Source organism: Pelophylax lessonae, assembly GCF_965119305.1.
Source record: "Pelophylax lessonae genome assembly, chromosome: 4".
NCBI classification, from domain to species: domain Eukaryota; kingdom Metazoa; phylum Chordata; class Amphibia; order Anura; family Ranidae; genus Pelophylax; species Pelophylax lessonae.
This window is the reverse complement of record NC_138771.1, coordinates 624638959-624770861: the sequence shown is the minus strand read 5'-3', so window position 1 is coordinate 624770861 and position 131903 is coordinate 624638959. Positions and strand designations below refer to the sequence as shown.

Sequence of the window (131903 nt, the reverse complement as noted above, 5' to 3'; positions counted from 1 at the left end):
TCTCTTTAATGTACATAACTTAGTTCACTTCCCACCCCGCGTGTATGACCAGATAGAAACTGTAGTTGCACTGAACGGCAGAAGAAAGTATTCATAGCTTTTTTTACGACTCTATCCTTTAAAAAACTTTTTTAGTGCCAATGTTACATTCCATTTTGTAAAAATAATTTTTTGAAGGCAAATTATTTGAAAAAGGACTCTGGGGTTTCCTGTTCATTTTGTAGTTCCTACCATCAGATGCTTCTATCCTCTCTAGGACAGCATACGCCTATTGATGGAAACCAGCTGCAGGTACTAGGAAGGGAGGAAAGATGATGTAGACTGCCACATTGCTGACCAACTTTTGAAAATGCTAGTTACCTGGCTGTTGCAGAACAAGGGCACACAATAGGAAGGGCTTGTGTACTCTAGTAATGTTTATCTTCCTCTGACATGGGTTCCGCAGATTCCTGTTTAAGGAAGGCCTCATGCACAAAGGGTGTTTTTCCTGACGCTTTAAGGCCTCATACACACTGGACGTTATCAAAACCCGTGAAAAGAGTACTGAGGCAGGGCGCTGGGGTGTTTTCAGGAGGCAATGTACAGCAACCCTGCTGGTCCCCCCAGCCATTCATGATTTACCTTCTTTGCACAGAGAGCACAGAGACCCACTGATGACATCACTGGGTTTAAAATAAAGTATGTATTGGGAATGTGGGACAGAAAAGGCAAAATATAGGCAGATTAAACTTTAGCTTTAAAGTACAACTGAAGGCAAACTTTTTTTTAGTCTTGGATAGAGAGGAATGAAAATGAAAAAAAAAAAAAAAAAAAAGTTTTGCCTATAGTTCTACTTTAATATCACCCTATAGGTGACAGTCTTAAAGTGATTGTAAAGTCTTGTTTTTTTCTTTTAAAAATAACAAGCATGTTATACTCTGTTGCAGTGGTTTTGCACAGAGTGGCCTGGATCCTCCTCGGGTCCCTCTTCTGTGTCCTCCTGGTCCCTCCCTCCTATTGAGTGCCCCCACAGCAAGAAGCTTGTTATGGGGGCACCTGAGCTGAGTCATATTTCCCTGTGTCAATTCAGACAAGGAGCCCTAACCCGGCCTGACCCCTCCCCCTTTTCCCTTGATTGGCTAGCTGACTTTGACTGACAGCAGCAGGTGCCTATTGGCACCGCTGCTGTCTCTTAGCCACTCAAGAAGGAGAATCTCAGTCTGCTGAGACACTCGTGGACATTGCTGGTCAGAGAGGGACCTCAGGTAAGTGTTAGTGGGGTCGAGGGGGGCTGCTGCACACAGAAGGCTTTTTATTTTAATGCAAAGATTGCATTAAGATAAAAAACCTTCTGACTTTACATCTCCTGTAAGACTTCATTTGACTAGCTTTTCTCTGGACTCAGCATTTCCTATTTGAGGTGCATGTGCATTGCTGACAAAGCAGGCTAAACACATCTTTTTTCACTTGCATGCATGTGTTTGAGCAGTGCTGAATGAAGGTAAAGGTCCGCATGTGATTACGAAGCCAGTGTACACAAGCCTGAATTCTCATTTCACTTTCTGCACAGTTATTTTGAGGTCAATGGCTCAGAATACAGTAAAGCTAAAGGATCATCTTGACAGCCATTCAGCTAGCATTTCCAGCAGGAGGTCAGCAATAGCAGCCTATCTATTCCTCTAATGGCAGGTTCACTATAGACATGTATAACTTCATGTGGTGGAAGAGGCTGCAGTGAATACAGTACCATATGGGGTGGCCAACTGTCCAATCTGCTTGTGCGTTCACCACTAACATTAGTCTACAGCTCGAGTCTTCCAGCTTGGGGTAGTAATTTCATTTTCAGTGTGTGCTGGTGATTGAAATTAGTTTGTCAATGGCAAATTAGGTCAGTCCAACGATTCATGAGATTGTATGGACTGCACTGTTTTTCATTGGACAGTTCTGCATGCATGTTTTCAGGCAGATCATCAATTTGTGCCATTTATCTGATTTGCAAATCAATTTGCTTGTCTGCAGCTGGCGGGTTGAAACATTCACATATATTTAATATTTCTTGGGGTCGTCAGTTGAAAGATCTCCTTACCGGAATGCCTTACTTGGCATTGTCCATTGGTTAAAGGAAACCTTTCCTGAAAACAGCCAAAGCTGACGTCTCATCCTCGAAATTGGATTGTCTGGCTGACCTGGTGACCATAATATTTATATACTTTGAGTCACCGACCCAGAGCTTACAGACCATGAATTTTCTCTGACTATTTGATCTGCATTTTTTCCCAGGTTAAGGCCCGTACACACGATACGAAAATCGGAAGGGAAATTTCGTCCGACGAACGATCTGTCGATTTTCGGATTGTTAGTATAGTGTTTTCGACAGCCGATTACGGATTTTCGGACGACAAAAACTGGATGTGCAGGCTATAAAATTTTTATCGCACGTCAACACAACGTCCGATTTTCGTTTAATCAGTACGGTTTTTCGTCTGAAAAAGATCGTATGAGCAATACTAGGCATGCTCAGAAACGAAAGAACACATACAAAACAATTCAACACATGACATCACTTCTGAATTAGAATTCTGTCGTATGGGAATTTTCGTATGAAAGAAACCTCTTCACTTTCCACATCAGACTAGCATGCAACAAAAAACGGACGACAGATCGTTCGATAATCTGATCGTGTGTACGGGCTTAAGAGACTCCAAAATCAATGAAGCCAGCAGGGCCAGAATAACATGACTGAGGTTGGGCCGAGAAGGAATGGAATTAACTAATCCACGGGTATAAACCCAAAATGACATTTAGTTCTTCTGAATATAGTGTAATATAATGGTGGATAAGGCAGGAGGAGTCCAAAATGAGCCTATATTTAATACGGCAAAAAGCAATGGGTAAAGTGCTGTAACAACTAATCTGGGCTCAACGTTTACTACACCAAAATGCTGAGATCTGACTTCTGATCAGAAACAACGTGATTCCTCTGATCTGATTATGAATACAGCATTATGACCCTCTTTGCGAAATAAATAAAGGCTTCCAGTTTTATGTATGCGGTTAGTTGCCTGTTTATTTATTTAATGAGTTTTCATGTAAATAGCGTGGTCTTGTTTTAAAATTGTTTGTATGGTTTTTAAGAATTGAGTTCAAATTTATATATTTTTTCAAATACTTGTATGTTACAGAATTTTGTTTGATACCTTGACATTTTTTTAAAATAAAGATTTCATTTAGACATGGGTCTCCGTTTTTTTTGTTTTTCTTTTTTTTGGTTGTGAAGATTCCTCTACTATACTGTAACACATATATATAAAAAGAATAGCTATCCACCTAGTGAAGGTGCATGTTCAATCATTATGTGTGAATGGGGCAAAAAAAGTGAATATAAATAGACTCTACCCTGTGCTGTTCGAATCATCATTTATTTTAAACAGAAAATACCACTTTTGGCCAGTAGATGAGGAGGTAATTTGTTGTAAGAAATTCCTTTGATACTTGCCTCCATCTAAAGGCCAAATGCAATATTTTCCTTTTAAATCAATGATTTACATTCAAAGAGCACAGGATATACTCTATATATTAGTAAAATACAAAGTACAGTATATAGGTTGTGATGGTTAGGAGTATGTAATGTACAGTGTACATTACATACTCCTGACTGTAATACTCTGTACATAGTGCTGTACGGCACATACACTATATTGTCAACAGTATTATGATGCCTGCCTTTACACGCACATGAACTTTAATGGCATCCCAGTCATAGTTCATAGGGTTCAATATTGAGTTGGCCCACCCTTTGCAGCTATAATAGCTTCAGCTCTTCTGGGAAGGCTGCCCACAAGGTTTAGGAGTGTGTCTATGGGAATGTTTGACAATTCTTCCAGAAGCGCATTTGTGAGGTCAGGCACTGATGTTGGACGAGAGGGCCAATGCTCTAATTCATTCCAAATGTGTTCTATCAGGTTCAGGTCAGGACTCTGTGCAGGCCAGTCAAGTTCCTCCACCCCAAACTCACTCATCCGTGTCTTTATGGACCTTGCTTTGTGCACTGGTCAAAATCATTTGGTGGAGGGGGGATTATGGTGTGGGGTTGTTTTTCAGGGGTTGGGCTTGGCCCCTTAGTTCCAGTGAAGAGAACTCTTAAGGCTTCAGCATACCAAGACATTTTTGACAATTTCATGCTCCTAACTTTGTGGGAACAGTTTGGGGATGGCCCCTTCCTGTTCCAACATGACTGCCCACCAGTGCACAAAGCAAGGTCCATAAAGACATTGATGAGCAAGTTTGGGGTGGAGGAACTTGACTGGCCTGCAAAGAGTCCTGACCTCAACACAATAGTCCATTAGATTGTAAGCTCTTCTGAGCAGGGCCCTAAATCCTCTTGTATTTTATTGTATTGTATATGTACGGTCTCCCTGTAATATTGTAAAGCGCTGCATAAATTGCTGGTGCTATAGAAATCCTTATTAATAATAATAATTGAACACCATTGGGAGGAATTAGGGCTCTTTCACACAGTCCGCCTCCGTAGGCGAATCCGTGCTGCTCAGCGGGGATCGATCCACGATCCCGGCTGAGCTGGCGGATGACAGCTCCGTCTCCGCTTGCAGTGCGGAGAGGGAGGTGTCACAGCCCCCGCTGCTCTCTATGGGGAATTGGATGAGAGCAGACCGCCTGTCCACTCTCATCCGATCCCATCTGATCCGATCCCCAGGACGGATGGAAAACAGGGTTTCCATCCGTCTGGATTTCACAGACAGGATTGGATGCGGATGGCAGCGGGTGTCAGCGGACATGTTACCGCTGACATCCGCTGCCCCATAGAGCTGCATGGAGGATCCGATCAGATCCGCCTAAAAAACTGACAGGCTGATCTGATCGGACCGCCAGTGTGAAAGAGCCCTTAGAGTGCAGGCTGTGAGCCAGGCCTTCTGATCCAACATCAGTGGCTGACCTCACAAATGAGCTTCTGGAAGAATGGTCAAACATTCCCATAGAGACATTCCTAAACCTTGTGGACAGTCTTCCCAGAAGAGCTGAAGCTGTTATAGCTGTAAAGGGTGGGCAACTCAATATTGAACCCTATGGACTAAGACTGGGAAGCCATTAAAGTTCATGTGCGTTTAAAGGCAGGCGTCCCAATACTTTTGACAATATAGTGTACTTCTGACAGAGCTGTATGTTACAAACTTATGGACGCTGCACTCTGTAGACTGTGCACTACATTACATAGTCTTTGCTAATGCACTCTGTACTGTGAAGTGTAGTTTACTTTAATTCATAATAGTGTATCCCCCCTTACATCTGAGTCCTCCCTTACATCAGAATCCCCCATTACATCGGAGTTCCCACTTTAATCAGTGTCCCTTCTTACATTAGTCCCTTCATACATCCTCTTAGATCAGTCTCCTCTTACATCAGAATCCCCCATTACACCAGAGTCCTACATAGGAGTCCCAGCTTAGATCAGAGCCCCTTTTTATATTGGAGTCCCCCTTAGATAATTTGGTTGGTGGTTGGAAGGAGTTGCGAGAGAGCAGGCAGCTGACATGAATCCTCAGTAAGTGCAGAGTGTGAGTGCACAGTGGGCCCCATCCCCCTTGGGGCCCATGTGTGCTGCATTGCACCCATTGAGGATACACCACTCATTCTGACAAGTTTTGAGCTGAACACAGTGCTTTCTCAAAGAAGTAGTGCTAAGCCTAGTGCAAAACATGTCAGGATAGAAGTTGCTCCTGCAGACTGTTTAACCACTTTACCACCGGAGGATTTTGCTGTCTTCCGTCCAGGCCACTTTTTGCGATTCGGCGATGTGCGACTTCAACTGACAATTGCGCGGTCGTGCGATGCCGTACCCAAACGAAATTTACGTCCTTTTTTTCCCACAAACAGAGCTTTCTTTTGGTGGTATTTGATCACCTGTGCGATTTTTACTTTTTGCGCTATAAACAAAAAAAGAGCGTTTATTTTGAAAGAATAACAATATTTTTAACATTTTTTTTATATGAAATTCCCCCCAAAAAAGATGTAAAAAACAATTTTTTTTTAAATTTTTGGCCAATTTGTTTTCTGCTACCTCTGTTTGGTAAAAAAAATCGCAATAAGCGTATTTTGATTGGTTTGCGCAAAAGTTATTGCGTTTACTAACTAAGGGAAAGATTTCTGTCATTTTTGGTGTTTTTTTTTTTAACGCGTAATGGCGGCGATCTGCGATTTTTTTTGCGGGACTTCGACATTGCGGCGGACAGATCGGACCCTTGACTGACATTTTTGACACTTTTGGGGGTACCAGTGACATTACTGCAGTAATCAGTGCTATATATATGCACTGTTACTGTAAAAATGACACTGGCAGGGAAGGGGTTAATTTTATTGGAGAGGGAGGGGTTAATGTATGCCTGGTGCTTACTGACGTGTAGCGGGGGAGGTGACTGTGTGAGTCATGGACAGATCGGATGTCCAGCTATGCTGAACAGTCCGATCTGTCACTCCCTGTCACTATGGAGATCTGCCCGCTTGTGTTTACACAGGCGGGCGGATCTCCACACTAGATCCCCGGCGATCGGGGCAGAGCAGCGGCGATCGCCGCTGCTCCTCCCCTGGCCCGACTCCCGCTGTGAATGAAAACAGCGGGAGCGAGCCTCCGGCGGCGCCCAAGCGCCGCCCAGAAGGGGGAGTGTCTGACGACGTAGTACTACGTCGTCAGACGATAACGAGCCACTCTGCCGCAGTAATATTACTGTGGGCGGTGGTAAAGCGGTTAAATAAAGGAAGAATATTATTTTGCATCTCTGTGAGGTATTTTTGTTGCTGGTACAATTTAAGAAAATCTCACATGTTTGAAGTACCTGTTTAGCTTTACACAATTCACCCAACACCCCTCACTAGCCCTCCACCCCCATACACACAGCTGTGTCTTTGACCCAACCCCCCCACATGTCTGTACTTACCTCTTCTGATGCCTTTGGCCTCCCCACTGTCCGTGGCCTGCCATGTAAAGATCTAGTGTGGGGTTGCCTGCGTTAGTACATTAATGTCCCAGGATCCCAAATAGGATATACTCATAAAACATGAGCAACGTCCCATTCAAGTCTCTGAGACATCAGTGTGCAGGTGTGCAAAGCCAGCGCTAGATTTTTACTGGGCTAAAGACAGTGCAGAAGGCCACATCTGGCAGGTAAGTGAAGGCCTGTGCGTGGGGTGATACAACTGAGCAATAAGGATGCAACGGGATTGTGCTTCATAAATAATACATATAGGGTGAAGGTTGGCAGAATGTATATAAAATATGCCCCTGATGACATCTGGTATGACGAAACGCCTCGGGTGGAGCTTGGATACGTGACGCCGCGGCCATCTTGTTGGTTGGAAACCACCAGAGATTTTACATGACATGCTTGTATATTACTGCTATTGTGTGAGTATAATTGATGCAGTTTTTAATAAATATTCAAGTGCTAAGTTTGATATATTACACTATGAAGCAGTTTCTGTTCTTAATCTGGCACTTCTAACCTGTGAAGAAACACTCGCAGAGGGGACAACAAGATTTGAATTGGGTTTGTGCAGTCTGTAGTGAATAGGAATAATGCTGATGAGTTTTTGAGCGCTATAGACCACCAATAATTTAGTGGCCCACCCCCAATGGTAAAAGACCTGATTTTATGTGGTGTTGGTGGAGGACTATTATTTCACCTGCAAGTAATCTCTGTTGTACACCTTGGTGCCCCCTTGGAATTGTGGACTTTACGCGTTAATAGACTTTTATAAGCTTTGCATTTCCTTTTGAAAATTTGTGATTGTTACCCACAATATATGCTAGCAGCTGTCCTTTGTAACTAAAACCAGTGCAGTGAAGTTTTATTTATGCATAAAATATGCTTTCTAAATGGCATATTTTATATATAAAGTAAAGGGAATATGCTTTCTAAAGACTGTAAGGGGAAAATGCTTTCTAAAGGGAATATGGGGTAAATGTTTGGAGATAAAAATGTCATCAATTAGTGTCCTAACTTAATTTACACACACATATATATATATATATAATATATATATATATATTATAGTATTTCCCAAAAGTGAGTACACCCCTCTCACATTTTTGTAAATATTTTATTCATGTGACAACACTGAAGAAATGACACTTTGCACCAATGTAAAGTAGTGAGTGTACAGCTTGTATAACAGTGTAAATTTGCTGTCCCCTCAAAATAACTCAACACACAGCCATTAACCACTTGCCGACCGCCGCACGACTATCTACATCGGCGGTCAGCCCCTCACAGGCAAACTAACGTAGGGCTACGTTGCTTGCTTGTGAGGGTCTAGGGAGCGAGCGCGCGCCCCCGGAGGCGCGCTCCCGCTCCCGCGTGGTCACGGACCCCCCCCGCGCGTATGACCAGCGGACCCGATGTCCGCCGGCCACTCGGCGATCGGCGGGGGAGAGGGAGAATGTCAGGCAGCTTGTGTAAACAAACTGCCTGTCATTCTCCTCGCTGCAAAGACACTGATCACTCGGATCTAGTATGTAGATCCGTTGATCAGTGTCCTTACAGCTAGAGCCACAGCCAATCACAGTAGAAACCACGCCCCTAGGGACACACACAGCCCCTCCCTCCCAAATAAAGTTAACCCCTTCATTACCAGTGTATTTTTACAGTAACAGTGCATATGTATAGCACTGATTACTGTAGAAATGTCACTGGTAACCCCAAAAGTGTCAAAAATGTCAGTCAAGGGTCCGATCTGTCCGCCGCAATGTCGCAGTACCGCAAAAAAAATCGCAGATCGCCGCCATAACACGTTAAAAAAAAAAACAACAAAAATGACAAAAATCTTTCCCTTTGTTAGTAAACGCGATAACTTTTGCGCAAACCAATCAAAATACGCTTTTTGCGATTTTTTTTTTACCAAACATATGTAGCATAAAACAAATTGGCCGAAAATTTTTAAAAATCTTGATTTTTACATTTTTTTTGGGGGGAATTTCATATAAAAAAATGTGAAAAATATTGTTATTTTTGCAAAATTGACGCTCTTTTTTTGTTTATAGCGCGTGATCAAAAAATCGCACAGGTGATCAAATACCACCAAAAGAAAGCTCTGTTTGTGGGAAAAAAAGGACGTCAAATTTGTTTAGGTACAGCGTCGCACGACCGCGCAATTGTCCGTTAAAATCACGCAGTGCCGAATCGCAAAATACCCCCTGGTCGGAATGGGGGTAAAATCTTCCGGGGCTTAAGTGGTTAATGTCTAAACCGCTGGCAACAAAAGTGAGTACACCTAGAAGTGAAAATGTCCAAATTTGGCCCAATTAGCTATTTTCCCTCCCCAGTGTCATGTGACTTGTTAGTGTTACAAGGTCTCAGGTGTGAATGGGTAGCAGGTGTGTTAAATTTGGTGTTATCGCTCTCACTCTCTCATACTGGTTACTGGAAGTTGAACATGGCACCTCATGGCAAAGAACTCTCTGAGGATCTAAAAAAGAATTGTTGCTCTACATAAAGATGGCCTAGGCTATAAGAAGATTGCCAAGACCTAGAAACTCAGCTGCAGCACGGGGGCCAAGACCATACAGCAGTTTACCAGGACAAGTTACACTCAGAACAGGCCTTGCCATGGTCGACCAAAGAAGTTGAGTGCACATGCTCAGCATCATATCCAGAGGTTGTCTTTGGGAAATAGATGTATGAGTGCTGCCAGCATTGCTGCAGAAGTTGAAGGGGTGGGTGGTCAGCCTGTCAGTGCTCAGACCATACGCCGCACACTGCATCAAATTGGCCTGCATGGCTGTCGTCCCAGAAGGAAGCCTCTTCTAAAGATGATGCACAAAAAAGCCTGAAAACTGTTTGCTGAAGACAAACAGACTAAGAACATGGATTACTGGAACCATATCCTGTAGTCTGATGAGACCAAGAAAAACGTATTTGGTTCAGATGGTGTCAAGCGTGTGTGGCGGCAACCAGGTGAGGAATACAAAGACAAGTGTGTGTTGCCTACAGTCAAGCATGGTGGTGGAAGTGTCATGGTCTGGGGCTGCATGAGTGCTGTCAGCACTGGAGAGCTACAGTTCATTGAGGGAACCAAGAATGCCAACATGTACTGTGACATACTGAAGCAAAGCATGATCCCCGCCATTCTGAGACTGGGCCGCAGGGCATTATTCCAACATGATATTGATCCCAAACACACCTCCAAGATGACCACTGCCTTGCTAAAGAAGCTGAGGGTAAAGGTGATGGACTGGCCAAGCATTTCTCCAGACCTAAACCCTATTGAGCATCTGTGGGGCATCCTCAAACGGAAGGTGGAGGAGCGCAAGGACTCTAACATCCACCAGCTCCGTGATGTCATCATGGAGGAGTGGAAGAGGTCTCCAGTGGCAACCTGTGAAGCTCTGGTGAACTCCATGCCCAAGAGGGTTAAGGAAGTGCTGGAAAATAATCGTGACCACACAAAATATTGACACTTTAGGCCCAATTTGGACTTTTTGACTTAGGGGTGTATTCAATTTTGTTGCCAGACATTAATGGCTGTGTGTTGAGTTTTTTGGAGGGGACACCAAATTTACACTGTTATACAAGCTGTACACTCACTACTTTACATTGTAGCAAAGTGTCATTTCTTCAGTGTTGTCACATGAAAAGGTATAATAAAATATTTACAAAAATGTGAGAGGTGTACTCACTTTTGTGAGATACTGTAATATATATATATATATATATATATATATATATATATATATATATATATATATATATACACTGCATATGTGTGTATATGTACAGTCCTGTGTGTCCTGTGCAGAAAGACTGTGCGGCAAGTCCAACAACCAAAATCCTCCAATAAAGTGCAATGGTTCTCCCCAGGAATGCTGTCTCTAAAATTCCATTTTGCCCCAAGTGTCCTCCACTGTCCATAGTAACTACTCACCAAGCAAAAATAATTATCAGACTTTATTTAAATCCCAGACTAGATTTTTTTCATTGCTGGCCATTAACAGATTAGACTTGATCAATCTTCTCTTTTAAATCTTCATCCTTCTCACTTGATACCATTAATAAGAAACAGAGATGCTCTACATCGTGTAAAACCTCAGGCTGTAAGTGGACAAGCTCCGTGCGGGATGACGTCATTCCAAACAAGCCCCACCCTATGTGCTTCAACATACTGTCTTCATCAAGGATAGATGGGACACTATTTTTGTGACTGCACTGTACATAATTGTACAGTATATTAGTTTTTTGATGAGTATTTATGATTTTATTGATATGTAGGTTTTATGTAGAATATAGCGAGGTCACAAAATTTGAAGTTTACATATATTTAAGCACTTAATGCTTTTCGGGTGCTATTAGATAAAGATGAAAGTTCTTACTTTTTTTAAATGTTTATTTCATTTCTTATTCTCATTTGTTTTTCACATGCGTCAGACTTTGTTCTAAATTCAAATGTTTAGAGAATGGTATGAGCACTTTTTGGCTTCCTCTGCACAAGGCTAAATGTGAATTATGATTTTTAACTGAGACTGTTGTAAACAAATAAGGCAGATTAGATGGAATGCATTACCTAGCACACTATGTAATTTCATAAATTGGATTGAAGTAATGAATGATTCACTTAAATCTTGCCCTGCTTAGACATATTGTAAATGAATTAAGATCTTGGCTGATTAAAATTGATGGCAAGGATGGGAAATCATTACATTTACTGTATATTTGCAGTTTAAAGCGGTTGTATCCTCAGCGAAAAAGAAAAAACAAAAACCCTGCAGGACAAAGGCATAATGAGCTAGTATGCATTGCATACTAGCTCATTATGAAATACTTACCTTAGAACGAAGCCCCCACACGGTCACCTGGACACCGCTGAGGGAGTTGTCATGTTCCCTCGGCGTCTCCTCTGGGTTCGGTGGCTCCAGCGCAAAAACAATGATATATATTCTCAGTGCCACAAAATTAATCCACATAACACAAAGCAAAAGGAAGCCAGGATGAATTCATGAAAACACCTACTGGAGCCTGGTATGGATGGATAGGTACCAAGGAAACACAGCACAAAGGATCTCACTTGTATACAGTATGTAATCAATAAACCATATACATTTGAAACCTCCCGTACCGGGAAAAGAACACTGCTATCTGAGACTCCAAACTATTAATGCACTCTCCAACCACCATCTGGGCACACCTCCCCAGGGATTGGCTGAAGCTGTATACATTTTCAGGCTGCTCATTTAACACTCCCACCCAATACGTTCAGGAAATATCCAGAAGACAGGGGGAAGCAATCAAAATTGCAGCCTGAAAAGCCCAGAACAGCAATCACATGTTGCTCTGCTGATTACAGGAGAGCCACAAAACTAAATTTGCCTAACCAAACCTAGCAGCCTATCTGCAAGGGTGCTACATATAGAAATAAATAAATGGTCCACATCAAATTTCCAGAGGGCTGTGAATGCATAATTTACACATGTACACATGCCCCTTCCCCGGAATTCTCTGTCAAGATCAATGGAATAACTATCAGTCCTTCCACACATGCCAGGGTGCTAGGGGTAACCCTGGACTCTGCACTGTCCTTTCAGGCTCACATCCAATCCCTGTCCAAATCATGCCGCCTTAACCTCCGCAACATCGCTAGAATACAGCCCTTTTTAACCAATGACACCACCAAGCTTTTAATTCACGCCCTGGTTATCTCTCGCCTCGACTATTGCAACTCCCTCCTCATTGGATTACCCTTACATAGATTATCCCCCCTTCAATCCATAATGAATGCTGCTGCAAGACTTATCCACCTTACCAACCGTTCAGTGTCCTCCACCCCCCTCTGCCAATCCCTTCATTGGCTTCCACTCACCCAACGAATAAAATTCAAAGTGCTAACAATAGTTTACAAAGCCATCCACAACTCTGCCCCCAGCTACATCACTAACCTGATCTCAAAATATCAACCTAGCCGCTCTCTTCGGTCCTCCAAAGACCTCTTGCTCTCTAGCTCCCTTGTCACCTCTTCCCATGCTCGCCTCCAGGATTTCTCCAGAGCTTCGCCCATTCTTTGGAACTCTCTACCCCAATCTGTCCGACTGTCCCCTAATCTATCCATCTTTAGACGATCCCTGAAAACCCTTCTCTTTAAAGAAGCCTACCCGGCTACTAACTAATAACGCTGTTTCACTTGCTCCATCAGCTCATCCCCCACAGCTATTGCCTTTTGTATCAATTGACCCTCCCTTTTAGATTGTAAGCTCTAACGAGCAGGGCCCTCTGATTCCTTTTGTTCCAAATTGTAGTGTAACTGTAATGTCTGCCCTCATTTTGTTAAGCGCTGCGCAAACTGTTGGCGCTATATAAATCCTGTATAATAATAATAATACACATCCCATGTGACAGTAATAGGCAGTGACAGGTACTCTTTATGGAGGGATCTGGGGTCTAAAAGACCCCAAACCCCTCCTCTGCACTTGAAAGTATTCAAAATGCCCAAATCAGCGCTTTTTAATACTTTGGACTTTTTAAAACTGGCGCCATTTGCTGCCGAGTAAACCAGAAGTGACGTTATGATGTTGCTTCCGTGTTACTACATCAGAGACCCAAACAAAGCTGATTCCGGCTTTGTTCAGGTCTCTGGCCAGCAGGTGGACGTGGCTTGGGTCTCGATGGGATCTCGATCTCGGGGTAATGCCTGCAGCTGCATATCATCCCGCTACGACCATTTGAAGCAGAATGACAGGTTTGTGACTACGTGGTTAAAATATCTCATTAACTTTAAGGCCTGGTTCACACCTATGCAGGTTGCAGTTACTGCATATTCCAGGTGCATTTTGCGTTTTTCAATACACCTTTTTGATCCATTGAAGCCTATGGAACCAAAAACACAACCTGCTCGTCCCTGGCCCTTTCCACAGATGTGAACGCGACCCATAGGAAACCATACTAAATGGACTGTAGTGTGTTTCTGCAGAATTAAAAAAGCAGTAAAACATGCATAGGTGGGAACCAGGCCTGAGCATTTATCATCAAGTAAGGATTTGTAGATAGCACACGGCCCAGCAATGATTTTATCTACATGAATACACCATTCACAATACAGTTCATTGCCTTCTTGTCTTCATTCCTGTAGTTCGTTCATCCAGGTACGTTTTTACTCATATCCCATACCGTTGTTTTCCATCGTCTATTGTGGCGGAGCCTTCTGACATTTTTCTTCATTAGCTCCACGTAGATATTAGTGATCGACTGGTTTTTCGTTGCGTATACCGATATTTTGGCCAATGCGTATCGGTATCGGCCAGTATGGGCCGATATTTTTTACATTTAAAAACATTTTTTTTATTTATTTATTTATTTATTTTTGACAGGTACCTTTGTAGAGGCATCTGGGGGTATAAAAGACCTCAAACCCCTCCTCTGCACTTAAAAGCATTCAAAACGCCAAGTTTGGCTGTTTTGAATGCTGTCATTTTTTTAAATCTGGTGCCGAGTACCCGGAAGTGATGTCACTCATGACATCACTTCCGGGTTTTTACGTGGAGACCCAATCAGAGCTGAATCTGGCTTTGATCGGGTCTTCAGCGGCCGTGCAGGTTGGTTGCCCGGGTCTCCCGGTGGGACGGGAGACCCAGGCGAGCCACAGAAGGCGGCGGGAGGGGGGGGGACGCCACAGAAGGCGGCGGGAGGGGGGGACGCCCCCTCTCGCTCCTTGTAATGACAGCCAAGCTGCTTCTCAGCCCCATTGGTTGTCATTACATGACAGCCGACAATCGGCTATGGACGCCGGTACCGGGGTGATGCCTCTAGCTGCAGGCATCACTCCGGTACAAGCACCCCTAGATCACCATGGAAACTGCTGAATCCCATGGCCAACATACCAACAGAGAGGATCACAAGGATGACGTAGCAATCCTCGGTCAACATAGCAAAGGGGTGTAGCTCAACCAGTAGATCATCAGAGATGGATACCTTGGTCACCATACCAGTACTCAACATGGCGACAGGGTGTATCTTAACTCCTAGATTGCCATAGCAACAGGGATGCATCCCCCAGGTCACCACAGGAATAGTAGTGGATACCTCTGTCATGGCAAACAGCAAAGCAGGGTGTATCCTAACCCCTAGATCACCATGGAAATTGCAGAATCCCATGGCCAACACACCAATAGAGAGGATCAAAAGGATGACGTAGCAATCCTCGGTCAACATGGCAAAGGGGTGTAGCTCAACCAGTAGATCATCAAGGATACCTTGGTCACCATAGAAATAATAGCAAACACATCTGTCATTGCACACGGCATCATTTTTGAGAATGGAACGTACATTTGTAAAATGGTGCCCAACGTACAGGAGATGAGCTCAATGCACAAGAGAGAGCAACTTTCTACCTTATATTACCACAAGCAGCAGATTGATATTGCATTTTAGGATTACAAGGTCTTTGACGTACCAGGACATACAAAACATTTATTTTATTTTGTTCGGATAGAGTGTGGAAGGGTTAGGCCTCCTTCACACAGTGTGTACAATACCATACACCTATGCAGGTTTGTGTTTACCTGCACAGGTGGTTCCACTGCACCCAAACTAATAGTAGCTGTGTCCATGCAGCCGCAGTGTCCCAACAATCGTCAGTGGGCTGCCTGCACGGGGATGCATGAAACACCTCTGCATCCCTGTGCGGATAAACATGGCCCTGCATGGCTGCCCCTCTTTGAGTATGTTGCTCTGGAGTCTATATTTTCGACCATACAGGTATCTGTAATGGCACGGTATCCACAAACATTTATAGTGCATCAGCAAAATGTTATGATGGATGTTTAAAAAAAAAGAGATATTGACTATGGTCCCACTCATACATTTTCTAGTTAATAGATTTTTAATGGCACATGATTGCAACTGCAGATCAAAGCAAAATCAAGCATTTAAATAAAATTTTGAAGTCCACATATCAAAATTTAACACTTCCCAACTTTCAGATACAGTGCTCCCTTTGAATGCATCTTCGTATAGATGGCGAACTCATCGGGCATGGAGTGGAAGCCAGGTTTGGGGTGCATGTTATCATAATAGTGGTGTGTGATAAAATTCCCTTCTGGGTCCTTAGGAAAGGGCCAAAACCCATAGAGGGTCACTTTGTTGCACAGTTCACTAGCAGCACTTACTAACATAAATCCTGAAGATAGACGCCTGGCCTTAACGCCCATCTTTTTCCAGTGGCTGGAAAGGTTTTTGAGATAGTCAGGATGAAAGAACACAACTTTGTTTTCCAAATTGAAGTCTTCTACAGAGTACAAAACTCGGAAAGAAACATCTGTGTTGTGGACATAGGAGAAAGCTGGCAATATGATCATTGCAGAACCATAACCTTTGACAAGGTCGATGAAAGGCTTCCGTCTTCCATGGAGTTTTCCAAACCTTTAACAATGAAGAAGCAAGTCAATAAGAGAACAGAAGTTTTTTTTTTTTTTTTACAAATGAAAAAGAAATGGAAATCCTGCACCCCATCCACCACAATGCCCAAAAAATGGACTGGCTTGATTGCTTAGTCAACAAGAGCTTTAGTACTAGTCCCTCCATTGCCATGAAAAGTAAGTCTTCTTAAATGTGTCATGGCAATGGGCCAAACAGTTTGTCACCATGGTAATAAGGCCAATCCTCTACCGCCTAAACTAATAAAGTCGAGCCCTACATTGTCATAAAAATAAGGCCCTATCCTTCAGTCAACATGGCAATGTGCCTGATTGCTTAGTTATCTTGGCAACAGACCTGATTGCTCAGCTAATAAGGCACTTGGATTGCACCAATTGGTCCAGTACAGTTGGTGCTATGGCAAGAGACTAAATGTTACTTTAACTATTACATTGAGGCAGATCCTTTGGTCATCCTGGAAATGGGGCCAAACTCTCTGTGAGTATGGCAATAAGTGGATTCATCCATTATTATGGCAGTTCGGTGGATCCTGTACTTGTCATGTGTTCCTCAATTGCCCTTGATCATCATAGGAACATACATGAAGTCTTCTGTTTTAATGGTGGAACTCTTGATCTCTAATGCAAGCAGAGCCAAACCATCTCTTGCCATAGCTATGCGATTAAACCCTCCAACATACTTACCATGCTCACATACTAATAATGATTAACCATGTCTAGTGAACAATGTCAACTTTAGACAAACCTTTCCTACTTTTTGCTGTGACAAACACTGTGTGCCCCCATCATTAATGTCAATGGCAGAATGGCCCACTATCGTTGATAACAATGAAGGAGAACAAGGAAGAGCCACTTATCATTGGGGTCAGTGACAAAAGGGCCCCTTATAATTGGTCTCTTTGCCAGTGGAAGAAGGGTCCTATATTTAATGCCAGTGGGAGAAGGGCCCCATACAATCTACGGTATGTCAATGGGAGAAGGGACCCCTATCATTGGTATCAGTAAGAGAAAGGCCCCTATTAATACAGTTTGTGGGAGAAAGGCCCCTGTTATTGGTGTCAGTGGGAAAAGGCCCCCTATAATTAGTGTCAGCGGGGGAAGCGTCATCTATTACTGATGTCAGAGGTAAAAGGAAGTCCTATGATTGGTGTCAGTGGGAAAAGGGTCCCTTCAAATGATGCAAGTGGGAGATGTTTCCCCCATAATTGGTGTCAGTGGGGTAAGGGTCCCCTATGATTTGTGACAGTGGAAAAAAGCCTCTACTGATATTGGGGGCCCAGTTATTAATACCAGTGGGAGAAGGGTCCCCTGTTATTAGTACAAGTGGGAGAAGGGTCCCTATCCGCTAGTGCTCAGTGGTTACTGACCAAAAACACACACTGCAGAGCAAAATGCTGGTGCTGGTATTGACTTTTGTTAGTGCCAGATCTATGCGGACACCCTTGGGGCTTAGATGCCAGAACTGAATGGAAGTGCTCCAGCTTGTTTCTGGCCACTGAGGTCCTGGAACCAATAACTGGCATGGGCAACTTCAACCTTTAATTAGCCCCAGTACTTTAAAAGCCTCAGTGCACATGAATAGGTGATAATTCCACCTGTGCTTCTCTCCCAGTGATCCATAATCAGCTCCCGCCCTACCTCCCCTTCAGTGGCAGCCCGTCCATTAGGGGCACAGGGGCGCCGCCCCCGTAATCTACATGCAGGGTGCTGGATGCATGGATTTCAATGGGGGATTTTATTTTTTATTTTTTTTGAAGCACATGATTAGTGCCAGAGGCTCCAATTAGCTTCAAAAAAGGATGGGCTCGGGGCGCAGAGCACTGCACCCTGAGCCCACCCAGTTGTGTGACAATAGCGAATGAATTTTCGCTATTGTCACATGGATTCTCCTCCTGGCCAATCAGGAAGCGGGTCCTGAGACCCGTTTCCTGATTGGCCAAAAGGGGAAGCCATCCTATTGGGGAAGGAGGAGGAGGGAGAAGACACAGGGGAAGCCCGACCAATAAGGAGGAAGGCTTATTGGGAAGCTTTCGCCGCCTCCACATGTCAGTCCAGGGGCAGCACATATGGTGTGCTGTGTGGTGCGGGCTGGAGCTGGTGTGGTCCGTGGTCAGGTCCGTCTGCCGCCCCCCCGACCCATGGAGCACCAGCCGCCACTGCTCCCTTTACCCTTTTAGCCCCCCCCCTTCCTAGCAGTATTACATAAAACTAAATTATGAAGCACTCCAAAGACCAAACATTTTTGAATGCACAAATTTACATATACATAGGAGAAAATATATTTTTACTTTAATTGTTTCTGGACCGCCCTGTGTATATTTGCTGCAGCGGGGCGGCCTCTCTGCGTGAAATTATGTGCCTGTACGTGATTTCTCTCTTCCTGGTCTGGGGTGCGCACGCTGATTGGATACAGAGGGAGCCAATCAGTGGGTATGGTGGACCCAATGTCCACCGGGACCCACCGATCATTCCCGAGGCAGAAAGAATGGCGGTCTGCCTATATAAACAAGGCAGATCGCCATTCTGTGACAGAAGACAGAGATCTTGTGTTTATGATAATCAGGAACATGGATCTCCGCCTTCTTATAGTACAAGCACCCCCCCCCCCCCCAGTTAGAAACCACTCCCTAGGGACACATTTAACCACTTTTGGACCGGAAGATTTTCCCCCTTAATGACCAGGCCATATTTTGCAGACAATTGCTCGGTCGTGCGACGCTGTACCTGAATAAATGTCCTTTTTTTTCTCCACAAATAAAGCTTTCTTTTGGTTGTATTTGATCACCTGTGCGATTTTTATTTTTTGTGCTATAAACAAAAAAAGAGCGACAATTCTGAAAAAAATACAATATTTTTCACATTCTGCTATATAACATTCCCCCCCCAAAAAATATAAAAATCTAAATTTTTTAACATTTTAGGCTAATTTGTTTTCTGCTACATATTTTTGGTAAAAAAAAAAATCGCAATAAGCGTATTTTGATTGGTTTGCGCAAAAGTTATTGCGTCTACTAACTACGGGAAAGATGTGTCATTTTTATTGTTTTTTTTTTTTTTTTTTTTTACTAGTAATGACGGCGATCTGTGCTTTTTTGCAGGACTGCGACATTGCAGCGGACAAATCGGACCCCTGACTAACATTTTTGACACTTTTGGGGGGACCAGTGGCACCGGCTTCCCCACTGACTAACGGGGGTGGGAGTGCGCCTCTGCCGACGTGCGCTCACTCCCTAGCTGCAGGCGCGCAACCGACGTAGCCCTAGATCAGTTTGCCTGGGAGAGCCACACTGCGGCAACCGGTTAAACCTTTGATTGCCCCTGATGTTAACCTCTTCCCTACCAGCGTCATTAGAACAGTTACAATGCATCCTTTTTCAGCACTAATCACTGTATTGGTGTCTCTGGTCCCCAAAAAAGTGTCACTTAGTGTCCGACTTCACCACAATGTCACAGCCCGCTATAATCCGCTGATCGCCACTATTACTAGTAAAAAAATGTAAAAAATAACAATTCCTTTAAAAAATCCCATAGCTTGTAGGCACTGTAACTTTTGGGCAAACCAATCAATATATGCTTATTGTGATTTTTTGTACCAAAAATATGTGGCAGAATACATACTGGCATAAATTAAAGAAGAAATTAGATTTTTTTTTTTAATTTTTATTGGATATATTTTTTGCAGAAAGTAAAAAAATAGAATTTTTGAAAGAACTTACCATAAAATTATTTTCTCTGAGTCCTCTGACAGTCGCCGCCCATCCATATTAGCCTACACTAGTGGGTAATGGCGCCCTCTTCAGGAGCAAGCTAGGCAGATTAACAGGTTAATAAAAAACTTTTATACCTAGGCACACCTCTAGGGGGCCATCCCTCAGCCATTATCCTGAACCAGATCTCACTGTTCCTCAGTTTGTAGCAAGCAGTACTGGAAGGCAAGAATCCCCAGATACAAATGATGCAGAGGGGCGGGGGCGGCGACTGTCAGAGGACTCAGAGAAAATAATTTTATGGTAAGTTCTTACAAAAATTCTATTTTCTCTTACGTCCTCTGACAGTCGCCGCCCATCCATATTAGCCTTCACTAGTGGGATGTCCCAAAGCAGTGCAGGTGTGAGGGGTGGGAAGACGCAACCAAAAACAGAAGGTAGTGCAAACAACCGGGCTAGAAACAATCTGAGCCCACAGGACAACAAGCCCAAAGTGGGAACAAACCCAGAACAACAAAAAACACCCCAATGAAGAGACAGAAAAAAACCTGTCTCCTCAAACAACTGCAGCACTCAAAACTTTGCAGCCAAAGGAAGCATCTGAGGATGCCAAGACATCAATTCTGTAGAACTTTGTGAAAGTGTGCACAGATGACCAGGTCGCTGCCTTGCCCTGATGGCGAAAAGCCCAAGAGGCGCTGATAGCTCTAGTAGAATGGGCCTTTAGAGGGAAAGGAGGAACCTGACCCTTGATGGAATAGGCCTGAACAATTGTCTGTCCCATCCTTTTAGAAATAGTTGCCGCGGACTCAGCCGAGCCCTTCCGAGGTCCCTCAGGAAGAAAAAACAGGGAATCAGACTTCCGAACAGATTCCGTGGCAGACAGGTAAACCTTGACCGCCCGGACCACATCTAAGGAATGCAAAGCCACCTCCTTAGGATGCTTGGGCTTCGCACAAAGCGAAGGCAACACGATATCCTCGTTGAGTTGGAATGAAGAGACCACCTTGGAAATAAAAGACTGATTGGGTCGCAGAACGTGGCCAGTCCGGAGCCACCAGAATGACAGGTATCCATTCCGACGCTAACCTGCGGTGGAACCTGGAGAACAGTTGAAGCAGAGGGAAGGCATACATCAGCCGATACCGATGCCAAGGCACCACTAACATATCCGTGGCGTCTGCCAGGGGATCACTAGTTCTGGCCACGAACCTTCCCACCTTTTTGTTGAGACGGGACGCGAACAGATCCATGTCCGGAGTCCCCCACCAGGCACACAGGAGGCGAAACACCTCCGAATGCAGGGACCATTCCCCCTGGTCCAAGGTCTGGTGACTCAGATAGTCCGCCTGCCAGTTTCCCACACCCGGAATGTGAACAGCCGAAATCGCCGGAACGTGCAATTCAGCTCAAGACAGGATCTCAGCCACTTCCTTGGCCGCCCGGGCACTCGTAGTGCCCCCTTGATGATTGATATAAGCCACCGCCGTGGCGTTGTCCGTCTGTACTCGGACCGAACACCCCTGAAGTTGAGATGACCAAATGAACAGAACGCTCGGAGCTCCAAGACGTTTATCGCAAGGAGGCCTCCACTGCCGACCACGTCCCCTGGGCACAAAGAGTGCCCAGAACTCCTCCCCAGCCCGACAGGCTGGTATCTGTGGTGAGCACCGTCCACAGTAGAGGCCGGAAGGACTGGCCCTGAGTCAGGGCCGGCGACCGGAGCCACCACAAAAGATCCGACTGCACTTGGTGGCTCAGGAGAAATCCTCCTGTCCAAAGACTGAGGCGTTCTGTCCCATCTGGTCAGAATCTCCGCTTGCAGAGTCCTTGTGTGAAATTGAGCAAACGGGACGGCTTTGAAAGCTGAAACCATCAGATCCAGAGACCACATACAGGTCCGCAAGGAGGAGAGATCGTTATCCCAGAGGGATCTGATCTTGTCCCGTAGAGTCCGGAGTTTGTCCTCCGGAAGGAAAACTCATGCCTGAGCAGAGTCAGGACCATCCCCAGGTACTGAAGACGAACTGGAGGAGTCAGTGCCGACTTCTGAAAATTGATGGTCCGCCTGAACTCCTGGAGTGTCTGAACCGTCACGGCCAGATCGCTTGTCAAAGTTGCACACAAGCTTGACCTTAACAGGAGGTCGTCCAGATAACCGAGGACCGCGAAGCAGAGATATCTCTGATGACCCTTGTAGATAGGGATGAACAGATACGTATCCTTCAAGTCGATGGAGGCCAGGAAGTTCCCTGGACTCAATGACGCCACTACCGACCTGATAGATTCCATCTGGAACTTTTGCACCCGCACAAAGCGGTTCAGAGACTTCAAGTCCAGAATCGGGCGAACCTTGCCCTCCTTTCTGGGCACCGTGAACAGGTTGGAGGAAAAACTGCAAAACCTATCGCGAGAAGGCACTGGCACAATGACTCCTTGGGCGAGTAGATCTTGCAATGCCCCCATAAGATCTCTGAGACGATCGGGAGTCAACTGGAGATTTGGCGGGAAGAACCTGTCTGCGGGGCGAGATCGAAACTCGATCTTGTACCCTGAACGAATCAGTTTGTGAACCCATCAGTCCCGAATGCCAGACAACCAGGGTTCCCGAAAGCAACGCAGGTGTCCCCCCACCCCTAAGATGGGTGAGGGCGTGCCTTCTGGAAGAGGTCGACTGGGCCGCCGAACCGGACTGACCGGACCACAGCTTCTTGCCCTCGGAGGGCTTAAAAGATTTGTCCTTGTCCTGCGCCCCGAAAGGACCCAGGTTGAGCTTTGAAGGAAGACCCCCGCCTAGCGTGGGGGGCTTACCCTTAGTGACCTGGGGCAACAGAGTACTCTCATCCCCCGTAATCCCTTTAATCAACTCATCCAGAGTGTCCCCAAAAAGACGACTCCCCACATAAGGAACATCAGACACCGTCTTTTTGGAAGCGTGGTCAGCCAGCCAGCTTTTCAGCCAAATAATGTGGCGGATCGCGACCCGACCACAGACAACCAAGCGACTAACGGAGCCTCGTCCAAGGCCGCATCACACAGGTACATCCCAGTCTGGTAATCTGATCCACCATGTCAAGGGCAGTCGGAGAGGCCGACTCCGCCACAGGGGTGCTTCGAAGCACTTTGGACCACGCAGTGAGAGCCCGAGAGGCTATCACCGAGGCAAACACAGGTTTTAGCAGGGAGCCCGCCACCAAGTAAATGTGGCGGGAAAGCGTTTCCACGTGCCTATCAGCCGGATCCTTGAACACCGGAGAGTCCTCCACCGGCATCAAGGTGGATTTATTCAGCCTAGAAACAGTGAACGTTTGTCCACTGCCTCCAAAAAGGGATAGCGGTGGGAAAAAAACTTAGGCACCACCAGCATATGTTTAATGCAACGCCACTGGTCATTCACAATTTCGTGAAACTCCTCAGGGCAGGGAAAAACCTGACCTGACTTCTGGGCCCTGTGGAACCTTAAGGCAGCCCGCTTACTTGACTGAGATGGCTCATTGTCAAGATTGAGAGTTTCCTTAATGGTGCTAATGAGGGCATCCATCGCAGCGCATTACCGCGCCACCGAGGAGGAAGATTCCTCCATCTCCCCCTCAGAAGTGGAGGACTGGGACCCCTCAGGAAGGGCATCGTCAGTGGCAACCAATTCAGGCTCAGAGTCAGAGGACTGGGAGGGCATAGGCCATTTTTTAGAAGAGCATTCCGACATCAGCAGATCCACTTTGGATGCCAAAGTCATAAGAGCAGCAGATAATGAGGCCATGGAAGAGGATTCAGGGGTACCCGAAGCCCCCACCAGGTCTGCAGGGAATTTGTTATCCTGGGAGTCCATATTTCCATATAAATTAAAAGGGAAGCTGGTCCTTTAAATCGGCGGTTCCCGCGGACCCCCCCCCCCCCCCGCAGCCTGCACCAATTGAAAGAGCCCCTTCAGACAATACAATAGCCCCAAGAAAAAAACATTTTTTTCAGGAAAATGGCCTAGGCAAAGGAAAAAATCCCCCAGAGTGTCAGGTACTTGCTACTGCTCTGTGAAAAAATGGAAGGGAGGGATGATGTGACTTCACGCCCCTAGAGGCCTAGCCCCTGAGCCACAATAAAATGGTGCCTAATGAAACTCAATGCAAAAAGTCACCGGCAAGATGGCCGCTTGCCCTTAATAGGCATGTGCCCTTAGCCAAGATGGCGCCCGATCGGCGCCAGGACAGGTGTAAAATGACTGCTGCCCACACACAGAGCACAGCCACCTGCCCTCACCCAAAATGGCGGCCGCGCTAAACAGTGCCAATTCAAGCATTTACATGCAGTCTGAACACCACAGGGGACCCGAGGGAGACCCCCTCACAGCTATGGAGCCCCCCACACCCCCCATACCCCCCAGGTACCACAAGTACCCTGCACAGCGCCCTCAGCAGGGCCAGGGAGGAAGGGAAAATACACCAAGCCAGCCAGAAGGGGGATCCCACAGAGACCACCAGCCCTGCCATCCCCTAAGAGTGGGCCCACAAACCCCCCTAAAATTCCCCAGGGACAAGGGGGTATCAGTACTCACCAGTTCAGGAAAGCGGGCACCGCTCTGATACGGAAGACCTCCCACCCTAAGTGGGGGTTCCGTCAGCCAAGGAGGGATGCTAGCAACACGTGGGCGAAGATACAGCCTCGGCGAAGACGCAGCTCCACAGGCTCGTCCCCATTCCAAAGGGCACTGTCGTTGCGAGGCCTGGGCATACCAGTAACCTGCGACGGTCGTTGGCAGGCTGCGATTCCATAAGGATCTATATTACCCAGTGCGAGGCCCAGCTCTGCAGTCACTTGTAGTCCTCAAGGGAAAAGGTCCCTAACTAACTAGTGATAGTGAGAGAAATAAAAACCTATTTTCAGAAGAAAAATACATAATTTGAGAAAAAAACATAAAGAAAACCAAGATGCTAGGTTCCAACCAGGAAGAGCTAGCCTACTCGTGACGCTAGGCAGCATAAAACTGAGGAACAGTGAGATCTGGTTCAGGATAATTGCCCCCTAGAGGTGTGCCTAGGTATAAAAGTTTCTTATTAACCTGTTAATCTGCCTAGCTTTCTCCTGAAGAGGGCGCCATTTCCTACTAGTGAAGGCTAATAAGGATGGAGGGGACTGTCAGAGGACGTAAGAGAAATATTGTTTTTTTTTCATAATTGTCAGGGATTTTAGTATATAGTGTAAAAAAATAAAAAAACGCAGAGCTGATCAAATACTACCAAAAGAAAGCTCTATTTGTGGGAATAAAAAGGACATCAATTTTATTTGGGTACAGCATCACACGACTGCGCAATTGTCAGTTAAAGTAATGCAGTGCTGTATCACAAAACACAAAAAATTACCTGGTCATGAGGGGGGGGGGGGGGGGGACAAACCTTCCAAAGCCGAAGTGGTTAAAGAGACACTCAGGTCTAGCAGTCAATCACTAGACATTGGTGGTGGGAGAACAATGATACAGAATATCTTAAAAAGAGACATTTTTTTTTCAAAATCCCTATGTTAAAGAAAAATAAGTATCTCACTTTTCTACCAGAATGCTTGGGTTGGCACTGATGAGATGGGACTTTGTGCCAATGTCTTTAGCCAGTTTGAGCGGCGGCAGATTAAGCCTGTAACAGATTTGAGAGAAAAAGTAAAAATTATGTAAATGACTAAATAGCATTTTACTGTCTTCTCCAGCAATATTTATTTTGTCTGGAACTGATAGCAAATGGTCAGACAATGAGAAAAGTGCAACAATGTATAGAAAACACTAACTTTAATAATAAATAAGCAGTAGTATAGATAATGTGACAAGTTGGGGAATTTGTAGCTCATTAGTAGCAGTTAGTTTACTCCGCGACAGAAGTATGTTTCAGGGCTGCTTCTGCCCAATTTTATTTAACCACTTTACCACTAGAGCATTTTGCTGTCTTACGTCTGGGCCACTTTTCTGCGATTCGGCGCTGTGCGACTTTAACTGACAATTGCGCGGTCATACGATGCCGTACCCAAACTAAATTTACCTCCTTTTTTTCCCACAAACAGAGCTTTCTTTTTGTGGTGTTTGATCACCTGTGCGATTTTTACTTTTTGCGCTATAAAAAAAGAGCGTTTATTTTGAAAAAATAACAATATTTTTAATATTTTTTTATATGAAATTCCCCCCAAAAAAGATGTAAAAACCAATTTTTTAAAAAATTTTTGGCCAATTTGTTTTCTGCTACCCATGTTTGGTAAAAAAAAAAATCGCAATAAGCATATTTTGATTGGTTTGCGCAAAAGTTATTGCGTTTACTAACTAAGGGAAAGATTTCTGTCATTTTTGGTGTTTTTTTTTTTTAACGAGTAATGGCGGCGATCTGCGATTTTTTTTGCGGGGCTGCGACATTGCGGCGGACAGATCGGACCCTTGACTGACATTTTTTACACTTTTGGGGGTACCAGCGACATTACTGCAGTAATCAGTGCTATAAATATGCACTGTTACTGTAAAAATGACACTGGCAGGGAAGGGGTTAATTTTATTGGAGAGGGAGGGGTTAATGTATGCCTGGTGCTTACTGACGTGTGGGGGGGAGGTGACTGAGTGAGCCAGGGACAGATCGCATGTTTAGCTATGCTGAACACTCCGATCTGTCACTCCCTGTCACTTAGGAGATCCGCCCGCTCTGTTTTTTTTTTTTTTTCAAGAAAATAAACTTTTATTGAGCACATAAATGATCCAAGGTGCAAACAGTAACAGAAGAAGGTACAAAACGCAAGTGGCATACAGAATATACAGAAGGGTTCAGAACTTCGATCAACGCATAAAAGCTCAGGTACCAAAAAATGCAAAAATAGTAGAGTGAGCACATTGCAAACATCTTAGCTCAATCACATCATAACTGTTGAGACAACTTTGACACATACAGAAAAGTAAGCACAATGTGTAGGGTCAGGAGTAGTAAACTAACAAACCAAGGAACTAATGGTGGGAAAGGGAAAGGGGAAAGAGCACCACTGAAGAGCAACATAGATCAGAACATAGCACCAGCATTAGAAATACCCTGCTTATCCCATCAAGAGTCTGTCCATCACCAGCTGGGGCGGGGCCCGGGTCGGATCATCCAACCATGGTTGCCACAAGGCGGAAAACTTCTTATGCGCCCTACGATGTAGGTAGGTAACTTTTTCTCTAATCAACAGTTTGTTAACCTGGTCAATCCACTGCGCCGTCGTTGGGACCCTGGAGGAAATCCAATATCTCGCAATTAGCTTGCGCGCCACATAGAGCAGTCTAAGTACCGCCGTATGGGCATGCGGGGTTAATGTTTCATCCTCCAGTGCCCCAAGTAGACACACAATCGGATCTCTAGGCAATGTAAAACGATAGACTCCGGATATGGAGTCAATGACCTCGCCCCAATATCTAAACAGTTTGGGACACCTCCAAAGCATATGGATCAGCGTTCCCTGGTCCCTGTTACATTTGGGACAGGTGTCACTGTCCCTACGCCCCCATCTGAACAACTGGACCGGAGTGCGATATGCCCTGTGAAACAAAAATAAGTGAGACACCTTCTGCGACGCTGACACCGAGACCAGTGGGATCGAGGAGAGACACAGCTCCCATGTCTCACCATCAATAGGTCCCAGGTCCCTCTCCCACCCAGCTCGGGCCGGAAGAGAGGCCGGGTTCTGCATGGCAGCCAGCAAAGTGACGTAGACCCGAGAGATCATACCTCGTTTGTCAATAGACCTAAAAACATCTATCGTCAGTGAATGTTCCACCAATCGAAGGGGGACCGTCCGTGACTGGACATCTAAAGCATGCCGCAGCTGAAGGTATCTAAAGAACAACTGCCTAGGGACCTGAAACTCACTCTGGAGTTCCCGAAAAGACCTCAAAACCCCATCTCCGCGGTAAATCTGTGCAAAGAAAGCCAGTCCCCGGGACTCCCAGCACCCCACTCCCTCCAACCCAGACAACTCCCGATAATTGGAGTTCCTCCACAGTAAGGTACCATGAAAGAACCCCTGTATTCGCAGCATTTTCCGCACAGAGTGCCATAAAGTAAGGAGAAGCCTGACAGTCGGGAGCGAGACCTGCAAATGCGTGAAACCAGCGTCCAAATGCGCAAATGCAGTGTACGGGGAGCCAGGGGGAACCAGGAGAGCCCGGATGGGATCCGCAGGATCAGGCAAATCCCAACCTCCCAGATGCTGAACCTGAGAGGCAAGGAAGTACACCCTAGGATTAGGGACTGCCAGACCCCCACTGTCCTTACTCATCTGAAGTGTAGTCAGTCTAATACGGGCCACCCGTTTCCTCCAGATTAGATCGCGAAACAAGGATTCCACACGCAGGAACCAGCGTCTCGGGATCCAGAGAGGGGCGTTGTGGAGTACATAGAGGAGCTGAGGGGCCCAAATCATCTTTACCAGATTGACCCGTCCCGCCACCGACAGAGGGAGTTTACACCAAGCGGTACATTTAAGTCTAAATTTATGAAGCAGGGGCACTAGGTTAAGTTCCAAATAACGGCCGACATCCGGGGTCACCTGAACACCCAGGTAGCGGAACTGGTCAACCACTCGGACATCCCTAGCCCTTTCCGGCAGGGGGGCCAAGATGGGGTCCAAAGGCATAAGGACCGACTTATCCCAGTTTATTGAGAACCCGGAAAAGGAGCCGAAAAAGTCAATCAAATCCATGACCTCGCTCAGCGACCTCCCCGTGTCCCCCAGATAAAGGAGGGTATCGTCGGCATATAGGGAAACCACGTCCTCATGAGGGCCCCGTCGGAAGCCAACAATCTCCGGATGAGTCCGGAGACGAGCCGCGAGCGGCTCTAAGGCCATGGCAAACAACAAAGGCGAAAGTGGGCACCCCTGCCGAGTGCCCCGGAACAAACAGAAGGGTTCCGACAGGTCCCCGTTGACCCTAAGTCTGGCTCTAGGATTGGCATACAACAATTTAACCCAACTAATAAAGGTGTCCCCCACTCCAAAACGCCTCAGCACCGCCCACAGGTAAGGCCACTCGACGCTGTCGAAGGCCTTAGCTGCGTCTAACGAAAAGATTGCTCTATTACCAGGATTATCCACAGGGAGCTGAAGGTTAAGAAACAGGCGTCGCAGGTTCAGAGCCGTAGCTCTCGTGGGGATAAAGCCCGATTGGTCCCTGCGGATAATGCTCTGCACTACTGCGGACAGTCTAGTGGCCAGTATTTTAGCTAATAGTTTAACGTCCGAGGTCAACAAGGAGATAGGTCTATAAGAGTCGGCTAGCATAGGGTCCTTTCCAGGCTTGGGGATCAGTACCACAATGGCTTCGCACATAGAGTCAGGCAGGGTCCCTCTCCGGAAAGCGTCATTGAACACCCTCAAGAGCACCGGGACCAGCTGCTCAGAGTATCGGCCATACACCTCAGATGGCAGGCCGTCCGCACCCGGGGACTTGCCCCGTGGGGCGGCCTTTAGTGCCATTAGAATCTCGTCCGCAGTTAAAGGAGCATCCAGGCCCTCCGCCTCCCGGGCAGAGAGCGCCGGCAGGTCGCAGGTGTCCAGAAAATCCTCCACCACCCGCTGCGGGGCCGACACCTTAGAGGAGTAGAGATCCGAGTAGAACTCACGTAGGACCCTAGATATCTCAGGAGTGGAGCTCAGCAGGGCCCCCGAAGGGTCCCGCAGAGCGGTAATAAATGCCGCTGGCTGTTGGGAGCGAACCAGCATAGCCAACACATGACCAGTACTCTCCCCCTCCTCAAAATGCTTCTGCTGTAGGAAAAAACGCTTATTTTCAGCCCTTTGCAAAACCACCGTCTTGGAGAGGGACTGGGCTGCCAACCAGGAGCGTTGAGACTCCTCCGAAGGGTCATTAACATAAGCCGCCTCCGCCCTGGTCACCTCTTCCAGTACGGTGTTCTCCCATTCCTTAGTAGAAGATTTAATGTTATTTATCAGATAACTAAACTGCCCCCTCAGGAAGGCCTTAGCAGAGTCCCACACCACCCCCAATGCAGCCGTATCCAAATTAATCGTCAGAAAGGAAGTTAGTAACTGGGGTATGGGGTCAGGACTAGGAAATAGCGTGAGCCAGAAAGGGTTCAGTTTCCAAAGGGGTCTCCCCGACCTAGACGGCAGAGACAGGCTGATCCGGAGCGGAGCATGATCCGAAACCAATCTCGGGCCATACTCAGCCCCAACCACCAGCGGCAAGAGGGCCGGATTGCCGAACCCCATATCAATGCGGGAGAGGCCAGACCGTGCAGCCGAGTAGCAAGAGTACACCCGGTCACCCGGATGCCCCATCCGCCAAACATCCGTCAGTCCCAACTCCCCCATCAACCGAGCAAAGGGAGACCCATTGCCGATCGACTGAGGGGGCCCGGAGCGAGGGGTAAATCTGTCCCAATAGGGGTCCAGGGTGGCATTAAAGTCACCAACAACCAGCAGAGGGACCGCAGGAAGGCCAGCAATCCTCTCCGCCAGCAGACCAATGATCCCAGCCGAAAACGGCGGAGGCACATACACAGCAATTATTGCGCAGGACAGACCCCCAACAGTACACACTAGCATAACAAATCTACCCTCGGGGTCAGCATAGGATGATGAGCAGGCAAAATTAACCCCCCGCCTTATCAGCAGACTCACACCCCTGGAATATGTAGAGTAACTAGAATGGTATTGATGTGGGTACAAGCCAGGGGCCAAACTGGGAGGGGGGTCAGCAGCTAAGTGGGTCTCCTGCAAGCAAACAACGTCCGCTTTTAGTCTTTTCAGATTGCGGAGGACAGCAGTTCTCTTCAGCGGATTGTTCAGGCCACGCACATTCCAGGAAACGCAGCATAAAGTATCAGCCATGGTCATTCAAGAGGTATGATGGACACGAAAGGATGTTGAAGCAGCGGAAGTCACTACATCTCAGGACAACAAAAAGGGGCAAGGAGGGACGTGGAACAGAGGGGGGCATCAGCCAGGCACTGCGAACAGCAAGGGGTAGACCAAGTCTCCAGCAGGCACAGAGAAGGCTCCAGGCATCCGGGCAGGAGGCCCAAACAGGGGCAGCAGGGTTGCAATAGTCATCTCCAGTGGTGAGGAAGAGGGTGCAAAACAGGACAAACAGGTGCGGGGAGGGGTAACAGTCAACAGAAGGTTCGGGATCCTTAGAGCGCCCACCGCCAACATGGTTCAGTGAGCGTCGGTCATCGGCAAAGTCCGTCCAACCAGGACCCATAGGGGGGAAAATGGTGGGAGACGCAGCTGGCATAGCAGTCTCCACTAGAACAGCGTTCAAGACCACCAAAGGTGGTAACTGTAGTCCGGGTAGATAGGGCAGCCTCCGCCCATATAGGGGTATCACGGGGACCACCCGATCAGCAACAGTAGATGCAGGTCACAGCTAGGCCACAGGTTAGGCCTCAAGGATCCCCTGGCCGTGGAGACCGGTCGGGGCGCTGCGCCCGCCCCTCCACCTCCACCCACTGTGCCGCAGCCGACGGGCTTTCAAAGAATTTCACGCCATCCCGCGCCACCACTCGCAGCTTAGCAGGATAAAGCATAGCGTATTGCAAATTCATCTCTCTCAACCTCCTCTTCACCTCTCCAAACCTCGCTCTCTGCCTCTGCACCTCTGCGGAGTAGTCCGGGAAAAGAGAGATCTTGGAGTTGTCCATCGCCAACTTGTCCTGTAGGCTCCGGGCCTTGGTTAGGATAACATCTCTGTCCTTAAAATTAAGCAATTTAAAAATGAAAGTGCGGGGAGGCGCTCCAGGAGGGAGGGGGCGCATGGGGACTCGGTGCGCTCTTTCCACGGAGAACATGGGAGTGAAAGAATCCCGGCCAAAAGTTTCCAGCAGCCAATTCTCAATAAATGCAACAGGGTTCTTCCCCTCAGCCCTCTCTGGGATGCCAATAGCTCGCACATTATTGCGTCTCATCCGATTCTCAAGGTCCTCCAGCCTGGCCGCCTGTTGGGCAGCCAGAAGTGCAGTATTTTTAACCTCCCTCTGAAGGGGGGGTAAATCATCCTCGATGGAGCTGACCCTGCCCTCCACAGCCGCAGTGCGTTCCCTGAGCTTCTGCATATCATGCCTTATGAAAGTGATTTCAGCCTTAACACCCCTCAGCTCTACAGTAAGAGCAGCAAGGGAGGTGTTACTGGTGGTGACTGCGGCCATTATGTCCCTCAGGGTGGGCTCAGCATCAGGCACAGGGGAGGAGGACTGGAAGTTACCTGCAGTGTCCCAGGCAGAAAGGTGCGCAGAGATGTCACCCAGCGGGGCTGTGTCGTCGGCATCTGACTGCGGAGGAGGAGAGATAGCAGGAGCGGTCGTCACACTAGGGGCCGATTTTGTGGCAGGCTTCGAGAAGAGCTTCTGGGCAGCCTCCTTATGTGAAGGCTTCTGTGTGCCTCGCTGCAGCTGGGCGCCATCTTGGGCTTGGCGGTCAGGAGCATGGCGGCCGGTCGTCTGCCGAGATGACATGTTGCAGCGGCTCGAGGGACCCACCTGACAGACCAGGAGCTCCGGGGATCACAGAGGGACGAGTCCCGCGAAAAAGATCGGATCGATCGGGTGTCCAAAAGGATGATAGCACAGGATGTTCGGCGGAGCGAGAGCTTCACACGTCCGGCTACATCCGCTGCTCGGCCACGCCCCGCCCGCTCTGTTTACACAGGCGGGCGGATCTCCAAACTGGGTTACCCACGACGATCGGGGCACGACGATCGGGGCAGAGCAGCGGCGATCGCCGCCGCTCCTCCCCTGAATGAAAACAGCGGGAGCGCGCCTCCGGTGGTGTGCGAGCGCCGCCTACAGGGGGAGGAGTCTAGCGACGTAGGTCTACGTCGCTAGACGATAACGAGCCACTGTGCCGCAGTAGCAGCACAGTGGCTAATGTTAAAGTGGTTAAAGCGGAGTTCCGGCCACAAATTTTTTTTTCAATAAAAATACCCCCGGGACAGTCAGGGCTAGTACATTCCACAACGGATAGCCTGTGAACTATCCTGGGTCGCACTTACCTTTTACAAGAAATACTTACCTTTAAAATTTCTTCTCCAGCGTTGCCATCTCGGATGTGGGCAGCTGAAGCCAGCGCGATCCTCTTCTGCGTCCTCTTCTCCCAGAATGCACCTGCACCGGCCCCGCTCGTCGCTTCCGGTGCGGCGCCGCATTCCTCCACAGCTTCTGGGCATGCCCAGAAGCTGTTTAGCAGGGAATGCGGCGCCGCACCGGACGTGATGAGCGGGGCCGGTGCAGGTGCATTCTGGGAGAAAAGGACGCAGAAGAGGATCGCACTGGCTTCAGCTGCCCACATCCGAGATCGCTCCCCGCTGAGAGAGGATGGTCTCCCTTCTATATAGGATCACAGGTCTCTGTGATCATTTCACAAGCCCATCCCCCATACCGTTAGTAAAAACTCCCCTAGGCTCACACTTAACCCTTTGATCACCCCTAGGTTAACCCCTTCCCTGCCAATGTCATTATTATAGTAACAGTGCATATTTTTAAAGAGGGGGGGGGAGGGGGGAGTACTACGCTTCAGGGAGCTAATTAAAATAGATTCAAGTCAGATATCACACTTCATCACATTTGTTATACCATCATATAATTACATAAATTTGTGAGTATATAAATAGTGCTCCAGTGAATACCTTTATATAAAAGTGCTTGTGTGCATATAAATTATTTCATACTCATCATAATGATTAATAAATAAAGTGCTTATAAGTGTAACCTAACCAGTGATATATAATTTTTGAAAATTTCATATAAAACACTGAAACTTACTATAATAAAGTGTTGCGTGTGAAGAAAAATGTGCAAATAACCAATTGCTTTTAAAAGGTGTAAACGAATTATGTGCAATGAATCAACTTCATATATTTTCAGTGCACGTTTTAAAAGTGTATAGTGTTTATAAAGGATAAATTCATAAATAAATAAAGATGGGGCTTAACCACTGCGGCAAAGTGGCTCGTTATCGTCCAGTGACGTAGACCTACGTCGCTGGATCCCGCCCCTCTTGGGGGCGTGCGCGTGTGGCCGGAGGCTCGCTCCCGTTGTATTCAGACACAGCGGGAGTTGGTCCAGGGGAGGAGAGGCGGTGATCACCGCCGCTCTTCCCCGATCGTCGGGGATGGAGTGAGGAAATCCGCCCGCTTGTGTAAGCAAAGGGGGCGGATCTCCTATGTGACAGTCACAGATTACAGGATTCAGCATAGCTGAACCTGCGATCTGTGTCTGTGTCACACAATCCCCTCCCCCCACACACGTCAGTAAGCATGAGGCATACATTTAACCCCTTGATCACCAATAAAGTTAACACCTTCCCTGCCAGTGTCATTATTACAGTAACAGTGCATATTTATAGCACTGATTACTGTAGTAATGTCACTGGTACCCCCATAAGTGTAAAAAATGTCAGTCAAGGGTCCGATCTGTCTGCCGCAATGTTGCAGTTCCGCAAAAAAAAAAAATCGCAGATCGCCGTCATTACTAGTAAAAAAAAGTAAATGCAATAACTTTTGCGCAAACCAATCAAAATACGCTTATTGTGATTTTTTTTACCAAAAATATGTAGTAGAAAACAAATTGGCCTAAAATGTTAAAATATTTAGATTTTTAAATTCTTTTTTTGGGAATGTTATACTGTATATCAGAATGTAAAAAATATAGTTTTTTTTTTCAAAATTGTCGCTCTTTTTTTTCAAAAATTAAAAATTGCACAGGTGATCAAATACCACCAAAAGAAAGCTCTATCTGTTGGGAAAAAAAGGACATAAATTTAATTTGGGTACAGCGTTGCACGACTGCGCAATAGTCCGATAAAGTAACGCAGTGCCGAATCGCAAAATATAGCCTGGTCAGGAATGGGGTAAAATCTTCCGGTCTTAAAGCGGTTAAAAATACGCTCATTGAGAATTTTTTTTGTCAAAGACATGTAGCTAAATACATTTTGGCCTAAATATATGACAAAAATTGAATATATTGGATATTTTTTAACTGTCAAAGTAGAAAATGTAAATTTTTTCGCAAAATCTTCACTCTTTTTTTATTAATATCGCAAAAAATGAAAAGTGCAGAGGTGATAAAATACCACCAAAAGGAAGCTCTGTTTGTGGGAAAAAAAGGATGTAAATTTCGTTTGGGTACGGCGTTGCATGACCGCGCAATTGTCAGTTAAAGTCGCACAGTGCCAAGTTGCAAAAAGTGGCCTGGACGTAAAGCAGGAAAATCCTCCAGTGGTTAAGTGCTATAGTGTCCAATATCGTGATGACTCCCAGTTTTTCTCGTATAATTCTTAGGGTCCTTATTCAGTCCAATAACTTCCTCCACCTTTAGGGTAGTGAATAATAGTGCTCTTCGGTGATAGCACTTATAGGTGTGCTATCTGCTCACCTCAATAACGCTTTAATTACACCTGTGGTAAATGAGCCTGGGTTGTTGCCTTTTCCTCCACTCCTGTTATAGCCTCTAGCTCTCAGGGGGTTATGGCTCCTTTATATGTATGTTCCGCTCAGTGGGGTTACTCCTTCCTCTCCGGGATGATTGGTCTTTGCAACTCAGTAAAGAAGGGGGGGCCATCATGGTGCAGTATTTATAAGCATTTTATTTTAAATACGGTAAATAGTATCACTTACTTTTAATACTTTACAATCCCCTGAAGAAGTCACGTGACTCCGTGACGTAATGCGTTTGTGGACTGTTGTCTGAACGCCCTAAAATTGGGTTCAAGAGCAGTTCTTCTGACCACAAAAAACACTGAACTCTCTCAAAATCGAATCACGTTTAGCACTTCAGTGTTTATTTATGTCAATGGGCAGAATAAATTAAAATTCTGGCCAATGAAATAAACTTCAAACTCTGTTAACCACTTACCTACTGGGCACTTAAACCCCCTTCCTACCCAGGCCAATTTTAGCGTTGTTGCACTTTGAATAACAATTGTGTGGTCATGCAACACTGTATCCAACGTTAATGTTATCATTTTTTTCACACAAATAGAGTTTTCTTTTGGTGGTATTTAATCACTACTGGGGTTTAGATTTTTTGCTAAATAAACAAAAAAAGACCGAAAATTTAGAAAAAAAAAAAAAAGGTTTTCATAGTTTTTTGTAATTTTTCTCCTTTATTGAGGTGCGCTGATGAAGCTGCACTGATGGGCACTGATAGGCTGCACTGATGGGCTCTGATAGGCGAAACTATAAGGCAGCACTTGTGGGCACTAATAAGGCGGCATTGATAGGTGGCACTAATGTGTGGCACCGATGGGCACTGATGGGAAGCACTGAAGGGCACTAATAGGTGGCACTGATGGGCACTGATAGGCTGCACTGATGGGCTCTGTTGGCTGCACTGATAGGCACTGATAAGGCGATACTGATGGGCACTAATAAGGCAGCACTGGTAGGCACTAATAAGGCGGCATTGATAGGTGGCACTAATGTGTGGCACCGATGGGCACTGATGGGAGGCACTGAAGGGCACTAATAGGTTGCACTGATAGGTGCCACTGATGGGCACTGATAGGTGGCACTGATAGGCACTGGTAGGTGACAGTGATAGGCACCACTGATAATGAGGCACTGATTGGCAGCACTGATCCGCACTAATAGGCACTAATAGGTGGTACTAGTGGGCATTGATAGGTAGCACTGGTGGACACTGGTAGGTGGCACTAGTGGGCACTGATAGGCGGCACAGATTTTCACTGGTAGGTGGCACTGGTGGACACAGATGAGGCGGCAGTGGCTCTCTCTGTGTTTGGGGCCGATGTCCCTCTGACAGAATCCGGTGATCGGCTTTTTATTTCTCCACACTAAAAAAAAATGTCAATTACTGGCTCTGTTTACATCACATGATCAGCTGTCAACCAATGACGGGATCTTGCCCCTTACTCTGATCTATGATCAGTTAAGTCTCGTGGACTCGCTAAACACAGAGCGAGCCGCAGGCGCCTTGCAGGGGGCGCCAGGCAACTCATGCACGGGAGGACGTACATGGATGCCCTCCCAGCAATTTAGGCCAACGCTGTAGCCATCTTTCGGCTTTAGCACAGGCAGGAAGAGGTTAAACTCTGATAAACTCGCCTAAACTGTTTTGAAAAAATGCAGCTTAAGTGAGTTTATATGATTTTCTCCTGTTAGGATAAACAGCGTTTACAAGAAACCAGTGTGCATTAAGCCTTATTTTGAGTGCTAATGCAGGTGCTGGCGAGAAACTCTTCTAATCCAGTAATCAGCTTCCCTGAACAGATTCATACAGGAATACTTTACTTTGAGTCCATTCAGGGTTCTCATTTTTTTTTATTGAAAATACTTTTTATTAGATTTTTCACATACAAAACAAGTACAACAAAAACAACACTGTAGACACCACACTAAATATGCTTGTGTTGCCCATGCAGAGGTGAAATTTTTAAACAAATTACAAATACGAGAAGCGAAAGCAACACCGAGTTGACAATGGTGTGACTGTGAAATCTGCACCGTCAGGTGCCAATAACTGACATAAAAAAACCCAAAACAGGGACCCAGTTTCCTGTACCTAGTACAACACAAAAATAAGTCTATCTAGGCATCTCCAGACCCTACGTTATCTAGAAGCTATAAAGCAGTGGCGGTGTCTGACAACAATTTGGCCCAAACGTTATCATATTTGACAGGAAATCTACTTTTTGCGTAGGTATCTTTATACAATGGGAGATTGTTGGTGATTAGCTGTTTCCAGAAGGAATTTAAAGGGGGAGCCTGCTTCTTCCAATACAAAGTGATGGCTTTTCTTGCATAGAAAAGAAGAATACTGACAAGGGTTTTTTCCCTCTCTGGTATGAAGAAGATTGTCAACAAGGCCTAATAAACAAATTTCTTTGGCTTGGGGGACAGACGTTGATGTAAAATTATTGACAGAGGTTAACATTTCCGACCAAAATCTTGTTATATCAGGGCATGACCAAAAAAATGTGGGAATAATGTCCTTTGGATTACCCACACTTCCAAAACTCAGAAGAATGGGATGAATTCATTATGTGAAGCCTAGAGACTGAGGGTAAAATAGGCTCTATGTATTATTTTAAATTGAATTAATCTATCACGTAGAGAAACTAGTGTTTTAAACGGAAGATCCCACATGTCATCCCAGTCTTTACTGTCTAAATGCGGTGCATTCCTCAGCCACCTATTTTTTAGTGGTTCTAATGGAGGTAGGCAACTGTTACCAGATGGGCATAAATGTGAGATGTGGGTTTGTCGGAGAAATCATTTCTAAGCACCTGTTCAAGCTCTGACTCCACTAACCTAAGAGAGGCCTGTGGGAATTGACTATTGAAGGCGTGGCCTATAGCTAAAATTGTGTTTAAAGGGTACATTAAAGTCTTTAAGGAGCGCTGATCCACTATCTGAGAGATGCATTTGATTTTGTATTTCGTCCACACAACCAGATCTGGTAGCATAAAGAATTAAGGTAGTGAGGGGTTCCTCCAAAGGGGTGCATTATTTGACACTGGGTAGTTTCTCTAGCCAATCCGGCCCTCCAGGCTCTGATAGTTGTAGACATAGATGGAGTTAAAGGATACAGGGCCTTTGGGCAGGAAATATAAGAGCTTGCAGAGCCGCTAGGGATCCAACAATAGCCGCCTCTAACATAGTAGATGAGTTAGTAGTATCTGGGGAGAGCTACCAGGCAGCAGTAACTAATTGGGTGGCCATGTCATATTTCTAGGAGTCTGGGAAAGCCAATACCCCCTGTGAGGAGGGTCTCATAAGAGTGGACAATTTTTATCTTGGAGGGCAAGGGCCCCATAAAAAGATAGAGAAAATTTGATTCAGATGGGTAAAAAAAAGATTTGGGGATCCAATGAGGAGAATGGCAGAAGACGTAAGTAAACTTAGGTAGTACTTTGATTTTAAGCAGATTACCCCCCCCCCCCCACAGTAGAATGAGTGACAGTGATTCCCACGCCTTCAACTGACTTCTAGTGTCATATATAACCAGGTCCAGGTTTAGGGAAATATTCTCAGATGACTGTCGAGGAACTCATACCCCTAAGTATTTAAAATGGTCTACCCACTGGAGTGGGACATCTGGAGAGGGCGGAAGCCTGGGCCTCAAGACCAATGGAGAAAAGTAAGGACTTGGTCTAGTCAACTTTAAGCCCTGTGAAGGTAGAGTAGGTTTTAGTTCAATACTTGTAATGCTCCTTGTAAGGAGGGTCCTGCATCATTCAACAAAAAGAAAAGGTTGTTAGCATACAGGGCTACCCTCTCCTCCAACCAGCCGACCCGAATGCCTTTAATATGTGGAGAAGTGAGAAACAGCTCAGCCACTGGTTCGATTGCAATGGCAAACAGGGCTGGAGAGAGGGGGCAACCCTGACCAGTACTTCTATGCAAGAAAAAGGAAAATAAGATTCCACCACCCAACCTACCGGAGGCAGTTGGATTCTTGAATAATATCTTAAGCCATTCAATGAAACGTAAGGGGAAAGCCATCCTCCGGAGAACCTCCCACAGAAAAAGCCACTCGAGCATGTCAAAGGCCTTCTCTATGTCCAGAGAGGCTACTACCCTGGAACCTTGATTAGAATGTGCTGCAGGGATGTTTGTAAACAGTCTATGGAGATATATACTGTATCTGTAGATTTGTTCATCATAAAACCAGTTTGGTCTGGATCAAATACTGTAGGGAGTAGTCTCTGCAACCATAAAGTAAGGAGTTTAGTTAAAATTTAACATCATTATTTAGCAGGGCAATGGGTCTATGCGAGACACATAAACTTGGATCCTTAGGGGGCTTATAAATCAAAACAATGTGGGTAGGCCTCATAGAGGCAGGTAGCGTACCCTCGGAAACACATTGGGAGTATAAGGAAGCCAATATAGGGGCTAGTATCGTGATATGCTCTTTATAGAGATCAATGGGGAGACCATCTGGGCCTGGTGCCCTACCCGATGGAAATGAGCATATGGCTTTTGCTACTTCCCCCGCAGTAAAGAGGAGTACTAAGCCTGAGCGCTATACATCCGAGAGCCATCCCAAAGCCACCTTGTCTAGTGTGGAGGCCAGGGAATGAGGAAAAAAATTGGTGGATAGTGTAGAAGTATAAAGGGTATTGTAATAACTACAAAACGCCTATAGGATGTCTTCTCGGGCAGAGACAGTGCCCCCAGTAGGGACTCGTATTTCAAAGATAGTGGTGGTTGGATGGTCATTCTGTGCTAATAGAGCCATTTTTGGAGTGGTATTGAGGGAGGTGAGTGAGTTCAGGCAAGTGCAAATTGAGCTCCCACTGGGGGACGTGTAAATGAATAATATAGTGTCACTGGTGTCAGAATTATATGCCTCTGTACGGGCTGTCAAGACTCCTGAAAAGAACAGGTGGCAGAATTTAAGTCTGGTTTGAGAGCAGCTATGCAGGAAGTGCATTGACCTCTGGTGCAGGTCCTAAAGGCATCCCAGGTGACAGGTTGAGAGGACAACCTCCATTAGTGTCCCAGGGTTCTCATTTTTAACTTAAGCCCTGATGAACTGTTCGTCTTTGACCCCTGAAACGTGTTGGCTGTCTTTTAGCATAATACCAGTAAAATAAATTGGACTTTTTTTTTGGTCTTTCCATGTATGCACATTTTTTTCCTAAAACTTGTGTCAGTATATTTTTTGCTCTCTGTATTCTGTTGGGGAAGTTTCACTTCATATTCCAAAAACACAAAAGGAAATAAGAGGTAAACTCTACAAAGTGAGGGGAATTCACCTCTTCTCCCAAGTTCTTTTTTCCCATCTGTGCCCTATTGGGGAGATTTTCTTTCACTTTCTGCCTCAAGACAAAACAGAAAGTAATAAAGATCTTTCCAAAGTAAGACAAATCCTCTTGAAGACAGTTGCTACCAGAACAAATGCCCCCTTGGAACGTTCCTACTCCTGTTGTGATGACAATTGTAGATGTAGCACCCTCCTAGTTAGGTGCTAGGTAAAAGCATTTGGTTGCTCTTCTGCTTATCAGGGAGCAGTGTTTCTAGTTTTGCCTGTTACATGTGTCCATGTGTGATTCACTTGATCTAAGGGAGTGTCCCCACTGTATCCAATAGGGGAGCCTGTTGGATAGTGGAGGAAACCCAGCCAGTGACACACAGACTTTTGTGACAGTCCCAGTGGGAGGGCACAACCGCAGTGCATCCTGGGATTGATCATAAAAGCCAAGGGCACATGCGACAGGGCATCTTTGGCGGGAAGCAGAGTCCCAAGAGGAGGGTATCCTATCAGAGAGGGAGTGGTTACAGGCAGTCGGCCTAGTGGACCAGACGTGTGGGGCTGAGCTGTAAGGTCCTGTGGAAATTGACCGTGGAGCAGTGGCAGAGATTCCTGCGAAAAACAGTGTCCGTGAGTACCAGGGAGCTTGCCAGGGGTCTGCCCAGGAAGGGGACCACTCCAGGCAGAGTCAGTGGACAAAGGCCAGCACACACAGTGGGTCAGAAAGGGGGTGCCAAGATAGACCCTGAAGAGAAACTTAAAGTACTGTTCATCATTTAAAACCTTCACCTCAGTGAAGCAACGGCCATGGCCTTGCTGTACACACCACAGATAGTTGTCCTCAAGTTGTGCATAGTTGTTAGTTGGAGTATCCCACTCATCCCTTCTCCCATCCCAGTTCCAAAATAAAATACAAAAAACCAAATCCCCTGGACTGTTCATTGACTGAGCCGAGGACTTAAAGCTATAAGTTCCATTGTCTGTTGTTATGGGTAACCCAGGGGAATCCAATCCAGTGGCGGCCTGTGCATAGGGGGCGCCAGGGCACCGCCCCCCCTAAAAAAAAGGAAAAAAAAAATTACAAAAAGAACAATAAAGTTAAAAAAAAAAAAACGCGTTCGCCGGCCTGTGGTGGCTATGAAGGGGGAGAGGTTTACGACCCAGAAGAGGTGCCGATTGGCTGTCTTCTGGGGGCGTAACCTGGGCGCAGGTCATTGCGCTAGGACACCCCCACTTTCGTGATATCCTGGCTGTGATTGGTCCAGTCTCCAGCCTGGACCAATCATCATCCAGGACATCCGATTGTGACCCCGCTGACGTCGCAATGAGGGCGGTGCCGGTGCGTGCATCAGTCACTCACCGTCACCGCCCAGTCAGCTTCCCGCCGCCGAAGAGGAGTCCAGTCCGGAGAAGAAGCCGGCGCCGGTCACCTTCCCGCCGAATGAAGAAGAGGAGAGGGAGAGGACGCCGTGACTCACAGGTAAGTGCACTGCTCTCAGTCGGGCACGCACGCATAGCTCTGCATTGGGGACATGTATACTGGTGGTCACTGGCTGCACTGGAGGCATGCACGCATAGCTCTGCATTGGGGACATGTATACTGGTGGTCACTGCACTGGAAGCATGCACGCATAGCTCTGCATTGGGGACATGTATACTGGTGGTCACTGGAGGCATGCACGCATAGCTCTGCATTGGGGACATGTATACTGGTGGTCACTGCACTGGAAGCACGCATGCATAGCTCTGCATTGGGGACATGTATACTGGTGGTCACTGGAGGCACGCACGCATAGCTCTGCATTGGGGACATGTATACAGGTGGTCACTGGAGGCACGCATAGCTCTGCATTGGGGACATGTATACTGGTGGTCACTGGCTGCACTGGAGGCACGCACGCATATCTCTGCATTGGGGACATGTATACTGGTGGTCACTGCACTGGAAGCATGCACGCATAGCTCTGCATTGGGGACATGTATACTGGTGGTCACTGGAGGCACGCACGCATAGCTCTGCATTGGGGACATGTATACTGGTGGTCACTGCACTGGAGGCACGCACGCATAGCTCTGCATTGGGGACATGTACACTGGTGGTCACTGCACTGGAGGCACGCACGCATAGCTCTGCATTGGGGACATGTATACTGGTGGTCACTGCACTGGAGGCACGCACGTATAGCTCTGCATTGGGGACATGTACACTGGTGGTCACTGCATTGGAGGCACGCATGCACGCATAGCTCTGCATTGGGGACATATACGCTGGTGGTCACTGCATTGGAGGCACGCACGCATATCTCTGCATTGGGGACATGTACACTGGTGGTTACTGCATTGGAGGCATGCACGCATAGCTCTGCATTGGGGACATGTATACTGGTCACTGCATTGGGGACATGTATGCTGGTCACTACATTGAAAGGGGGCATTTATACTGGTCACTATATTGAAGGGGGCATGTACTGTGGGGTTTATGCTAGAGGGCCTGTACTGTGGGGTTTGTGCTTGAGTTGTTTGTGCGGGGTTTGTGCTTGAGGGGTTTGTGCTGGGGGGGTTTGTGCCACTTTCAGTCCATGTATCCCATAATAGTCTGTCTCTCACAGTATATCCCATAATAGGGCCCCTGTTCACTATTATGGGATATACTAGTACTGATGGACCCCTTAATATGTGATATATTGGGAGAATTGGTTTACGCAAGCAAAATACAGGGGCCAAAATGGGTGGAGTCTATACGGGGTGGGGCTTCTGAGAAATGGGAGGGGTCAAAATGGAAGGGCGGGGTCTTGCGCCCCCCCATCTTAAAACTTCACCAGCCGCCACTGATCTAATCTAAGCAGCTCCCATGGGGGCAGTGCTACATAAATTTTAGGATTTCCCATCCATTTTGGTCCAAGCGATAATGGTCAACTAGACAAATGGAAGTTGGTGGATCATCAATAAAAACCTGACGATTTCTCACCATTCCACACTTCACTCAAAACCTAGAAAAAAAATGCTATGATTAGCACAGCTGAACTATAACATTCTTGCCTAAAAAAAATTAAGAATAGAGAAGGACTGGGCACTCCAAATGATGCTTATCTCTGGGGGGTTGTGGTAGAGAGAGTAAGTTAATTAGTTTGAATTTATGAGATAGCACTAGACATTCTAGAGAGGGATCGTTTGTGGTTGCTGAACCTAGAAGGGTTTCCGAGTCTGTTGATGCCAGGTCAATGTATCCTCCTAGGAATCCACCACAGACAAACCCATCTTTCCAAGCCATGGCCCTAAAAGAAGGCATTTGCGTTGGAGATTTTATGTATATTATATATGGTTACCAAAAAAGGAGACTTTTTAATGATAAGAAGCACTCTAAGACTTTTCTTTAATGGCCTTTCTTATTCACCAAAAAGAAGTATGGCAGTTTTCATCACTGATTAGTGAATAAAAAGACACACATTGACCTAAGTCAGTGAATCAGCGCTCACTGGACCACTCTGGAGGGGACCACATGACCAGTGGTGCCACAGATGAAATCACAAATTAAATAAATAAAAAATAAAAAAAATGAATTGAGTGACAATGGAAATATTACAGGGCAAACAAGATACAAGAACCTCAAATGTATAGAAGTCCTATTCAATCATGCGATGATCCCGAGTGGATGGATCCTTGCTGATGAAAGAGTACAAAAAGTCCAAATCAGAGTACTGGGGTGAAGATTAGACAGGCACCTCCTCAAGAGGTAGGGATACTCTCCAAACATGTAACAAAGAAAAAGAACAAGGGCGCCAGTTCTTTTTCTTAGTTTTCATCACTGAGTTGGCTTTAGAAGGTCAGATTCACCATGTTCCAGTGATCATGGCTCGGCCATAATGGGGTAAATCCCTAAGGTACTTCTTGGCTGGAGGTAGATCACGTAGCCCAGGCTGAGAATTTGCTTTGGTACACTGTACATTCTAATGCTGTATATTGCACAATATACCTACATAGCACTGTCCATTCCTCACCTGAACACAAAATCCATTCTGTCAATTTCTTCGCCACAGAGACTGTTCTGTAAAATGCCACCATTGCCAACCACAGCACAGGTCTTGAAGGGCTTCCTGAGGAATGGAGAAATCTAAAAACAAATATATAGAATTAACTAATGGGGATTTGTGATTGGTTTCCCATTAATTGGAGTGTGTGTATATATATGTGTATATATATATACACATGGTATCTCACAAAAGTGGGTTCCATCTCACATTTTTGTAAATATTTTATTATATCTTTTCATGTGACAACACTGAAGAAATGACACTTTACTCCAATGTAGTGTCCAGCTTGTATAACAGTGTAAATTTGCTGCCCCCTCAAAATAACTCAACACACAGCCATTAACAGTATGGTTATGAGTAAGCGACTGGGAATGTCGCGAAACGCGTCAACCTACACATCTGCTTGTACACTGTCTGCCTTTATTTGATCTTACTTGAAGAATAAAGGAAACACTTTTCTGATTTGAAAAAAACTACCAACCAGAGTGCGGTCATACTTCCTCTCACTTTGCATGCTTTTGGATTACGGATCCGACCTGCACCAGGTTCCCGAACACACACCTGAGCGGGTACACCCTTCTGTTTTCACACAGCCATTAATGTCTAAACCGCTGGCAACAAAAGTGAGTACACCCCTAAGTAATATGTCCAAATTGGGCCCAAAGTGTCAATGTTTTGTGTAGCCACCATGATTTTCCAGCACTACCTTAACCCTCTTGGGCATGGAGTTCACCAGAGCTTCACAGGTTGCCACTGGAATCCTCTTTCACTCCTGCATGACGATATCACAAAGCTGTTGGATGCTAGAAACCTTGCGCTCCTCCACCTTCCATTTGAGGATGTCCCACAGATGCTCAATAGGGTTTAGGTCTGGAGACATGCTTGGCCAGTCCATCACCTTTACCCTCAGCTTCTTTAACAAGGCAGTGGTTGTTTTGGAGGTGTGTTTGGGGTCGCTATCATGTTGGAATACTGCCCTGTGGCCCGGTCTCCAAAGGGAGGAGATCATGCTCTGCTTCAGTATGTCACAGTACAGTTGTCATTCATGGTTCCCTCAATGAACTGTAGCTCCCCAGTGCCGGCAGCACTCATGCAGCCCCAAACCCTGACACTCCCACCTCCATGCTTGACTGTAGGCAAGACATAATTGTCTTTGTACTCCTCACCTGGTTGCCGCCACGCACGCTTGGCACCATCTGAGCCAAATAAGTTTATCTTGGTCTCATCAGACCACAGGACATGGTTCCAGTAATCAGTGGCGTAGCGTGGGTTGTCAGCGCCCGGGGCAAGGTAAGTAATTTTCGCCCCCTACACAAATCTACTAGACCACTACACTGACCACTACAGAGACCTACCTTTTACCCAGGGGCGTAACTACAGGGGATGCAGGGGTTGCAATCGCTACCGGGCCCCATGCTCCAGGGGGCCCGGTAGCAAACCAGTGGGTGAACTTCCAGGATCGCAAAGGTCACACTTGCGACCGGACCCTGGCATTGCACCACTGTGGGGAGGCCCCAAGATTGCAGGAAGGGAGCCCACAAGATTGCAAAAAGGGGGCCCACTGCAGAACCTGTGAAAGAATCCTGCTGCGGGACCGTAATAAAAGGCCATGCAACGAGTGTAAAGAGCCCCAGGATTAGTGGGAAGAGCCCTGGGCTTGAAGGTAAGGGCCCCGGCCAGGGGTCTGGGGGGCCCTTCATGGTTTCTTGCATCAGGGCCCTGAAGGTTCTAGTTACGCCTCTGCTTTTACCTACACTGACACCTTCACTGACACTTACAATGACCCCCCCCCCACAGTGACACCTTCACTGACAACTACACTGACCCCCACCCCCCATACACTGACACCTACACTGACCCATCTACACTGACAACTTCACTGGCCCCCCTTACACTGACAACTACACTGACCACCCCTACATTCCCACATACATTGAGACCTACACTGACAACTACACTGACACCTACACTGACCCCCCCCCAACACTGGCACCACACACTGACTCCCCTACACTGACCCCCCTACACCAAGACCTACACTGACCCCCATACACTGACACCCCCTACACTGACCCACACACTGAACCCCCCCATACACTGACACCTACACTGACCCCCCCCACTCACTGACACCTACACTGACACCCCCCATACACTGACACCCACACACTGAACCCCCCATACCCCGGCCCCCCCCATACTGACCCCTCATACACTGACACCCCCACTGACCCCACACACTGACACCCCTACACTGACCCCCCTACACCAAGACCTACACTGACCCCCATACACTGACACCCCCTACACTGACCCCCGCATACACCGACACCCCCATACACTGACCCCTACATACACTGACCCCTACATACACTGACCACCCCCTAAACTGCCCCCCCTACACTGACACCCCCATACACTGACACATACACTGACACCACCTACACTGATCCCCCCCCATACACTGACACCTACACTGACCCCCCTTACACTGACAACTTCACTGACCCCCCTTACACTGACAACTTCACTGACCCCCCTTACACTGACAACTTCACTGACCCCCTTACACTGACAACTACACTAACCCCCCTTCACTGACCACCCCTACATTCCCACATACACTGAGACCTACACTGACCCCCCCCTACACTGACACCACACACCGACTCCCCTACACTGACCCCCCTACACTAAGACCTACACTGACCCCCCTTAAACTGACAACTACACTGACCCCCCCTACACTGACACCACACACCGACTCCCCTACACTGACCCCCCTACACTAAGACCTACACTGACCCCCCTTGAACTGACAACTACACTGACCCCCACCCATACACTGACACCTACACTGACCCCCCCATACACTGATACCTACACTGACACCCCCATACACTGACCCCTGCACTAACCCCCCATACACTGACACCTCATACACTGACCCCCCCATACACTGACACCTACACGGACCCCTACACTGACCCCCCCTATACACTGACACCTACAATTACCCCCCCATACACTGACACCTACACTGACACCCCCTACACACTGACACCCCCATACACTGACACCCCCCTACACTGACCTATCTCCCCCCTCCCATGTCCACTTCAATTGGGATCCTGGAGCAGCACATCATCACTGATCACTCACCTCTTTCAGAGTCCAGACACTGGGGACTTGAGGAGGCGATCTGGAGCAGAGGAGAGACACAGCGTGTCAGCAGCAGCAGCCAGCGTGGAGGCAGCTGGTAAAGACAGCAGGGAGAGACTCCAACAGCGGCGCTGCACATGCACCGAGCCACCGGTGTTGGCTGCCATCTTCACCCACGACCAGCCCCGCCCCCTGGCCGCACATGACACCTTCAGCGTCCGCCGCTCATCCTGCACAAACAGGCAGTAAAGGAGCCAAGTGCAGGAAAGAGCGGGCGGGCCGCCGGACGAGCACTCTCACAATAAAGGGATGGGGACACTATTATCTTGCGGAAGACGGGCGTGGAATGCGCCCCCTAAATGTTGCGCCCGGTGCCAGTGGCCCCCTCTGCACCCCCCACGCTACGCCACTGCCAGTAATCTGTATCCTTAGTTTGCTTGTCTTCAGCAAACTGTTTTCGGGCTTTCTTGTGCATCATCTTTAAAAGAGCTTCCTTCTGGGATGACAGCCATGCAGATAAATGTGATGCAGTGTGCGGCGTATGGTCTGAGCACTGACAGGCTGACCCCCCACCCCTTCAACCTCTACAGCAATGCTGGCAGCACTCCTATGTCTATTTCCCGAAGACAACCTCTGGATATGACTCTGAGCACGTGCACTCAACTTCTTTGGTCGACCATGGCGAGGCCTGTTCTGAGTGGAACCTGTCCTGTTAAATCACTGTATGGTCATGGCCACCGTGCTGCAGCTCAGTTTCAGGGTCTTGGCAATCTTCTTGTAGCCTAGGCTATCTTTATGTAGAGCAACAATTATTTTCATTAAGTTCTTTGCCATGAGGTGCCATGTTGAACTTCAAGTGATCAGTATGAGAGAGTGAGAGCAATAACACCAAATTTAACACACCTGCTCCCCGTTCACACCTGAGACCTCGTAACACTCATGAGTCACATGACATCGGGGAGGGAAAATGGCTAATTGGGCCTAACGTGGACATTTTCACATAGGGGTGTACTCACTTTTGTTTCCAGCGGTTTAGGCATTAATAGCTGTGTGTTGAGTTATTTTGAGGGGACAGCAAATTTACACTTTTATACAAGCCGTACACTCACTGCTTCACATTGTAGCAAAGTGTAATTTCTTCAGTGTTGTCACATGAAAAGATATAATAAAATATTTGCAAAAATGTGAGGGGTGTACTCACTTTTGTGAGATACTGTATATATTTACACATACTGTATATATTTATTTTATTATAGTAGATACCTAGCACAGCCCCCTCCCTCCCTGTATATCCTCCTGGGGTATCTAAAGTACTTTCTTTGCAGGCTAAACTCCTCTCTCTCCCACCTCCCTACATAACCTTTTATGTAGCAGCCAGGGAAGGAGCAAACGGGAATACTCTGGGGAGTAAGTGGGGGCTGCTGACCTCACATTCAAAATGATGGTACCCTGCAGGAGTCAAAGGGTGTTTGGATGTCTACACAAGAAAACGTTTTTTACAGGTAAACAACGTGCATAAAATCCAAAAATGCACATCTTATTAGAAGCCTGTTGTTGAAATTAGTGGTCTGGCGACAAGGTCTCTTTAGGTTTAGTTTCTGTGGTACACTATAAGCTGGCCATACACTATTATATTTTCGACCAAACGCTCATAAAGACATTTGTATGAAAACTCTCAAGTACGCTCGATGACCTAAAAAATTTTGTTCAAAAGTACTTCAAGATTCCATTTGCTTTTAACATTTCTCAAACAAAACCACATACAATGTCAGAAATTTGTTCGTTTGAGAAAAATTTTCCATCCTACTCGAAATTTCTTGTCACTGAGGTTGAAAACAAATGTCAATTTGACCCTACTAATGATTAGAAAATCAAACAAATGTTTCAAAAACAAAATATTTTGACAAAAATTCTATTAGTTGTATGACCAGCATGTATTAAGGTATTTTGGATATCAAAGCTGGGTAAATCTTCAAGAGGTGTTCTTTGAGATACAAGCTTGCAGGGCTCCTAGAAAAGGTTTGAAACTTCTTAGACTCCATCCTCCAGCATAAGCCCGCAGCTACAACTGGTCATATGGACCTTATTTAGTATATTCTATTGTGTATACAACTTTAACAAATATTAATGAATTTGTTAAAACAAATATAATTCTGCATTTAACAAATTACTAAAAAATTTAACAAATAAGTGATAACTGATGAATGACTTACCTTTGGCAGCATTCGAAAGATTTCCTTTGTTACTGCAATTTTTTTGCCATGGTTTGTCTCATATTTCAGTTTATGTCCAAGAGGAGCATTGTCCTGGGTGACCACTAACATGTTTCGTGCATTGCAGCAATTTCCTAATGCCAATCTGTCAAAGAGTCACAGTTTATAACAGCCGAGGTAACTGTGTAATCCACAGTTTATTATCCATTTCATAATCATATACATAAACATATAAATATATACACATATGTGACGGGAATCACTTTGGGCGCGGGGTGACCAGGAAACTGGGGGGCACTGGGGATATGGTTTGGATGGCTCCAAATGGGACAGTGATATTCAGGAATGATGTCTCTCTTGAAATATGAAGATTTTATTCCCTGCACATTGTGAGGTCCATGACCAGGAAGTACAACTCCTAATATGGGCATTCCAGGAAGTTTAATCTGGAGACCGATTGCCTAACGATGTTGCTTTTGTCTGAAAAAATAAATTGTCATATTCTTGTCTGAGGTGGCTTTCCATTCACCTATTGTTAAGTGTACTAATGAACTCACCTGTTGTCTGCTAAGGGATGTATTGACACTCAGAGTAATGTGTATTGGGGGCTCGTTATGTAACCATTGTGTGATGTTGGGGGCTGTATTTGGGTCATTGTTCATGTAGTGACTGCATTACTTCTGACGTGTATATAAAGTGTGTATTCCTTTTCAATAAACAGTCTGATTCCTGCTTGCCCCTCAATACAGAGCCTCGTCTTGTACTTGGGGGGGGCGATTATTCGTATGGGTTTCTTGTTCGACTGAGTGGAGTGTCCAGTAGCTGCCTTTGTGTTCGGTAATGAAATGTCCTAAATGACTGTAACCCCTTTCATACCCGGGTTGTCGTTACAACATATATATCATATCAATCTCCCCCATATAATGTTCTTAAGAAAAAGGAGATTTCTGGAGGAACATCCTAAAAATGTGCCACCCCTCTGAAATATGAGTGCCTAAATGTATTCTTTTAGATGTTTATAGAGTGGAGAATAAAGATGAGTGAAGTTGTGAGTTTGTCATTTTGGCCAAATGCACTAAAGCCAATTGAGAAGGCAAAATTAGGATTTTTTGCTTATTTTTAAAGAATTTAGCTGGCAAAAAATAATGTTACAAAATTACAATTAAACTATCCTGGACATTTTATTGTGCCAAAAATTACCCATTACTACCATTCCATGTTGGTTAGCGTGGCTTACTGGGGCTCCTCCTGGCTCTCGAGCCAGCCATCTCTCTGCTCAGAAGCCGAAACAGACAACAGCGGTCCTGCAGGAGCATCCACAGACTCTGATACCAGATGAGCATGTTTATATTTCACCTCTTGTGAGGGTTTTAATCCTTTGTTATTAAAACCTTTTAAGTGGGAGACTACACTTAGTTGGCGCTTCCTTCCCTTCCTGCTTCTTTCCTTCTCATAACAGATATTAGCATTCATCAGTAATTAGCATTCCTCAGCCATTCAGTTCCCAGAAATAATGTAGAGGACTGAATGGTCTATAAAACAAATGTTGGGAAAACATTTGAAGGTGAAATCATAGCAGTAGTAGAGTATTGTAACCTGTTAGTCATTGCATAATGAAGAACATTTGGAGTTTATACCCTTTATTGAGTGACGCTCTTGATTGACAAGCCTAATTTATTAAAACTGCAAGTTTTGGAGATACCTTGGAATCCTTTTATCAGGCTGTATAAAGCCTAAGGAAGGGATCTAAGTTGACCCAAAAGTTTGCCTTATTAATAACTTAAGTTAGCCAATAAAGTATACTGCTTAAACCACAAACTTTCTCATGAAGACTAAATTTAGCTGCAAAGTTTTTTTGGTGAAATCACTCATTTGCAGGGTAGCCATCAGAAATTTGGGGTCCCTAACACAGCTTTAGGTCTGCCCCCCCCCCCATGGCTGATAACCAACATTCTCCATGGCCCACCCACTGGCTGTCCCTCAGAATCTGACAGCCCCATATATTCAGCAAAGGGACAACCCAATCCAGCAAAGAGATGGGAGCAGAGAAGCAAGGTCCATAAAGACATGGATGTGCGAGTTTGTGGTGGAGAACCTTGACAGGCCTGCACCTGAGTCCTGACCTCAACCCGATAGAACACCTTTGGAATGAATAGGAGTGAAGACTGTGAACCAGGCCTTGTCCAAAATCAGGGCCTGACCTCACAAATGCGCTTTTGGAAGAATGGTCAAATACTCCCATAGACACACTCCTAAACTCTGTGGACAGCCTACCCAGAAGAGTTGAAGCTGTTATAGCTGCAAAAAGGTGGGGCAATTCGATATTGAATCACTCCCATAGACACACTCCTAAACTTTTGGACAGCCTTCCCAGAAGAGTTGAAGCTGTTATAGCTGCAAAGGGTGGGCCAACTCAATATTGAACCCTACGGACTAAGACTGAGATGCAATTTAAGTTCATGTGCGTGTAAAGGCAGGCGTCCCAATACTTTTGACAATATAGATATACGGTATATGTATATATATATATATATATATATATATATATATATATATATATATACACACACACACAGTATATGTATACCTTGGCAGTTTCTTGGTGGGATGGGGGGAGGGGGACAAGCAAGTTTTTTAAGAGGCAATCAACTAACTCAAGCTACTTTTTGATTCATATACAGTTGCTATAATTTTCTATTTGTCTGAATTTTGATTGTGAAACACCTAAAGCTCTTTGTATGGTGTTGCATTTATCAGCAGTAAAACTTTAACAAAGGTCCTAACTCTTTTCCACTCTATCCAGAGCAAAATTAAAAGGTTTTGATTGGAGTTGGGTTTAAATAAATCACCAAACCTTTAAAGCCCAACTCAAGGCTTAGACCTCTCTATCTGCCATCGTCCAACCTTCCCTTTGAGGACCCCACATGTATGTTTTGCTCTTTTTTGTATTAATAATCTTTTTTGACAAGTCAGCATGCCAGTCATGTGATGTGGTGGGTATTCTTCTTTGCCTTTTATCTGGCCCGTGGAAGTCCTCTACTGATGCAGAGAGTGGTGCTGGCATGATGGCATCAGCACTGCTCTCTGCATTAATACACTATGAATGAAGGGCAAAGTGGTAATGCCCCTTTAGGTGGCGGGGCCATGAACCCCATTTAGTGTTCATAGTATGTTCTTAGCCTTCTGGAAAGAAGTTTTAAAAGGAAAACATTACATGGAATACTCACTTAACTTTATTATGTTCAGACTCGTTGTATTGCCATGGACAATGCCTCAGTTCATTAACAAACGTCTTTAAGCCATTGGCTTTAACTCTATGTGGAAAGAAGAAAATAAAAAGGAACCTGTTATCCACTTGTAGTGTTTATAGGAATTCAAGAAAAGATAAAAAATATTTAAAACATTTATTTTTATATCAGGCATACTTTTCCAATTTTGGGAGCAGTGCCGGGACAGGATCCTGTGCCACCCAAGGCAAGGATTCCCCACAAGCATTTAACCGGTTCCGGGCCGCCCACCGCATATATACTGCGGCAGGCTGGCCCTCCTGCGCGAAGTGACGTAGGGCTACGGCAGTTAGGGGGCGAGCGCGCTCCCACCCCCACTCGACAGCGGGGACTCCGATGCATGGGTCAGTCGGCTCCAATTTCCGCCTGACAACCGCGATCGCTCCCTGCTGAGAGAGAAGGACAGACAGCTGTTGTAAACACAGCCGACCGTTCTTCTCTCTGGAATGATCACAGCGCTCCTGTGATCCTTTTATATAGGATCACAGGTCTCTATGGTCATTCCATAAGCCATGCCCCCATACAGTTAGAATCACTCCCCTAGGCTCACATTTAACTCATTGATCACCCACAGTGTTAACCCCTTCCCTGCCAGTGTCATTATTACAGTAGCAGTGCATATTTTTAGCACTGATCACTGTAGTAATATCACTGGTACCCCCAAAAGTGTCAAAAATGTCAGTTAGGGGTCCAATCTGTCTCATTTGCATTCAATGTTGCAGTCCCGCAAAAAAAAAAAACGCAGATTGCCGCCATTACTAATTAAAAAAAAACAATAAAAATGACAAATCTTTCCCGTAGTTAGTAGACGCGATAACTTTTGCGCATACCAATCAAAATACGCTTATTACGATTTTTATTTACCAAAAATATGTAGCAGAAAACAAATTGGCCTAAAATGTTAAAAAAATTAGATTTTTCCTTTTTTTTTTTTTTTTGGGAATGTTATATAGCAGAATGTGAAAAATATTGTTTATCAGCATTGTTGCTCTTTTTTTGTTTATAGAGCAAAAAATAAAAATCGCACAGGTGATCAAATACCACCAAAAGAAAGCTCTGTTTGTGGGAAAAAACAACGTCAATTTTATTTGAGTACAGCTATGCACGACCGCGCAATTGTCCGTTAAAGCAACGCAGTGCCGAATCGCAAAATATGGCCTGGTCATTAAGGGGGGAAATCTTCCGGTCCAGAAGTGGTTAATAAATTGCTACAAAAAAAATGCCAATAAAAATAGTAAGAATTCATTAAAAATTTAATTTGATTTTTTAGGGTTAAAAAAATATTTATATTAAATCCCAAAACAAAAGAAATGACCTTATTGCTGCTTGTCAATTCATAGATGCGGTGATTGCATTTGTTTTCTTTTTTAAGGCTTTTTTCTCTTTATTTTAACTTGTTTCTCCTGCCAGTAAATTTGCGGTTTTTCAATTTCCTTTAAGCTGTCCAGGAAAAGTGGCAGTTAGAGGGTTGAGGCAAACCCTTCACCTTTGGCAGAGGTGCTTACAATGGTCAGCTTTTATTTATTTATGTAAAACCTTTATCCCAAAAGGATAAAAAAAAAAATAAAGGTTGCTGTAACTGTTGAAAATCGTTGGCTGGAGTTCAGCATTAAAGTATATGTGAATCCTCACCTTGTAAAACAACCCATTCAGTTTAAAATATAAATGAAGGACAAAACATGTAAAAACAAAACAAAACATTATAAATACTCCCCCTGCATACCCTCGGTTCCCAGCTGCAGCAGAAGCTGGGGGGAGAAACAGCAGTGCAATGATCTTTCCAGTGAATGGCTGTGCAGGGTGAGGAGCTGTGAGCGCAAATCTGATCATTGGATTAGCTTCCAGCACAGCTAGAGAACTGACCACGCTGTACTCTCATGCCTAGTTCGGTCAGTTAAAAAAAATAGGAAAGCAGAGGGACTGGCAGAACACCAGGAAGCAATACAAAGATAACAGGAGACTTTTTCACACAAACACATGGTACAGCAGGCACATATCAGGAATATGAAATGTTGGGTTTACATATTCTTTAATTTGTTAGTCAAGTCCATGTAAATTTTCTAACACGCCCCTCCCACCAGACTGACAATACTGTCCAAAGGTGTCTTCATTGCTCCCTAAGACAGGAAATGTGTTACTGGCCAGATCTCCAGGTGAAAATAAAGAATAAAAGCCTAAAAATGAAAACAAAGGCAGCCATCACATTTAAAAAATTGGTAAGCTAAACAATATTATATTTTTGGTTTTGGTTTTAATACCGCTTTAACTATAAATTTTATCCTGCCATATGTCCCTTTTATAAGGCCCCATTCACACCTGGGTGTTTTTCAGCTCATAAAATGCTCATCTCTGAAGTCTCAAAATGCCCAACAAGCAAAATCCCATTCATTTCAATGGCTCCTGTTCACATCTGAGCATTTTGTCGCCTGAAGTAAAATGCCCGAAGCTCAAAAAAATACATGAGCTTCTTTTCTGGCAGATTACAGGCGTTTTTGTTAGATGTCAATGCCTGCCTCCAAACACCTGCAAGAAACACCTGAAAAAAAGCCTGCAAAAACACCTAAAAAAGGCCTGAAAAAAAGCCTGAAAAAACAACTGAAAAAAAAGCCTGCAAAAAAGCCGGAAAAAACACCCGAAAAAAGCCTGAAAAAAGCCGGAAAAAAGCCTGAAAAAAACACCTGAAAAAAACCTGAAAACATCCGGAAAAAAAGCATGAAAAAAACACCAGAAAAAAGCCTGAAAAAAACACCAGAAAAAAGCCGGGAAAAAAGCCGGAAAAAAGCCTGAAAAAAGCCTGAAATAACACCTGAAAAAAGCCTGAAAAAAAGCTGAAAAAAAACACCTGAAAAAAGCCTGAAAAAAACACCTGAAAAAAGCCTGAAAAAAAGCTGGAAAAAAGCCTGAAAAAACACTTAAAAAAAGCCTGAAAACATCCGGAAAAAAGCCTGAAAAAAACACCTGAAAAAAGCCGGAAAAAAGCCTGAAAAAAAAGCCGGAAAAAAGCCTGAAAACATCCGGAAAAAAGCCTGAAAAAACACCAGTAAAAAGCCTGAAAAAATGCTGGAAAAAAGCCTGAAAAAACACCTAAAAAAAGCCTGAAAAAAAGCTGTAAAAAAAGCCTGAAAAAACACCTGAAAAAAGCCTGAAAAAACGCCTGAAAAAAGCCGTAACAAAGCCGGAAAAAAGCCTGAAAAAACACCTGAAAGAAGCCTGAAAAAACGCCTGAAAAAAGCCTGAAAAAACGCCTGAAAAAAACCTGATAATACACCTGAAAAGAGCCTGAAAAAAACACCTGAAAAAAGCCTGAAAAAATGCCTGAACAAACACCGGAAAAAAATCTGAAAAAACGCCGGAAAAAAAGCCTGAAAAAACACCGGAAAAAAGCCTGAAAAAAACGCCTGAACAAACACCGGAAAAAAACCTGAAAAAACACCTGAAAAAAGCCTGAAAACACACCTGAAAAATGCCTGAAAAATGCGCAGGTGTGAATGGAGCCCTAAAGGCATTCGAATGATGTTTCTAGCACAAAGTTTTTTTTATTTTAATTAAGCGCTACAAATACAAACAAACTCAATGTTTACATAAAGATAATAAAAAAAAAGAAAATGACTGTTAAGGGGAAGGAAGAGAATGAGTTAACAATGATGTATAACTGCTTGCCGCCTTCCCTATAGCAGATTTACTGCTTCAGAAAAATGTAGCATAAAAATGTATATAATGTATTATAATAAAATATAGAAATTGTAAAAATAGAAGGTATAAAAAATTGGTATAATTACAAACCCAATTCCAAAAAAGTTGTACAAATTGTGAATAAAAACAGAATGCAATGATGTGGAAGATTCAAATTTCAATATTTTATTCAGAATACAACATAGATGACATATCAAATGTTTAAACTGAGAAAATGTATCATTGTAAGGGAAAAATAAATTGATTTTAAATTTCATGGCATCAACACATCTCAGAAAAGTTGGGCCAAGGCCATGTTTACCACTGCGTGGCCTCCCCTCTTCTTTTTATAACAGTCTGCAGACGTCTGGGGACTGAGGAGACAAGTTGCTGAAGTTTAGGATTAGGAATGTTGTGCCATTCATGTCTAATACAGGCTTCTAGTTGCTCAACTGTCTTAGGTCTTCTTTGTCGCATCTTCCTCTTTATGATGCGCCAAATGTTTTCTATGGGTGAAAGATCTGGACTGCAGGCTGGCCATTTCACTACCCGGATCCTTCTTCTACGCAGTCATGATGTTGTAATTGATGCAGTATGTGGTCTGGCATTGTCATGTTGGAAAATGCAAGGTCTTCCCTGAAAGAGATGATGTCTGGATGGGAGCATATGTTGTTCTAGAACTTGGATATACCTTTCAGCATTGATGGTGCCTTTCCAGATGTGTAAGCTGCCCATGCCACACGCACTCATGCCACCCCATACCATCAGAGATGCAGGCTTCTGAACTGAGCGCTGATAACAACTTGGGTTGTCCTTGTCCTCTTTAGTCCGGATGACATGGAGTCCCAGTTTTCCAAAAAGAACTGCAAATTTTGATTCGTCTGACCACAGAACAGTTTTCCACTTTGCCACAGACCATTTTAAATGAGCCTTGGCCCAGAGAAAATGCCTGCCCTTCTGGATCATGTTTAGATATGGCTTCTTTTTTGGCCTATAGAGTTTTAGACGGCAGCGGCGAATGGCACGGTGGATTGTGTTCACCGACAATGTTTTCTGGAAGTATTCCTGAGCCCATGTTGTGATTTCCATTACAGTAGTATTCCTGTATGTGATGCAGTGCCGTCTAAGGGCCCGAAGATCACGGGCATCCAATATGGTTTTCCTGCCTTGACCCTTACACACAGAGATTGTTCCGGATTCTCTGAATCTTTGGATGATATTATGCACTGTAGATGATGATAACTTCAAACTCTTTGCAATTTTTCTCTGAGAAACTCCTTTCTGATATTGCTCCACTATTTTTCGCTGCAGCATTGGTGGGAATTGGTGATCCTCTGCCCATCTTGACTTCTGAGAGGCACTGCCACTCTGAGAGGCTCTTTTTATACCCAATCATGTTGCCAATTGACCTAATAAGTTGCAAATTGGTCCTCCAGCTGTTCCTTATATGTACATTTAACTTTTCCGGCCTCCTATTGCTACCTGTCCCAACTTTTTTGGAATGTGTAGCTTTCATGAAATCCACAGTGAGCCAATATTTGGCATGGCATTTCAAAATGTCTCACTTTCAACATTTGATATGTTATCTATATTATATTGTGAATAAAATATAGGTTTATGAGATTTGTAAATTAGTCCATTCCTTTTTTACTCACAATTTGAATAGTGTCCCAACTTTTTTTGGAATTGGGTTTGTATAATAAATACATATATATAATAAATTGTAGAAAAAATGAATAAACTAAACGTTAATAGCTTAAAAAAAAATAATAAACCATAATATATCAAAGCAGATTCTAAAATGGAATAGGACCAGTAAACTTAAAACTAAATGTTATCTATAGCTGGACTACAAGGGTTGTTTTGGCTCATATAATAGTATACAATATAATAAAATAGAAATAAATTTAATAAAAAAAAATGGACTTTACAAATACAAACAAAAATTGCACTCACAGAAGCAAAGAGCTGATATAGTCATTTGAGAAGTGACTTCATTACTTACAATTTCAATGGCATTTTTGAAATGTTGTTTCTCACATTCTCACAGTTGGAAATTGGGGAGTTTGTAAAAGACATTCTCCTCCTAAAATGGAGAAAAAAGGAGAAACTGCAAGTTGTGTTAAAATGCATTTTCAGGCCAAACTTTTTTTTCTTGGATTTGGATAGAGAAGAGATATGGTTAAATTGCTGTCAGGCTACTTGACGGCTACAGCACGGCCGGCTAGTTCTGGGAGGCCATCATATGATGGCCTCCCGTGATTGCAGCTGCTGAGCGCCTGCTGGGGGGTGCGGGCTGCACGCTCTGTGATCGCAGTGTCCTCAAGATACTGCTAATCACAGATTGAGGTAAAGAGCCAATCAGCCGCTCTTTACCAAGCTATCAGCTGTGTCCAATCACAGCTGATCACAGAAGCCGGTTATTGGCTCTCTTCTCCTTTCCTCGCGCTGTCAGCGTGATGAAAGGAGTGCCGATAAACGGCTTCTGTAAAAGGGACATGTACCCTGATTATTAGTTTAGTCCCTCTAGTGCACACCATTGATGCCAATCAGTGTCCCCCAGTGCTGCCAATCAGTTCCCATCAGTGCCCCCTCATCAGTGTTATCTATCAGTGCCATCTACCAGAGCCCATCAGTGCCACCTAGCAGTGCCACCTATCAGTACCACCTTTCAATGCCACCCATCAGTGCCCATCAGTGCCCCCTGTCAGTACTGGCTATCAGTGTCACCTATCAGTGCCCATCAGTTCCACATATCAGTGCAGCCTTATTAGTGCCTCAATATCAGTGCCCACCAGTGCTGCCTCATCAGTGCCCATCAGTGCAGCCTCATCAGTGCCCATCAGTGCAGCCTATCAGTGCCCCATCAATGCCCATCAGTGCTGCCTCATCAGTGCCCATCAGTGCAGCCTCATCAGTGCCCATCAGTGCAGCCTCATCAGCGCACATTAGCAAAGGAGAAAAATGACTTGCAACATTTTATAACAAACTATGAAAGTTTTTTTTTTCAAATTTTCTGTTCTTTATTAATTTATTTATCAATGAATTAAAAATCCAGTGGTGAATAAATACCACACAAAAAAAACTCTATTTGTGTGAACAAATTTATAAAAATGCAGTTTGGGTACAGCGTTACATGACCACGCAAATGTTATTCAAAATTTAATAAACAATATTGCTGCGCCAAGTGAAAAAGATATCAATAAATGTGTCTGGATAACTTAAATAAGATAACAACTCAATGTTAATAAATCAACTCTAATAGTAGTGATTTCCAGTGATATTAATAGTCCCAATTAATAGTGAACAAAAAAATTAAATCAAAATGAAATATTCAATCTTCATCTGTGTTCACAAAAAGAAAGTGCTGCATGCTTCACTCCAGTGCTCCCAGTGATTAGTGCAGATAAGCAGCTCACCTTAGGACTAGACTCCTGAGAGTCAAACACGCTTTGGGATGTAAGGATAACAGCCTGATGTCCCTTCTTTCACTGCCTCCAGCTAACACTCCGTGTAGACCAGGAACCCGGTGTGTATAAAAGAAGAGAAGATCTAATGCTCTCTATTTTGCAAAAGGCTATTTATTCCCTCTTAAACAGATGACATTACACTTACATTCAATTGCACTTAAAGCAGTGCGGGCTTCTCACATCATAAACAGCTCTCTGTACACCTCCAGGAATCGACATACTCCGAGCAGGCTCCTCCCCTGTACACGTTGCGTCAGAGACTTCGTCAGCAGTTACCCCAGCTGCAATGTTAGAATTTAGATGGACAGCTGGGGGGGGGGGGGGGGGAGGCGGTGAAGCTCAGCTGCCTTTTTCTATGCCCCCCTCCCCGGGTTACCTGTGCCCAAAGAGCCCATTTAGATTTCCCCCCACCGCTTGTTCTGGGAAGAACTCCAAAATTTTGGATTTCCCCTCACTTTCATTGACAATGGTCACCAGGACAAATACACATATAGCATACTGAGTACACATGACAATGGTCATCAGGGCAAATACACATATAGCATACTGTGTACACATGACAATGGTCATCAGGGCAAATACACATATGACACACTGTGTACACATGACAATGGTCACCAGGACAAATACACATATAGCATACTGTGTACACATGACAATGGTCATCAGGGCAAATACACATATAGCATACTGAGTACACATGACAATGGTCATCAGGACAAATACACATATAGCATACTGTGTACACATGACTATGGTCATCAGGGCAAATACACATATAGCATACTGAGTACACATGACAATGGTCATCAGGGCAAATACACATATAGCATACTGTGTACACATGACAATGGTCATCAGGGCAAATACACATATGGCACACTGTGTACACATGACAATGGTCACCAGGACAAATACACATATAGCATACTGTGTACACATGACAATGGTCATCAGGGCAAATACACATATAGCATACTGAGTACACATGACAATGGTCATCAGGACAAATACACATATAGCATACTGTGTACACATGACAATGGTCATCAGGGCAAATACACATATAGCATACTGAGTACACATGACAATGGTCATTAGGGCAAATACACATATAGCATACTGTGTACACATGACAATGATCACCAGGGCAAATACACATATGGCACACTGTGTACACATGACAATGGTCACCAGGACAAATACAAATACACATATAGCATACTGTGTACACATGACAATGGTCATCAGTGCAAATACATATATAGCATACTGTGTACATATGACAATGGTCATCAGGGCAAATACACATATAGCATACTGTGTACACACGACAATGATCATCAGGGCAAATACACATATAGCATACTGTGTACACATGACAATGGTCATCAGGACAAATACACATATAGCATACTGTGTACACATGACAATGGTCATCAGGGCAAATACACATATGGCATACAATGTACACAGAAAATAAAAATTGCAAGGGGAAATAGGAGGATGTTTTTGGCACAAGTGACTATGCATGTCTCTTCTGCCAAAAACCCCTACCTCCTTGCAATTTTTTTTATTTTTAGTGTTTTAATCGACTTTAACCGCATGCTGAGCGCCCGCCCACCGCAGTTTAACTGCGGCAGGCTGGCTCGGCTGCGTGAACCGAGATAGGGGTACTTCGGCTTGTAGGAACGGTCTTAGGGGCTCCACTAGGCAGCGGGAATGCCAATGCATGGGACTGGCGGCACCCATTGCCGCCAGGCACCCGCGATCGCTCCCCACTGAGAGAGAAGGACGGTCAGCTGTTGTAAACAAAGCCGACCGTTCTTCTCTCTGAAATGATCACAGAGCACCTGTGATCCTTCTATAGAGGATCACAGGTCTCTATGATCATTTCACAAGCCCCTCCCTCCAAAGTTAGAAGACACTCCCCTAGGCTTACATTTAACCCCTTGATCACCCACTAGGTTAACCCCTTCCCTGCCAGTGTCATTAGTACAGTAACAGTGCGTATTTTTAGCACAGATTACTGTAATAATGTCACTGATTCCCCCAAAAGTGTCAAAATATGTCAGTTAGGGGTCTGATCTGTCCTGCCTCAATGTCGCAGTCCCGCTAAAAATTGCAGATCGCCGCCAGTAGTAATAAATAAATAAATAAAAATGACATAAATCTTTTCCGTAGTTTGTAGACGCGATAATTGTTGCGCAAGCAGCGGCTGGTGAGGAGGGAGATAAATAGCGGTGGTTGGCTCGAGTGCCCACGATCTCTGTTGAAGTCATCCAATGACGAAACGTGCCAGGGCGTGAGCACGCGATCACCCCAGCAACCTAGACGCTGACGGCAGTCACGGAAGTGTCCGAGTATCTCCGAACGCTGACGGAGCTGGGGTTGGGGAGATCTCGGTGACACAGCGCTCTATCTGTCTCTGTCCGTTGGATGTATTTTGTGCCTTTATCCTTCTTTGCTTGTGAGTTTAATGTGATGGGAAAGGGGTCTTTTTGTGAATCAATAAAATAGTGGTTTTGACTACTGCCCTATGAGTGCCTTTCTCTCTCCATGCTCACATGTGATCCTGCTGGAAGAGTTTTTGGTTTTGGTTCTATACCTCAGAGCTGGACTTCGGAGCATTTGCCTTTGTATGGTCAGGACGGGGATCCATCCAGAGCAAGGGGGTTTATATAAGGCCCATTTTATCATATCTCTGGTGAGTTTGTATTGCCTTAGGGGGTCACGAGGTGCGGTGGAAGTTTTCATAATTACTCCTTCACTGAGTAATTGGCCATTTGGTGATTGGCCATCCCTCCTGAGCTACACCTTTGTGGACTTTATATTCTCAACAGTGTATGAACTATAAACCTACAAACGTTTATTATTGCTTGACATATACCAGCGCTGCTTATGTGTTTTACTTTCTGTCTGGACTGACATTGGAGGGTTTTTCACATCTTTATTTGCATTTGTGTTGCGCAAGCCAATCAAAATACGCTTATTGCAATTTTTTTTTTTACTAAAAATATGTAGCAGAAAACAAATTGGCCTAAAAGGATGAAAAATTTAGATTTTTAAATTTTTTTTTTTTGGGAATGTTATATAGCAAAATGTGAAAAATATATATTCTTTTTTTTCAGAATTGTCGCTCTTTTTTTGTTTATAGCGCAAAAAATAAAAATCGCACAGGTGATCAAATACCACCAAAAGAAAGCTCTATTTGTGGGAAAAAAGGACGTAAATTTTATTTGGCTACAGTGTCGCATGACCTCGCAATTGTCCTTTAAATTAACGCAGTGCCGAATCGCAAAAATGGCCTGGTCATTAAGGGGGCAAATCCTTCTGGTCCAGAAGTGGTTAATATAGAACTTTTTTTTTGTTTTAAATGAAATGTGAAAGGGTTAAACCCTTTGTGGGGTTTTTATTGTTGCCTGTGTACCTGCTGAGTAGATTCCCCCCTCTGCTGGTACGAATGATCATTTCTCCCGGGACTGAAAGTGAGAGGAAATATTAAATTTACAGTTGTGAGAAAAACAGGAAATCTTGCAATGAGAAGATATTCTGCAGTGTTGGCCAGTAATACAGAGATTTCCTTTGATTATATATTTCCTGTTATGTTTCTTAGAAGTGAGAGGTAATCTTGTCCTAACCCTTCCACATTCAATCCAAAACAAAATCATTTTTTTTTTTCATTTTTTTTGCTGGGATTCTACTTAAATTTAATTTACGTGCAAGAATGGCTTCCTTTTTTTCTTGAAATGTCGGGACTATTGGGTGTAATTAACTAATAGAATAGAAATGATTTTAAAAGCCATGTATATTTCATATTTCGTATATTTCATATTATGCATAAGAGATTCTGAATGGCATGGCTTCCATCTTGTTTTTAAGGTCAAACAAAGTTCATATATACTTGTTAAACAAAATGTCTCTTACAAGCTTACAAGAGAGCATAGAATTTCAACAATAGGGTCTTATAATTTCAGCAGACATTTCTATTTTCTTTTGTCATAAATAAGCTGATACATTGACATCTCTATCAGATAACAGATGTTAAGGGGATGGTAGTGTCAGTCTGTCTATAAGTATTTAACAATAGACAATGGCTCAGTGTTTTTCGTCAGACAAAATATAAATGTTAAAGATACATTATTATATGTGTGTGAAGATATTAGCCATAATTATGTCATTATATTATGTAAGGCATATACATATATATACAGTGGCGGCTGGTGCTCAAAATTTTTGGGGGGGGGGGCGCAAAAAGAAAAATGTAATAGGTATTGCTTCGCGTCAAAAAACGCAGTAAAAAATTGCGTGACTTTGAAGTCATGGTACAGGCATGGCACAGGTGATGGTACAGGCATGGCACAGGTGATGGTATAGGCATGGCACAGATATGGTATAGGCATGTCACAGGTCATGGTACAGGAGATGGTATATGCCCCCTTTCAATGCAGAGACCAGTGTACATGCCCCCTTCAATGCAATAAACACTGTGCTGTGCCCCCTTCAATGCAATGAACACTGTTCTGTGCCCCCTTCAATGCAATGAACACTGTGCTGTGCCCCAACAATGCAGAGTTCAGCGTGCATGCCCCCTTCAATGCAATAAACACTGTGCTGTGCCCCCTTCAATGCAATAAACACTGTGCTGTGCCCCCTTCAATGCAATAAACACTGTGCTGTGCCCCCTTCAATGCAATGAACACTGTGCTGTGCCCCCACAATGCAATGAACACTGTGCTGTGCCCCCTTCAATGCAATAAACACTGTGCTGTGCCCCCTTCAATGCAATAAACACTGTGCTGTGCCCCCTTCCATGCAATGAACACTGTGCTGTGCCCCCACAATGCAATGAACACTGTGCTGTGCCCCCTTCAATGCAATAAACACTGTGCTGTGCCCCCTTCAATGCAATAAACACTGTGCTGTGCCCCCTTCAATGCAATAAACACTGTGCCCCCTTCAATGCAATGAACTCTGTGCTGTGCCCCAACAATGCAGAGTTCAGCGTGCATGCCCCCTTCAATGCAACTGTGCTGTGCCCCCTTCAATGCAATGAACACTGTGCTGTGCCCCCACAATGCAGAGTTCAGCGTGCATGCCCCCTTCAATGCAACTGTGCTGTGCCCCCTTCAATGCAATAAACACTGTGCAGAGTTCAGCGTGCGTGCCCCCTTCAATGCAACTGTTTCGTGCCCCCATCAATGCAGAGTTCAGCGTGCGAGCCCCTTTCAATGCAGAGCGCCACAGCATTGTCCCCAATCACTGCAGAGCGCCACAGCATTGTCCCCAATCACTGCAGAGCGCCACAGCATTGTACCCCAATGATTGCAGAGCGCCACAGCATTGTCCCCCAATAATTGCAGAGCGCCACAGCATTGTCCCCCAATGATTGCAGAGCGCCACAGCATTGTCCCCCAATGATTGCAGAGCGCCACAGCATTGTCCCCAATGATTGCAGAGCGCCACAGCATTGTCCCCCAATGATTGCAGAGCACCACAGCATTGTCCCCCAATGATTGCAGAGCGCCACAGCATTGTCCCCCAATGATTGCAGAGCGCCACAGCTTTGTCCCCCAATGATTGCAGAGCGCCACAGTTTTGTCCCCCAATGATTGCAGAGCGCCACAGCTTTGTCCCCCAATGATTGCAGAGCGCCACAGCTTTGTCCCCCAATGATTGCAGAGCACCACAGCATTGTCCCCCAATGATTGCAGAGCGCCACAGCATTGTACCCCAATGATTGCAGAGCGCCACAGCATTGTACCCCAATAATTGCAGAGCGCCACAGCATTGTCCCCCAATGATTGAAGAGCGCCACAGCATTGTCCCCCAATGATTGCAGAGTGCCAGCTTTGTCCCCCAATTATTGCAGAGTGCCAGCATTGCCCCCCAATGATTGCAGAGTGCCAGCATTGTACCCCAATGATTGCAGAGTGCCAGCATTGTCCCCCAATGATTGCAGAGTGCCAGCATTGTACCCCAATGATTGCAGAGTGCCAGCATTGTCCCCCAATGATTGCAGAGTGCCAGCATTGTCCCCAATGATTGCAGAGGGCCAGCATTGTCCCCCAATGATTGCAGAGTGCCAGCATTGTCCCCCAATGATTGCAGAGTGCCAGCATTGTCCCCCAATGATTGCAGAGTGCCAGCATTGTCCCCCAATGATTGCAGAGCGCCAGCATTGTCCCCCAATGATTGCAGAGCGCCACTGCATTGTCCAGTGGCGGCTGGTGCTCAAAATTTTTGGGGGGGGGGGCGCAAAAAGAAAAATGTAATAGGTATTGCTTCGCGTCAAAAAACGCAGTAAAAAATTGCGTGACTTTGAAGTCATGGTACAGGCATGGCACAGGTGATGGTATAGGCATGGCATAGGTGATGGTACAGGCATGGCACAGGTGATGGTATAGGCATGGCACAGATATGGTATAGGCATGTCACAGGTCATGGTACAGGAGATGGTATATGCCCCCTTTCAATGCAGTGACCAGCGTACATGCCCCCTTTCAATGCAGAGACCAGTGTACATGCCCCCTTCAATGCAATAAACACTGTGCTGTGCCCCCTTCAATGCAATAAACACTGTGCTGTGCCCCCTTCAATGCAATAAACACGGTGCTGTGCCCCCTTCAATGCAATAAACACTGTGCTGTGCCCCCTTCAATGCAATAAACACTGTGCTGTGCCCCCTTCAATGCAATAAACACTGTTCTGTGTCCCCTTCAATGCAATAAACACTGTTCTGTGCCCCCTTCAATGCAATGAACACTGTGCTGTGCCCCAACAATGCAGAGTTCAGCGTGCATGCCCCCTTCAATGCAATAAACACTGTGCTGTGCCCCCTTCAATGCAATAAACACTGTGCTGTGCCCCCTTCAATGCAATAAACACTGTGCTGTGCCCCCTTCAATGCAATGAACACTGTGCTGTGCCCCCACAATGCAATGAACACTGTGCTGTGCCCCCTTCAATGCAATAAACACTGTGCTGTGCCCCCTTCAATGCAATAAACACTGTGCTGTGCCCCCTTCAATGCAATAAACACTGTGCCCCCTTCAATGCAATGAACTCTGTGCTGTGCCCCAACAATGCAGAGTTCAGCGTGCATGCCCCCTTCAATGCAACTGTGCTGTGCCCCCTTCAATGCAATGAACACTGTGCTGTGCCCCCACAATGCAGAGTTCAGCGTGCATGCCCCCTTCAATGCAACTGTGCTGTGCCCCCTTCAATGCAATAAACACTGTGCAGAGTTCAGCGTGCGTGCCCCCTTCAATGCAACTGTTTCGTGCCCCCATCAATGCAGAGTTCAGCGTGCGAGCCCCTTTCAATGCAGAGCGCCACAGCATTGTCCCCAATCACTGCAGAGCGCCACAGCATTGTCCCCAATCACTGCAGAGCGCCACAGCATTGTACCCCAATGATTGCAGAGCGCCACAGCATTGTCCCCCAATAATTGCAGAGCGCCACAGCATTGTCCCCCAATGATTGCAGAGCGCCACAGCATTGTCCCCCAATGATTGCAGAGCGCCACAGCATTGTCCCCAATGATTGCAGAGCGCCACAGCATTGTCCCCCAATGATTGCAGAGCGCCACAGCATTGTCCCCCAATGATTGCAGAGCGCCACAGCATTGTCCCCCAATGATTGCAGAGCGCCACAGCTTTGTCCCCCAATGATTGCAGAGCGCCACAGTTTTGTCCCCCAATGATTGCAGAGCGCCACAGCTTTGTCCCCCAATGATTGCAGAGCGCCACAGCATTGTCCCCCAATGATTGCAGAGTGCCACAGCATTGTACCCCAATGATTGCAGAGCGCCACAGCATTGTCCCCCAATGATTGCAGAGCGCCACAGCATTGTACCCCAATGATTGCAGAGCGCCACAGCATTGTACCCCAATAATTGCAGAGCGCCACAGCATTGTCCCCCCAATGATTGAAGAGCGCCACAGCATTGTCCCCCAATGATTGCAGAGTGCCAGCTTTGTCCCCCAATTATTGCAGAGTGCCAGCATTGCCCCCCAATGATTGCAGAGTGCCAGCATTGTACCCCAATGATTGCAGAGTGCCAGCATTGTCCCCCAATGATTGCAGAGTGCCAGCATTGTACCCCAATGATTGCAGAGTGCCAGCATTGTCCCCCAATGATTGCAGAGTGCCAGCATTGTCCCCAATGATTGCAGAGTGCCAGCATTGTCAACCAATGATTGCAGAGTGCCAGCATTGTCCCCCAATGATTGCAGAGTGCCAGCATTGTCCCCCAATGATTGCAGAGTGCCAGCATTGTCCCCCAATGATTGCAGAGCGCCAGCATTGTGCCCCAATGATTGCAGAGCGCCACTGCATTGTCCAGTGGCGGCTGGTGCTCAAAATTTTTGGGGGGGGGGGGCGCAAAAAGAAAAATGTAATAGGTATTGCTTCGCGTCAAAAAACGCAGTAAAAAATTGCGTGACTTTGAAGTCATGGTACAGGCATGGCACAGGTGATGGTATAGGCATGGCATAGGTGATGGTACAGGCATGGCACAGGTGATGGTATAGGCATGGCACAGATATGGTATAGGCATGTCACAGGTCATGGTACAGGAGATGGTATATGCCCCCTTTCAATGCAGTGACCAGCGTACATGCCCCCTTTCAATGCAGAGACCAGTGTACATGCCCCCTTCAATGCAATAAACACTGTGCTGTGCCCCCTTCAATGCAATAAACACTGTGCTGTGCCCCCTTCAATGCAATAAACACGGTGCTGTGCCCCCTTCAATGCAATAAACACTGTGCTGTGCCCCCTTCAATGCAATAAACACTGTGCTGTGCCCCCTTCAATGCAATAAACACTGTTCTGTGTCCCCTTCAATGCAATAAACACTGTTCTGTGCCCTCTTCAATGCAATGAACACTGTGCTGTGCCCCAACAATGCAGAGTTCAGCGTGCATGCCCCCTTCAATGCAATAAACACTGTGCTGTGCCCCCTTCAATGCAATAAACACTGTGCTGTGCCCCCTTCAATGCAATAAACACTGTGCTGTGCCCCCTTCAATGCAATGAACACTGTGCTGTGCCCCCACAATGCAATGAACAATGTGCTGTGCCCCCTTCAATGCAATAAACACTGTGCTGTGCCCCCTTCAATGCAATAAACACTGTGCTGTGCCCCCTTCAATGCAATAAACACTGTGCCCCCTTCAATGCAATGAACTCTGTGCTGTGCCCCAACAATGCAGAGTTCAGCGTGCATGCCCCCTTCAATGCAACTGTGCTGTGCCCCCTTCAATGCAATAAACACTGTGCAGAGTTCAGCGTGCGTGCCCCCTTCAATGCAACTGTTCCGTGCCCCCATCAATGCAGAGTTCAGCGTGCGAGCCCCTTTCAATGCAGAGCGCCACAGCATTGTCCCCAATCACTGCAGAGCGCCACAGCATTGTCCCCAATCACTGCAGAGCGCCACAGCATTGTACCCCAATGATTGCAGAGCGCCACAGCATTGTCCCCCAATGATTGCAGAGTGCCACAGCATTGTCCCCCAATGATTGCAGAGCGCCACAGCATTGTCCCCCAATGATTGCAGAGCACCACAGCATTGTCCCCCAATGATTGCAGAGCGCCACAGCATTGTCCCCCAATGATTGCAGAGCGCCACAGCATTGTCCCCAATGATTGCAGAGCGCCACAGCATTGTCCCCCAATGATTGCAGAGCGCCACAGCATTGTCCCCCAATGATTGCAGAGCGCCACAGCTTTGTCCCCCAATGATTGCAGAGCGCCACAGCTTTGTCCCCCAATGATTGCAGAGCGCCACAGCTTTGTCCCCCAATGATTGCAGAGCGCCACAGCATTGTCCCCCAATGATTGCAGAGCGCCACAGCATTGTCCCCCCAATGATTGCAGAGCGCCACAGCATTGTCCCCCAATGATTGCAGAGCGCCACAGCATTGCCCCCCAATGATTGCAGAGCACCACAGCATTGTCCCCCAATGATTGCAGAGCGCCACAGCATTGTCCCCCAATGATTGCAGAGCGCCACAGCATTGTCCCCCAATGATTGCAGAGCGCCACAGCATTGTCCCCAATGATTGCAGAGCGCCACAGCATTGTCCCCCAATGATTGCAGAGCGCCACAGCATTGTCCCCCAATGATTGCAGAGCGCCACAGCATTGTCCCCCAATGATTGCAGAGCGCCACAGCTTTGTCCCCCAATGATTGCAGAGCGCCACAGTTTTGTCCCCCAATGATTGCAGAGCGCCACAGCTTTGTCCCCCAATGATTGCAGAGCGCCACAGCTTTGTCCCCCAATGATTGCAGAGTGCCACAGCATTGTACCCCAATGATTGCAGAGCGCCACAGCATTGTCCCCCAATGATTGCAGAGCGCCACAGCATTGTACCCCAATGATTGCAGAGCGCCACAGCATTGTACCCCAATAATTGCAGAGCGCCACAGCATTGTCCCCCAATGATTGAAGAGCGCCACAGCATTGTCCCCCAATGATTGCAGAGTGCCAGCTTTGTCCCCCAATTATTGCAGAGTGCCAGCATTGCCCCCCAATGATTGCAGAGTGCCAGCATTGTACCCCAATGATTGCAGAGTGCCAGCATTGTCCCCCAATGATTGCAGAGTGCCAGCATTGTACCCCAATGATTGCAGAGTGCCAGCATTGTCCCCCAATGATTGCAGAGTGCCAGCATTGTCCCCAATGATTGCAGAGGGCCAGCATTGTCAACCAATGATTGCAGAGTGCCAGCATTGTCCCCCAATGATTGCAGAGCGCCACAGCATTGTCCCCCAATGATTGCAGAGCGCCACAGCATTGTCCCCCAATGATTGCAGAGCGCCACAGCATTGTCCCCAAATGATTGCAGAACGCCACAGCTTTGTCCCCCAATGATTGCAGAGCGCCACAGTTTTGTCCCCCAATGATTGCAGAGCGCCACAGCTTTGTCCCCCAATGATTGCAGAGCGCCACAGCTTTGTCCTCCAATGATTGCAGAGTGCCACAGCATTGTACCCCAATGATTGCAGAGCGCCACAGCATTGTCCCCCAATGATTGCAGAGCGCCACAGCATTGTACCCCAATGATTGCAGAGCGCCACAGCATTGTACCCCAATAATTGCAGAGCGCCACAGCATTGTCCCCCAATGATTGAAGAGCGCCACAGCATTGTCCCCCAATGATTGCAGAGTGCCAGCTTTGTCCCCCAATTATTGCAGAGTGCCAGCATTGCCCCCCAATGATTGCAGAGTGCCAGCATTGTACCCCAATGATTGCAGAGTGCCAGCATTGTCCCCCAATGATTGCAGAGTGCCAGCATTGTACCCCAATGATTGCAGAGTGCCAGCATTGTCCCCCAATGATTGCAGAGTGCCAGCATTGTCCCCAATGATTGCAGAGGGCCAGCATTGTCAACCAATGATTGCAGAGTGCCAGCATTGTCCCCCAATGATTGCAGAGTGCCAGCATTGTCCCCCAATGATTGCAGAGTGCCAGCATTGTCCCCCAATGATTGCAGAGCGCCAGCATTGTCCCCCAATGATTGCAGAGCGCCACTGCATTGTCCAGTGGCGGCTGGTGCTCAAAATTTTTGGGGGGGGGCGCAAAAAGAAAAATGTAATAGGTATTGCTTCGCGTCAAAAAACGCAGTAAAAAATTGCGTGACTTTGAAGTCATGGTACAGGCATGGCACAGGTGATGGTATAGGCATGGCATAGGTGATGGTACAGGCATGGCACAGGTGATGGTATAGGCATGGCACAGATATGGTATAGGCATGTCACAGGTCATGGTACAGGAGATGGTATATGCCCCCTTTCAATGCAGTGACCAGCGTACATGCCCCCTTTCAATGCAGAGACCAGTGTACATGCCCCCTTCAATGCAATAAACACTGTGCTGTGCCCCCTTCAATGCAATAAACACTGTGCTGTGCCCCCTTCAATGCAATAAACACGGTGCTGTGCCCCCTTCAATGCAATAAACACTGTGCTGTGCCCCCTTCAATGCAATAAACACTGTGCTGTGCCCCCTTCAATGCAATAAACACTGTTCTGTGTCCCCTTCAATGCAATAAACACTGTTCTGTGCCCCCTTCAATGCAATGAACACTGTGCTGTGCCCCAACAATGCAGAGTTCAGCGTGCATGCCCCCTTCAATGCAATAAACACTGTGCTGTGCCCCCTTCAATGCAATAAACACTGTGCTGTGCCCCCTTCAATGCAATAAACACTGTGCTGTGCCCCCTTCAATGCAATGAACACTGTGCTGTGCCCCCACAATGCAATGAACACTGTGCTGTGCCCCCTTCAATGCAATAAACACTGTGCTGTGCCCCCTTCAATGCAATAAACACTGTGCTGTGCCCCCTTCAATGCAATAAACACTGTGCCCCCTTCAATGCAATGAACTCTGTGCTGTGCCCCAACAATGCAGAGTTCAGCGTGCATGCCCCCTTCAATGCAACTGTGCTGTGCCCCCTTCAATGCAATAAACACTGTGCAGAGTTCAGCGTGCGTGCCCCCTTCAATGCAACTGTTCCGTGCCCCCATCAATGCAGAGTTCAGCGTGCGAGCCCCTTTCAATGCAGAGCGCCACAGCATTGTCCCCAATCACTGCAGAGCGCCACAGCATTGTCCCCAATCACTGCAGAGCGCCACAGCATTGTACCCCAATGATTGCAGAGCGCCACAGCATTGTCCGCCAATGATTGCAGAGTGCCACAGCATTGTCCCCCAATGATTGCAGAGCGCCACAGCATTGTCCCCCAATGATTGCAGAGCACCACAGCATTGTCCCCCAATGATTGCAGAGCGCCACAGCATTGTCCCCCAATGATTGCAGAGCGCCACAGCATTGTCCCCAATGATTGCAGAGCGCCACAGCATTGTCCCCCAATGATTGCAGAGCGCCACAGCATTGTCCCCCAATGATTGCAGAGCGCCACAGCTTTGTCCCCCAATGATTGCAGAGCGCCACAGCTTTGTCCCCCAATGATTGCAGAGCGCCACAGCTTTGTCCCCCAATGATTGCAGAGCGCCACAGCATTGTCCCCCAATGATTGCAGAGCGCCACAGCATTGTCCCCCCAATGATTGCAGAGCGCCACAGTATTGTCCCCCAATGATTGCAGAGCGCCACAGCATTGCCCCCCAATGATTGTAGAGTGCCACAGCATTGTCCCCCAATGATTGCAGAGCGCCACAGCATTGTACCCCAATGATTGCAGAGCGCCACAGCATTGTCCCCCAATGATTGCAGAGTGCCACAGCATTGTACCCCAATGATTGCAGAGCGCCACAGCATTGTACCCCAATAATTGCAGAGCGCCACAGCATTGTCCCCCAATGATTGCAGAGTGCCAGCTTTGTCCCCCAATTATTGCAGAGTGCCAGCATTGTACCCCAATGATTGCAGAGTGCCAGCATTGCCCCCCAATGATTGCAGAGTGCCAGAATTGTACCCCAATTATTGCAGAGTGCCAGTATTGTCCCCCAATGATTGCAGAGTGCCAGCATTGTCCCCCAATGATTGCAGGGTGCCAGCATTGTATCCCAATGATTGCAGAGTGCCAGCATTGTCCCCCAATGATTGCAGAGTGCCAGCATTGTCCCCCAATGATTGCAGAGCGCCACAGCATTGTCCCCCAATCGATGCAGAGACCAGCGTGCGTGCTCCGTTCAAACTTACCTGGCGGCGGGGCGGCTCAGCTTCTTCCTCTTCTGCGGCGGGTCCTTCTCCCTCGTCTCGGCGGCGGGAACCGGCGGGCGGCCTGCTCCGTTCAAACTTACCTGGCGGTGGCGCGGCTCAGCTTCTTCCTCCTCTTCTGCGGCGGGTCCTCCTCCCTCGTCTCGGCGGCGGGAACCGGCGGGCGGCCTCTCCTTTTCTCTGAGCGGCGGTGACGGTGAGTGACTGACGCACGCACCGGCACCGCCCCCATTGCGACGTCAGCGATATCCTGGATGATGATTGGTCCAGGCTGTAGACTGGACCAATCACAGCCAGGATATCAGAAAGTGGGGGTGTCCAACCGCAAAGACTTGCGCCCAGGATACCCCCCTACCCCCCAGAAGGCAGCCAATCGGCGCCTCTTCTGGGACGTAACCCCACCCCCCCCTAGCCACCAGTTCCTTGGGTTCAGGCCGGCGAACCCAATTTTTTTTTTTTATACAACTTTATTTGTTCGTTTTGTTTTTTTTTTGTTATTTTTTTCTTTTTTTTCCCGTTTTTTTTAGGGGTAGGGGGGCGGCGCCCTGCCCCCCCCCCCACTATGCACGGGCCGCCACTGTATATATATATATTTAGGAATGTTATATCACATTTTGGGTTTATTGTTCTCATAGTAATAATCTTACTTAGAATTCTTTTTCTAATAAGTGTAAGGACATATGTATCTCGTCACTAATTACCTAATTTCAGAGAAGTTTGTGTCGCTATGCCTGACAGCCCTTTGGCATAGTCAAATAATTAATGGATCTCCACTAGCTAGAGGTCAAAAGATCATCAGATAAGGATATAGTGGTAATTGTTCTAATTATTATATAACATACAAAATCTAATGAACGGTACGATACTGCCCTCTGGAGGCAAAATACCAGGTGCAGTCTTGAGATAATTTTAGATATTCCAATATAAAAATATTATATTGTGTTAAATAATATAATTATTGAAATGGCATTACTTGCCAAGGTGAATGATGGAGATACAGATGGACATTTATGTATGTACTGGGAGTTTGGACAAAGTTTTATATGTGTTTTATGATTACTCTTACATATAGAGAAATCATACTTTAATTTTATTATACCAAGTATTGGGTTAATTATCAAAGAGGTGTGTCTCTGACCTCACCAGTTTAGGTATAGAATATCCCGACCAATTGGGATAATGTTTCATCCCTCTGGGTTTTACCTATGGTAATTTTTATAGCTCTTTGTTCTTACCCTATAAAAGAACAGCCCAGATATGAGACACATCACTTTACACTACTGACAACACACCTCACACTTACACCACACATGCTATTACATTCCTCAATAGACTCATCCAGACATACTCTATTTGTCCATCATTCATCTGAAACTTGAAGGGAATCCACCATCTTGAGAAAGGCATCCATCTTAGGACTCTGGTAACGCCCATTTGAAGCTAGCGGCCATCTTAAGTGTGGTAATTATGCCTTGCTATGTTATTTGATTTTATTCAACAATTGTTTATTCCTTCCTTATATGTTTTATATTGCATATTTAAGGGTAATGAGATTACAATCCCAGCCGTATAAACCATAGTAGATTTTTCTCTAAAAAGCTGATTTTTGTTTTATACATTTTTATTAATATCAGATTTAGTGCATTATTTGCAATTTTAAGTCTTCCGTTTTGCATGGCTTATTCTCACTCATCTGCAGTGAAGTGACTTTTGGGCTATGCATTGCGCAGACCATTGTAGTCTGATTATATAGAACATTTATTTATGTCTTATGCTATACCTGGGAAGAAATGGTAATCTTGCTTTTGTTTTACTTTCACTTTCACTTTGTTTCAGTTTCACTTTCATTATTGAGCTAAACATCACATTGCATTGATTGTTTGAAGTTAGTATTTTTATGTAGAGTTATTTTTATGTGTCACTTCCTGTTTGATCATATATTGTGTTTACATGTCTGGCGAATAAATATTTTTATATATATTCCACACTGTAGACTGTACTCACTAAGATTGGTATATGCTTTTAAAAAGAAATTAATCAATTAAAAAGAATTCACGACATTGATTTATGGCAATAGGTGAAGACTCTCCTTTCACATAGATCTTTGCTTATTAACCATAAATAAATACACTGCTATATTCAGAGCAGTATAAATATTCTGACATAATTAAGTACGAGCGCGAGATATTTATTATTAAATATTCTTACAGAAAGGATTTATGAAAAACAAAATTATGCAAATAACATTTTTTTTTAAATACTGTATAATGTGGTTTATTTTCTAAAGAAAAAAGGAAGAGGAATATCCGCGCTATGCTAAGAACTAGTGATCGACCGATATCGGTTTTTCGTTGCCGATACTGATAGCGATATTTTGCCCATTGAATATCGGTATCGGCCGATATTGGCCAATATTTCCGTGCATTTAATTTTTTTTTTATTTTTAGCACTTGACAGGTACTGTTGTGGAGGGATCTAGGGGTCTAAAGACCCCAAACCCCTCCTCTGCATTTAAAAGCATACAAAACGCCAAGTTTGGCTGTTTTGAATGCTGTCATTTTTTTAAATCTGGTGCAGAGTACCCCGGAAGTGATGTCATCATGACATCACTTCTGGGTTTTTACATGGAGACCAGATCAGAGCCGAATGCGGCTTTGATCGGGTCTTCGGCGGTGTCCTGTTGAGGACAGCAGTCGTGCAGGCTGGTTGTCTGGTGTTGTGCCGAAACCAGGCACTCGGCTCTGATCGGAACTCCGCCTCTCTAGCTGTCTGCAATCCAGCTCCGCCTCCTCAGCTGAAATGAATTCCGCCCCTCCAGGCTTCTGCACTCCAGCTTCTCCCATGCTCCCTCTGCTCCATGTAATCTATGTTTATAAAAGGCTACACTACTTTGGCCGAGTGCCTGGGGAAACTGGTCGGAAGGCGGCGGGAGGGAGGACGGAAGTCCCTTCCCGCTCCTTGTAATGACAGCCGACTGGCTTCTCAGCCGCATCGGTTGCCATTCCAAGACAGCTGACCGTCGGCTATGGACGCCGGTACCGCGGGGATGCCTCTAGCTGCAGGCATCACTCCGGTATAAGCACTTACCGAAATATCGGCAATATCGGTCACCTTGGTGGCAGATTCCGATATATCGGGGAAATTAGAGATCAAAGGAAGGATGTAAAGATGAATGTCCTCCACCAGCTTGCATAGTTGCCAACATTTGAAAAAAATTCCAGGGAACTTTGCTGCACAGCAATCAATTACTAACCACATCCACTTCCCTGAAGCTCCGCCCACTCCACATAATTAATCTCCGCCTACTTATCATCAGATTATAGGGTCTACTCAATGAAAAGGGAATTTCAAACTTAAGGCCAAAGTAGCAGAGTAAATTACCCGGGACAGGGTCCTATTTGCCGGGACTGTCCCGGCAAAAACAGGACAGTTGGCAGCTATGAGCTTGTGTGTCGATAAAGCACACCGCAACACCGTGATCCAATCAAATCTGCTAACCAGGTGAACAAAACACCAATGCACGGTGTGTCCAAAAGACTCTCAGGATTCATCCATAGATTCATCCACACCCACACACTCTCTAATCAGTGTTATAGCAAATTTCATTGACTCAAGGACCCGACTGATAGATATTCTTCCACTCGATCAGATCATGTATAAGTACACCCACCCATAAAATAAAAGGACTCATAGGGCAGTACGTAATGAATTGATGACAATTTATTACCACTTGCCGACCACCCCACGCAGATTTACTGCGGCAGGGCAGCTCGGCTGCGCATAATCACGCAGATCTACGTGATTATGTGCACAGGGAATCGGTGGTGCGCGCGCCCCACCGGAGCTGCGCTCCTACTGTGATTAGACACAAAGCGGGAGGAGCGGGCTCGATCGCCGCCGGCCTCCTGCGATCTTCGGCTAGAATGACAGAAGAGGCGCCTGCTTATGTAAACAAAGCAGGCAACTTTTCTGTCAGAGAGGCAGGGAAAGATCATGTGATTCAGCTAAGCTTCACTGATCTCTCCCTGCCTCTGTCCAAGCCATCCACTCCCACACAGTTAGTAAGCACAAAAGGGAACACATTTACCCTTTGCTCACCCCCAGTGTTAACCCCTTCCCTGCCAGTATCATTTATACTGTAACAGTGCATATTATTTAGCACTGATTACTGTAGTAATCCCCAAAAAATGTCAAAAATGTCAGTTAGGGGTCCGATCTGTCCACCGCAATGTCACAGTACCGATAAAAATCGCTGATCACCGCCATTACTAATAAAAAAATAAATAAATAAAAAGTCCATAAATCTATCCCATAGTTTGTATAACTTTTACACAAACCAATTAATATACTAATATACGCTATTTGGGATTTTTTTTTTAACCTAAAATATGTAGCAGAATACAAATTGGCCTAAACTGATAAAAAAAATTTGATTTTTTAAAAATGTTTTATTGGGAATGTTTTATAGCAGAAAGTAAAAAATATGTTTTTTTTTTTTTTTTTCAAAATTGTCACTCTTTATTTGTTTATAGTGCAAAATTTCAAAATCGCAGAGGTGATCAAATACAACCAAAAGAAAGCTCTATTCGTGGGAAAAAAAGGACATAAAATTATATTTGGGTACGGCGTTGCACGACCGCGCAATTGTCAGTTAAATCAACGCAGTGCCGATTTGCAAAAAATGGCCTGGTCAGTAAGGGGATAAAATCTTCCGGAGCTGAAGTGGGTAAAATTGTACTTACAAAATCCAGCATTAACCACTTAAGCCCCGGAGGATTTTCCTGCTCAAAGACCAGGGCCTATTTTCCGATTCGGCACTGCGTGACTTTAATGGACAATTGCGCGGTTGTGCGATGCTGTACCCAAATTAAATTAACGTCCTTTTTTTTTCCACAAACAAAGCTTTCTTTTGGTGGTATTTGATTACCTGTGCGATTTTTATTTTTTGCGCTATAAACAAAAAAAGAGCATTAATTTTGAAAAAATAACAATATTTTTCACATTTTTTTATATGAAATTCCCCCCAAAAAAATGTAAAAATCAAAATGTTTTAACATTTTAAGCCAATTTGTTTTCTGCTGCATATTTTTGGTAAAAAAAAACGCAATAAGCGAATTTTGATTGGTTTGCGCAAAAGTTATTGCGGTTACTAACTAAGGGAAAGATTTATGTCATTTTTATTGTTTTTTTTTTTTAACTAGTAATGGCAGCAATCTGTAATTTTTTTTGCGGGACTACGACATTGCGGCGGACAGATCGGACCCCTGACTAACATTTTTGACACTTTTGGGAGTACCAGTGACATTACTACAGCATTCAGTGCAAAAAAATATGCTATACATATGCACTGTTACTGTAAAAATGACACTGGCAGGCAAGGGGTTAAATTTATTAGTGATCAAGGGGTTAAGTGTGTCCCTAGGGGCGTGATTCTAACTGTAAAGGGGCGTGGCTTGTGATGTAACAATAGAGACATACGATCCTACATAGCAGGATTGTATGATCTCTGAAGTTACATCAGGAAAAATGACAGGCGGCTTGGTTTACATCCCTCTTCCAGCGGGAGATCACGTGTGACCGGCGGACATCGGAGCTGCCGGTCACACGTGCGGGGATGCAGGGGAACGAGCGGGGGCGCGACCCCGGCAGCGCGCGCTCGCCCCCTAGAGGCTCCTGGGCGAGTGACGTAGCCCTACGACTGTTTGCCCAGGAGAGCCAGACTGCCACAGTAAATAGTCGAGCGGCAGTCGGCAAGTGGTTAAATGAGCAATGAAAAACAAATATAGCCACGGCTTCTAGCATGCCTGTGTCTTTCTCCGGGATCAGCTGACGCGTTTTGGCCAATCAGCCATCTTCTGACTTTATTCATCCTGGAGCGCTGCATATGGAGGTTTATTTACTAAAACTGGAGAGTGAAAAATCTGGTGCAGCTCTGCATACAAACCAATCAGCTTCCAGGTTTTATTGCCAAAGCTTAAATGAACAAGCTGAAGTTAGAAGCTGATTGGCTACCAGCTTCCGAGTGCTCCAGTTTTAGTCAATTTACCCCAACGTGACATACCTGAAATATTAATTATGAGGTGATAACCGTGGGCTAAATCACTTATCAACTACTGAAATGACTCAAAGCTTCTAAATCAGCATTCTTTATTATCGTCTCTTTGCTCCTGCTGTATTTTTTGTAATTGAATACGCTTTAAAGTGTTACTAAACCCACAACAGTAAAATAGAAACATAGAAAAGAGACGACAAAAATAGACCTAGAAGTTCATCGAGTCTGCCCATTTTTTTTTTTTTTCTTGTTTTCCCTTTTTTTTCCTTAACTTTATTTTATATAGTATAGATCTATGTTTGTCCTAAGCATGTTGGAAGCCATTTACTGTTGACTGTTTCACTTCCTCTGCTGGTAGTTTAGTAAAATAGTACTTTAAGTGCCGGTTCACACTAGTACGACTTGTCAGACGACTTGGTCAGCCTGACAAGTCGTGCACTGTCGCGGCCCATTGTATGGTACAGGAACGGTTCTAATAGGAGCGACACAAGTCCTGTACTACTTCGGGGCGACCTGGAACGACTTGCATAGACATTCATTTTATGAAGTCCGTGCAAGACGTGCCGAAGTCGCGGTGCACGCAACTTCACAGGTCGCCCCCTAAGTCGGATCGCCATAGTGTGAACCGACACTAAAGAATTTGTTTTGAACTTTCCTCCAGTTATTTAGAGATCATGTCCCCGTGTTCTTGATTTTGGCTTCATATTGAAAAAACTGCCCTCCTGAACCTTATTTATCCCCTTGATGTATTTAAAGGTTTCAATCAAGAGAGGACCGGAGTTAAATAAAGAAGAGCATGGACGGAGGGCCGGCATGACAGGGGTGAAAGGATCTAGCGAACTGTGAGTTTAGGTCTTTATGAGAAAGATAAGGGGAATCAGGTTACCAAAAACATTGATTGGGTACAAGTTTTGGGAAGGTGTGGAGCTGTGAGGGTGGTGAGACTGAGTGGGGGGTAGGGTCTCCAGTCGGAAGAGGGACCAGCAGGGGAAAACTTCCCTCCCGCCCGCCCTGGTATTTTATTTCTGTTAGGCAAATTCTTCCGTTTGGGTTTGGGGTTGTTAGGGACAATTTTGTCAAGCAGCTGGCGGGGTTCAGGGTCCTTGTAGGTTACTGTGGGCACCAAAAAAGGTACTTGGTAGGGACCCGTCTGAGGTACGGCTCCCAGTTGTGCTAATGGAGGTATCTGCGGCTGGTTGTCTCCGAGTTGGTGGTGTTTCGGCTGGAGGCCTGTTAAGTAGGTCGCAGGTATTTTTTCTTGTGAGTAATGCCCACTAGGACCTTGAGGCTCCAGGTACACTGTATTTACCTGGTATTTAAGTTATGTTCTTTGTTTATGTGTTATTTATTACTTTGGTTAATAAAAGGCTGCTTTGGCCATTAACTTCACCTGGTTGTCAGTGTGATTATTGAAGGGGTTGGAGGGTATGGTACAGGTCAAAGCGGAAGGAAAAGACATCTTTAGTACACTAGTCATGTCTCCTCTTTCCCTTCTTTTCTCTAGACTGTACATATTAAGTTTCTGAAGTCGCTCTCAAAATATTTTATTGTGTGTGTGTATATATATATATATGTAGCACCCTCCTAGGTAGGTGCTAGGAAAAAGCATATGGGTGGCCCTGTCTGCATATCAGGGGGGCCTGATCATTTAATTAGGCTGTCACATGCTTCCAGGTGGGACCTGTTGTGCCTGGTGAGTCTCCAATGAGGGCTCTTATTGGACAGTGGAGGAAACCTAGCTAATAGCACACCAGGGCTTGTGGCTATCTATCTCAGTGGGTGGAGTTTGCCGCAATGCACCCTGGGATGGGCTATTAGGCTATTGGGCTATTAGTATTAGAGGGGAGCATGTGACAGGGCGTCTGTGGTGGGAAGCACGAGTGAGGGTGTCCTGGGCAGTCGGCCTAGAGGACGAAGGTTGAGCTGAGCTGCAGAGAGAGGGATCCAGAGTGCTGTGGACCGAGTGGAGCTGCTGGGTAAAAACAGTGTTGTGAGTACCCCAAACCGCCCAGGGGTCTGCCTAGGAGAGGGGACCACTCCAGAAGGTCAGAGTTAACAGGCAGCAAGCCAGTGTTAACCAGCGTCAACCGGCGTTGACCGGCATCTAGCCAGCGTCAAGTCAGCGCCAATCTGCATTTTTCAGTTGTCCCTAGCAAATTGTGCATAGTTGAGCCAAAGGAGTATCCCACTCATTCCCTTCTCCCATCCAAGTTCTCAATAAGTAGAAAAAAACCCAAAGATACTGGACTGGTCATTTTCTCAGTGCTCACACTTGGAGAAACATGCAAAAAGGTACTTTTGTTGCACCCGGTGACCCAGGGGGACCCATATCCAACAAAATGGCTGGGAATCCTGCTATATATATATATATACGCACACTATATTGCCAAAAGTATTGGGACGCCTGCCTTTACACGCACATGAACTTAGAACTTGCAATGGCATTCTAGTCTTAGTCCTTAGGGTTCAATATTGAGTTGGCTCACTCTTTGCAGCTATAACAGCTTCAATTCTTCTGGGAACAAGTGATGTGTTGGGCGCTTGTGCCGATGGATAGGACCCGCACTGAACTGTAGATGGAATGGAGGAATGTTGATCCTAATGTGGCAAAATCCAATGTTGGTTCCTGAAGGCAGCACTGTAAGCAGGCAGAAGCCGGAATCCCGCTGGCACATATGTAACAAGAAAGGACAGGCGCCACGATTTATTATACAAAAAACATAGCACACTTACATGAGAGTAATGTATGGGATTCTCCTGTTAATGCCATGCCACGGGGTTGAGGAATTAACAGGAGAAGCCATACATTACTCTCATGTAAGTGTGCTATGTTTTTTGTATAATAAATCGTGGCGCCTGTCCTTTCTTGTTACATAACTCTTCTGGGAAGGCTGTCCACAAGGTTTAGGAGTGTGTCTATGGGAATGTTTGACCATTCTTCCAGCATTTGTGAGGTCAGGCACTGATGTTGGACAAGAAGGCCTGGCTCGCAGTCTGCGCTCCAATTCATCCCAAGGGTGTTCCATTTGGTTGAGGTCAGGACTCTGTGCAGGCCAGTCAAGTTCATCCACCCCCAAACTCGCTCATCCATGTCTTTATGGACCTTGCTTTGTGCACTGGTGTGCAGTCATGTTGGAACAGGAAGGGACCATCCCCAAACTGTTCCCACAAAGTTGGGAGCATGAAATTGTCCAAAATGTCTTGTCATGCTGATGCCTTGGGTGTTCTCTTCACTGGAAATAGGGGCCCAACACCAACCTCTGAAAAACAACCCCACACCTTTATGGACCTTGCATTGTGCACTGGTCCAAATCATTTGGTGGAGGGGGGACTATGGTGTGGGATTATTTTTCAGAGGTTGGGCTTGGCCCCTTAGTTCCAGTGAAGGGAACTCTTAAGGTGTCAGCATACCAGGACATTTTGGACAATTTCATGGTGGTTTCTCCCCATCCCTGGGGGGTGATGGGACTGCGGAGCCTTTTTTGCCTGGGACCCTATTCACTATGTCTTACCTCTTCCTACCTGATTACCAGAGACCCTATTTAATTTTTATTGATTATTGAGTGGTCTCTCAGAAGCCACATTTGGCCATTTCTCTACAATATTTAACCATAGCCTCAGCTGAATAAGGATTAACGTTTTTTGGAGATATCTTAACATGTATATCCTGACCTAATCTTCTTGGCTCTTCCGATCACCCCCCTTGACTTACCCTTTTTGTTAGCACCTTTACAGAGTGATGAACCAGAGCTCCAGATGAAGCATACCTGCGAAACATGTCAGCCTGGCTCACACTCCGTCTACTCTCGATATCTGTGACCACCCTACTTACAGCTCCCCAGGAGGGGAAGTGGTATCTCTGTTCCTCCTTTTTGGGGGATATATATTATGGTTAATGTCACAGAGTCTATGTACATTAATGCTTGCATTGCATAATGTGGTAGTTTGGAAATTACCTACTTTCCCTTTTTTTTGTGATGATCAGTGCCTGACATCACAAATGCTGGAAGAATGGTCAAATATTCCCATAGACACACTCCTAAACCTTGTGTGCAGCCTTCCCAGAAGAGTTGAAGCTGTTATAGTTGCGAAGGGTGGGCCAACTCAAGATTGAACCCCAGACTAAGACTGGGATGCCATTAAAGTTCATGTGTGTGTAAAGGCAGGCGTCCCCATACTTTTGGTAATATAGTGTGCGTGTGTGTATATATATATATATATATATATATATATATATATATATATATATATATACTACTGTTCAAAAGTTTGGGTTCATTTAGAAATGTCCTTATTTGTAAAAAAAAAAGCACTGTTTTTTTTCAATGAAGATAACATTAAATTAATCAGAAATACAGTCTTCCGGCCCTCCAGGCCATTTCATGTGGCCCTCGCACCTCTCCTGCAATTGTGGCATCCCCTTCTTCTCCGCCTCCACCTTGTCTCAGCAGTTGGCAGTAGAATAGAGGACAGAACTCCTCCGCCAGATCCTTTATTTTCCTGTACAGCCACGTAGAGGGTCCTCTCTGCCCCTGTCTCAGCAGTTGGCAGCAGAAAGGACAGAACTCCTCTTACAGATCCTACACCTCTCTGAGCAGCCACAGAACCAACTTGAATCCTCCTCCCCTGATCTTAGTATTCAGCAGACTCAGGCAGTTGACTCCCGCCCTCTTCCAGACCTAAACTTTTGCTTCTCAGCTCCTACCCCAGCTTCTTCCAGGCAGCAGATAAGTGGGTTGCATTGTGATGTAAGGGAGGTTTGGGGACTCTTGACATCTGATGTGGGGGGGGGGGGGGGGGTTGGTGCTCTGGACATCTCGTCTTTTAGACACATCCGGCCCTTTGAATGCAACCATAATGCTGATGTGGCCCGCAATAAAATGGAGTTTGACACCCCTGGTCTAGACATTGGTAATGTGGTAAATGACTATTCTAGCTGAAAATGGACTGATTTTTAATAGAAAATCTACATAGGTATACAGAGGCCCATTTCCAGCAACCATCACTCCTGTGTTCTTATGGTACATTATGTTAGCTAATCGTGTTAAAAGGCTAATTGATGATTACAGAACCGTTGTGCAAGTATGTTAGCACAGCTGAAAACTGTTGTGCTGATTTAGAGAAGCTATAAAACTGGCCTTCCTTTGACCTAGTTAAGTATCTGGAGCATCAGCATTTGTGGTTCGATTATACTCTCAAAATTACCAGAAAAAGAGAACTTTCTTCTGAAACTCGACAGTCTATTCTTATTCCGAGAAATGAAGGCTATTCAATGCGAGAAATTGCCAAGACACTGAAGATTTCCTACAACGTTGACTACTACTCCCTTCAGAGACCAGCACAAACGGGGTCTAACCAGAATAAAAAAAGAAGTGGGAGGCCCCGGTGCACAACTAAGCAAGAGGACAAGTACATTGAAGTCTCTAGTTTGAGAAATAGACGCCTCACATGTCCTCAACTGGCAGCTTCATTAAATGGTACCCACAAAACGCCAGTCTCAACGTCCACAGTGAAGAGGCGACTCTGGGATGCTGACCTTCTAGGCAGAATGGCAAAGAAAAACCATATCTGAGACTGGCCAATAAAAGTAAAAAGGTTAACCACTTCAGGCCCGGAAGGTTTTACCCCCTTAATGACCACGCCATTTTTGTTGCGATTCGGCACTGCATTACTTTAACGAAAAATTGCGCGGTCATTCGACGCTGTACTCAAATACAATTGATGTCTTTTTTTTTTTCCCTACAAATAGAGCTTTCTTTTGGTGGTATTTGATCACCTCTGCGGTATTTAGATTTTGCGCTATAAACAAAAAAAGAGCAACAATTTTGGAAAAAAACAATATTTTTTACTTTCTGCTATAAAACATTCCCAATAAAAAAAAAAAAAAATCAAATTTTTTTTTTATCAGTTTAGGCCAATTTGTATTCTGCTACATATTTTTGGTAAAAAAAAATCCCAAAAAGCGTATTTTAATTGGTTTGCGCAAAAGTTATAGCGTTTACAAACTACGGGATAGATTTTTGCACTTTTTATTTATTTTTTTGTTTTTATTAGTAATGGCAGCGATCTGCGTTTTTTAGCGGGACTGCGACATTGTTGCGGACAGATCGGATCCCTAACTGACATTTTTGACACTTTTTGGGAAACAGTGATATTAATACAGTAATCAGTCCTAAATAATATGCACTGTTACTGTATAAATGACACTGGCAGGGAAGGGGTTAACACTGGGGGTGATCAAAGGGGTTGATGTGTGCCTAAAAATGCTTACTCACTGTGTGGGGGAAGGGTTCTGTGACAGGCACAAAGAGATCGGGCATTCAGCTTAGCTAAAACTCCTGATCTATCTCTGCCTGTGTGACAGAAGACCCGACTGCTTTGTTTACATAAGCAGGCAGGTCTTCTGTCAGTTTCACTGACGATTGTGGGAGGCCGGCGGCAATTGCCGCTGCTCCTCCCGCGGCCCGTGATTAGACACGGTGGGAGCGTGGTCTTGGTGGAGCACGCGCACCGCCAAGACCGCGTGCACATTAACACATAGTACTACGTGATTATGCGCAGCCGAGCAGCCCTTCCGCAGTACACCTGCGTGAGGCGGTCGGCATGAGGTTAAAATGGGCAAAAGAACACAGACATTGGATAGAGGAAGATTGGAAAAAAATTGTTATGGACAGACGAATCGAAGTTTGAGGTGTTTGGATCACACAGAAGAACATTTGTGAGACAGAACAAGTGAACAGATGCTGGAGGAGTGCCTGACGCCATCTGTCAAGCATGGTGGAGGTAATGTGATGGTCTGGGGCTGCTTTGGTGCTGGTAAAGTGGGAGATTTGAACAAGGTATGAGGGATTTTGTATAAGATAGGCTATCACTCAACTTTGCAATGCCATGCCATACCCTGTGGGCAGCGCTTGGTTGGAGCCAATTTCCTCCTTCAACAGGACAATGACCCAAAGCACACCTCCAAACTATGCAAGAACTATTTAGGGAAGAAGCAGTCAGCTGGTATTCTGTCTGTAATGGAGTGGCCAGCACAGTCACCAGATCTCAAACCTATTGAGCTGTTGTGGGAGCAGCTTGACCGTATGGTACGTAAGAAGTGCCCATCAAGCCAAAACAAATTGTGGGAGGTGCTTCAGGAAGCGTGGGGTGAAATTTCTTCAGATTACCTCAACAAATTGACAGCTAGAGTGCCAAAAGTCTGCAAGGCTGTTAAAGTGCCCTTCGAAAGTATTTGGCCCCCTTTAACTTTGCGACCTTTTCCCACATTTCAGGCTTCAAACATAAAGATATAAAACTGTAATTTTTTGTGATGAATCAACAACAAGTGGGACACAATCGTGAAGTGGAACGAAATTTATTGGATATTTCAAACTTTGTTAACAAATAAAAAACTAAAAAATTGGGCGTGCAAAATTATTCAGCCCCTTTACTTTCAGTGCAGCAAACTCTCTCCAGAAGTTCAGTGAGGATCTCTGAATGATCCAATGTTGACCTAAATGACTAATGATGATAAATAGAATCCACCTGTGTGTAATCAAGTCTCTGTATAAATGCACCTGCACTGTGATAGTCTCAGAGGTCTGTTTAAAGCGCAGAGAACATCATGAAGAACAAGGAACACACCAGGCAGGTCCGAGATACTGTTGTGGAGAAGTTTAAATCCGGATTTGGATACAAAAAGATATCCCAAGCTTTAAACATCCCAAGGAGCACTGTGCAAGCGATAATATTGAAATGGAAGGAGTATCAGACCACCGCAAATCTACGAAGACCTGGCCGTCCCTCTAAACTTTCACCTCATACAAGGAGAAGACTGATCAGAGATGCAGCCAAGAGGCCCATGATCACTCTGGATGAACTGCAGAGATCTGCAGCTGAGGTGGGAAACTCTGTCCATAGGACAACAATCAGTCGTATACTGCACAAGTCTGGCCTTTATGGAAGAGTGGCAAGAAGAAGGACATTTCTTAAAGATATCCATAAAAATTGTCGTTTAAAGTTTGCCACAAGCCACCTGGGAGACACCAAACATGTGGAAGAAGGTGCTCTGGTCAGATGAAACCAAAATCAAACTTTTTGGCAACAATGCAAAACGTTATGTTTGGCGTAAAAGCAACACAGCTCATCACCCTGAACACACCATCCCCACTGTCAAACATGGTGGTGGCAGCATCATGGTTTGGGCCTGATTTTCTTCAGCAGGGACAGGGAAGGTGGTTAAAATTGATGGGAAGATGGATGGAGCCAAATACAGGACCATTCTGGAAGAAAACCTGATGCAGTCTGCAAAAGACCTGAGACTGGGACAGAGATTTGTCTTCCAACAAGACAATGATCCAAAACATAAAGCAAAATCTACAATGGAATGGTTCACAAATAAACATATCCAGGTGTTAGAATGGCCAAGTCAAAGTCCAGACCTGAATCCAATCGAGAATCTGTGGAAAGAACTGAAAACTGCTGTTCACAAACGCTCTCCATCCAACCTCACTGAGCTCGAGCTGTTTTGCAAGGAGGAATGGGCAAAAATTTTAGTCTCTCGATATGCAAAACTGATAGAGACATACCCCAAGCGACTTACAGCTGTAATCGCATCAAAAGGTGGCGCTACAAAGTATTAATTTAAGGGGGCTGAATCATTTTGCACACCCAATTTTTCAATTTTTTATTTGTTAACAAAGTTTGAAATATCCAATAAATTTCGTTCCACTTCATGATTGTGTCCCACTTGTTGTTGATTCTTCACAAAAAATTACAGTTTTATATCTTTATGTTTGAAGCCTGAAATGTGGCAAAAGGTCGCAAAGTTCAAGGGGGCCGATTACTTTCACAATGCACTGTATTGCGGCAAATGGAGAATTATTTGATGAAAGCAAAGTTTGAAGGACAAAATTATTATTTCAAATAAAAATGATTATTTCCAACCTCGTCAATGTCTTATATTTTCTATTAATCTTGCAACCCATTTGATGAATAAAAGTTTGAGTTTTCATGAAAAACATGAAATTGTCTGGGTGACCCCAAACTTTTGAATGGTAGTGTATGTGTGTGTGTGTGTATATATATATATATATATATATATATATATATATATATATACACACACACACACACATTGTCTCTCAAAATGCGTACACCCCTCACATTTTTGTAAATACAGTAAACCCCCCTCCATTGCGGGGGTTACGTTCCGGACCCAGCCGCGAAAAGTGAAATTCCGCGAAATAGAAAAACCCTATTAACCACTTAAGCCCCGGAGGATTTGGCTGCTAAACGACCAGAGGGTATTTTGCGATTCGGCACTGCGCGACTTTAACGGACAATTGCGCGGTCGTGCGACGCTGTACCTAAACGAATTTGGCGTCCTTTTTTTCCCACAAACAGAGCTTTCTTTTGGCGGTATTTGATCACCTGTGCGATTTTTTGATCACGCGCTATAAACAAAAAAAGAACGTAAATTTTGCAAAAATAGCAATATTTTTCCCTTTTTTTTATATGAAATTCCCCCCAAAAAAAATGTAAAAATCAAAATTTTTTAATATTTTCGGCCAATTTGTTTTATGCTACCTATGTTTGGTAAAAAAAATCGCAAAAAGCGTATTTTGATTGGTTTGCGCAAAAGTTATTGCGTTTACTAACAAAGGGAAAGATTTTTGTCATTTTTGTTGTTTTTTTTTTTAACGCGTAATGGCGGCGATCTGCGATTTTTTTTGCGGTACTGCGACATTGCGGCGGAAAGATCGGACCCTTGACTGACATTTTTGACACTTTTGGGGTTACCAGTGACATTTCTACAGTAATCAGTGCTATATATATGCACTGTTACTGTAAAAATACACTGGTAGTGAAGGGGTTAACTTTATTTGAGAGGGAGGGGCTGTGTGTGTCCCTAGGGGCGTGATTCTAACTGTGATTGGCTGTGGCTTCAACTGTATGCAGAGTGATCAATGGATCTACATAGTAGATCCATGTGATCAGCTCTCATACAGAGAGGAGAATGACAGGCAGCTTGTTTACACAAGCTGCCTGACTTTCTCCCTCTCCCCCGCCGATCGCAGAGTGGCCGGCGGCGATCGGGTCCGCCGGTCACACGCGCGGGGGGGTCCGTGACCACGCGGGAGCGGGAGCGCGCCTCCGGCGGCGCGCGCTCGCTCCCTAAACCCTCACAGGCGAGCGACGTAGACCTACGTCACTTTGCCTGTGAGGGGCTGACCGCCGCCGTAGATAGTCGTGCGGCGGTCGGCAAGTGGTTAAAATGCATTGTAGGCATGATTTTTTTACTGTCACTGTATGTGTAGAAGCATTTTAAGGTCTTTAAACACACTTTTAAAACAATAGAAACTCATTTAAACACATAAAAGATACTTAGAGACAGAGCAAGAGCTATGAAAAACACAAAAATCTTTCATTTTTAATGATTTATATAGTAAAATAACATTACAAAAAAAACCGCGAATTACCGGGACCGCAAAAACTGAACCGCGATGTAGCGGGGGATTACTGTATTTTATTATATCTTTTCATGTGACAACACTGAAGAAATGACACTTTGCTACAATGTAAAGTAGTGAGTGTACAGCTTGTATAACAGTGTAAATTTGCTGTCCCCTCAAAATAACTCAACACACAGCCATTAATGTCAAAACTGCTGGCAACAAAAGTGAGTACACCTCTAAGTGGAAATGTCCAAATTGAGCCCAAATTGTCAATATTTTGTGTGGCCACCATTATTTTCCAGCACTGCCTTAACCCTCTTGGGCATGGAGTTCACCAGAGCCTCACAGGTTGCCACTGGAGTCCTCTTCCACTCCTCCATGATGACATCGGGGAGCTGTTGGTTGTTAGAGACCTTGGGCTCCTCCACCTTCCGTTTGAGGATGCCCCACAGATGCTCAATAGGGTTTAGGTCTGGAGACATGCTTGGCCAGTCCATCATCCTTACCCTCAGCTACTTTGGCAAGGCAGTGGTCATCTTGGAGGTGTGTTTGGGGTCGTTATCATGTTGGAATACTGCCCTGTGGCCCAGTCTCCTAATCATGGATCATGCTCTGCTTCAGTATGTCACAGTACATGTTGGCTTTCATGGTTCCCTCAATGAACTGTTGCTCCCCAGTGCCGGCAACACTCATGCAGCCCCAGACCATGACACTCCCACCACCATGCTTGACTGTAGGCAAGACACACTTGTCTTTGTACTCCTCACCTGGTTGCTACCAAACACACTTGACTCCATCTGAACCAAATACATTTATCTTGGTCTCATCAGACCACAGGACATGGTTCCAGTAATCCATGTCTTAGTCTGCTTGTCTTTAGCAAACTTTTTGTGGGTTTTCTTGTGCATTATCTTTGGAAGAGGCTTCCTTCTGGGACGACAGCCATGCAGACCAATTTGATGCAGTGTGCGGCGTATGGTATGAGCACTGACAGGCTGTTCCCCCCCACCCTTCACCCTCTGCAGCAATGCTGGCAGCACTCATCTATCTATTTCCCAAAGACAACCTCTGGATATGACGCTGAGCACGTGCACTCAACTTCTTTGGTCGACCATGGTGAGGCCTGTTCTGAGTGAAACCTGCCCTGTTAAACCGCTGTATGGTCTTGGCCACTGTGCTGCAGCTCAGTTTCAGGGTCTTAGCAATCTTCTTATAGCCTAGGCCATCTTTATGTAGAGCAACAATTCTTTTTTCAGATCCTCAGAAATTTCTTTGCCATGAGGTGCCATGTTGAACTTCCAGTGACCAGTAAGAGAGTGAGAGCGATAGCACCAAATTTAACACACCTGCCCCCCATTCACACCTGAGACCTTGTAACACTAACAAGTCCCATGACACCGGGGAGGGAAAATGGCTAATTGGGCCCAATTTTGACATTTTGACTTAGGGGTGTACTCACTTTTGTTGCCAGCGGTTTAGACATTAATGGCTGTTGACACCGGGGAGGGAAAATGGCTAATTGGGCCCAATTTTGACATTTTGACTTAGGGGTGTACTCACTTTTGTTGCCAGCGGTTTAGACATTAATGGCTGTGTGTTGAGTTATTTTGAAGGGACAGCAAATTTACACTGTTATACAAGCTGTACACTCACTACTTTACATTGTAGCAAAGTGTCATTTCTTCAGTGTTGTCACATGAAAAGATATAATAAAATATTTACAAAAATGTGAGGGCTGTACTCACTTTTGTGAGATACTGTATATACATATTTAACCACTTAAGCCCCGGAGGATTTGGCTGCTAAACGACCAGAGGGCATTTTGCGATTCGGCACTGCGTGACTTTAACGGACAATTGCGCGGTCGTGCGACGCTGTACCGAAACGAATTTGGCGTCCTTTTTTTCCCACAAACAGAGCTTTCTTTTGGTGGTATTTGATCACCTGTGCGATTTTTTGATCACGCGCTATAAACAAAAAAAGAGCGTAAATTTTGCAAAAATAGCAATATTTTTCCCTTTTTTTTATATGAAATTCCCCCCAAAAAAAATGTAAAAATCAAAATTTTTTAATATTTTCGGCCAATTTGTTTTATGCTACCTATGTTTGGTAAAAAAAAATCGCAAAAAGCGTATTTTGATTGGTTTGCGCAAAAGTTATTGCGTTTACTAACAAAGGGAAAGATTTTTGTCATTTTTGTTGTTTTTTTTTTTAACGCGTAATGGCGGCGATCTGCGATTTTTTTTGCGGTACTGCGACATTGCGGCGGACAGATCGGACCCTTGACTGACATTTTTGACACTTTTGGGGTTACCAGTGACATTTCTACAGTAATCAGTGCTATACATATGCACTGTTACTGTAAAAATGCACTGGTAGTGAAGGGGTTAACTTTATTTGAGAGGGAGGGGCTGTGTGTGTCCCTAGGGGCGTGATTCTAACTGTGATTGGCTGTGGCTTCAACTGTATGCAGAGTGATCAATGGATCTACATAGTAGATCCATGTGATCAGCTCTCATACAGAGAGGAGAATGACAGGCAGCTTGTTTACACAAGCTGCCTGACTATCTCCCTCTCCCCCGCCGATCGCAGAGTGGCCGGCGGCGATCGGGTCCGCCGGTCACGCGCGCGGGGGGGTCCGTGACCACGCGGGAGCGGGAGCGCGCCTCCGGCGGCGCGCGCTCGCTCCCTAAACCCTCACAGGCGAGCGACGTAGACCTACGTCACTTTGCCTGTGAGGGGCTGACCGCCCACGTAGATAGTCGTGCGGCGGTCGGCAAGTGGATATACTGTGTATGCAGTAAAGCATGCTTGTTAAACTCACTGTGTAACCTAGAGGGTAATCCACCGCACTGTGTAAAAAGGCTGTTTGATCCTTTCTTCTCTGATCCTTTCCTTCTTCCACTGTCCTAAATCCATCTGCTGATAGTACAGAGCCTTGCACATGCCCAGTTTGGTGTGTATTGCTAGAGATTTTTTTTTTTCTTGGGAGAGTGCATGTGATCAGCACAGGGCCAATCAGAACTGTCCAGACAGAGGGTCAGGGTCCTGCAGCCTCATAGGACAATTAGAGGAGAATGAAAACTCCTCCTACAAGCTTTAACCAGACACTGATAGAAGTCACAAGACTGCTATATACTGCTGATGATAAAAGGTATTTGACAGTTTATATTTACTAAAATAATTGCATTTCCATGTTCTGTGTACTGTGGTAGACCAGATATAGTGAATAAAGGCTCCTAGGTTTAGTAACACTTTAAGTGCTGGTTCATGCTGCAATGCGCACGTTTGCACACGGCACACGTTTGATAGGCTATTTTTTCAGTGGGCTGCCAATAATGTGGGAATGCGCTTAACGTATGGCAGGCATGAATTTTAAAATCAGATTGCTCCAAACCGCATGGTACTGCAGTCTGGTGGTTGCAACATGTTTGCGTTTTCCAGATGTTTTTACTGCGCCATTAACATTTATTGTCACCCGCACACATCTAACAGGAGCAGTGCATTCCCGTGCATGTTTCCGGCACTGCAATCAGTGTGAATGGGCCCTAAATGGCTCCTGGGGGCTACAGGAGCTCTATTTAACCACTTGCCGACCAGCCGCCACACCTTTATTGCGGCAGGTTGGCTCTATTACGCGAAACGGCATACCTGTATGTGGTTTCATGTAATAGCTGGTGGGGGCGCATGCGCTGATTGGCCAGAGGGGGAGCCAATCAGTGGGTCAGGCAGACACGACATCCGCCGGCCACCCACAATCGCTCCCCATAGAGACAGAACGGCGGTCTGCCTATATAAACAAGGTAGACCGCTGTTCTGTCACAGATGAACACAGTGATCTTGTGTTCCTACTATTTAGGAACACAGATCTCTATGTTCATCTAGTGAGTCCATCCCCCACACAGTTAGAAAGCACCATCTAGAGACACATTTAACCCTTTAATCACCTCTGGTGGGAACCCCTTCCCTGCCAGTGTCATTATTACAGTAACAGAGCATATTTTTAGCACTGATTACTGTAGTAAGGTCACTGGTCCCTTCAAAAGTGTCAGATAGGTTTCTGATCTGTCCGCCATAATGTCGCGGCCCTGCTAAAAATCTCTGCTTGCCGCCATTACTAGTAAAAATAAAATAAAAATAAAAAAATTCCTTAAATCTATCCCTTGGTGGTAGACACTATAACTTTTGTGCAAAACAGTCAATATACACTTATTGGGATTTTGTTTTACCAAAAATATGTAGCAGAATACAGATTGGCCTATAATGATGATGAAAACAATTATATTTTTTGTGTAGCACTGTCCTCGTAGGGTTTGCTGTATGATGACTTCTTGGGCCTCCTCTGAAAACCGTCACACAGTCACTTAAGGAACAGTTCTCACATCCCTCCTTACTTCCGATGGCTCGTCACACAATAAACAGTCCAGGGGTATTGGTTTTTAGTGTTTATTTTGGAAATTGGATGGGTGAAGGGAATAGTGGGATACTCTAATTGTATCTATTCACAATGGATAAGGACAACTCTCACTTGGCCTCACCAGGTTGCTTGTGGAAGCAGCCGCACTGCTTAATCCATACTGCCACATGTATGGAAAGGGTTAAGTCTCCTTGCTCTTTTCTCTCCAGCAACAGACTTGATAAATCTACATTCTCTTCGGGACACTCACTAGCATCCCCCCAACCACTGACTCTTCTAGCTGCAGGGGTGGCCCCCCCTCAGGTCAGGCCCTTTGACACAGATCTGTACTCACTGTACTGCAGAATCAGATCCTCCAGTGTCTCCCCTTTCAGTCAGCTTCACTGGACCTCTGGGTTCAGTTCCTCTCTAGCTCTCTCTAGGCCCTCAGGTTGACTATCTGAGGCTGCATGGCACCTCTACAGAGAAGGGGCAGCTGCCCCCTCCCTCAGGGACTCCTCTATGGAGCCTAAAGACCGAAAGAACATGTGCTCCTGGCTTTTATACCGTATCCCAGCATGCACCAAGGCACTTTCCTCTGCCAAATCACCAGGGCTGTATCAAACACCTGTGCACTCATTTGTCAGGTTTCCTCCCGCTGCCCAATATGCCTCCCTATTGGACCAGTGTGAAACACTCTGCAGACACAACGAGTTGCACCTGAGCACAATGAGCAGACCTCACTAACAGATCCTGCTCTCTGGTAGGCAGAGAACAATATAGATTTACCTGCAGTCCTTCTGGTAAGCAGACAGGACCCAAAACTATACTTTCTCTCAAGCACCTACCTAGGAGGGCACTACATTACATTTTTTTTTTTTATTATTGGATGAGTTTTATAACAGAAAGTAAAAAATATTGTTTTTTTTTTTTCAGAATTATCGCTCTTTTTTTGTTTGTAGTGCAAAAAATAGGAACCGCAGAGGGGAACAAATACCACCAAATGAATCTCTAATTTTGGGAAAAAAAGGACATCAATTTTATTTGGGTACGACGTCGCATGACCGATCAATTGTCAGTTAAAGTAACGCAGTGCCAAATCGCAAAAATTGGTCGGGTCATTAACCACTTAAGCCCCGGAAGATTTTACCCCCTTCCTGACCAGGCCCTATTTTGCGATTCGGCACTGTGTGACTTTAACGGACAATTGCGCGGTCGTGCGACACTGTACCTAAACGAATTTGAAGTCCTTTTTTTCCCACAAACAGAGCTTTATTTTGGTGGTATTTGATCACCTGTGCGATTTTTTGATCATACGCTATAAGCAAAAAAATTGTGACAATTTTGCAAAAATAACAATATTTTTCACATTTTTTTAATATGAAATTCCCCCCCCCCCAAAAAATGTAAAAATCAAAATTTTTAAATATTTTTGGCCAATTTGTTTTCTGCTACATATGTTTGGTAAAAAAAATCGCAATAAGCGTATTTTGATTGGTTTGCGCAAAAGTTATTGTGTTTACTAACTAAGGGAAAGATTTTTGTCATTTTTGTTGTGTTTTTTTTTTTAACGAGTAATGGCGGCGATCTGCGATTTTTTTTTTGCGGGACTGCGGACAGATCGGACCCTTGACTGACATTTTTGACACTTTTGGGGTTACCAGTGACATTACTACAGTAATCAATGCTATACATATGCACTGTTACTGTAAAAATGACACTGGCAGGGAAGGGGTAACTTTATTGGAGAAGGAGGGGTTAAGTGTGTCCCTAGGGGCGTGATTCTAACTGTATAGGGATGTGGCTTGTTGTGTAACTACAGAGATATACGATCCTACATAGCAGGATCGTATGATCTCTGCACTTACACCAGGGAGAATGACAGGCGGCTTTGTTTACATTAGCCGCCTGCCTTTCTTCCTCTGTAACAGACGATCGCGAGTGGCACATGCGCGGGGGTGTCTGTGAACGAGCGGGGGCGGGAGCGTGCCACCGGCGGCACGCGCTCACCCCCTATTGGCTCGCAGGCGAGTGACGTACCCATACGTCACTTTGCCTGCACGGGGCTGACCGCCGCAGTATATGTACTTGCGGCGGTCGGCAAGCAGTTAAGGGGGGTAAAACCTTCCGGTCCAGGAGTAGTTAACTCGCCTGGACCCACCCTTGTGCCCCTTATTAACCTATATCGCCATACCTTTTTTTTGTGTTATGGGAAAAAAAAGATTGCAAAAAAAAAAAAAAATGAATTATAAAATATTAAAGTGACAGTACACAAACAACAATAAAATACACACACACACACACACACACCCACACACACACACAAAATTAGATAAATTATTATTCTATATATATATATATATATACTGACAACCCCACACCCTCTAAATCATGAAAAAAAAAAGTAGTTTTTAGGTTGTTTTTGTTTGTTTTTTGTACAATTTTGCCAAATTTTGCCTTAGCAGTTCATGAGTGATATCACTTTTTAGTAGGTATGCCCTTAGACAGATTTAAAAAAAAATCAGTGGTATCATTACCAAGAGTCGATGGTCATCCTCCTCTGCAGGTTGATGTAGAAGCCGTAGATAACCAGCACTGAGAAGAGGTAGAGACGCCATCCACGCAGCATACTGTACATAGGAACATGCAAAGTACTGCGTCGTCTGTACAGGTCCTTACAGGAAATATTCCCACCAAGAGACAACTTGCTCCTGAGCCGTGAGAATCTTACATGGAGACTTAAGTGCAGGTTTAATCTGATTACTCAGTTCAAAAATATTTAATTCTCGATTGTTGGAGCAAAGAATGGTATATGGTCACTGGACCGGCAGAAGGTGTGCCGAGGGTTGGGATGCCAAGTACAGCACTGCCTGGTAGAAAGCTGAAATAACTTGTTCTTCATTTATTAGTAGAACATACCACACTAACAGATGCAGGCCAGACTCTTCTGCAAAGATACACTATATTGTCAAAAGTATTGGGACACCTGCCTTTACACGCACATGAACTTTAATGGCATCCCATTCTTATGGGCTATACACACTATACAATTGTCTTTAGATTTTTTCCTTAAAGCCTCGTACACACGATCAGATTATCGAATGATCTGTCGTCCGTTTTTTGTTGCATGCTAGTCTGATGTGGAAAGTGAAGAGGTTACTTTCCTACAAAAATTCCCGTACGACAGAATTCTACTTCAGAAGTGATGTCATGTGTTGGATTGCTTTGTATGCGTTCTTTCATTTCTGAGCATGCCTAGTCTTGCTCTTAAGATTTTTTTCAGACGAAAACTGTACTAATTAAGCGAAAATCGGATGTTGTGTTGACGTACGATAAAAATTTTATAGCCTGCACATCAGGATTTTGTTGTCTGAAAATACGTAATCGGCTGTTGAAAGCACTATACTAACAATCCGAAAATCGGTAGATCGTTCGTTGGACGAAATTTTCCCTTCAGATTTTCTTATCGTGTGTACGGGCCTTTAGATTTACCAAAACCATATAATATGAGGTCAAATCTAAACACTTTCAATTTGTATGCAATCAGGCAGGCCCTTGCACTAAATAGTTGAAGGTAAATCTAAAGGAAATCTAACAACAAAAGTTGTTTAGTGTGTATCTAGCTTTAAGGCCCGTACACACGATAAGAAAATCTGAAGGGAAATTTCGTCCGATGACTGATCTGCCGATTTTCGGATTGTTAGTATGGTGCTTTTGACAGCCAACTCCGACTTTTCGGCTGACAAAATCCTGATATGCAGGCTATAAAATTTTTGTCGTCCGTAATACAACGTCCGATTTTCGTCTCATTAGTACAGATTTCCACTGAAAAAAATCTTAAGAGCAAGACTAGGCATGCTCAGAGAGAAAGAACACATACAAAGCAATCCAACACATGACATCACTTCTGAAGTAGAATTCTGTCATGCAAAAATGAGTTTGTCCTTTATGCTAGGGTCGCCAGTACAGTATTTGTACATTTATATCATATCCCCCCTCAACCGTCTCTTCTCCAGAGAGAATAAGTTCAGTGTTTGTAGTCTTTCCTCATAGCCGATGCCCTCCATTCCCCTAATTATTTTTTTGCCCTTCTCTGGACTCTCTCCAGTTCCAGCACGTCCTTCTCCAGTTCCAGCACGTCCTTCCTGAGGACCGGTGCCCAGAACTGGACAGCATACTCCAGATGTGGCCAGACCAGAGTCTTGTAGAGTGGGAGAATAGTCTCTTTATTTCTGGAGTGAATCCCCTTTTATATACATGCCAGTATTCTGTTGGCATTGCTTGCAGCGGCTTGGCATTGCATGCCACTGCCAAGCCTGTTGTCTACCAGTACCCCAGGTCCTTTTCCATCCTAGACTCAACCAGAGGTTTCCCCCCCCCCCCAGTGAGTAGCTTGCTTTCGTATTTCTGACGCCCAGGTGCATTACTTTACATTTTTCAACATTAAACCTCATGTAGTTGCCCACCCCATTATTTTGTTCAGATCCGCTTGTAAGTTTTCCACATCTTGCATAGAAGATATTGGCATGCTTAGTTTAGTATCAACCGCAAATAGGGAGATTGTACTCGATATCCCCTCCTCTAGATCTTTTATGAATAAGTTAAACAGGATTAGCCCCAGGACAGGACCTTGGGGGACCCCACTTTCCACACCCGCCCAATCCGAGTACTCCCCATTAATCACCACCCTCTGGACTCTCCCCTGGAGCCAGTTCTCTATCCAGGTACTCACCTTATGGTCCATACCTACCTTCCTTAGTCTGTACAGTAAGCGTTTGTGGGGAACGGTGTCAAAGGCCTTTGCAAAGTCCAGATACACCACATCCACAGGCTTACCTTTATCTAGATGGCAGCTCACTTCATCGTAGAAGGTTAATAGATTGGTTTGGCAAGAACGATTTTTCATGAAACCATGTTGTTTTCTACTAATAATACCGTTTTCATTACTAAAGTCTTGTATGTGGCCCCTCACACCCCCTCCAAAATCTTGCAGACTACTGATGTTAGGCTGACCAGCCTATAGTTACCCGGGATATATCTCGACCATTTTTTAAATATTGGTACCACATTGGCTTTTTTCCAATCAGCTGGCACCATACCCGTCTGTATACTATCCTTAAAGATCAAGAATAATGGTCTGGCAATCACCTGGCTGAGCTCTAAGAACCCTCGGGTGCAAGCCATCCGGTCCCGGTGATTTATTTATGTTAAGTTTCTCTAGTTTAGTTCTAAGTCTATCTTCTGTTAGCCATGGCGGTACTTCCTGAGGTGTATTATTTAGTTTAGCCCTACAAGCTGGGTTAGTGTAGCCCCCCCCCCCCCCCGATTCTTTTGTGAAGACTGAAGAGAAGAAATTATTTAACACTTCAGCCTTCTCTCTGTCCTCTGTGGCCATATTTCCTTTGTCGTCTTTTATGGGGCCAATGTGTTCTTGCTTCGCTTTCTTACTGTTTATATACTTAAAGAATTTCTTGGGGTTCTTTTTACTCTCTTCCGCTATATGTCTCTCGTGTTCTATTTTAGCCACCTTGATTTCGTCTTTACATTTCTTATTACACTCTTTGTAATGCTTGAATGCTGCCAATGACCCATCAGTCTTGTATTTTTTGAAGGCCTTTTCTTTACTAGTAATATGCATTTTTATGTTGGAGTTTAGCCACCCAGGGTTTAGTTTTGCTCTTTTAAATTTATTTCCCTTTAGAATGCACTGGCCAATCCCTTTTGTTAAGTATGCTCTTGAAGCACTCCCATTTTTCCTCCGTGTTCTTTGTTTCCAGGGTTCTATTCCATTTGATATTTTCTAGCAGAGAGCGCAGTTTTGGGAAATTGGCTCTTTTGAAATGCAGTGTCCTTATATTACCCTTGTGTTTCCTATTACTAAGATTAATACTGAAACTAACTGACCTATGTACACTGTTTCCTAAGTTGTCCCTTATTTCTATATCCATGAGCAGGTCTGTATTGTTGGTAATCAGTTGTAACGCTCCTGCATTTTACGTATGATGTGGATTTTCAGCTGCAGAAATATTACACTTCAGTAGTCATGTAGAGAAACGCTGAGACACCATTCCCAACTCTCAATGACTCATCATGTGTGGATGATCTCAATTCAGCAAGTAAATACACACACTCAATAAGATGTTTCCTAGAGTGACTTATGTATATAGTAACACAGTGATGATAGGCTGAAGAGACAGGTTGGGTAGAGATGGTAGATGACAGACACTTGAAAGGAAATGTTCTTGAAAGTAAGATAGTAGCAGATGGGATGCAGATAGGTTTAGCAATCTTGTATGGTAGTAGATGACAGAGTAGCAGGTGGACATACAAGAGAGATCAACCCAGTGCAAGAACAGGTGGTAGTAGGCTCAAGAGCTAGCAATCTTAGATAAAGCAGATGTAGTAATAGTCCTTAGTATGCAGAGCTAGATAGTGTAAGCTTTAGTATAAAGGTTATAGAGGTTTCCCCTGTGGGGTACTTATCACTAATAGCAATGTAGCAGAGGAGAGGTTCGGCAAGAGCGGATGATCCGGTAGCCGGATACAGGGATCAGCGCAGCGTGGTTCCGACAGCGAGGTATGCTTGCAAGCATATGAGCTTCAAGACAGGTTAGCATCAAGGCACAAAGCAGTTTGAACGAACACATGTGAGTGAGAGCCGGCGATCTAAATAGCCATCCAGTCCGGCACTCAGTGATGACAGCATCAGTCTTAAAGGTGTATGCGCACCTTACCAAAAGAGAATGGTGGGGCGCATACACTTATGAAAGAGTAATTAGGGTACCCAAAGGTACCAGAACATTACATCAGTAGGTCAAGTACTGCATTGTTTCTTGTCGGTGCGTTCACCATCTGACCCATAAAATTGTCCTGCAAAACATTTAGGAACTGCCGAGCCTTGGCTGAGTGTGCGGTTCCTTCTGCTCAGTCTATATCTGGATAATTAAAGTCCCCCATTATAATGACATTACCCATCCTTGCTGCCAATCCTATGTGTAAAAAGAGGTCAGCCTCCCCCTCCCCCTCCTCCCTCTGGTTGGGGGGCCTATAGCATACGCCCAATATTACTTTCCCCATAGTGCCTTCCCTTTTAAGTTCAACCCATAGGGATTCTGCATCGTCCATAGCTCCATTATTAATATCATCCCTCATATTTACCTGTACACTGTTCGCCCTCCTATTGGGCGTTTTCAATAGCTCGAGTTATTGAAAACACCCAATAGGAGGGCAAAACGCAGCGTCTAGCGTGGCAGAGAGCGAGTGACGTCAGCCCCTATTACTTCCGCTCTCGCAACGTCCATCGGATCAGACCAGATCGTATTTTTTTACCTGCAATATTGTAAGTGTGATTCTTTTCTTTAATAAAACTTTCATTATGTACTTCACCATGACGGGCTATTCTTGTTTTATCTAATGAGGAAATACACAGCCAATGAGGAAATACACAGCCAATGACACAACCAGCATACCTATACAGACATAGAATCAGTGTGGGATTATCCAGCTATTGCCAAATCCAGATACAATGCGCAGTTTCTACATCTCTCTGGTGAGTGGGGTCACCCAAGGGGAGCACCAGCACTTTTTTGTGTGAATACTGCACTCAAGCACTTTTTATTCACCACAAATTGATTTATTGAAGGACTTTTCTCACCGTATATTTCTACATTGGATATTTAATATTTAATATGTTCTTTGATTGAATAGCACAACCAGCAGTTTGATTATTTAGTTAGTATTATTTATTTTGTTAAGGATATCTTATTACTTGTTTCTGAATTTCACTAGGATCCATACAGATGATAAATAGATTTGCACTAGTGCACTTTATTATACTGTAAGTAAAATACACAGAATGTTAGATAAAAAAGGACAGCGCTGACTCGCCAATTTTTTCATTTTAAAGGCACCACACCTTATCAGTCAGCAGCAGCCCTTTTTGGATTAATTTTCATGTTTTTGATTTTCATATCACTGGATCCATAAGCGCTTGGACCCCCCCCCCCCTTTTTTTCATTTCCTATATAGAACCAAATTAAACTCTGAAACACTGCAAACTGTTTTAGCATAGCTGAACCCGGAATTCTTTCGTGAAAAACGATATACTAACAAATTATAATAAAAAAAATATCTCTTCTTCTCTCAAATCTCTCTCATTTCTCTCTCATATCTCTCTCATATCTCTCATATGTCTCTTTTTTATTTTTTTAAGAAAGAAGTCTACCCAAATCACACATGCTTTTCAAAAATGTCATGAGCACCAGGTGGCTAAGTAGTTAGCAAATCTGCCGTGCAACAGTGTATTTGGGTGTTCCAATCCCTGAACTATCTACAACTGTCTCTGTTGTTCTATATGACAAGCAACAATATGGTTCCCCCCCCAAAAAAAATAAAACATTGTATATGTGTGAAATTAATATATTTGTTGGTTGAGTGGGGAGACATATTAGTGTTGCTTCCTACATAGAACCACATTAAACTCTTAAAAATAGCAGTGTTTGAGCTGCAAAATCAGAGAATTTTTTTCTTTTCTTTTCTTCATATTTGTCTAGATGTAATTCAGATATCTATGTGTCTTTTTTGAATGTAATCCATTTCTTGTATTTTTGGTGTGTGTGCAATGCCAGTACAGTGTGAACATGTGTATGGCTCCGTCCCTGTACAACGGCAAGTGAATGGTTTCTCCCTGTACAGCGGCAGGTGTATGGCTCCATCTCTGTACTCCAGCGAAGTGTGTATGGGTGTTTGTGTGTGTATGGTTGGAGGGGGTATGGGGGTGTGTGTGTGTGTATGGGGGGGGGGGGGTGTGTGTGTATGGGGGGGGGGGGGGGTGAGTGGCCAAATTCTAAGAAATATTTAAAAAAAGTGTGTATGTATAGATTTAGCTAAAAATATATATATATAAATAAAGGAATAATACAAAATTTCTGTTCAGCCTCTGTGGATGAATGTAACCAAAAAATAAAAAAAAATCACAAAAAAGTATTATTAAATAAACGATTGCTACAGTGCTGTAGTCATGCATGACTGACTCACCCTTTTAGTTGGCCGTGTGATCGTGAACCTTGGCAACACAGGTGTTTTGTAACAACATTTCCCATGATGCTCACCTACACTGCAGAGTACATGAGCATTATGGGAAATGTTGAGCAAAAACATCTAGGGGGGGTTAAGGATTACCATCACTGGCCTAGGTAAAACATTTCCAATACATTTTAGTTGTCTGTGTGCACCATTTTTAAAATAAAGCAAAATCCCTTTAAAATAAATTGTAAATGACACACAAAGCGTTCGCCCTGGACCAGAAATGACACCAAATTGGGTTGCACACATTCCAGGAAGTGGTCACAATCAACTGGCTAATCATGGTGAGGGCCGCTTTCAGCCATGAAAAAATGGCATTCATATGCAAAGTGTGTGAGTGTGGGGGGGGGGAGGTCTGTGCTTGTAATCAGAGCATTGATTACCATTGCAGATCCTTGGGGGATGCCACTAGAGCCACCAGGGGTTGCTGACCCATGGCCACCAGGGATGCCCACCCATGCCACCATTGATGCCAATTAGTGCTCAGGGAGCCTGTTAGTGCCCTCATCAGTGCTGCCAATTACCATCTATCAGTGCTGCCCACCAGGGCCAATCATTGCTCATCAGTGCCACCTATCAATGCCCATCAATGCTGCATATCAGTGACGCCTATCAATGTCCATCAGTGTTGCATATTAGTGTCTCATCAGTGCCTGCCAGTGCAGCCATATCAATGCTCGTCAGTGCAACAAAAAACATATTGATTTACCAAATTTTATTACATAAACAAAAACAATTTTTTTTAGGGGTCAAACATTTACGTCTTCTTTTAGCCAAAAAAAAAACCTTGCAGTGATCAAATACCACCAAAAGAAAGCACTATTTGTGTGAAAAAAATGTCATAAATTTGTGTTAGGTACAGAGTTGCATGACTGCACAATTGTCTTTCAAAATGCAACAGCATAAAAGCTAAAAATTGGCCTGGGCAGGAAGGGGGTGTAACTGCCCTGTAACATGGGCCTAAATATTCCAAGGGTAATCATGCTCAGCTCAATGGTTTAGTGGTTAGTGCTCCTATCTATAAACACTGAGAGCATGAGTTCAAATCCCAAGTATGCCATCACCTCGTTAAATTTTAGACAGCTGTAAATAAATACTGAAACTTGGCAAATGCATAATTGCACCCTGCACATATGCATGTCTGTTTCTTGAATATATGTGGCCATTGACATGTAATTTAAGGTGATGTAGCCAATGTATTACTATGTGGCAAAAAAAATAATCACACACAACTGTGAACACACAGGGTGTTAGCACGGTTGGGCCTTGAACTCATGACCTAGCAATCTTTGTCTATGAGCATAGACCACTACACCAAAGTGCTGAATACAATCTGAAAGTTTCAGATGAATAAAGAATGAAGATTGATAATTAGACAGCTGTGTAGTCTGCTATTAGTAAATCTAAAGGTTAAAACACATAAGATACATAACTATACCTAAAAAATAAAATAAACCATAATAGATGACATTGCTGTGTAATAGGGATTCAGAATAGACAAATTTCCTTTTATGAAAAACACAAACAGAATTTGGTTAACTCCAAACCCGAATTCACTATTTGGTTAACTCCAAACCCGAATTCACTATTCGAAGCACCTAGTTGAAGGTTTAACTCCAGCAGCTTCACCTAATTAAAATGCTAATTAGTTTAGGTTGGAGTTAGTTTTGGAGAAGTGAGCAGCTCTACTCCAAACTCTTGGTGAATTAGGCCCTTAGTATCAGTCTTAAACCGGAAATTGCATTGACGTGTTTCGCCCACCTATTGGGCGTTATCACAGATGTATTTTCGGCCACGGGGAGGAAGGCTTCCTATATACACCCTCATACCAATTTTACCTGGCTTTACTTCCTGTTCCTGTTGGGTGTACGCAGCCTCATCTACACCCAACAGGAAGGAGCATGTTAGTGTCTCCTTCTTATTTACAGTTCATTTGTAGTACATTTATATCGTAATCTAAAACCTTATTCTTTAAGCTTAATTAAAATCATATGACACCAAGATTCTTAAATATTAAAATTAAAAACAAAAATCTAAATGCAATTCCAATATATATGATCATGGTCTTAAATATATATTTTTTGCTGCGTGTATGGCAATACCATGGGATATATAAACTCATAATAGCTAAACAATTATTTATACAAAAATGACTATATGAAAAGCATTATATAAAAAGCAATGTGTTACCTATCAACCCTAGGTTGTATGTTATATGGTAGAAGTATATAAAATTATTTAAAAATTATATATATAATGGATGGGATAAGATGATGAGAAATGAGGTCTCTTTGTACAATTACCAATTGGATAAAAAGCAATTCAGGTCAAACTCCACGTTTAGACCTCCTAGGGTGCATAGTATCTAATAAATCACTTTCCTTCATTCTGGAATACCCCTCTAGTAATGTCCCCCCCCCCCTCCAGTTGGGCATTACTCTATCAATTCCACAGAATTTTAGCCCTGTTGGATCCCTATTATGCGCCAATCTAAAGTGGTTTGATAGGCTATGGTTCTTGAACCCCTTTTTAATGTTTGCTACGTGTTCTCGTAGGCAGATCCCTAACTTTCTAGTGGTCCTGCCCCCATATTGGAGTTTGCACAGACACTCCAATAGGTAGGTCAAATGAGTTGTTTCACAGGATATGAATTTATCAATTTTAAAGCAGGTAACTTTGTTATTGGATGCAAATTGTGTAGTTTTACGGGTTCTATGATAAACAGTTTTACATGTGACACAGTGTCCACACGTAAAGAGCCCTACTTGGTCCAAGAACATGTTGGTTCTCCTGGGTGAATCCACCACATTCTTTGCCAATCTGTTCCTCAAAGTCATTGGTTTGGTTTAAATAAATTGGGGTTTTTTTTGGAAGTATTTTTTCAAGTATTTGGTCCTTCCTTAGAATATGCCAATGTTTTTGAATGATTTTTTTCTAGCTGTTTATACTGCCTGGAAAAAACTGTCATGAAGGCCACCCCATTTTTGTTATTTTTATCTTTTGGTCGCGTTTTCAACATGCTCTCCCTATTGTATTTGAACACTTCTTTCTTGGTCTTGAGCAAAATATTCCTGTTGTACCCTTTTTCTTCATATCTCTTAATGATCGCATTGGCTTGGTTGTTGAAGTCTTCCTCACTATTGCAATTTCTCCTAACACGTATCAGTTGACTCTTAGGGACTCCATTCAGCCATCTAGGATGGTGACAACTGTGTAGTGGAATGTAGCCATTTCGATCAACTTCCTTGAAAAATGTCCTGGTACATAATTTTCCATCTTGTTTCTATATGACCAGATCCAAAAAGTTTATGGCTTCTCTGTCCCATTATTCCAAGAAGGATATCAGTTATCTGTTGGCCCTTATCTCTTGCATAAATTCCTGGAAGGAGTCCTCGGTGCCTCCCCAGACCATATATATATATCCTCGATTATATCGTTTGTAAAGAATTAGCGCCGGTCTTTCTTTGCTAAAAATGACTTCCTCCTCCCACTTACTTAAAAAGATGTTAGCCACTGAGGGCGCATATTTCGCCCCCATAGCAACACCCCATTTTTGTCTATAGAAGTTCCCTACATGTGAATTAAAGAGGAATCCCACGCCACAAATGTTTGTGGAAAACCAGTAACATGACAGACCGATACATTACATACAGAATACTTCCGTTTTTTTTTTTACATACATAACATAACTGACATAAACAATAGTGTCCATAAAGAAACAGGCGTGCACAGTTATATTCAAAATTATACCAGTGCAGCACAACTCCGCCCACCCACCAGAAGAGCAAGTAATGATCTACAGTTGGTTATCACGACTACCAGATCCTTACAGTTTATTCGGGCACATGGCTAATCTTTGGAATATCAATTCTCGTGGACTGAGTCCAGGGGTATCTAACTACAAGCCCCACATCTTTTCAAATTTACCCGGACATCCATGTCTTATAAAGATATGGCGTTCTAAGAGCAATGCATTTTCCACAGCTGATGCCAATGATTTATGTGAGGGGGCTCAACAGATTTCCACATTACTAGGATTAATCTCCCGGCACGGAAGAGGGCCCTTCCGACCGCTATCCTGAGGTTTTTCTCCTCTACAGCACCTTCTATTAAGTAGACGGCATTTAAAGCAAAAGTTCCAATGGACCCTAAATGCTAAGTATAACGTATTTATAACCTGACTCTAGTAAAGGTGAAGCTTGGGGCATCTCCATAGTAGATGGATTAAGTCACCATGGTTTCTTTAGCATCTAGGACAGTTTTTCTCTGTACCGTACCCCATCTTATGCAGCCTCGGGGGGGGGGGGGGGTATAATGAGCATGTAAAAGAATATTAGGCTGTGATAGCTTCTGTGCCGCATTTAAAGAACAGGAACCTACAGCCTGATATGTTTCCTCCCATTGGTCAGCTGATACTGGTCCAAGATCAGCCTCCAAACCCGTAGTTGCGTTATTGGGATAGCCTTTGTGAAATTCAGTTAGCAACATATTGTAGCAGTGGGAAATAAATCCCCTAGAGCCATCTACCATTTGTATAAGGTTGAATATAGGGGTGGGGGATAAATTCCATTCCCGTGAGTCCTTCTGTGCCCTTACTGTGTGCGGTAAGTGCAGATAAAACTGCATATGAGCAGGTAACGATTATTCAGCTTGCAGGGACTCAAAAGGTACCAGAACCCCATTTTGAAAGATCTGGGACATGCGCTCTATCCCAATATTCCTTCAACTGAACGCCATGTACTAACTTAGCTATTTCCGGGTAGTTGTTACTCCAGATCGGGCTGTACTTTGTGTACCCAGTAACATGTTGCAGGTATTTTGCCTTATTGGAAATCTTTTGGAATTAGGCCGTACGTTGGCAGGAGTTTGTTTGGTTTGGGGAAACGAAGGGCCTCAAGGCCCTCTGAATATAGGTATAATACGCGTCGTGGAGGGGATGTGATCTGCAACTTGCTGCACAGCCGCAAAGCTGGGACCGATTAAGTGTTGCAATTGGGCTGCTACATAATATAGCCAGGGGTTAGAGAGGGCTAGACCCCTACCAGCTTTAGGTTTTTGTAACTGTTCCAATTTAATTATTGGTGTACGTTTTCCCCACAGCAAGGTTATAAAGATGGAATTTACTATTCTGAATGTTTTTAAGGGAACAACAGTCAGGGGAAGGGGATAAAGGAGTTGGGGCATTAGTATCATTTTAACCACTTGCCGACCGCCCGCCGCAATTTTACTGCAGCAGGCTGGCTCGGCTGCGTGAAACGACGTAGCTCTACGTCAGTCGCACGTGTGGTGTTAGGGGGCGAGCATGTGCCACTGGCGGCTCGCTCCTGCCCCCTCTAGGCAGCGGGGATACCGATGCATAGGGCGCGCACCCGCGATCGCTCCACACTGACAGGACGGTCAGCTGTTGTAATCACAGCCTACCGTTCTTCTCTCTAAAATGATCAGAGCGCCTGTGATCCTTCTATATATAGAATTTACAAGCCTCTCTGATCATTTCACAAGTCCTTCCCCCATACAGTTAGTAAACACTCCCCTAGGCTCACAGTTAACCCTTTGATCACCCCTAGGTTAACCCCTTCCCTGCCAATTTCATTATTACAGTAATGGTGCATATTTTTAGCATTGATTAATAATGTCACTGGTCTCCCCCCCGAAAAGTGTCAATGTCAGTTAGGGGTCCGATCTGTCTGCCTAAAATTTGCAGATCGCCGCCATTACTAGTAATAAAAATAAATAAAAATGACAACTTTCTCCTAGTTTGTAGATGCAAAAACTTTTGCACAAACCAATCAAAATACGCTTATTGCGTTTTCTATTTATTTATTTTTTTTACCAAAAATATGTAGCAGAATACAAATTGCCCTAAAAGGATGAATTTTTTTATTTATTTATTTTTTAATTAATTTTTTTAATATATTTTTTATATAGCAGAATATGAAAAATATTATTATTATTTTTTTTTTCAGAATTGTCTCTCTTTTTTTGTTTGCGCAAAAAATTTAAAATCGCAGAGGTGATTAAATACCACCAAAAGAAAGCTCCATTTGTGGAAAAAAAAAGGATATTCTTATTTTGGTACAATGTCACACAACCGCGCAATTTTCCGTTAAAGTAACCGTGCAGAATCGCGAAAAATGGCCTGGTCATTAAGGGGACAAATCCTTCTGGTCCAGAACTGGTTAATAAGATTGGCCCTACCTGCAACTGACAGTGGCAATTTGTTCCAAATCTTAATTTTATCTCGAAATGTATTTAATAGTGGGGCAATATTTAGTGAGCCATACTAAGGTAGAGGAGGTCACGTAAATCCCCAAATATTCGTTTTTTAGGGCCACCATTCTGAAGGAGCAGCACCAATTTGGTCCAATTGTTCGACAAACCAGTCTATTTGCTGAAGATAATGACAGTATTCATGACAGTCTGCAGAGACAAATCTGTGTCCCCCAGTAGCAACAACATGTTGTCTGCATACAGCATGATCTTCTCATGGACCTCACCATAGCGGAACCCTGAAATTAGGGGATTAACTCTTATGAGAGCGGCTAACAGCTCAATGGCAAGTGTGAATAGTAATGGAGACAGGGGCATCCCTGCCTAGTACCCCTGACCAGCTGAAAAGATGAGGATACCCTATCCAAGTTTTTTATGGAGGCAGTTGGTGCACTATATAAAAGACGAACCAAGAATATGAACTTCATTTCAAACCCAAATTTGGATAGTACCAACCAGAGATAATCCCATTCTACGCTATCAAATGCTTTATGGTCAACCAAGGACAGTAAGGCTCTATTGCCAATATTATCTGCTGAGGTCTGCATGTTAATAAAAAGTCTTCATAAATTAACTGCTGTTGACTTTTGGGGCATGAAGCCCGCCTGATCCTGGTGCACTACTGTACTGACTGTACAACCTCACTTAATATAAAGGCCAAAACTTTTGCCAATTTTACAGAGAAAATCGGCCTATAAGAACCCAGATCAAGGGGGTCTTTACTTGGTTTCAAAAGGAGCACCACCATAGCTCGATTCATAGATTCCGTTCTCAGTCGTCCTGCTCTCAGTGAGACATTGAACAGTGGCGGCCCCCCGTGCATAGGGGGCGCCAGAGCGCCGCCCCCCCTAAAAAGAAGAAAAAAAAAATAAAAAAAAAAAGACAAAAAGAACAAATAAAGTTTTGAAAAAAAAAAAATCGTGTTCGCAGGCCTATGCGCTGGGCCTGGTGGCTATGGGGGGGTGGGGTGGGGTTTACGACCCAGAAGAGGCGCCGATTGGCTGCCTTCTGGGGGCGTAACCTGGGCGCCGGAAAAAGCGCTGAGCCACCCCCACCTTCGTGATATCCTGGCTGTGATTGGTCCAGTCTCCAGCCTGGACCAATCATCATCCAGGACATCGCTGACTCGCAATGGGGGCGGTGCCGGTGCATGCGTCAGTCACGCACCGTCACCGCCCGATCTCCTTCCCGCCGCCCGGACCGGAAGACAGAAGACTGAAGAGGAGGACGTCCCCGGTGCTGCTCGTCTCGGTTCCCGGAATCCCGCCGCCGTCAGAAGGTAAGTGATTGAAGCCGACCTGTGCCCTCACCTGTGCCATGCCTGTACCATCACCTGTGCCATGCCTATGCCATCACCTGTGCCATGCCTATGCCATCACCTGTGCCATGCCTATGCCATCACCTGTGCCATCACCTGTGCCATGCCTATGCCATCACCTGTGCCATCACCTGTGCCATGCCTATGCCATCACCTGTGCCATGCCTATGCCATCACCTGTGCCATCACCTGTGCCATGCCTATGCTATCACCTGTGCCATGCCTATGTCATCACCTGTGCCATCACCTGTGCCATGCCTATGCCATCACCTGTGCCACGCCTATGCCATCACCTGTGCCATGCCTATGCCATCACCTGTGCCATCACCTGTGCCATGCCTATGCCATCACCTGTGCCATGCCTATACCATCGCATGTGCCATGCCTATACCATCACCTGTGCCATGCCTGTACCATGACCTCAAAGTCATGCAATTTTTTTACAGCGTTTTTTGCCGCGAAGCAATACCTATTATATTTTTCTTTTTGCGCCCCCCCAAAAATTTTGAGCACCAGCCGCCACTGACATTGAATACTGTTAACAAGTGCGTTAGTATTACCTCACCGTATCTAACATAAACTTCTATCGGAATACCATCATCACTAGGAGCCTTACAGGTAGGAAAGGAACTGGCCGTCCTCTGTAGCGCTTCCAAAGTAATAGGAGCATCTAATTTAGTCTTTTGGGCTAGCGTGAGAGTGGGGAGGGGAATCCCCTGAATGTAAGCCGACAAGTCTTCTAGAGACTGTGTCCTCTGTGGTTGATAAAGAGAGGAGTAGAAATCTGCTAATTCCCTCATAATTAGTTCAGGCTTATTAACAATCCTACCGGACTTACTTCTTATGGCTCCTATGGCTGGTGAAGCCTGTTGTGACTGGGCGATTTTAGCCAAAAGGCGACCAGTCCTCTCCCCCTCTTCAAAAAATGCTACCTTGTGGAAGAACCATTTGTCTTCCGCCCTGGACGCCCGAAGATGATAAAACGAATCCTGGGCAAACACCCAGGCCTCTCTAGAGGACTCTGTCGGTGCAACTATATAGGCCAATTCAGATTGTGCAACTTGATCTTCCATATGGGAGGGAAGTTCAGAAGACCACTTTTTTTTTTTTGCCTGAATTTCAGCAACAAAAAGTACCAGCTTAAAGGCCTCCCATTTTTGAACAGGGTTAGACAGGCGAGGGTTTAATGATTTCAGTATATTGCTACAGGGATTAAAAATTCTGGCTAACCCAGAACAGTGTATACACATGGATGCATCACTAACAAACCCAACAAAAGAAAAAATGAGTTATACTTCCATTTATTGATTTACTCTGTATTCTCTCAGGTAGCAACAAGCGTGAGGTTGCTTAACATGTTACTAAACCCACAACAGTAAAATCAGTCTGTATATGCACAAAGCATGCTTGTTATATTCACTGTGAAACCTAAGGGGTTAGTCCTCCGCATTGTGTAAACAAAAAAAAAGGCTGTTTTTGATCCGGTCTTCTCTTTTCCTCCCCTTCTTCCACCGTCCCCAACCCATCTCCTTATAGAACAGAGCATTGGTGGCAAGCTGTACATGCTCAGTCCGGTGTGTGTGTAATAGCTAGTGTTTTTTTTTTCTCTTGGGAGAGTGCATGTGATCAGCACAGGGCCAATATGCACTGCCTAGACAGAGGGTCAGGGGTCATGCAGCTTCATTTGTCAGTCAGGAGAATGAAAACTCCTCCCTTTTCTACAAGCTTTGACCAGACACTGATATATAAGTCACAAGACTGCTATATACTGCTGATAAGAAAAGGTACATAGCTGTTTATATTTACTAAAATAATTGCATTTCCATGTTCTGTGCAGTGTGGGAGACCAGATATAGTGACTGCAGGTTCTAGGTTTAATAACCCTTTAACCACTTAACCCAAACTGATGAAGCCCTACGTCGGCTCACTTTAAATGGTTGTACCGGGATGATGCCTCTAGCTAGCTAGAGGCATCATCCAGGTACCGTTGTTTAGAGCCGGCGGTCGGCTTTCTGGAAGTAATGACTGATGCGGCTCGGGAGCCGCTGGATCCTTACCCCCCCCCTCCTCCCGCGGCACTGCCTGCGTCTCCCGTCCCACCGGATGCAGCTTCGATCGGGTCTCCGATGAGGTAACTCGGAGACGGCATCCATGGCGTCACATCTGGGTTACTCGGCTGCTAAAGGCGGCAGATTCAAAAAGTGATTGTATTCACAAATGCAGTTTTTGGCGTTTTTAATACATTGAAGAGCAGTGGAGGGGTTTGGGGTCTTTTAGACCCTCGATCTCTCCATAAAGAGTACCTGTCACTGCCTATTGCTGTCACAAGGGATGTTTACATTGCTTGTGACAGCAATAAAAGTGATCAGATTTTTTTTTTGTTTTTGTTTTTAAAAAACAGTGTTGAAAAAATAAATAAATAAATAAATAGGAAAAAAATAAAAAAATTTAGCCGCTGTTCAAACCACACATGTGAGGTATCGCCGCGATTGCCAGAGCGTGAGCAATAATTTTAAAAAAAAGAGCTACACTCTAACTCTAAACTGGTAACCGTTAAAAATTTTTAAAGCGTCACCTATGGAGATTTATATTAATCGTAGTTTGTTGCCATTCCACGGGTGTGCGCAATTTTAAACCGTAACATGTTGGCTATCTATTTACTCGGCGTGACATCATCTTTCACAATATAAAAAATGTCGTTTGAAAGACCGCTGCGCAAATACCGCGTGACAAAAAATATTGCAATGACCGCCATTTTATTCTCCAGAGTCTTTGCTAAAAAAAATATATATGTTTGGGGGTTCTAAGTAGTTTTCTAGCAAAAAATACTGATTTTAACTTGTAAAAGGCAGGCAGAGGCGGGGCGCGTGGCGACGGGTCATGCATGTCGTGACCAGCTGGGGCTGGGCGCTGGATGGCTGCAGCAGTTAAACCTGAAGAAACCCTGAGAACAGCATACTTTTATGCAACTCCCGGTGTCTTTGGACTGGAGTAAGGCAGAGGCAGTGCATGACAGCCTGCAAGGGGACACATGTGACTGGCTCGGACTTGGCACAGGCTGCTACTTAAAGATGTCATCACCCCCCAGGAGGCTGTGCAAGGAGCTGCAATCGGCATTACTGAGGTGAGAGACCCTGACCCCCACATCCCATCTCCCCTCTCCCCATACACCCCATTTACCCTGCCCCAGTGCCCTGCCCACCCAGTAACCTTAAAATAGAAAATAGCCTTCAATTCTGTCTGGTGCTGGCCATGACCTGTGGGTCCTGCAGGCCATTGCCTGTGGGTCCTGCTGGGAGCTGGCCATGGCCTGTGGGTCCTGCTGGCAGTTGGCCATGGCCTGTGGGTCCTGCTGGCCATGGTCTGTGGGTCCTGCTGGCCATGGCCTGTGGGTCCTACTGGCCATGGCCTGTTGGTCCTACTGGCCATGGCCTGTTGGTCCTACTGGCCATGGCCTGTGGGTCCTGCTGGGAGCTGGCCATGGCCTGTGGGTCCTGCTGGGAGCTGGCCATGGCCTGTGGATCCTGCTGGGAGCTGACCATGGCCTGTGGGTCCTGCTGGCAGTTGGCCATGGCCTGTGGGCCCGGCTGGCAGTTGGCCATGGCCTGTGGGCCCGGCTGGGAGCTGGCCATGGCCTGTGGGTCCTGCTGGGAGCTGGCCATGGCCTGTGGGTCCTGCTGGCAGTCGGCCATGGCCTGTGGGTCCTCCTGGCAGTCGGCCATGGCCTGTGGGTCCTCCTGGCCATTTCCTGTGGGTCCTGATGGGAGCCAGCCATGGCCTGTGGATCCTGTTGGCCACGGCCTGTGGGTCCTTCTAGCAATTGCTTGTGGGTCCTGCTGGGAGTGGGCCATGGCCTGTGGGTCCTGTTGGCAGTTGGCCATGGCCTGTGGGTCCTGCTGGCCATTGCCTGTGGATCCAGCATTACCCACCAGCTGTAACCACCAGAAGTACCTGCCAGCAGTAATCACCAGCACTACCTGCCAGCAGTACCCACCAGTAGTACTCGCCAGCAGTACCCGCCAGCAGTCTGCAAAATAAGTAGAAAAGGTATGTGCATTAGCGTCTGTAAATTGCTGCAATATGTTTTTTAATAACTAGTTGTGTTTTGTCATAATATGTCATGTCCTTGTTCATACATGGATGAGTAAGGACATGACATTTTCTGGCTACCTAAGTCATGTGTGCTAGGGGTGCAACTAGCCCCCCGCACATTACTCTAAATATCCCAGCATGTGCAGTGTTTCTGACTGCTACCACCATCACCACTTCAAATCACTGAAGTGGTCATGGTGCTTAGAGTGTTCCTTTAATATCTCTGAGAAGAAGTAAACCTCTGTATACTGATTCAATTTCATTTCATCATCCTCTAGTTGTGTTAAATTAGTGCGGGCTGGGGTCGCGGCAGTTTTGGAAGGGCGCGGCGGCGTTTTATTACTTATATACCTTAACTATATTATATATTTTATATGCGGCCCGAGAAAATTTTTGTATACTCAATGTGGCCCAGAGAAGCCAAAAGGTTGGACACCCATGATGTAAACATTTTTGCTATTATAACAATACGGATAATATAATTTAGAAAAAGGTGCTGACTAGCAAAAAGTGTTTGTATAACTTGCACTCCTCTTTCTCCTGTTTCCATGCATCCTTAAACAGTCTTTTTGGGGATGTCTTTAATCTACCAGCTTTTCACACCTAGAGAGTGACATTGTTGCCCATTCTTCTTTACAAAATATCTCAAGCTCTGTCAGATTGGATGGAGAGCGTCTGTGAACAGCAATTTTCAAGTCTTGCCACAGATTCTCAGTTGAATTTAAGTCTGGACTAACTGGGCCATTCTAAAACATGAATATGCTTTGATCTAAATCATTCCATTGTAGCTCTGGTTGTATGTTTAGGGTCATTGTCCTGCTGGAAGGTGAACCTCTGCCCCAGCCTCAAGTCTTTTGCAGACTCTAACAGGTTTTCTTCTAAGATTGTCCTGTATTTGGCTCCATCCATCTTCCCATCAACTCTGACCAGCTTCCCTGTCCCTGCTGAAGAAAAGCATCTCCCCAACATGATCCTGCCACCATGTTTCACAGTGGTGATGTGCAATGTTAGTTTTCCACCACACATAGCGTTTTGCTTTAAGGTCAAAAAGTTAAATTTTGGTCTCATCTGACCAGAGCACCTTCTTCCACATGTTTGCGGAAAGCCATGTGGGGGACACAGCAAACGGGACTTCTTATGCCTTTTTTTCAACAATGGCTTTCTTCTTGCCACTCTTCCATAAAGGGCAGATTTGTGGAGTGCACAACTAATAATTGTCCTGTGGACCGATTCTCCCATCTGAGCTGTGGATCTCTGCAGCTCCTCCAGAGTTACCATGGGTCTCTTGGCTGCTTCTCTGATTAATGCATTCCAGCCCAGTTTCATGTCTTTTGGCTGTTTTAGGGGGGCTGGGTGATGTCATCGTCTGGGGAAAAAAAACAATTGCTAATATCTTTAAAAAGAAAAAAAAAACAAAGCAGCACAAACGTAAATTACAGCACAAACATAGCACTAAAGAAACACACTTGAGTTATTATTTGTGCTGATTGTAGAGGGGCCATCTTTGCTGAGCTTGTAACTATGTGCTTCTTTACATCATGTGATATTTTAAATGAAACTTCTGCTTTATTTGTAACTTTCAAGGGAAATTCAGGACACAGTCAATAACACTGGTGTCTGCCATATATAATTTTTGTACCTATCAAGGTCTTGTGATTCTCACTTTGGGCCTCATTTGAGTAATATGCGCCCGTAAAGAATCCAACGGGAACGCCGCTCTTCTTCCCACTTCATTGAAATGTGATAGTAGGGGGTTCTTTAAACGCTCCCCAAATTTCTTGTAATAACTTAAAGTAAAGCCATCTGGGCCAGGTGCCTTATGTGCCTTGGTCTGTGAAATCGCAGCGGCCAGCTCTTCCCCCGATATCTCGCCTTCCAAAGTCAGTACTTGGTCTTCTGAAAGTGTACACATGCCCGAGTCTCGTAAATACTCCTCTATCTGCTTCCCCTTTTCTAGACTTTTCTTGCTCCCTATTTCTGGTAGGTTATATAGTGACCGATAGAAAGAGCAGAACTCTTCTGCTATGTCAGCTGAAGTGTGAACCTCCCCATCTTTTGTATTTCTAAGACTTAAAATTTGAGTTCGTCTTTTTGGGCCCCTCAATGCTCGTGCCAGCATCGCCCCTGGTTTATTTGCGTATTCATACAGGTGTCTTTTCAACCATAACATATTTCGTACTGTCTTTTGGAAAAGTATCTGATTCAATTCCTCTCTTACCCGCATGAGAGGGATCAAGTGAGCTTCCGCAAGCATTCTCTTATGCTGTCTACTCAGCTGTTCAATTTTAGTTAGATATTCTTTAATTTTCACCTCTCGCTCTCTTTTACGCTGTGCACCCAAATGTATCAGAACCCCTCTTATCACGCACTTGTGCGCTTCCCAGATTGTGGAAGGTGAGAGCGACTCCGATGTATTTTCCAAAAAGTAGTTATGTAACGCCTCATCTATCTTCCCCTCCATTTCCGAGGATTGTAATAAGGCCTCATTTATGCGCCATGATCTTGGACAACAGTTTTTTGATTCCCACTCTATACTCACATACACCGGAAAATGGTCAGAGATTGAAAAATCTCCGATATCTGAGTCTGTCACTAACGGCAGGTCTGCCTGGGTAACCAGAATTCTGTCTATCCTACTATATGCCTTGTGGATTGGAGAATAGAAAGTGTAATTTCTCTCCCCTGGGTGCATCAACCTCCATGGGTCGATGAGGCCCAGGAGCAGGGGCGGGCTGGGCCAGGGGGCAAAGTGGCAATTTCCCCCCAGGCCGCTCTGATTCCCTGTAAAATGGGCCGCTGTACAGGCAGCTCAGGACTGTGCATGTGCCGGAGCTGACCGGGTGCTGCTGCTCGGGCGGCTCTGGCAGGGTTACAGCGTGGAGGAGCAGTGAAAGAATGTCTCTATCTTCCACTGCAGCTGCGAGCCGGCGATATGTCCTGTGACAGGGATGTTAGCTGTACCTGTCACACAGGACTGAGAGTGTTTGTGTTCCATTCTTACGGAGCAAAGCCCCCCTCCTCTGTAGAAATGAGAGAACAGATCTGCTCTGCCTCCTCCCGCCCCTCTCTTCCTGTGCCCGCCCACACATTCTCTTCACATCACACGGGCAGTCTCCAGTGTGGGCGGGTAAGTTTAAAGTTGTCTAGTCGGGAGTGCACAGTGCTTTCCTAATCCTGCATATGCATGCTTTTGGATGAGTTTGTGTTAGGCAGTCTGCAACTGAGAGTTGTTTTCCTGGCTTTGAGTGGTGTTTCTAAGTCTTAGTACCCAGCTCACAAAGAACTGTTCTTGTTGGCCATAGAAACCAGTCAGACTTTCCTGCTCCTCTTAAGGCCCGTACACACGTACCGATCGTCGGCATACAAACGTCGGTGGACGAAGGATCTGCCGATTGTACGCGTGTTAGTATGGTGCCTCCGACAGATGTCTGCGCACAATCCGCGGACAAAAGTCTTTCGTGCAAACATGAAAATATTTGTATGCCGACACCAGAACGGACGATTGTTCGCCTGTCAGTACACAATTCGGCCGACAGACCGCAGATTTGCAAGACTGGGCATGCTCAGAAAATTGAAAACACAGGGAAAGTTAACCATTACATGACATCACTTCTGCAGTCGGCGGACAAAATTCTTGTGCTGTCCTTGTGCTGTCTTTGCACTTTTCAGCAGACACCGACATCCCGGGGAGAAAAGAGGAACATTTGTAAGCCGACCATCGGTACGTGTGTACGGGGCTTTAGGCCCCATGTCAAATGAGTGTTTCTGCTACTGATGATAAATCCCAAGACAAACCACTGATAGAAGTGCTCCTTTGCTGGGTCTAAATGCTGTAGAAGTTCACTCACTTACTTGGAAGCAAAGAGCGACATTTCACTGATCAAGTTAGGGAGCCACTCCATAGGAAAAGGTAAGTGGTTTGTTACTGGTGAGTTTTAGAGAATTGCTGGTCTGACATGGCCTTCACTCTCCTGGACTTATAGAATGGACACTCTGATTACTATGGGACATGTGCTGTTTTTTCCTTTTCACTTTTATGTATGGAGCCCAGTATTTAGATCTCCACTGGATGTACAGTCCTCGCTGTATGTCCTTTAAAACCACTTCTGGACCGGAAGGATTCCCCCCCTTAATGACCAGGCCATTTTTTGCGATTCGGCACTGCGTTATTTTAACTGACAATTGTGCGGTCGGGCGACGCTGTACCCAAATACAATTGATGTCCTTTTTCCCCACAAACAGAGCTTTCTGTTGGTGGTATTTGATCACCTCTGCGATTTTTAGTTTTTTGCACTATAAACAAACAAAAGAGCGACAATTCTGAAAAAAAAAAAAAAAAAATTCACTTTTTGCTATATAACATTTACAATAATTAAAAAAAATTAAAAATCAAACTTTTTCATAATTTTAGGCCAATTTGTATTCTGCTACATATTTTTGGTAAAAAATAAATCCCAATAAGCGTATTTTGATTGGTTTGCGCAAAAGTTATCGTGTCTACAATGTCAGTTAGGTGTCCGATCTGTCCGCCGCAATGTTGCAGTCCTGCAAAAAATCGCTTATCGCTGCCAAATTGCCAATACTAGTAAAGAATAAACATGACATAAATCTTTCCCCTAGTTTGTAGAAACGATAACTTTTGCGCAAACCAATCAATATACACTTATTGGGATTTATTTTTTACCAAAAATATGTAGCAGAATACAAATTGGCCTAAAATTATAAAAAAGTTTGATTTTTAATTTTTTTTTATTATTATTGTGAATGTTATATAGCAGAATGTGAAAAATATTGTTTTTTTCAGAATTGTCACATTTTTTTGTTTATAGCACAAAAAATAAAAATCGCACAGGTGATCAAATACCACCAAAAGAAAGCTCTGTTTGTGAGGAAAAAAAAGGATATCAATTTTATTTGGTTACAGCATCGCACGACCACGCAATTGTCCATTAAAATAACGCAGTGCCGAATCGCAAAAAATGGCCTGGTCATTAAGGGGGAAAATCGTCCGCTCCAGAAGTGGTTAAAACATTTTTCTAGGTGGCACTGATGTGGAGACACTAATATGGGGCACTAATAGGTGGCACTGATGCAATGATGGGCTGCACTGATGAGCAGGCACTGAAAGGTAGCACTGATTGGCGTCACTTGCTGGGCATTGCTGAGGCTGCACTGTAATGCTGTGCTCTGATTATCTGTACAGGTCTCCCCTGCGAGGAGATGCCACTGATCTGGCTCTCCACATTTTACACATGATCCACTGTGATTGGACACAGCCAATCACATGTGCAATGAGCCGCGGCATCGGCTCTTTAACGAGATCGGGGTCATATTGGTCTTGTTTCATAACAACATCAATACCCGCTATAAAAACCAGATGGGCATGGATGGTGAGCTGATTCGGTGGTTCAACGGGCCACTTGACTAGATTTGCCCCCCAGGCCTAAGGCTGCCAGCCCTCCCCTGCCAGGAGGGAGATCTCTTTTTGTAGCCTTCGTAATTTAGAAAATGACATATATGAGCTTCTTTTGGAGGTATCTAACATAGGTTCTGGGGCATAATTAAAGTCACCTCCCATCACTAAGTGCCCTTCCCGGAATTCCAAGACAACTGGAATCATTTTCTGTAAAAACATTACATGCTCATAGTTGGGAAAATAGACATTTACGAGGGTTACCTCGACCCGTCCTATCCACCCCTTCACCAACACGAACCTACCCATTGGGTCAGCCAATTCTTCTTTCACGGTCCAATTCATAGCACTTGATATTAAAATGCTCACACCCTTTGATTTAGCAATAGGGGATGTAGCGTGGTAAACCCATGGAAAGTCTTTATTGTACAATTTTGGTACTGCATCTTTGCGGAAGTAGGTCTCCTGAATAAAAGCTATTTGTGTAGCATCTCGTTTTAGATCTCCCATAAGTCTCCTACGCTTCTGTGGGGTTGATAGTCCCCTCACATTATAGGTCGTAATCTTACAACCTGCTGCCCCCCCCTGGGTCGCCCCACCTCCAGCCACCATTGTGGAACGGTCCCCTGCCCCCTACGGCCACACAACCTATGCGAGAAAAAAAAAAAAAATTTGACAAGAAAAGAAACCCCCCTTCACCCACACAAGTATGTATATACTGTTTATTACCCACTACGCCTACCCCCCTCTAATGGTTATCTAAACCAGTGCAACCAGGCGCTATCTATTGAGGGGGCCGTGGTTCCCAAAACCCCGCGAGCAAGCCACTGTACCTGGACACTCTCCTTCAAGAACACAAGAGGGAAGAAAACTATAAATTTAAAGTGTCCAGCTAGAGGAGCTCTAACTCGGCGGAGGATCGCCTCCCTTCACATAATGTCAATGTCCTACTCCCCCCCCCCCCGCCCCAGAGACCCCCTCTTACACCTCCCAACCTAGTCAAACTACCCCGAGCCAGGTCGCAGATAAAGGGGACTTGATTGCTACATGGTCAGATCCCTTGCTTGTGCCTTCTACTCCTATCACTCTATGGATTCCCCTCCCCCTCCCCCCATCTCCCTTCCTGAGGGCCCCGGGGCCCCCTCACCCCCCCTTCTGCAAAACATCTACCCTCCCCTCAAGTCCATCTTAACCCTTCAGACTTGCGCTAGGTCCTGGGAGGATCTCTCTTACTCACTTCTAGTTGCTATTAACCATAACTATTCCCTGAGTCACTATATCCTCTGTATACACCCTAATAGTGATTTAAATTCGGTATTATTAAATCTCACATATCTTCTTTTTTATGTCTTAAGCGTGTCCCGCACAAAATGAGGGAACACTCTAAAATTACCTCTAACTCAGTGCCCCCTTCCCTCTTAACCCTTAAGATCGTGCTCCGGCCCTCCATGGCTGGCGGGGGCACGAACAAAAAAAAAAAAAAATTTATAAAAAAACACCTTGTGAAGTTATAGTTGATTTCTACAGATACAAATATATAATATCCAACTTTCCTGTGAAAAAAAAAAAAATCCAAAAACGCACACCACAAATCCCCCATAAGAAAAACATGAAAAAAATAACACAAATCACACTAAAAGTAACCCCCCCCCCCTTCCCCTTCGAGGGTGACTCAGATAGTAAGGACATATAAAAAGTAAAACAGAAAAAATGCAGAAAAAACGCCCATATCTTGACAAAGCAAATGTTCGAGGCGGGTGTGGGGATACCAGGGACCTCCACACATCTTAACTTTCCCCCCTCCCAGAAAGAGAGGGAGAAGAGGAGATAGGGAGAACCCCAGAAACAAACAAAAGAAAAAAAAAAAAAAAACGCATGGGAAAAACCGGAAAAATAAATACAAAAAAAAAAAAAAAAAACATGGAATAGGCCAGGAACCTGTGTGCAGCACTTTTAGGTTCGTTGTATTAATGTCTTCTTGTCCTGAGCATCTGTTTTGCTCCCACACCTATCTGCTCCAAATTTCCCCCATGTTGTATGGCTTAATTCATGTAATAGTTCACGGAGTTTCCCGTTGTGCTATTACCGTGTGTGTGTATATATACACTATATTACCAAAAGTGTTGGGACTCCTGCCTTTATACGCACATGAATTTTAATTGCATCCCAGTCTTAGTCCGTAGGGTTCAATATTGAGTTGGCCCACCCTTTGCAGCTATAAAAGCTTCATCCTATTTTTTTGCGGATGATTTGCGGACTTCAATGTAAGTGAATGGCACTGCGGATGTCAGCGGAATACCATCCGCTGACATCCGATTTTCCTCCTTTCAGTTCTGTTCCGTTTTTTGGAACGGAACAGAACCCCATTTTTCCATCCGTGTAAAAAACGGAAAGGAAGGAAAATCGGATGTCAGCGGTGTCATCTGCTGACATCCGCAGTGCCATATACTTACATTAGGTCCGCATATCATCCGCAAAAGGATGGGATGATATGCGGGCACACGGAGCGGATGACAGAAATGTCATCTGCTCCGTGGAAAAAAGAAAAAAAAGTCCCGCAGCGGACCTTTCACACGGAGCGGCCGTGTGAAAGGAGCCTAACATATGTCCGTGGTAAAACAGCAATGCTCTTAAAAGCCACGGGTGCGTGACATAAAACAGTGCGGCTAGGCTCCCTCCGACGCGTTTCCACTAAATAGTAGGCATATGGGACTGGAGCTGATGCCGACTATTTAGTGGAAACGCGTCGGAGGGAGCCTAGCCGCACTGTTTTATGTCACGCACCGCACTGCAGGCGGCCGTGACTTTTAAGAGCATTGCTGTTTTACCACGGACATATGTAAGTGTTTGCCATTTTTTTGTCTAAATAAATATTTGGGTAACGTGGGTAACGCACAGTCCCCGCCTCCTTTTTTATGGTGGATTTTCCATGCATTCCCACATCCGGAAGCACTCTGGAACCATGTAATAAAGGAGTCGTCTGATCCATCCATCAATCCCAGTGGAGAATATTTTCATTCCAAGCTGACCAGGAAGTGGATCTTTTTGGTATTTCAATCACAGCTCACTTCTCCCTTATTTGTGGTAAGAACCCACCTTCACTTCAGGGTGTCACTGTCATTATTCACCGTTGGTTCACTTATTTTGATGCTATTGGGATTTACTTCTTGGTAAGAGGCCACCCTGAGCACCTTTTCACACCAGTGACAACACATTTGTTTGATTTTCTTCGTTGGTGACCCCGTCACGGAATTAGAGGCTAACACTCATCTACAATTTTAAGAGACTTTTTGTTTCTGCTACAATTATTCACTATTTATGTTAAACAATTATACATGATGATTTGATATGTTTGTTCATCATTTAGGAAGCGCACTTTATAACTGATATTTATTTAATCGTTATATTCTTTTTACTTACTTACTTCATTTCACAGTGCTGCTCCTATTTCATATTTTTTGGTTTCGCGCACCTTTCACTTTCCACTTGATTGCTCATTACATACCAAGGCTCTGCTTTGTAGTGCTACACATAATTTGTGCATTACTGTTCCTTTTACAATAAAGTTTATAAGTTATGTGAAAACCATACACTTACTTCATGGCTGATATCTTAACTCAACAGCTGCTAACAATTAGAACACTGTAACAGTTTTTACGCCCTAATGAATAGATATAAACTTACAAACTATACACAGAAATGAAGTCTGTGAAACATTATCATACTGTTACTCAGATGTTATCAGGAGAGTGCCACCATGGGCAAGGTGCCATACTTTAAACGTTTGATTTGTGATAAGATAGATTTCAGATCTTCCTTTTATAGGGGATCTTATCACTCGTTTAAGGTATGGCACATTGATACATGGCAATTTGCCCATGGTGGCACTTTCCTGATAAAATCTGAGTAAAACATGTTTTCACTCAGATGTTATCAGAGCACCACCATGGGCAAGTTGCCATGTATCAATGTGCCATACCTTGAAAGTGTAATGTATGATAAGATTTCCTATAAAGAGGAAGATTTGAAATTTATCAGATCAAAACATACAGGGTGGGTTTATAGGGGTGTGCTCTCATGTAGTTACATCTGATAGAAAAAAAAAAAAACCTTTTAATTTGGAATTCCTCTGTCTGGTGGTTGTTTCATTTCAGGTATCCCTATTAATTTTGGTGCCATTCACTGGGATGTGCAACTTCAGTCTGTCTCTGTATCCTCCACGATTCATAACAGCAGACAAACGGGGCCCCAGGTGAGTGCATTTTAGCTTCCAAAATAAGTTTGCTTGTGCCTGGGGGTTGGGGAGGATATAGTGATATGGTATTGGCCTAAAACGCACATTATTAGGCACCCAGAAGAGAGTGTTTTTTTATGTTTTGTAACTGTCTGTGTCTATGTATGTCACATGCTGCAATGTTTCTTTTCTATCTTGTACTAACTTCTGCTGTAAGCATGGATTCCTGAGCTGTAACCACAAGGGTTGTTGGCTATAAATCCTTCAGGGCTCAGGAAGATAAAGGCTGTGCTGGCTTAACACTTGGCCAGTCCAATGGAGGGGTGAGGAGTGTGAGAGTGTAGGCAGGTGTGATAAGTGAAACCCCTTGCTGAGCGTGTGAAATTGTAAGTGTGTGTGATTAGAAGTAAAGTAAATAAAGTTAAAAAGCAGAATACTAACCAAAAACATTGCTCTCACACTCGGATGGGCACTGCTTGAATGTAGTATAGTATTCCCTGCCCCCCGGGGGGTTGGGAAAGATCACTGTTTTCAGGCGACGCCACGTCGACCTACCTGCGCCTCATACTATTGTGGCATCGGTATATCGACGAAGTGCTGGCTGTCTGGATGGGAACTGCAGATGAACTCACAATTCATGTCCCATATATATCTCTTAATGACTATAACCTAAAATTTACCATGCAGTTCGACACCCATAGTATTCCATTTTTGGACGTGAGAATATACCTACAACCAAATGGCTCCCTATACTGCAAGGCGATGGCAGGGAATACTATACTAGGTTCAAGCAGTGCTCATCCACTTCCCCTGGTGCATAGTATCCCGTATAGCCAATATCTTAGACTGCAGCGTAATTGCACTAGGCAGGAGGACTTTGAGCGTGAAGCCAAAGCTCTACGCGATAGACTGCTAACTCGTGGATATAGTTAAAAGAAAGCTTATCATAGAACTAAATCAAAGAGAACACTTAATCTTCGCCCGCAAAACCTATGGTGAAACTAGAAAAATGAACACTACAAAAATTATCACAAGATTTTGTGTCTATCAGGAATATGTCCGGGAGTTACTGTCCCGTAACTGGCATTTCCTAATGGATGACAATATAACTTCTAAATACAATATAAAAAAAAAAACGTCTTTCGCAGATCCCGATAAGTGAGGGACAGGTTGGTTCATAGCCACTATATGCCCCCTAATGATCCGGAGGGGGAGCAGTGGGAGGGGTAGGTACATTTCGGTGTGGGGGTGCAATCAATGTCCATGGGTTAGGGAAAGAAATCTTTTTCCATTACCGAGGGGGGCTACTCTTAAATCCAAATCACTTGCTAACTGCCAAACAGTAGGAGAGGTCTACATGGCTATATGCATATGTGGATCATTCTACATTGGGAAAACAAAAAGGACTTTTGGGTGAAGAATACAGGACCATCTGTACTATATTGATGTGGGGTTCCTTCACATGCCAATCGGGAAACATGTAGGTCTAAGACATAGCTATAATCCTCAAGTGATCTCCTCCTCCTTTTTTTTTTTTTTTTTCTTTGTCCTCAGAATCTATCCCCCAAAATCCAAGGGGGGGACTTTGACAAGCAAATTGATTTTTAACCTGAAGGCAACTTCCCCTCCAGGGTTAAACACAGCCATGTCATTTAGGCCATTTCTCTAAGGATAGTGACAGAGAATAACATACATAAGTACAATTGGTTTTCTATGGTAGATTTATACACAAATTGGAATGGTGCTTCTTCTTCCTTTTTTTTTTTTTTTATAACGGTAGTTTAGATATAGGGTGCTACATTCAATGATGTAATATGTAATTTTTTTCAAAACATAATAAAATGTACATTTTCCATTGTAGTGTTGGATCATCTCCAGGTGATATGGCAGACTTGGCCAGGTGCAGCTGTGGTATAAATTGAGAGATATCTGGGCGCCAAGCTTAGATGGGGGAGAGATCATCTGTTTCTCCTTACTATCCAATCCGACTGGAGTATCTACTCCTGATCAGTGGTGGCGCTGTGCGGGGGTCCGGGGATGGTCTTCATTATCCGACTGTGCCCTGTTGGCTGCGCACGCATACCTATCTTGGTGCCTACACCGGACGTGAAATATGGGCCGGCGTGCAGTTTCGTCACATCCGGTGGGACCATATTTAGATGGCGAGCGGTGGGACGTGGAGTAAGGCTTGCTGCGCTAGCCTCTCTAGTCTTGCAGCTCCATATGGGATAAAGTAAGGTAAGAAAAATATTGTTAGTAGGGGGAAATATTACCAGTTCTTGTAATGGTATGTCAATGATTGGGGTCCATGCTGGAGATGTACGGTATGGATTTTTATACATAGTGAGGGGTGGCGCAACTTTGGTGAGCCAGTTTTTGCTGTGGACACACACTGGGAAGGGTGAGCCTTGATGGTAATAGTTTTGGCACCGTGGGGATCACATGGGCATGTTTGTGCACAAGCCTATATGCTAGCCCTTGTGTGGAGGGAGATCCACATGCCCAGGGGGAGGATAGGATACATAGGTGTGGCACACAGCTGGCCATATATGCCTAGAAGCGTGTTCATACCCAGTAGCTTTATGGCTAATGGGGGGGGGGGGGGTCATGCTTAGGGGGCCCCACCAATTAATATCTAGGCATGATCACATGTGATCTAATATGGTAGTTGGATCATAGTGCATAGCCTCACTCTGACCTGTTAAAGCCTATATATTTCAGCGGTTTGGAGAGATTACTACGCGCACTAGGTGCGGTCCAATATCCCTCAGATCTGACCCTGGTTTTTCACCGGGCATTAGTAGGCTGTCATCTTGCCGTGGTCATGTCATATCGTTTGGAGATGGCAACTATTTAATGTGGACTGTTGGTGAGCATAAAGCTATTTTTATTATATGTCTGCATAATGTATATGATATATAATGCATATGAGAAAATGAAAGAATTCAAGATGTATAACTTGTTCTTATCTTTTGAAATTCTAAGATGTAGATGTACAAATTGGTTCCCTGAAGAAACAGTGTTCTGCAAAACATGTTGGACCACATCTACGAACATCACTGCCTATACGCTGAGAGCCGGTTCACACTGCCGCGACCACTAAAGTCGCCTCATAAGGGGCAACTTCTAGCGCAACTTTTAGCTTGACTTCAGCGCGACTTCAGCGCGACTTCAGCGCGAGACAACTTTGTAGGACTTTGTATTTGGCCAATCAGAATATGATGTGTTGTGACCTAATTTCCCTTTCCTTTTTTTTTTTTTTTTGCTGGCATATATCGGGCATTTTTTGGGCGTCTTTGGAGGCAGGCATGTCTTTAGTGTCTGGGGGGTCTAAAAAGTGTACCTGTGAAGTTTCAGCTCTGTAGCATGTCCAGAACCAGAAAAAAAAGAGCATTTTCCTTATAATTTTTATGAGCACATGAATATGGCTTCTCTCCACCTGGGCGTTTTTCTTGCAGGCATTTATCGGTCATTTTTGGAGGCAGGCATGACTTTTATTTGGATTAGTGTCTGGGGGTCTAAAAAGTGTACCTGTGAAGTTTCAGGTCTGTAGCATGTCCAGAACCCCCAAAAAATATCATTTTTCTTATAATTATTAATACAGCAGTGTGGCGGCTTCTCTACACCTTGAATTTTTTTCTTGCAGGCATTTATCTGGCATTTTTGGAGGCAGGCATGACTTTTTTTGGATTTAGTGTCTGGGGGTCCAAACAGTGTCCCCTGTAAAGTTTCAGCTCTGTAGCATGTCCAGAACCAGAAAAAAATGTATTTTTCTTATAATTATTAATACAGCAGTGTGGCGGCTTCTCTACACCTTGCATTTTTTTATTGCTGGCATTTATCGGGCATTTTTTGGCGTCTCTGGAGGCAGGCATGACTTTTTTGGATTTAGTGTCTGGGGTGTCAAAAAAGTGTCCCTGTGAAGTTTCATCTCTATAGCATGTCCAGAACCAGAAAAAAAAAACATTTTTCTTATAATTATTAATACAGCAGTGTGGGTTCAGTGTGGGTTCTGGACATGCTACAGAGCTGAAACTTCACAGGTACACTTTTTTGACCCCCCAGACACTAAATCCAAAAAAAGTCATGCCTGCCTCAAAAAATGCCCGATAAATGCCTGCAAGAAATAAAGCCAGGTGGAGAGAAGCCGTATTCATGTTCTAATAAAAATTATAAGAAAAATTATAATTTTTTTGGGGTTCTGGACATGCTACAGAGCTGAAACTTCACAGGTACACTTTTTAGACCCCCCAGACACTAAATCCAAAAAAAGTCATGCCTGCCTCCAAAAATGCCAGATAAATGCCTGCAAGAAATAAAGCCAGGTGGAGAGAAGCCATATTCATGTTCTAATAAAAATTATAAGAAAAATTATAATTTTTTTGGGGTTCTGGAAATGCTACAGAGCTGAAACTTCACAGGTACACTTTTTAGACCCCCCAGACACTAAATCCAAAAAAAGTCATGCCTGCCTCCAAAAATGCCAAATAAATGCCTGCAAGAAAAACGGCCAGGGGGAGAGAAGACATTTTCATGTTTTAATAAAAATTATAAGAAAAATGCTCTTTTTTTCTTGTTCAATACCATTTTTATGGAAAGTTGGATCACAAGTCGGATCACAAGTCGCTTCAATTAAGATAAGGAGGCGACTCCCATTGAAGTATATGGGACAAGTCGGATCACAGGTCGCCTCAAAGTAGTACAGGACCCTTTTCTGAAGTCGGAGCAACTTCAGTAGTGTCAATTTAGACGGCACTGATTGATTAACATTGCTTTTGTTATGTCAAGCGACCTGGGGCGACACAAGTCGCCTCATAAGTCGCGCTAGTGTGAATGGGCTCTGAAGTGCACAGTCTCCGATGCGAATGTGATTTTATTGTATCGTGATATTGTTTTTTCTTTTAAACTATTTTAAATGTGAATAAATATCTTTGTTGCATATGCTTACCTCAAATGACGTCATCACTCCCTTCAAAGTCCCCTACTCCCTAGAGATATATTTGCTATACTTTTTGGATAAGCAAAAAATTGGGGGAGCAAGCCCTGAACATGTATATCTAAAGCCGGTGCAGCTATGGACCAAGCAACATGTATATTAAAAAAGAATAGCGCACACATGCAAAAGAAATGACTATCAAATATGGAGACAATCCATAAATAAAAATGGGGATTTAGTCCCACCATATGGCCATATCGTGCTCAAGCCCACCACTACGTCAAAGTACCCCATTATCAGTGGGTCCCACACTATCCATAAAAAAGGGGTGAATCCAGCCTCTCTAACCCTTGGAGAAAACACTCCTTGCTAGGAGAGATGTGCTAATGCACTACAAGAGACTCCTCCTATATCTACTTGATAGTGGACACTGATAGAGTACAGGTGTGTGGGGGGTGAGGTGCTCAACCCCAGAAGTCTGGTCAGACCGAATACATAATAAACAAGCAAAAAATTGGGGGAGCAAGCCCTGAACATGTATATCTAAAGCCGGTGCAGCTATGGACCAAGCAACATGTATATTAAAAAAGAATAGCGCACACATGCAAAAGAAATGACTATCAAATATGGAGACAATCCATAAATAAAAATTGGGATTTAGTCCCACCATATGGCCATATCGTGCTCAAGCCCACCACTACGTCAAAGTACCCCATTATCAGTGGGTCCTACACTATCCATAAAAAAGGGGTGAATCCAGCCTCTCTTAAAATACTTTTTGGATACTTGAATGAAAGTTGGGAGTTGGGAGTAAAAGCCATCTCTAGAGCTGGTATAAGACATAGAATGTTATAATCGCATGAGGAGGCTAAAAGGTCTCGGGATAGCAATCTCATAAGGAGGCAGTGGGTGTACATTGGATGGTTCAGCTGTAGGAGGCTGACTTGGAAAGGACCGCTGACCACCAGGACCGCTGACCACCAGTTCATTATCTTTGAAAATGCTCTAAGAAAAAAAGCTGATATGTCCTCTCTAGAACGTCTGGAGTAATACAGGGAGATAGATTTATGACTGATCCGTCTCAACATCTTTAAACTTTCTGTAAATTTCCACCCTGTAAAATGTAATTTCTTTTTCTATTTTCTCTAAGTGACAAACTAACAGGCTAACATTTCCTTCTTGGGCAGACCTGACCCAAAGCCAAGTGGAGGTCAGATATCTGTACCATGCTGATAGGAATGCTGGCTGCTTGCCTAGATAGTAGAAGTAATCTACTAACACAGCATGATCTGTTCCAGCACTTTTTT

General features: G+C 44.7%; 1 protein-coding gene across 1 annotated transcript; it reads right to left on the bottom strand.

The window, feature by feature from the left end:
• Window positions 1-15846: 15846 nt before the first annotated feature.
• On the bottom strand, window positions 15847-97997 carry LOC309553978 (alpha-2,8-sialyltransferase 8E-like). The gene is made up of 7 exons (XM_082255497.1): window positions 97787-97997; window positions 59206-59286; window positions 53469-53555; window positions 50242-50386; window positions 44834-44946; window positions 25647-25733; window positions 15847-16391 (listed from the first exon to the last, which is right to left on the bottom strand). Exons 1-7 carry the CDS (start codon window positions 97885-97887, stop codon window positions 15932-15934), a joined length of 1074 nt encoding a protein of 357 aa, XP_082111623.1. The 5' UTR covers window positions 97888-97997; the 3' UTR covers window positions 15847-15931.
• Window positions 97998-131903: the final 33906 nt, after the last annotated feature.

Coding starts and splice junctions, on each gene's coding strand:
- LOC309553978 (XM_082255497.1), bottom strand. CDS start 97,887: ATGTACAGTATGCTGCGTGGATGGCGTCTCTACCTCTTCTCAGTGCTG. Junction 53,556..59,205: donor TCAAAAATGCCATTGAAATT/GTAAGTAATGAA, acceptor CTTTCCACATAG/AGTTAAAGCCAATGGCTTAA. Junction 50,387..53,468: donor TCTGAACATAATAAAGTTAA/GTGAGTATTCCA, acceptor ACTCTTTGACAG/ATTGGCATTAGGAAATTGCT.